The 144179-nt window shown below is 42.8% G+C and overlaps 3 protein-coding genes and 1 long non-coding RNA gene across 8 annotated transcripts; 2 read left to right on the forward strand and 2 right to left on the reverse strand.

The window, feature by feature from the left end:
* Positions 1-15743: 15743 nt before the first annotated feature.
* Positions 15744-75224, forward strand: LOC110538277 (myoferlin). Of its 2 annotated transcripts, none has more exons than XM_090193360.1 (54): positions 15744-16212; positions 17724-17779; positions 18082-18180; positions 24276-24384; positions 25107-25203; positions 28107-28273; positions 28808-28936; positions 29623-29685; positions 36093-36143; positions 36543-36573; positions 36697-36812; positions 38578-38704; positions 39069-39172; positions 39292-39360; positions 39457-39500; positions 39655-39737; positions 39858-39896; positions 40847-40971; positions 41679-41792; positions 42260-42437; positions 43415-43539; positions 43645-43754; positions 44159-44351; positions 44632-44787; positions 49514-49645; positions 49789-49952; positions 50948-51062; positions 51948-52050; positions 52340-52479; positions 52965-53129; positions 54516-54603; positions 55015-55092; positions 55198-55379; positions 56033-56191; positions 57514-57615; positions 57797-57958; positions 59207-59369; positions 59544-59614; positions 59864-59878; positions 60013-60111; positions 61079-61207; positions 61493-61648; positions 61884-61972; positions 62253-62423; positions 64559-64707; positions 65037-65176; positions 65685-65773; positions 68426-68521; positions 69184-69325; positions 69643-69742; positions 70024-70217; positions 72639-72748; positions 72961-73108; positions 73467-75224. In XM_090193360.1, the coding sequence occupies exons 2-54, from the start codon at positions 17775-17777 to the stop codon at positions 73503-73505; spliced, it is 6024 nt and encodes a 2007-aa protein (XP_090049486.1). In that variant the 5' UTR covers positions 15744-16212; positions 17724-17774; the 3' UTR covers positions 73506-75224. The 2 variants fall into 2 exon arrangements, with proteins under 2 accessions (XP_090049486.1, XP_036794216.2); XM_036938321.2 differs by having other exon boundaries at positions 18089-18180.
* An 11727-nt stretch (positions 75225-86951) lies between these two features.
* LOC110538279 (putative E3 ubiquitin-protein ligase UNKL) lies at positions 86952-103968 on the forward strand. 4 transcript variants are annotated; one of them, XM_021624996.3, is made up of 16 exons: positions 86952-87077; positions 87898-88107; positions 91128-91304; positions 92379-92512; positions 93173-93308; positions 93403-93520; positions 93651-93735; positions 93828-93988; positions 94444-94632; positions 95179-95232; positions 95879-96056; positions 96163-96252; positions 96351-96584; positions 96745-96938; positions 97056-97313; positions 97519-103968. In XM_021624996.3, the coding sequence occupies exons 1-16, from the start codon at positions 87013-87015 to the stop codon at positions 97672-97674; spliced, it is 2439 nt and encodes an 812-aa protein (XP_021480671.3). In that variant the 5' UTR covers positions 86952-87012; the 3' UTR covers positions 97675-103968. The 4 variants fall into 4 exon arrangements, with proteins under 4 accessions (XP_021480671.3, XP_021480669.3, XP_021480672.3 ...); XM_021624994.3 differs by having other exon boundaries at positions 86959-87077; positions 92346-92512; XM_021624997.3 differs by lacking the exon at positions 94444-94632 and having other exon boundaries at positions 86959-87077; positions 92346-92512.
* Positions 103969-104786: 818 nt separating this feature from the next.
* Positions 104787-107872, reverse strand: LOC110538280 (uncharacterized). Its single transcript, XR_005035304.2, has 3 exons — positions 107407-107872; positions 106505-107234; positions 104787-106385 (listed from the first exon to the last, which is right to left on the reverse strand). It is a non-coding gene; the product is annotated as an uncharacterized LOC110538280 (long non-coding RNA).
* A 7851-nt stretch (positions 107873-115723) lies between these two features.
* Positions 115724-118363, reverse strand: LOC110538281 (uncharacterized). The gene is made up of 2 exons (XM_021624999.3): positions 118242-118363; positions 115724-117890 (listed from the first exon to the last, which is right to left on the reverse strand). Exon 2 carries the CDS (start codon positions 117883-117885, stop codon positions 116086-116088), a length of 1800 nt encoding a protein of 599 aa, XP_021480674.3. The 5' UTR covers positions 117886-117890; positions 118242-118363; the 3' UTR covers positions 115724-116085.
* Positions 118364-144179: the final 25816 nt, after the last annotated feature.

Raw genomic sequence — 144179 nt, forward strand, 5'->3', positions numbered from 1 at the left:
GGAAAAGCATGAGCCCAAACCACAAACTGTTTTTCCAGCTGTGATAATCCAGGCAGCCTGGGAAATCAGCTCAGAGCATTGTTTGAATAATTGTTTGTAGGGGGTCTTTCGTGAAAATGTCAAACTTCTTGTGGTACATGATACAAAGATCTGTCGTTTTCACACAAAACACGTGTGTACCTCGTCTCTTTTGGGTGAAATAGCATGTTAAATTGCTTGAACATGAGAACATACAGGTGATACTCTCTGTGTACACTTGTGAACCACATATAGCAGAATGTTCAGAAAATACTAGAACGGGGCTGGGTATGGGTTGGGTATACAATGTTTGTATGAGATTTAGTAATAAAATAAAGATCCCTGTGAGAATGACCTGAGGATGCGACTATCAAGGAAGGCGACAGAAGGGAGCAAGACAGGAAGAACGCAAGGATGACTGACAAGTTCATTAATATACAGAAGCGGCGGCCAGACGGACAAAACCAAAAGCACCCCAGGTCACCCATCCCCTGGGGTGAGGCAGAGCAGGACCCGTCCGGCACACGTGTGGTGTACACACACACACACACACACACACACACACACACACACACACACACACACACACACACACACACACACACACACACACACACACACATACACACACATACACACACACACACACACACACACACACACACACACACACACACACACACACACATACACACACACACACACACACACACACACACACACACACACACACACAGGGAGATATAGACTGTGAGAAGAGTTTGACAGGGGACTGTGTAGCTGTCGGGTTGAGTCGGGGTCAGAGTTGGATGTGACTGACGTCATAGAATGCAGAAATGGTGTGACTTTTTCCTTTGATTTCTCTTCCGCATTTTTTCTCTTTGAATGAGGTTTGGTTAGACCCTTGAGCATGCTTGGGCAGTATAACTTGACTTTTAAAGATGACCAGAGTAATACACACTGACATTCTATTGCAAATTGAAGAAAAAGGTGAAACACATTCACCACAGCCAGTGTTGGGAAACTACTCCAAAAATACAGTTTACCAAGCTGCCAATTGCTTCACACAAGAAGTTAAGCTACACTAAAGCAAACTTAAGAAAAATATATTTTACTTAACTAAAGTTACGTTGAAAACTTAAATTTCAAATTGAACTACATGGAGTTCACTACTCCCCAACACTGACCACTCCAAGGAGTGAGAGAAGGCTGCTGCCATGTCAAAGTAATTAAGACTGGATAGGGCTCATGCATAATTGCATGGCAATGCACGCTGTGGCGCTAGGTAGATGAATAATGGATCTGACTCATAATTGCATTTGTAAATTAAAATTATTCACAGAAAAACGAGAGGTGAAAAAGGAAGGTTGCATTCTGGGTGATAGAAGGGGCGAAGGATGATTTTTGCACGTATGCTGAGATACACAAGCGTGCATTCAAGCAAATGATTGGCTGATTTTGAGACAAGTTCAATTTAGACAGCAAGCATACATAAAATGAAGAGGGCACGTGGTGACGAAGTTTATGTACTTTATCAGAAGCTGAGCGAAAGCTTAATGTGTTTTCCTCCCTCCTCCCCCTTGCCTAGCAGCACCCCAGCTCTACATATAGATTTGACCTGCTACAACATCTGCACACACACCAATACGTACACACACACACACACACACACACACACACACACACACACACACACACACACACACACACACACACACACACACACACACACACACACACACACACACACACACACACACACACAGGAGATATAGTAAACATGGTTATGGATATGTCCGAGGTAGATCAGAAGAGTATGTACTGTATGCAGCCACTGATAAGTGAGAAGTGTTGAGCAGGGTGGATATGGGCTTCATGCTTCATCTCCATCTTCAGTTCTATTTGTCTATATTATGCAACATGATGAATCCCTGGATAATGCACGGTCAGATAATACTACTCTTCCCTCTAGTGGCATACTAACCTAGCACTATTCTCTCTCTCTTTCTCTCTCTCACTCAAACATGCACGCACACACACACACACACACACACACACACACACACACACACTACAATCGATAGAACATCCTGCGTCACTTTATTTGGATGAAGAAAATGCACTTTATGACACTGTTAAGTAGCATTATGACCATCCTGTGTCACTTTACTTGGACTAAGAAAATACACTTTATGACACCGTCAAGAAGCATTATGACCATCCTGTGTCACTTTACTTGGACTAAGAAAATACACTTTATGACACCGTCAAGAAGCATTATGACCATCCTGTGTCACTTTACTTGGACTAAGAAAATACACTTTATGACACCATCAAGAAGCATTATGACCATCCTGTGTCACTTTACTTGGACTAAGAAAATACACTTTATGACACTGTCAAGAAGCATTATGACCATCCTGTGTCACTTTACTTGGACTAAGAAAATACACTTTATGACACCGTCAAGAAGCATTATGACCATCCTGTGTCACTTTACTTGGACTAAGAAAATACACTTTGTGACACTGTCAAGAAGCATTATGACCATCCTGTGTCACTTTACTTGGACTAAGAAAATACACTTTATGACACCGTCAAGAAGCATTATGACCATCCTGTGTCACTTTACTTGGACTAAGAAAATACATTTTATGACACCGTCAAGAAGCATTATGACCATCCTGTGTCACTTTACTTGGACTAAGAAAATACACTTTATGACACTGTCAAGAAGCATTATGACCATCCTGTGTCACTTTACTTGGACTAAGAAAATACACTTTATGACACCGTCAAGAAGCATTATGACCATCCTGTGTCACTTTACTTGGACTAAGAAAATACACTTTATGACACCGTCAAGAAGCATTATGACCATCCTGTGTCACTTTACTTGGACTAAGAAAATACATTTTATGACACCGTCAAAAAGCATTATGACCATCCTGTGTCACTTTACTTGGACTAAGAAAATACACTTTATGACACCGTCAAGAAGCATTATGACCATCCTGTGTCACTTTACTTGGACTAAGAAAATACACTTTATGACACCGTCAAGAAGCATTATGACCATCCTGTGTCACTTTACTTGGACTAAGAAAATACACTTTATGACACCGTCAAGAAGCATTATGACCATCCTGTGTCACTTTATTTGGACTAAGAAAATACATTTTATGACACCGTCAAGAAGCATCATGACCATCATAATTATATAATCCAGCAGGGGTGGAAAAAGTACAACATTGTCATACTTGAGTAAAAGTACAAAGTAAAAGTAAATGCTATACTTCAAAATCCTCATATTACTGTAAGCAAACCAGACGGCACTCTTTTTTTTCTGGACAGACAGGGACACATTCCAACACTCAGACATAATTTACAAACGCAGTATTTGTGTTTAATGAGTCAGCCAGATCAGAGGCAGAAAGTATGACAAAGTGTTATATTGATAGGTGTGTGAATTGGACCATAACTCTGTCCTGCTAAGCATTAAAAATGTAACTAGTAGTTTTGGGTGTCAGGGAAAATGTATGGAGTAAAAAGTACATATTGTCTTTAGGAATGTAGTGGAGTAAAAGTAAAAGTTATCAAAAATATAAATAGTACAGATATCACAAAAAAATGACTTAAGTAGTACTTTTTTGCCTATGTACTTTACACCTCTGTAAGCCAGATAGGCCTATCACGTACATGCCCTTATGCCAATCATCAGTCAAAAAGAGGGTGTCTGTTCCTGCTCTTGAAATCTGCTTCTGCGTTCATCCCAGTGATCTGAAACAGAGCATTGGGGTAGGTGCATGTCTGACATCAATGAGTGCGCAATTACAGAAATAATTTAATTGATTAGGTTTCCCTCTCCAAAATTACAATTGAATGTAGGCCCTACACATACAACAAGTGAGCAAATTTTACAGCAGATGGTGTTAACAAACTGTAGCATATCCTACCTGTGTTGAGTTTCAATCAAAGCACATAATGCCTAGTTGTGCGTGCTGTTGAGTTGTAGCCGCATGAGAGAAAGATCAGACCATTCGCACGTAGTGCAGTTTCGCGGTGCCCTCTGCAAGGGAAGAGAGAAAAATGTGCAGCTGTATAGGTATTCTCATGAGAATTCTAGCATGTAAATCTTGTTGAGGCAAACTCAACGTTTTTGGGGTTGATGCATGCCAGCAAAGCCACTACACAACACAACAGTAAACAATACATTAATTGCACTATAACAATAATGATAATTGCACTATTATGACAAACAGTGCCCACAAACTGTTTGGGCCTACATAAAGTTGTTCCAACAGCAGAGCTTTCTTTTCAGCACCATGGAGTGAGCCCTTACTACTGCTACAACTGGCTATCAGCGGGCCTTGTTTGGAAGCAAAACCGTTCATTCAGCCTCATTTAATGCCTTTTTAAAAACATAGCTTATATGACTGACTTTCTTAAATAAATGTGGTTTCTACTGACAATTGAGATGTACAAACTATGGCATAAGGGAATGATGAGCGAATTATAGGCAAACCATCATTTCGATTAATACATTAATGAGCGAGCTAAGACGGACATAGTCAAGATAACTATTTGTTCAGCACTTTTGAAGTGTACAGTGACAGAATCCAGGGCCGTTCTTACAGTATTCTCCCTGTACACCAAGTCAGAACTGTAGGATAAATAAAGGGACAAATAATCAGACAAGGAAAGCTCTTAGAATATTCGATGATGACATTTCTTTAAAACAGGCTATAGGCTACATGTGCACCACCAAGTCAGAACAGTAGGCTAAGTTATGAGGGGAAAAGGGACCAAATTATTAGGGTAAGGCACATGGGCTAATGACAGCTTACTACACAACATACACTTTGTATTACTTTCTTAACTACAGTATACATATCTCCCTGGCATATTGCATAATTTATGCAGCAGCATACAAGACATTTTTGGACTCACCATTGTGCTGTGCTCACTTGAACAGGAAGGTGGCGTGGTGGTCCTTCTTGTAGGCAAATTCTGTCATCAAACTTTGTCATCAAAGACTGGCATTCTCTGGATTTATGGTGCTTTCAAGACAACTGGGAACTCTGAAAAGAACAAGGTCAAATCATGACGTTTGTGATCTTCAGGTCGGAGCTCTAGAAAGAGGCCCGTTCAAAACGTAGTTCCCAGTTATCTTGAAATCACTTAAGTCTGAGATTTCCCAGTTCCGAGTTTCCAGTTGTTTCGAACGCAGCAGAAGTCATGCTGGATTGACAGCATGGCCAATGTATTCAACCTTTTCTGGCCCATGGTGTTGCGTGCGAATGTTTATTATTTTAAGCTTGGAAAAGAGACCCTTAAACCCAGACTTGGACCACACACCCTCTCCACCGAATAGCAGGAGAAGCAAAATAGTGATTGCTTTGCAAGGCTTGCAGTTATCCACTGATTCCTTCCAAACCACTCATTGTTGAATTGACCATTTTCAAATTGTTGTCTAATATTTATGTCCAATGCAATAGCCGATGAACAGCGATTCGTTTTATCTATAATTTATTTTCATATGACAAGGATTGAAAAGGATTTGCCAGTAGATTGTCGACGTGATTCATGATGATGACTGCCTGTCTCGCTTGCTAGCTAACATTTTGAAAGTATGTTTACAAGATCAGTCCAATCCAAGCTACGGTAGATTTAACGTGATTTGACATAATTTTATCTGTGGCCACCGACCTTGAGCCTTCTTGGATGGGCACTTCTAATGTAAATATATGGTAACACCCAAGGGGGCTTGAACATTCTACCTCTCCCTGTAGATTTTGCAGTGACGTAGTGTCCCCATGAGTGGCAGAACACTGAGCCAATCACGGCGCAACTAAAGAAGATTACCAACCCCTACGCACTGTATTTTCTGCTGACTGCCCCTCCACAACAGAAAACACGAGCTAGACTGAAACATCTGCAAAAAGGAGACCATGTTTGTATGCGGCTTTATTAACTCAATATTAACTCTTTGCAAACTGATATGTGACACATATTAATGCCAAAATAACATGCAAAACAGGCAACAAACAATAAATATACAGTTAATGAGCAGTTACTGCCTTTTTGCTTGGTAGGGCAGAGTACCTGTCAGAAGTTTGGAGACATCTACTCATTCAAGGTGTAACGGTTTTCCGTATGAGAAGGAGAGTCGGACCAAAATGCGGCGTGTCTATTGCAATCCATGTTTAATGAAGTAACACACTAAACACAAACACTATCAAAACAATAAACTTAACGAAAACCGAAACAGCCTATACTTGTGTAACCTAACACAGAAAAATGACATCAGGACACTAAGGACAATCACCCACGACAAACTCAAAGAATATGGCTGCCTAAATATGGTTCCCAATCAGAGACAACGATAAACACCTGCCTCTGATTGAGAACCACTTCAGACAGCCATAGACTTAGCTAGAACACCCCACTAGCTACAATCCCCATAAATACACACCACATACAAAAACCCATGCCACACCCTGGCCTGACCAAATAAATAAAGATAAACACAAAATACTTTGACCAGGGTGTGACAGAACCCCCCCCCTAAGGTGCGGACTCCCGAACGCACCTCAAAACAATAGGGAGGGTCCGGGTGGGCGTCTGTCCATGGTGGCGGCTCCGGCGCGGGACGTGGACCCCACTCAATCAATGTCTTAGTCCCTTCTCCTCGCGTCCCTGGATAGTCCACCCTCGCCGCCGACCATGGCCTAGTAGTCCTCACCCAGAACCCCACTGGACTGAGGAGCAGATCGGGACTGAGGGGCAGCTCGGGACTGAGGCAGCTCGGGACTGAGGGGAAGCTCAGGAGTGAGAGGAAGCTCAGGAGTGAGAGGAAGCTCAGGAGTGAGAGGAAGCTCAGGCAGGTTGATGAATCTACCAGATCCAGGCTGGCTGGTGGTTTCGGCAGATCCTGGCTGACTGGCAGATCCTGGCTGACTGGCAGATCCTGGCTGACTGGCAGATCTGGAAGAGTCTGGTCGACTGGCAGATCTGGTCGACTGGCAGATCTGGAAGAGTCTGGTCGACTGGCAGATCTGGTCGACTGGCAGATCTGGAAGAGTCTGGTCGACTGGCAGATCTGGGAGAGTCTGGTCGACTGGCAGATCTGGGAGAGTCTGGTCGACTGGCAGATCTGGGAGAGTCTGGTCGACTGGCAGATCTGGGAGAGTCTGGTCGACTGGCAGATCTGGGAGAGTCTGGTCGACTGGCAGATCTGGGAGAGTCTGGTCGACTGGCAGATCTGGGAGAGTCTGGTCGACTGGCAGATCTGGGAGAGTCTGGTCGACTGGCAGATCTGGGAGAGTCTGGTCGACTGGCAGATCTGGGAGAGTCTGGTCGACTGGCAGATCTGGGAGAGTCTGGTCGACTGGCAGATCTGGGAGAGTCTGGTCGACTGGCAGATCTGGGAGAGTCTGGTCGACTGGCAGATCTGGGAGAGTCTGGTCGACTGGCAGATCTGGAAGAGTCTGGTCGACTGGCAGATCTGGAAGAGTCTGGTCGACTGGCAGATCTGGAAGAGTCTGGTCGACTGGCAGATCTGGAAGAGTCTGGTCGACTGGCAGATCTGGAAGAGTCTGGTCGACTGGCAGATCTGGAAGAGTCTGGTCGACTGGCAGATCTGGAAGAGTCCATGCTGACTGGCTGCTCCATGATGACTGGCAGCTCTGGCTGCTCCATGCTGACTGGCTGCTCCATGCTGACTGGCAGCTCTGGCTGCTCCATGCTGACTGGCTGCTCCATGCTGACTGGCAGCTCTGACTGCTCCATGCTGACTGGCTGCTCTGGCTGCTCCATGCTGACTGGCTGCTCTGGCTGCTCCATGCTGACTGGCTGCTCCATGCTGACTGGCTGCTCCATGCTGACTGGCGGCCCTGGCTGCTCCATGCTGACTGGCGGCCCTGGCTGCTCCATGCTGACTGGCGGCCCTGGCTGCTCCACGCTAACTGGCGGCCCTGGCTGCTCCACGCTAACTGGCAGCTCTGGCGGCTCCTTGCAGACTGGCAGCTCTGGCGGCTCCTTGCAGACTGGCAGCTCTGGCGGCTCCTTGCAGACTGGCAGCTCTGGCGGCTCCTTGCAGACTGGCAGCTCCTTGCAGACTGGCAGCTCCTTGCAGACTGGCAGCTCCTTGCAGACTGGCAGCTCCTTGCAGACTGGCAGCTCCTTGCAGACTGGCAGCTCCTTGCAGACTGGCAGCTCCTTGCAGACTGGCAGCTCTTTGCAGACTGGCAGCTCTTTGCAAACTGGCAGTTCTGAACAGGCGGGAGACTCCGGCAGCGCTGTAGAGAAGGAAGGCTCTAACAGCGCTAAACAGGCGGGAGACTCCGACAGCGCTGGAGAGGAGGAGGGCTCCGACAGCGCTGGACAGGCGAGGCGCACTGTAGGCCTGATGCGTGGTGCTGGCACTGGTGGTACTGGGCCGAGGACACGCACAGGAAGCCTGGTGCGGGGAGCTGCTACCGGAGGGCTGGGGTGTGGAGGTGGTACTGGAAAAACCGGACCGTGCAGGCGCACTGGAGCTCTTGAGCACCGAGCCTGCCCAACCTTACCTGGTTGAATGCTCACGGTGGCCCTGCCAGTGCGGCGAGGTGGAATAGCCCGCACTGGGCTATGCAGGCGAACCGGAGACACCGAGCGCAAGGCTGGTGCCATGTAAGCCGGCCCAAGGAGACGCACTGGGGACCAGCTGCGTAGAGCCGGCTTCATGGCATTAGGCTCGACGCTCAATCTAGCCCGGCCGACACGCGGAGCTGGAATATACCGCACCGGGCTATGCACCCGCACTGGAGACACCGTGCGCACCACTGCATAACACGGTGCCTGTCCGGTCTCTCTAGCCCCCCGGTAAGCACAGGGAGTCTGCCCAGGTCTCCTACCTGGCGTAGCCATACTCCCTGTTAGCCCCCCCCCAAGAAATTTTTGGGGCTGCATCTCGGGCTTCCTTGCCAGCCGTGTTCCCTCATATCGCCTACTCCTCTCTCCGGCTGCCTCTGCTCTCCTAAGTGCCTCCACCTGTTCCCATGGGAGGCGATCTCTTCCAGCCAGTATCTCCTCCCAAGTGTAACAGCCCTTGCCATCTAAAACGTCCTCCCATGTCCATTCCTCTTTACGCTGCTGTTGCTGCCTGTTGACACGCTGCTTGGTCCGTTGGTGGTGGGTGATTCTGTAACGGTTTTCCGTATGAGAAGGAGAGTCGGACCAAAATGCGGCGTGTCTATTGCAATCCATGTTTAATGAAGTAACACACTAAACACAAACACTATCAAAACAATAAACTTAACGAAAACCGAAACAGCCTATACTTGTGTAACCTAACACAGAAAAATGACATCAGGACACTAAGGACAATCACCCACGACAAACTCAAAGAATATGGCTGCCTAAATATGGTTCCCAATCAGAGACAACGATAAACACCTGCCTCTGATTGAGAACCACTTCAGACAGCCATAGACTTAGCTAGAACACCCCACTAGCTACAATCCCCATAAATACACACCACATACAAAAACCCATGCCACACCCTGGCCTGACCAAATAAATAAAGATAAACACAAAATACTTTGACCAGGGTGTGACACAAGGGTATTTCTTTATTTTTTTTAATTACTATTTTCTACATTTTAGAATAATAGGGAAGACATCAAAACTATGAAATAACAATCATGTAATAACCAAAAAAGTGTTAAACAAATCGAAATATATTTGATATTCTTCAAAGTAGCCACCCTTTGCCTTGATGACAACTTTGCACACTCTTGGCATTCTCTCAACCAGCTTGACCTGTAATGCTTTTCCAACAGTCTTGAAGGAGTTCCCACACATGCTGAGCACTTGTTGGCTGCTTTTCCTTCACTCTGCCTCCCACCATCTCAATTGGGTTGAGGTCGGGTGATTGTGGAGGCCAGTCCTCTGATACAGCACTCCATCACTCTCCTTCTTGGTCAAATAGCCCTTACATAGCCTGGAGGTGTAAAGAAACCCCCTTGAAATTGTATGTTTGTCCAAACTTTGGACTGGTGCTGTATATATGTATTATTGTTTTTTTGCAAAAAAATGACAAGTTGCGACTCTATTTTACACATTTTGACGTGAGGCCGAACTTTTAACCATGACGCTGAGACAATCGTTCTAAAATCTCATTTGAAATTAAGTGGGTTTTTTTGTCTTACAGTAAGTTTTACTATGCTATTATATTTGGTTCTGATATGTACAATACTGTGATTTGTGATCTTGCAGACGTTGATTCAGCAATGATCTCATTTTATTAAACAAGCACCCTTCCCCAGTGTAGCCTGTTCTCTAGTAGAGTAGAGACGGTGCGTTTGGTAGAAGCTTCGGGCCTTTAGCTGTCAGGAAGAAGGGTCGAGTAAAAGTCGAATCCACAGTAGGGTGAGAATATGTTCTGGATTGTGTGGGACAGTCCTGCATTTTGGTCCTTTGTCCCGCAACCAAACAATCATGTCCCGCAAAAAATCTAACACCACGAATTTACAAAAAATAGGATTTATTACGTATTTCAGTTAGGCATTCACATCTGTCTCTTTTGCAGCAGAGAGGAAGAGGCGAAGCAATCGCCAAAATATGTCCTAAATAAGGCCAACGCGTTTCTTTGTGCTTATTTCGGACCTAAGCTTTTCGCCTGCCTTTGGGACAACGACTCCAATTGTTAGGACACAGACATGGGCATCTCGTCATTATATACTGATCTCTGTTTGCAGTCCCGTTGCTCTTTAGACAAGATATACATCATATAGGTGTGGTACTGATGATGTTAAACACTTCTCCAATCCTTGTTGAGATCTGATATTCTGCGCAGCGCAAATCAAATCAAATCAAATTTTATTTGTCACATACACATGGTTAGCAGATGTTAATGCGAGTGTAGCGAAATGCTTGTGCTTCTAGTTCCGACAATGCAGTAATAACAAGTAATCTAACTAACAATTCCAAAACTACTGTCTTGTACACAGTGTAAGGGGATAAAGAATGTGTACATAAGGATATATGAATGAGTGATGGTACAGAGCAGCATAGGCAAGATACAGTAGTTGGTATCGAGTACAGTATGTACAAATGAGATGAGTATGTAAACAAAGTGGCATAGTTTAAAGTGGCTAGTGATATATGTATTACATAAGGATACAGTCGATGATATAGAGTACAGTATATACGTATGCATATGAGATGAATAATGTAGGGTAAGTAACATTATATAAGGTAGCATTGTTTAAAGTGGCTAGTGATATATTTACATCATTTCCCATCAATTCCCATTATTAAAGTGGCTGGAGTTGAGTCAGTGTCAGTGTGTTGGCAGCAGCCACTCAGAGTTAGTGGTGGCTGTTTAACAGTCTGATGGCCTTGAGATAGAAGCTGTTTTTCAGTCTCTCGGTCCCAGCTTTGATGCACCTGTACTGACCTCGCCTTCTGGATGATAGCGGGGTGAACAGGCAGTGGCTCGGGTGGTTGATGTCCTTGATGATCTTTATGGCCTTCCTGTGACATCGGGTGGTGTAGGTGTCCTGGAGGGCAGGTAGTTTGCCCCCGGTGATGCGTTGTGCAGACCACACTACCCTCTGGAGAGCCTTACGGTTGAGGGCGGTGCAGTTGCCATACCAGGCGGTGATACAGCCCGCCAGGATGCGCTCGATTGTGCATCTGTAGAAGTTTGTGAGTGCTTTTGGTGACAAGCCGAATTTCTTCAGCCTCCTGAGGTTGAAGAGGCGCTGCTGCGCCTTCTTCACGATGCTGTCTGTGTGAGTGGACCAATTCAGTTTGTCTGTGATGTGTATGCCGAGGAACTTAAAACTTGCTACCCTCTCCACTACTGTTCCATCGATGTGGATAGGGGGGTGTTCCCTCTGCTGTTTCCTGAAGTCCACAATCATCTCCTTAGTTTTGTTGACGTTGAGTGTGAGGTTATTTTCCTGACACCACACTCCGAGGGCCCTCACCTCCTCCCTGTAGGCCGTCTCGTCGTTGTTGGTAATCAAGCCTACCACTGTTGTGTCGTCCGCAAACTTGATGATTGAGTTGGAGGCGTGCGTGGCCACGCAGTCGTGGGTGAACAGGGAGTACAGGAGAGGGCTCAGAACGCACCCTTGTGGGGCCCCAGTGTTGAGGATCAGCGGGGAGGAGATGTTGTTGCCTACCCTCACCACCTGGGGGCGGCCCGTCAGGAAGTCCAGTACGCAGTTGCACAGGGCGGGGTCGAGACCCAGGGTCTCGAGCTTGATGACGAGCTTGGAGGGTACTATGGTGTTGAATGCCGAGCTGTAGTCGATGAACAGCATTCTCACATAGGCATTCCTCTTGTCCAGATGGGTTAGGGCAGTGTGCAGTGTGGTTGAGATTGCATCGTCTGTGGACCTATTTGGGCGGTAAGCAAATTGGAGTGGGTCTAGGGTGTCAGGTAGGGTGGAGGTGATATGGTCCTTGACTAGTCTCTCAAAGCACTTCATGATGACGGAAGTGAGTGCTACGGGGCGGTAGTCGTTTAGCTCAGTTACCTTAGCTTTCTTGGGAACAGGAACAATGGTGGCCCTCTTGAAGCATGTGGGAACAGCAGACTGGTATAGGGATTGATTGAATATGTCCGTAAACACACCGGCCAGCTGGTCTGCGCATGCTCTGAGGGCGCGGCTGGGGATGCCGTCTGGGCCTGCAGCCTTGCGAGGGTTAACACGTTTAAATGTCTTACTCACCTCAGCTGCAGTGAAGGAGAGACCGCATGTTTTCGTTGCAGGCCGTGTCAGTGGCACTGTATTGTCCTCAAAGCGGGCAAAAAAGTTATTTAGTCTGCCTGGGAGCAAGACATCCTGGTCCGTGACTGGGCTGGATTTCTTCCTGTAGTCCGTGATTGACTGTAGACCCTGCCACATGCCTCTTGTGTCTGAGCCGTTGAATTGAGATTCTACTTTGTCTCTGTACTGGCGCATAGCTTGTTTGATAGCCTTGCGGAGGGAATAGCTGCACTGTTTGTATTCGGTCATGTTACCAGACACCTTGCCCTGATTAAAAGCAGTGGTTCGCGCTTTCAGTTTCACACGAATGCTGCCATCAATCCACGGTTTCTGGTTAGGGAATGTTTTAATCGTTGCTATGGGAACGACATCTTCAACGCACGTTCTAATGAACTCGCACACCGAATCAGCGTATTCGTCAATGTTGTTATCTGACGCAATACGAAACATCTCCCAGTCCACGTGATGGAAGCAGTCTTGGAGTGTGGAGTCAGCTTGGTCGGACCAGCGTTGGACAGACCTCAGCGTGGGAGCCTCTTGTTTTAGTTTCTGTCTGTAGGCAGGGATCAACAAAATGGAGTCGTGGTCAGCTTTTCCGAAAGGGGGGCGGGGCAGGGCCTTATATGCGTCGCGGAAGTTGGAGTAACAATGATCCAAGGTCTTTCCACCCCTGGTTGCGCAATCGATATGCTGATAACATTTAGGGAGTCTTGTTTTCAGATTAGCCTTGTTAAAATCCCCTGCTACAATGAATGCAGCCTCCGGATAAATCGTTTCCAGTTTGCAGAGAGTTAAATAAAGTTTGTTCAGAGCCATCGATGTGTCTGCTTGGGGGGGATATATACGGCTGTGATTATAATCAAAGAGATGTGCCCGTCTCCGGAGTCTGACCAGAAGACCCCCTCGTTTCCCTCTCTTTCGGAGTCGTTTTTTTGGGTTTGGGTCGCTGCATGGAATCCACTCCGTTGTCCTGTTTGTAAGGCAGAACACAGGATCCGCGTCGCGAAAAACATATTCTTGGTCGTACTGATGGTGAGTTGACGCTGATCTTATATTCAGTAGTTCTTCTCGACTGTATGTAATGAAACCTAAGATGACCTGGGGTACTAATGTAAGAAATAACACGTAAAAAAACAAAAAACTGCATAGTTTCCTAGGAACGCGAAGCGAGGCGGCCATCTCTGTCCGCTCCGGAAGTTTATGCAAGGTGATAGGGCCAATGTCATATCGTCAACCAATCACTTTTGTAAAATCCTTTCGGTCTAAATTCCAGCTAAACTTGGAGGGGACAGTTAAAAAATAATGCTTCTGACAAAAAGCTACAAAGTAAATAAATAGCCGTATTTGAAAATATATATAAGGTTATTAAATTGAAAATATATCATGTGATTTTATCAAACTTGTGAGGCTCTCCATGCTCATCAGTTGTTCATCTAACATATTTACTGCTACATCACTCAATCCGGTTGTCAAAGTTTCCCATCCTAACTGTTTTACATTCCCTAAGACCAACCAGAAACGTTTCCTTGCCCAAGTATTCCCAGATGTTCACAAAACAGACACACATTTGCTCATTACACACATTACACATTAGACATAATGGTCTAACCATAGGATGGATTGCAGTCTCTCCTTATCCATAAGTGTAAATACCAACATGCAAATAATAATAGGAGTGTAAAAAGTCCTGCTTAGAGGTATCTCTCCAAGGGGTTTGGCCAACCCTGATCTGTTTCCCAAATACTGGGGTTTGAATATGTTCATGTGACATTTGTCATTCTACAAATGATCCCACATTTAAGAAAAATCAAATGAAAATCTTCAGGTGGTTGAGGCTGATTTACAAAACCTTGCCATTATTTTACTCTACATAGGCAAGATATTCTGCAATTATTCCTACCGTTTCTGCCTAGTAGCTTGTGCACAATACTAAAATGACAAATCAGGATATTTGAGGCAGGGGCATTTCAATATTGCCTATTCTCATTTCATGACTTAGACAACTGTGAGCTTCAAAAGTATTAGCACTGTGACACTTTCTTGTTGTTGTTTCCTCTCTGTACTCCAGTACACAATGACTATGAAGTTAAAGTCCAGACTGTCAGCTTTAATTTGAGAGTATTTTCATCCATGTCTGGTGAACAAACCGTTTAGAAAGGACAGCTCTTTTTGTACATAGTCCCCCATTGATTAAATCAAGCTTGTGACTCTACAAACTTGTTGAATGTATTTGCTGTTTGTTTTGGTAATTGCAGATGATTTTATTCCCAATAGAAATACATGGTAAATAATTGATTGTGTCATTTTGGAGTCACTTTTAAATACGAATATAATATGTTTCTAAACACTTCTCCATTAATGTGGATGCTACCATGATTACGGATGGTCCTGAATGAATCGTGAATAATGATGAGTGAGAAAGTTACAGACGCACAAATATCATAACGGTGAGAGGTTAGCATGTCCTGAGGATATGATATTAGTTTGTTTTTAGTTTTTATTCTACCTCTATTTAACTGTGTTTGTAACTTTCTCACTCATCATCATTCACGATTCATTCAGGACTATCCGACTATCTGTAAAACGTGTCAATGTCCCAATTATTTTGGAGCTCACTCACTGCCCATAAATTCTTACAAAAATGCAAAGCCCTCATTGACATTTTTTTTGTTTCGTTTTTTTCAAAGACACAAGTTCGCATATCAGATTTCAAATAGCCTAATTAAACCATCAAAATTACTTAGATGTGAAACAATAACAGTATGGGGAATAACAGTAGTATTATTGCTGTGATAAGAATGATCATGGGATATCTTTTGTTTAAAGGATAATCGACGTGGTCATTTTAGGGTACCACACTCAGCGTTGTACAACCCCATCACCACTGGGTGGCGCTGCGTTGTGTGCTACATTTGAACCACGATAGACCAAAAAGCTGTTACCAGATGCATGTAAATCATTCAACGTAGACTATGACGAAATGTAGCCTTTTTGAGTGGCCTATAGTAAAACAATATTTTGACAGCGTCAAGTTTGTTTATAAACTCATAACAATATCACAAGAAGTAGAAGTAGATGTAACAAGTAGGATGGCTAGTAACCTAACAGATTTTGACTATAGCCTACACGACGTGATGGAATACTTTTTAACACACATCCATAATATTTTGTTCCTTGCTGACTCATACAGTGAATAGCCAAATAATTCGTGACTTCACTCCTCCTCTAAAGGAGCATTTCCTCTGTTACAATGAGCGCTGGTGAAGAGACCCCTTGGCAGAGGAACATGCTGTGATTCATAAGGGAGTTTATACTACAGACTTGAAAAACTCCGTAATAATGTTGCGCGTCGTAGTGGAATCAGCCAAAGGCATCCCCAAAAAGAAACTCGGGAACCCAGATCCCATAGCAGCGGTAGTGTTCAAAGGTGAGTTATTGTTTTGTTGCCTCTTGCTGTGGCATTTAGCCTACATCTACTCTTTGGTTTCAATGCCTTGAGGGTTGGCTATTCTTGAGAAGTTCAAAACATCTGGATCAAAGACGTTCTCCAAATGTAGGCTAATATAAATCAAAGATGAAGACATGCAGAGTTGCTTTCGGGTTGTAGCCTACTTTTTTTTTTTAGCTAGGCTACTTTATAGTTCTCTTTATTTTAAAGTCATATTATCCGTTCTGCCCTTTGCTGTCAATGTTGGGTTAGTCGACCCAAGATGATCTTCTGATGGATTTTGTAGTCCCCAAACATTTAACATGTTCAATAAACACAAACATGATGCTCTTTGTATTCAAAGTGGAGGTACTGCATCATTAACTGTGTGCATGTAATGGCACAAAACTACTATGAATTGCATTGAAGGTACAACAATGGTACTGTGCATTAGTTCTGAGATTCCCAAACCTCATTTTGCCTGCTTTAAGGCAATGAGTCACATTAAATAATGTTGCCTGTATTGTGTTACACAGAGGGAAAACACATTCCCTTATAAAGGGTTGGAATCATCCCATTCTCCCCCTGTCATGAAGAGCTCTGCAGCTGGGTCAATTGTGTTCATTTTTGTATGGATATTTTAGGACAAGAGTCAGTCCAAGATGCACATTCAACTTTTATGGTTCAATATGTTGCCACTGTAAGTTGGCTCACACTGTGTTACCAGCCCCAGGGACGTTGTAGTTATTACTCATTTTAAAACTACCTATATATGTTAAAGGCCCCGTGCAGTTAAAAACATGATATACCTGTGTTTTATAAATATTTCCATTATGAGGTTGGAAATTGAAATTGTGAAAATGATGAAAATGCCCTTTTAGTGTAAGAGCTGTTTGAAAAGAACACTAAAATGTCAGCCTGTTTTGGTGGGGTAGAATTTTGGCCTACCTGGTGACATCACCAGGCAGTAAATTAGTTAAGAGACCAATAAGAAACAACCCTCTCTACCAATAACAGCTAGTTTTCCCTTCCCCACTTAAACCACTCCTAAACAGTCCTTGCAAAATGATTGCTTGAGAACTTTGCATTTTTTGCAAAGAAGATATTTTTGTTTATTTTTTGACCATTTAGTTAAAAACAATCACAGTGACATAATTGTTACCCAGAAATGATTTGATATTCAGATAAAAACGTCTGCATTGGACCCAGAGAAATATATTCTACCCATGCATATACTCCCGAGTGGCACAGCTGTCTAAGGCACTGCATCTCAATGCTTGAGGTGTCACTATAGACACCCTGGTTTGATTCCAGGCTGTATCACAACCGACCGTGATTGGGAGTCCCGTAGGGCGGTGCACAATTTGCCCAGCATTGTCCGGGTTTGGCCGGTGTCGGCCATCATTGTAAATAAGAATTTGTTCTTAACTGACTTGCCTAGTTATATGCAGGGTATATATAAAAACATATATTCCATGTTTTAATCTTGCCACTTTGTGTAAATGCTACAGGTGAAAAGAAGAAAACTAAGGCCATTGATAGTGAACTCAATCCCGTGTGGAATGAAGTAAGTATAAATAGTTACATTACAATCCATCCTCTCTCTGGCAGTCTCTGAGAATGTAGAAAAAGGTGTTGAGAGTGACGTTTTGTGTGGAGGAGGATATGAGAATGAATTAGGGAATGAGGCTAAAATGTTGTCCGCTGTGTTTACTGTTTGTTGATGACTCAACATGGAGTAGTTATTATTAGAGGAATGATAACTGTGAACACTTCCCCTTTGATTTAAAGCATTTGTACCCCCCCCATGTTTCATAATTTAACTAACATTGGCAAAGTTGCGTTTTTTATGAGCTAACTCTATTTGAGGTTGCAGGTGCTTGAGTTCGACCTAAAGGGCTCCCCATTGGATGCATCCTCCTTTATAGACGTGATTGTGAAAGACTATGAGACTATCGGCAAAGACAAGTACGTACCTGACATGTAGCTACTGTATATGTCTCAAATGTTTTGTGAGAGAACGCACATCACACACACGCACACACACACACACACACCTCCTGCTAATCGGACGCTGCTAGTGCTGCTTGGGAGGAGGTGGGACATAGTGTTTTACTCAGTTTGACCTCTTGTCATTTCTCAGTCAAAGTGCCCCTCCATTAGTATGTGAACCTGGTCATTACAATACAGTGTCTGGTAATTACAGGTTATACAGAGAGTGAGTTAAAGGGAACGTTCAAACCCTGAGGCCAGTGCTGAGTTTAAACTGAGCTGTAAAAAACTAGAGTAAGCACTTCTGTGGAGGGAGATACATAATGTTCATTCAGGTCAAACCCTGAGGCCAGTACTGAGTTTAAACTGAGCTGTAAAAAGCTAGAGTAAGCACTTCTGCAGAGGGAGATCCATAATGTTCATTCAGGTCAAACCCCGAGGCCAGTACTGAGTTTAAACTGAGTTATAAAAAACTAGAGTAAGCACTTCTGCAGAGGGAGATCCATAATGTTCATTCAGGTCAAACCCCGAGGCCAGTACTGAGTTTAAACTGAGTTATAAAAAACTAGAGTAAGCACTTCTGCAGAGGGAGATCCATAATGTTCATTCAGGTCAAACCCTGAGGCCAGTACTGAGTTTAAACTGAGTTATAAAAAGCTAGAGTAAGCACTTCTGCAGAGGGAGATCCATAATGTTCATTCAGGTCAAACCCCGAGGCCAGTACTGAGTTTAAACTGAGTTATAAAAAACTAGAGTAAGCACTTCTGCAGAGGGAGATCCATAATGTTCATTCAGGTCAAACCCCGAGGCCAGTGCTGAGTTTAAACTGAGTTATAAAAAACTAGAGTAAGCACTTCTGCAGAGGGAGATCCATAATGTTCATTCAGGTCAAACCCCGAGGCCAGTGCTGAGTTTAAACTGAGCTGTAAAAAGCTAGAGTAAGCACTTCTGCAGAGGGAGATCCATAATGTTCATTCAGGTCAAACCCTGAGGCCAGTGCTGAGTTTAAACTGAGTTGTAAAAAGCTAGAGTAAGCACTTCTGCAGAGGGAGATCCATAATGTTCATTCAGGTCAAACCCCGATGCCAGTGCTGAGTTTAAACTGAGTTATAAAAAACTAGAGTAAGCACTTCTGCAGAGGGAGATCCATAATGTTCATTCAGGTCAAACCCCGAGGCCAGTGCTGAGTTTAAACTGAGCTGTAAAAAGCTAGAGTAAGCACTTCTGCAGAGGGAGATCCATAATGTTCATTCAGGTCAAACCCTGAGGCCAGTGCTGAGTTTAAACTGAGCTGTAAAAAGCTAGAGTAAGCACTTCTGCAGAGGAAGATCTATAATGTTCATTCAGGTCAAACCCCGAGGCCAGTGCTGAGTTTAAACTGAGTTGTAAAAAGCTAGAGTAAGCACTTCTGCAGAGGAAGATCTATAATGTTCATTCAGGTCAAACCCCGAGGCCAGTGCTGAGTTTAAACTGAGTTGTAAAAAACTAGAGTAAGCACTTCTGTGGAGGGAGATCCATAATGTTCATTCAGGTCAAACCCTGAGGCCAGTGCTGAGTTTAAACTGAGTTGTAAAAAGCTAGAGTAAGCACTTCTGCGGAGGGAGATACATAATGTTCATTCAGGTCAAACCCTGAGGCCAGTACTGAGTTTAAACTGAGCTGTAAAAAGCTAGAGTAAGCACTTCTGCGGAGGGAGATCCATAATGTTCATTCAGGTCAAACCCTGAGGCCAGTGCTGAGTTTAAACTGAGTTGTAAAAAGCTAGAGTAAGCACTTCTGCAGAGGGAGATCCATAATGTTCATTCAGGTCAAACCCCGAGGCCAGTGCTGAGTTTAAACTGAGTTGTAAAAAACTAGAGTAAGCACTTCTGCAGAGGGAGATCCATAATGTTCATTCAGGTCAAATCTTCAGGTTACTTGCGTAACCCCGTAGTTCTGTGATAATATGAGTGAGCTATCTTACATATGGGGCATGCCCTTTGGGGCGAGATCATAAGGAAGCTCCAATCACAAAACATCTGTCGTAAACAGACAGGAGGCGTGGCGAATAGTGGGGAACCCCACTTATTATAATGCGTCAAGTCCCATACTCTAGCTCATTATCAAACATATGTGCTCCTCCTTAAGCATATTGAGATACCCCAATCATATTATCAGAGAACAGGGGTTACGCAAGTAACCTTAAGATTTGACCTTAAGGAACATTATGGATCTCTGACTGCAGAAGTGTTTACCCAAGTGCTCTTTCAAATACTTTTTTTCGTTATCTCAAATATGGGTATCTCACATGTAGTCAGCTCCCATAGCATTTGACTATATCGGTGGCGAGTTCACAATTAAGTCGGAAAACAATGAGACAAGTCGTGCTGAGGAGAGTGTAGAGAGAGCTTGTGATCTCCGTAAGGAAGAAAACAATTAATGAGCTAGAGGGCGGGGCGCCTCATAATAGGTTGTGTGATTGGACTTACCCCATACGTGAGATACAGAAACAAGTATTTGAAAGAGAACTTAGTTGAACTACAATTACATCAACAAAAAACTCACGTTTTTCCATTGCAATGGGCCACATAACCTCTACAGGAACTCCTCTTGCCATGACAACATGTGTTGAGGAAAAATTGTGTTACCGCAGAGCTTCAATGATTACCACGTTGGTAAGTGAAAAGTGAGGGGTGATTTGAAGTCGCACAACCCCTTGCAGCTCCACTACCACACCCTGTACCTGCCTCCGTGTTCAGACTCGCTGTGCTATGTGAGGAGGATTCATCGCTCACTATGACGGAACCGTTTTCTCTCTCCAAACGGCTATTGCTTCACCATGAGCACAAATCACTTCAAACTCAATAGATTCAAAAATGGTCTCTTATGTGTCTACTGTATATCAAGAGAAACAGGTATCAAAATGCTTTTTACTTCACGTTAGTGCTTTTATATTGATGAAACATATCTGAGCTGTATTGATGCTTCATTGCTGCTCCATTTCCAATGTGATATTTTTAAGTCACGTAATATGCAGCCTCTATTTAGCAGCATGCTTTTCACCACTTCTCAGCAGGAACTCTAATCTAGATAGAGAGAGAGAGAGAGGGAGGGAGAGAGAGAGAGAGAGAGAGAGAGAGAGAGAGAGAGAGAGAGAGAGGGAGAGAGAGAGAGAGAGAGAGAGAGAGAGAGGGCTATGGTAATGAGAGTGACTCACATCTTTGAACTTCTATAATGTGGGTGGGGGGCACTGGCAGAGTCCAGACTCAAACACAAGCAAAGTTACAGAGCTTGCACAGGCTTGTCACTGGCAGATGGGGGTTTGAGTAAGCTTGAGAACCCTTTGCAGATATGTGTGTATGTGGGTGAGGTTGACTCATCTAGTATAAACACACACTCAATAAGGGGGGGGTTGGATATCTCCTAGTGACCACCATATACAATCATTTGTCCTGTTGAGGCATTTCGAATCCTCCATATCCATGTCCAAATTCTAAAAAAAAAAGCCCAAAATGATATACAAACATGGATACATACAGTATGTTTTTTCTGCTAGAGACTAGGCAGTAAACTATAGCCTGCTCTTGCCAACTCCATTACTCATTGTCAATCCAAACATGGCATGACATTGATTGACAAGGAGTTGACATGATAGCACAAATAGACGGGCACAGTTAGCAGCAGGTCCTTTGATATCAGCAAAAGAAAGAACTCCATATTATGCTGTATTATCTGACTTCATGGTGTGGAACTGCTTTTGACTCATAAAAGAGGAACTAGCCACTACACAGTGCATAAATATAGCCAACTAGTGTGCTGACAGGTAGTGTCTGTTCCATATTATTAGTCAGTAACAGTCAACTCATTTCCTCAGAGGGAAAATATTCAGCAATGGGTATTTTGCATGTGTCTGCTCGCCTTTGAAAAGTCAACTGCCAACTAATTGAGTCAAGAAAAAATGTGAAATGTGTAGAATTCCAAGAGGAATAAAAACAAAAGACTCAAAGAGCATTCCTCTCTCAACTTCAGAGTAGCCTGCTTTCAATGCCAAGGTGTGATCTCTACCGCTGACCCTGTAGTTCAACGTCATTTCCAGGACCTGTTTTAACACATGATTGTTTATCTCTCTGTGTGTGATGACAAATTACTTCAACCCATAGGTGACATAGCCAAGAGGGGAGAGGCATGACAACATCCCACCTCCCCCCCTCTCTCTTCTCTCCCACCCTCTCCTCTCTCTCTCCCTCTCTCTCCCCCTCCCATCTCTCTTCTCTTCTCTCCTCTCTTCTTTTTTCTCTATCACCCTCTCTCTCCCATGCTCTCTTTCAATTCACTTAAATTATCTCTCCCTCCCTCCTTCTCTCTCAATTCAATTTCTCTCTCTCTCTCTCTCTCTCGCTCTCTCTCTTTCTCTTGTCTCTCTCTCTCTCTCTCTCTCTCTCTCTCTCTCTCTCTCTCGCGCTCTCTCTCGTCTTTCTCCTCCCCTCAGCCTGATACACAAGGCCAGACTGCAGGCATGCCTGTGGTAGATGCTAATTGCTCCCAGCAGTTACTCTTTCCTCATCCTCCCTTTCATGATTCTTTGCCCTCGTCTGTGGGATCGAGTGTTGTTCCTCACTACAGAGCACAGATTACATTTTTTTCCCAGTGTTCTCCGGGGAAGGCTCTAATGATTGCCAAAATAAGCTATGCTAGGCTGATGTTTGTCATTGTGACAGCTTATTAAGATCACTCAGTTACAGGAAAGTCGTCGTCTCGCTACAATCCTATCACTTTGTTTTTCTTGAGTCCCTCCAGTCCAGCACAAGCAAAGTGCCTCAATGGTATCAACAATATGTTGACATATACACACTTCTTTAAATTGTGGCTGCATGGCACAGTGGTGGCTATGTATACATAATAGGAATAACTGAGATTAAGCAATGCAACATGATTCTTAATCATTGTGTAATAAAGAACTCTTGGTACCTTCCTAGTTAGTCCTCAGTTCCCCCATAAGGGACTTTCATCAGATCTGTGTGGCAAATATAACTGCTCTATAGGACTTGTTGCTAGGTTTGTCAATTCTGAAAGAAGTACAAATGAGAACTGGATACTGCCTGTGATTAGTCAAAAAACGAATATATTCATACATATAAAATGACATACATCATTGTTGTCAGGAGAATTATGTTCTCGATGTTCATAAACCCAATTCAATTAAGTACTCAGCCTGAAACCCAGAATTTGTAGGAAACTGGTTGAACTGAATCAGACGGAGGCCCAGCTACGATAGTCAGAAAGTTTATTTACGAGAGCGCTGCTCTGTTGTACAAAACAATTCATTTTATACTGGCTTCTCCCGCACACACATTCACACAAACATACGCACACGCATTCACACAAACATACGCACACACATTCACACAAACATACGCACACACGTTCACCCTCACACACGCACACACATTCACCCTCACACGCGCACACACATTCACCCTCACACACGCACACACATTCACCCTCACACACGCACACACATTCACACAAACATACGCACACACATTCACACAAACATACGCACACACATTCACCCTCACACACGCACACGCACACACATTCACACTAACACACCCATATGCGCACACTTTCTCACCAACCTTAGCACACAATGCCCTGCTACGGGATTCCGTGAGACTTACTCCCCCTCCTCCCTCAAGATAGGGAGACTGGGAAGTACACTCAGTGGCCCCAGCCAAGGTTGGCCCTGAATCTTGCTCAGACAGTCTGTCTTTTATTCAAATAAGGTTTATAGACATATTGTACAGACTATGGTCATACATAATTCAAATAAATTCCATAATCATACGATTATACGGCTTCAGGGTTCAGGGTGGATTATTCTAGTCATTCATATAAATTCCCATCAACAATTGTACACAAACAACAGAGGAAATCTACACCTCTTTATGCAGTAGACCAGCAAGTATAATACATGCATTTGTTTAAGTGATCTGGGTATGATATTATTATGTTACTGTATGCGTTTCCACAAGAAAGATTCATGTCACATACATACAGGTGGTGCTCATGACTTTTGACCTCTATTCCAGATATATTGGCTCAGCTAAGATCTCTCTCCTAGACCTGGCTCATGGTCACACCAAGTCCCTCCCAGCAAAGAACCTGTCCCTGGTCAATGAGAAGAAACAGGACACTGGGGTGAGTTTCTCTATGGCTACACACTTGTGTCATTGAGAATTAACAGCTTCAAGAATGAACAAGATTTATAAACATGAATAAGCATGTATAATTGGCTTATTCTTAAAAGTAAACGAAGTGCAACCAATAATACACTTTATTGTAGTGACATTGTCGAGGTTCGGTGCTTTTGGCTTAACGGTAATGTGTTGGGTTGACAATAGCTGGACCCGGGTTCAAGTCCTGGTCAGAACTAACACACAAATTCCCTACATTGGTGTAAGTAGTGGGATGGTGCCCATAAGGTCATCGGAAAGGCAAATACACATGAAGGACTTGGAATAAAGAAGCTTGGGGAGATGTTCTCCTGAAGGGAGGGGCTAGTGTAGCGAGTATTTCGCTACACTACAAGCATTTCGCTACTCTCGCATTAACATCTGCTAACCATGTGTATGTGACCAATATAATTTGATTTGATTGGAGTAGCGACCTTAACCCAACACCTAGGGACCTCGTCAAGAGGTTCAGGTCTCTTGGCGTAACCGCTAAGGTGTTGGGTTGACAGTTGCTGGACCCAGGCCTGAGTCCCAGTCAGAACTACCCCATGCATATAATAACTGGGTTAAAACGTCTTGATCATTGACCATAATATGTCAATGTAAAATAATGTAAGTTAAAGTTGTCAATACATTGACACATTGTCTTGAAGCAGCATGTTGACATTTAATCCCATCTTTTTTTAGGCAACCATTAATTTGATAATTGGTTATGAGCCGCCAGCTAGCACAGCTCCTAACCCTAACAATCAAACTGATGAAGACCAGTCGTATGGGGACACAGGTCAGTTTAACATAACAAATATGTCCACGCCATCTTTTGTTTTGGTTAAGCAAAATGGTGTCCTTCTCTCATGAGATCAGTTCCAATGTCTTTGGTATGCAAGTAATGTAAATAAACTCTTATACATGTACAGTGCCTTGCGAAAGTATTCGGCCCCCTTGAACTTTGCGACCTTTTGCCACATTTCAGGCTTCAAACATAAAGATATAAAACTGTATTTTTTTGTGAAGAATCAACAACAAGTGGGACACAATCATGAAGTGGAACGACATTTATTGGATATTTCAAACTTTTTTAACAAATCAAAAACTGAAAAATTGGGCGTGCAAAATTATTCAGCCCCCTTAAGTTAATACTTTGTAGCGCCACCTTTTGCTGCGATTACAGCTGTAAGTCGCTTGGGGAACAGCTTGAGCTCAGTGAGGTTGGATGGAGAGCATTTGTGAACAGCAGTTTTCAGTTCTTTCCACAGATTCTCGATTGGATTCAGGTCTGGACTTTGACTTGGCCATTCTAACACCTGGATATGTTTATTTTTGAACCATTCCATTGTAGATTTTGCTTTATGTTTTGGATCGTTGTCTTGTTGGAAGACAAATCTCCGTCCCAGTCTCAGGTCTTTTGCAGACTCCATCAGGGTTTCTTCCAGAATGGTCCTGTATTTGGCTCCATCCATCTTCCCATCAATTTTAACCATCTTCCCTGTCCCTGCTGAAGAAAAGCAGGCCCAAACCATGATGCTGCCACCACCATGTTTGACAGTGGGTATGGTGTGTTCAGGGTGATGAGCTGTGTTGCTTTTACGCCAAACATAACGTTTTGCATTGTTGCCAAAAAGTTCAATTTTGGTTTCATCTGACCAGAGCACCTTCTTCCACATGTTTGGTGTGTCTCCCAGGTGGCTTGTGGCAAACTTTAAACGACACTTTTTATGGATATCTTTAAGAAATGGCTTTCTTCTTGCCACTCTTCCATAAAGGCCAGATTTGTGCAATATACGACTGATTGTTGTCCTATGGACAGAGTCTCCCACCTCAGCTGTAGATCTCTGCAGTTCATCCAGAGTGATCATGGGCCTCTTGGCTGCATCTCTGATCAGTCTTCTCCTTGTATGAGCTGAAAGTTTAGAGGGACGGCCAGGTCTTGGTAGATTTGCAGTGGTCTGATACTCCTTCCATTTCAATATTATCGCTTGCACAGTGCTCCTTGGGATGTTTAAAGCTTGGGAAATCTTTTTGTATCCAAATCCGGCTTTAAACTTCTTCACAACAGTATCTCGGACCTGCCTGGTGTGTTCCTTGTTCTTCATGATGCTCTCTGCGCTTTTAACGGACCTCTGAGACTATCACAGTGCAGGTGCATTTATACGGAGACTTGATTACACACAGGTGGATTGTATTTATCATCATTAGTCATTTAGGTCAACATTGGATCATTCAGAGATCCTCACTGAACTTCTGGAGAGAGTTTGCTGCACTGAAAGTAAAGGGGCTGAATAATTTTGCACGCCCACTTTTTCAGTTTTTGATTTGTTAAAAAAGTTTGAAATATCCAATAAATGTTGTTCCACTTCATGATTGTGTCCCACTTGTTGTTGATTCTTCACAAAAAAATACAGTTTTATATCTTTATGTTTGAAGCCTGAAATGTGGCAAAAGGTCGCAAAGTTCAAGGGGGCCGAATACTTTCGCAAGGCACTGTAGTTTGGGAAAGGTATGCAGCTGTCTCAGTGGTATGTTTTGGTTTGGTATTGCAGTGGTATCTTGGTTCCCAGATTTGTATGTTTGTTAGCCAACTCCTCGTCGTTCAATGTCATGTAATGAGCAGTTGACTAAAGTACAGACAGATCTGGTAACCAGGGTTGGGGCACACAACAGGAAGCGTTTGAAAATGGAAAACAAAGGTTGCATTTCTTATTGGGCAAGTCCAGGTAGTCCCTACCTGTTTCAGAGTTTTTTTCTCACCATTTGGTCTCTAATGAATACTACCCAGATAACCAGGCTAGTGAGGTGGTGTGATGTTGTGGTTTTAGGCTTTGGTTGGCAGGAAGTATTGGAGTGGTTCTGGCTTGTCTGTGTTCATGACACAAGTGAATGGATGTATTGCAAAAGGAAATAGCAAAATGGCATTATACTGGGAAAGATGGGTGACTCTGTGGACATCGGAGGGTTGGAGTTCAGATTGAATGGTGGATTGGCGCTGTGGATAAAAATCCAGCACTTGAGGAAATTAGGAATGTTTCTATATGTCTAATTATTTAGCTACAGGTACTGTAGATATGAGGGGAAATAGCTGTAAGTAGCAGTATAAGTTTTGTTGTCTGTTAGTTTACTCTAATCAGGGTAGGGATGGTAGGGTATGAATTTTTTTAATGTATATTTGTATATTTTTTAAATATACACACGACACAAGTACACTCAGCAGACAATATGCTGAACACAAGTCACCTGGACCAGAAGTCCCCACAATAATCGTAAACTAAAATGTTTTTACCAACTGGGGACATTTTGTAGGTCCCCACAAGGTCAAATTCAATTTCTAGGGGGTTTAGGGTTTAGGTTAGAATTAGTGTTAGGGCTAGAATAAGGGTTAGGAGCTAGGGTTAGTTTTAGGGTTATGGTTAGGAGCTATGGTTAGGTTTAGTGTTAAGGTAATGTTTTCGGGTTAAGGTTAGGGTACAGGTCAGGGTTAGGTTTAGGGTTAGGGACATTAGGATTTTAAATGGGACTGAATTGTGTGTCCCCACAAGGTTAGTTGTACAAGACTCTCTCTCTCTCTCTCTCTCTCTGTGTGTGTGTGTGTGTGTGTGTGTGTGTGTGTGTGTGTGTGTGTGTGTGTGTGTGTGTGTGTGTGTGTGTGTGTGTGTGTGTGTGTGTGTGTGTGTGTGTGTTCTGGCTTACCAGGTGGTGGTGAGGAAGGGAAGGATGGGGAGGAGGTATCCCTTGGGGGTCAGGTGGGGACCCCTGGAGTTCCACCCACACCTGGCCAGCCTGGTAACCCCAACCAGAGGCCTGTCCGGACCAGCCGCAAGAGACACCGGGCCCTGGCCAACAAGCCCCAGGACTTCCAGGTAGAGTACATAGCTAGGACATGAAGTGCATGTCAAACGTTTAAAGTATCCTCCCCTCCTCATCTCTCTTTCCTTCATTTGCACTGATCTGAAACCACAGGAGAGATGAAAGCAGTATGGTGGATGGTGGCTTTCAACCTCCAGTTCTTTCAGATCAGTGGGAGGGAAGACTAGCAAAGGACTATTGAGATGCAGCCCTGGATGGTAGTATGGGGCCCTGTTTAAATACTTATGAAATGTGTCCTTCATCCTATTTTATCTTACTTGAGGTAATCACTAATCTGTATAGGCATGAGAGGTGACAGCAATATGATAATTATGCATGCATCAATCCAATCACTAACAGATCAGTGATTGCCTCAAGGAAGGAAGGAAAAAAGGAAGGAGATGTGCATTTTGTAGTAGAACAGCGCCTCTTTGACCTCTCCTATTATTGACAAATTAATTAAATAAAAGGCGTAATTAAGGAATTGTGTGTTTGTTGAAGTCACTCAGTGTTAGTTCAACTCTTATACTCTTGTCTTCAATGACCAGATTCGCGTTCGAGTTATCGAGGGCCGACAGTTGCCGGGAAACAACATCAAACCGGTTGTCAAAGTGAATGTGTGCGGACAGACCCACCGAACCAGGATCAGACGAGGAAACAACCCCTTCTTTGATGAGGTAATCTCTTCATAACTCCATAGTTTTAAACTGCTCTTATACTCAAAAATCAAAACCACTAGGGCAAAGTTACACTTCTCTGATTGCGCGAAAGGTCTTTGTTTCAGTATTTAATATTTTTATTGACTGTCTTTTTCACCTCTTTAAACGCTTGTCTTTCTAGGGAGTTTTTCCTAGCCGCTGTGCTTCTACACCTGCATTGCTTGCTGTTTGGGGTTTTAGGCTGGGTTTCTGTACAGCACTTTGTGACATCAGCTGATGTAAGAAGGGCTTTATAAATACATTTGATTGATTGATTGATTGATTGATTGTCTATTTGACTCCTGCTCCTCTTTTATCTTGTCCTGCTGATCCCTCTCTCAATGCACTCCTCCTTCTCCTGCTTCAATGAGTTTCATTTGAATCTTCTTCTCTCTCTGCAACAGTGATATGTTTGAGTACATCTAAAGCAGAATCCTCCATTAGATACATTATCTATCCCCCTTGAACTCTCACATGCATTTTCTCAACCTTTTCTAGTCAATTACTATACAATTGCTACAGTATGTCTGTATGAATTTCCTTCAAAATCAAGAGTATAGAAAGCTATGGAAAATGGTCATGGTTATGCCTAACTCTTTACTATGTACATAAATAAACCATGAAAATACTGTATATATCAACATATTTATAAACCCTCTCCACAGATATTCTTCTTTAATGTCAACATCCTGCCTTCAGAGCTTTTAGATGACTGTATCAGTATTCGGGTAAGTACAACACTCCCTCTTAGACTGGGTATAGTCTATATACAGTGTGTTCACGAGTTTGGCTTCTCTCCATCTGACGAACATGTCGGAAGGGTTAGTAGTTGGAGTATGGTATGGGGGTTTTGGCGTGGATGGTGGACAGGGAGGCTAGACCCCGATTGGGGATCGGGGTTGGTAGCTGTCCTCCCAGCAGGATCAGCCCCCAGTCATGGACTGAGGCAGTGCTGAGCCTGCTGGCAGTGCCAACCCCCGGCCATATGTCAAGGTTGTGTGAGCATGGATCTGATGAACATGCAGGAAGTGGTTGTGCTGGCCCACCATTGTGCAGGAAGCCTGGAGGTGATGGGGAGGCCAGACCCTGGTCGGTGATCGTGGTTGGTAGCTGGCCCCCCAACAGGATCAGCCCCAAGCCGTAAGCCAAGGTTGTGCTGGCCCCCCTGCCAGTATACAAGAGTGAAAAAGACTTTCTGACAACGAGGTCGCTACTGTTGATCTGACCAAGTTGCACTTCGGTGAATAAGCTTTATCACCTACTCAACCTGGTTGAAGTACTTGCTGTAGACATGCTCTAGAGTGGAGCACATTGAGTGTCAGATGGTGCATTTAGCACAGAGGAGGCGAAATGAGCCAAAGGGAATGGAAGGGGTGAGAAGGTAGTGTAAGGAAGGCCCAGCCCCTGGTCGTGTACCAAGGTTGTGCTGAACCCCCTTTCTGGTAGGGCCAACCCTCAGTTATTGACTAGGTTCGACTGGACTTCCCAGTGCAGGGAAAGGCCCTGGTCATGGACCAAGGTGTGATCTGGACCGCCCAGCATAGGGAAAGATAGAAGTGGAGAGAGAGATGGTAGTTGTTCTCTTATGGCAGTTCTTCCAGGAGCCAGTGAATATCCTCCAAGTCTTTAGCCAGGTAGTTCTATGGAGCTAGGTCTGTAGCTTCAGCATCATCTTGCTCTGAGGCGACCTTCGTGACTGTGGGCTTATTTTTCAGGTCTTGATGCATCTTTCAATGGATTACCATGTTGGTCGAATGAGTGTTTTGAAACTTGCATGAAGGGTTAAAGTTGGTTGCCCCCAAAAAGAATGCTGCCTTTGATGGGAATAACACTCTGGGGAGTGAGAAGGCTAGCAAACCCAGGAGTTGTGGAGTGGTGGCCACCATGACTGGTCAAGAGTGCATGCAACAAGCTAGTCCCGGCTAGTAGGAGTCAGGTGGGGTAGGGATTTGGACACAGAGCAGTTATAGGAAGTCACGGGGGAAACAAACCTGAGCAGGTCAAGAGGGAGCCACGTCAACCTGAGCAGGTCAAGAGGGAGCCACGTCAACCTGAGCAGGTCAAGAGGGAGCCACTTCAACCTGAGCAGATCAAGAGGGAGCCACTTCAACCTGAGCAGGTCAAGAGGGAGCCACTTGAACCTGAGCAGGTCAAGAGCGAGCCACGTCAACCTGAGCAGGTCAAGAGGGAGCCACTTCAACCTGAGCAGGTCAAGAGGGAGCCACTTCAACCTGAGCATGTCAAGAGGGAGCCACTTCAACCTGAGCAGGTCAAGAGGGAGACACTTCAACCTGAGCAGGTCAAGAGGGAGACACTTCAACCTGAGCAGGTCAAGAGGGAGCCACGTCAACCTGAGCAGGTCAAGAGGGAGCCAAGTCAACCTGAGCCGGTCAAGAGGGAGCCACTTCAACCTGAGCAGGTCAAGAGGGAGCCACTTCAACCTGAGCAGGTCAAGAGGGAGCCACGTCAACCTGAGCAGATCAAGAGGGAGCCACTTCAACCTGAGCAGGTCAAGAGGGAGCCAAGTCAACCTGAGCAGATCAAGAGACAGGCACTTCAACCTGAGCAGGTCAAGAGGGAGCCACGTCAACCTGAGCAGGTCAAGAGGGAGCCACTTCAACCTGAGCAGATCAAGAGGGAGCCACTTCAACCTGAGCAGGTCAAGAGGGAGTCACTTGAACCTGAGCAGGTCAAGAGCGAGCCACGTCAACCTGAGCAGGTCAAGAGGGAGCCACTTCAACCTGAGCAGGTCAAGAGGGAGCCACTTCAACCTGAGCATGTCAAGAGGGAGCCACTTCAACCTGAGCAGGTCAAGAGGGAGACACTTCAACCTGAGCAGGTCAAGAGGGAGACACTTCAACCTGAGCAGGTCAAGAGGGAGCCACGTCAACCTGAGCAGGTCAAGAGGGAGCCACTTCAACCTGAGCAGGTCAAGAGGGAGCCACGTCAACCTGAGCCGGTCAAGAGGGAGCCACTTCAACCTGAGCAGGTCAAGAGGGAGCCACTTCAACCTGAGCAGGTCAAGAGGGAGCCACGTCAACCTGAGCAGATCAAGAGGGAGCCACGTCAACCTGAGCAGGTCAAGAGGGAGCCAAGTCAACCTGAGCAGATCAAGAGACAGGCACTTCAACCTGAGCAGGTCAAGAGGGAGCCACGTCAACCTGAGCAGGTCAAGAGGGAGCCACGTCGTCGTCACTCTGAGAACTGGAGGTGAGTTGAAGAATGGCAAGGCAACTAGGACGAGGGTAGATCACCCCCAGCCCGGTGAAAAGAACTCCATGGTTCAGGCGGACGAGGGATACAGGTCGCAGATGCCGGAATGGCACATCTGGAGAAGCCGTGAATGCCAGGAAGGCAAGAGAGGGCGCAAGATGGCGGTGTAGGGCGCGGTGGAGGTGTGAGGTGCATTGTGGAGGCAACAGTTCCAGATGTGGATTAGATGTGTTGTCTGAAGCTTAAAGCTCTCCTCCTGAAACGATGTTATCAACTACGATTAATATTAAACATGTCCTGAATGCCTACATACACTCACATGCACATACATAGAGACAGACAGACAGAACGAGAGAGATGCACACATATGTACACACCAGAGGAGGCTGGTGGAAGGAGCTGTTGGAGTATGGGCTCATTGTAATGGCTGGAATGAAATAAATGGAATGTAGTCAAACATGTGGTTTCCATATGGTTGATGTGTTTGATACTAATGCATTAATTCCATTCCAGTCTTTAGAATGAGCCCGTTCTCCTATAGCTCCTCCCACCAGCTTCCTCTGGTACACACACACAAGCACGCACACATTCACACACAGTTGTATTAAGATGGCTGGATGTCCTTTGGGTGGTGGACTATTCTTGATACACATGGGAAACTGTTGAGCATGAAAAACCCAACAGTGTTACAGTTATTGATACAAACCGGGTCGCCTGGCACCCACTATCATACCCCGTTCAAAGGCATTTTTGTCTTTCCCATTCACTCTCAATCCATGTCTCAATTGTCTCAAGGCTTAAAAATCCTTCTTGAACCTGTCTCCTCCCCTTCATCTACACTGATTGAAGTGGATTTAACAAGTGACATCAATAAGGGATCATAACTTTAACCTGGACTCACCCGGTAAGACTACGTTAGACTATGTCACGTCTGTGTTGTCTCTGTACTGCTGTACTCTTTGTTGCTACTTGGCTACCTGCCAAACCTTTGAACTATTTAATCAAACTCTGTATTTAACCAATTTACCAATGTCTTAGTTTTGTCCTCACACAACTTTTTTAATTTACATTTTTCACCCCGGATGCTTTATTTGGACATAGAGCTGCAGGACCTCCTCCGGCCAAAAAAAGACAGGAGAACCATTGCCTTATGGTGAGCATAGCCAAGTTTCAAGCTCGGCTTCAGAGGCAGTCGTTTGGCAAGGGCGATTTAAGTGTAGGAAATCACTGATCATAACCTTGATGTAATTGGCCTGACTGAAACATGGCTCAAGCCTGATTAACTTACTGTATTAGATGAGGCCACTCCTCCTGGTTAAACTAGTGACCATATCCCCTGCGCATCCGGCAAAGTCGGAGGTGTTGCTAACATTTACAACAGCAAATTTCAATTTACAAAACAAATTACTGCACTTTCTTCTTTTGAGCCTCTAGTCATGAAATCTATGCAGCCCACTCAATCACGTTGTATAGCTACTGTTTACAGGCCCCCTGTGGCGTATACCGTGTTCCTCAGTGAGTTCCCTGAATTCCTATCGGTCCTTGTAGTCATGGCAGATAATATTCAAAGTTTTCTTGACTTCAATATTCGCATGGAAAGTCCAAAAGGCTTTTGAAGCCATCAACGACTCAGTGGATTTTGTCCAACATGTCCAGACCTACGCATTGCACGAGTCATACCCTGGATCTAGTTTTTTCCCATGGAATGAATATTGTGGATCTAAATGTTTTTTCCTCATAATGCTGGACTATCAGACCACAATCTTATTATGCTTGCTACTGAAAAGGCAGCAACTCACTGCCTTCCTAAAGACAAATAATGTGCATGTATAAGAAACACTCCAGCCTGGTTTTATACCCCATCATAGTACTGAGACTGCACTCGTGAAGGTGGTAAATTACCTTTTAATTGCGTCAGACCAAGGCTCTGCATCCGTCCTCATGCTCATAGACCTTAGTGTCGCTTTTGACACCATTGATCACCACATTCTTTTGGAGCGATTGAAACCCTAATTGATTTACACAGACAAGTTCTTGCCTGGTTTAGATCTTATCTGTCGGAAAGATATCAGTTTGTCTCTGTGGATGTTTTGTCCTCTGACAAATCAATTGTAAGTTTTAGTGTTCCTCAAGGTTGCGTTTCAGGACCACTATTGTTTTCACTATATATTCTACCTCTTGGTGATGTTATTCGGAAACACAATGTCAACTTTCACTGCTATGCGGACGACACATATTTCGATGAAACATGGTGAAGCCCCAAAATTGCCTCCCCTGGAAGCCTGTGTTTCAGACATAAGGAAGTGGATGGCGGCAAATGTTTTAATTTTAAACTCGGAATAAACAGAGACGCTAGTTCTAGGTCCAAAGAAACAAAGAGATCTGCTGTTTGATCTGACAAGTAATCTTGATGGTTGTACAGTCATCTCAAATAAAACTGTGAAGGACCTTAACGTTACTCAGGACCCTGAACTCTTTTTTGATGAACATATCAAGAATATTTCAAGGGCAGCTTTTTTTCATCTTCGTAACATTGCATAAATCAGAAACATTTTGTCCAAAAATTATGCAGAAAAGCTCATCCATGCTTTTGTCACTTCTAGATTAAACTACTGCAGTGCTCTACTCTCCGGCTACCTGGATAAAGCACTAAATAATGTTCGGTTTGTGCTAAATTCGACTGCTAGAATCTTGACTAGACCAAAATGTGATCATATTACTCCAGTGTTAGCCTCTCTACACTGGCTTCCTATAAAGGCTAGGGCTGATTTCAAGGTTTTACTGCTAACCTACAAAGCATTATATGGGCTTGCTCCTACCTATCTCTCCTATTTGGTCCTGCCTGTACATACCTACACGTACGCTACGGTCACAAGACGCGGACCTACTTATTGTCCCTAGAATTTCTTAACAATCAGCTGGAGGCAGGGCTTTCTCCTATAGACCTCAGTTTCTATGGAAAGGTTTGCCTATCCATGTGAGAGACGCAGACTTGGTCTCGATCTTTAAGTCCTTACGGGTGCATCATGTTGCGCCAGGCTTATTTTGCAAAAATTTACTTGAGTGGGTTGAGTCACTGAAGTGATCTTCCTCTTGCTGGTCTTGTCAGACCAAGGCTCTGGGCTCATGTGGTGGAGAAAATGTTTGTGGGCTATACTTAGCCTTGTCTCAGGGTAGTAAGTTTGTGGTGTGTTGATATCCCTCTAGTGGTGTGTGGGCTGTGCTTTGTGGGGGTTATATCCTGCCCGGTTGGCCCTGTCTGGGGGTATTGTTGGACAGGTCCACAGTGTCCCCCCCCACCTTTGAATGCTCGGCTATGAAAAGCCAGCTGACATTTACGCCTGAGGTGCTGACCTGTTGCACCCTCTACAGCCAGTGTGATTATTATTGACCCTGCTGATCATCTATGAACGTTTGAACATCTTGAAGAACAATCTGACCTTAATGGCCATGTACTATTATAATCTCCACCTGACATAGCCAGAAGAGGACTGGCTACCACTCAGAGCCTGGTTCCTCTCTAGGTTTCTTCCTAGGTTCCTGCCTTTTTTGGGAGTTTTTCCTAGCCACCGTGCTTCTACAACTGCATCGCTTGCTGTTTGGCGTTTTAGGCAGGGTTTCTGTATAAGCACTTTGTGACATTTGCTGATGTAAAAAGGACTTTAGAAATACATTTGATTTGATTTTTGTTTTGATGTCATGGAAAGAGCAGGTTTTCTTAATGTTTTGAACACTCACTGTAAATCAATCATTTTAAAACTATTTGATTGTGGTAAACTATGAAGCAGTTTAGGACTAAGGGATGGATTTGTTTCAACATCACTAATCCCCCCCCCCGCCCTCTCTCTCTCTCTCTCTCTCTCTCTCTCTCTCTCTCTCTCTCTCTCTCTCTCTCTCTCTCTCTCTCTCTCTCTCTCTGCAGGTCTATGATTCCTACTCCCTCAGGGCAGACAGTCTAATGGGGGAGTTCAAGGTGACATAGACATTTAAATATCCTTACATCCTAATTTACAAAAAAGTGCATTTCATTTAGTTATTTACAGAGCAATATATCAATTACATCCAATCTATTATGTTTGCCTTTCATAACAATGACAGAAACCATTATACACACATAAATCACAGGAATCCTTTGTTCAAATATGGTATGGCTACAATGCACACTACCACAATGTATTTATACAGTATTGAATATATTACTGTAATCATCCTTCCAGGCAATAACCTCAATATCTATATTTGTTTGATATTTAATTGAGTTGTCAATTTGTATTTTTATTGAAATAAAATAAATACAAGTAAAATGGTTGAAATCTGGTTAAAATCAGTTGTGTGGTGTATCTGTAACCAGACTTTATTTTCATTTTAACAGTTGGATGTTGGGTACATATATGACGAACCTGGTAAGTTCCTCTTTACAGAAGAGTGACACGGGAAACGGAGTATTATATTGACCTTCAATTATCTTCAAAGACATCCTTTGTGTGTGTCTGTGTCTGGAATGTGTATATTCTTATGGTCAACAGCCCACGCCATAATGAGGAAGTGGCTTCTCCTGAGTGACCCTGGTGACTCTAGCTCGGGGGCCAAAGGTTACCTGAAGGTCAGCCTGGTCATCGTGGGGACAGGAGACGAGCCACCGGTACGACTGCTGTGTCACTATACTATGTCACCTCACACCTCACCTGTCTTTCTCTACATTCTCTACCATTGTACTTAATGTAACATTGATTATATAGTTTTTAAACTCAGCAAAAAAAGAAATGTCCTCTCACTGTCAACTGTGTTTATTTTCAGCAAACTTAACGTGTACATATTTGTATGGACATAACAAGATTCAACAACTGAGACATAAACTGAACAAGTTCCACAGACATGTGACAAACAGAAATGTAATAATGTGTCCCTGAACAAAGGGGGGGGGGGGGTCAAAATCAAAAGTAACAGTCAGTATCTGGTGTGGCCACCAGCTGCATTAAGTACTGCAGTGCATCTCCTCCTCATGGACTGCACCAGATTTGCCCGTTCTTATTGTGAGATGTTACCCCACTCTTCCACTAAGACACCTGCAAGTTCCCGGACATTTCTGGGGGGAATGGCCCTACCCTCACCCTCCGATCCAAACAGTTTCCAGACATGCTCAATGGGATTGAGATCCGAGCTCTTCGCTGGCCATGGCAGAAACTGACATTCCTGTCTTGCAGGAAATCACGCACAGAACGAACAGTATGGCTGGTGGCATTGTCATGCTGGGGGGTCATGTCAGGATGAGCCTGTGGGAAGGGTACCACGTGAGGGAGGAGGATGTCTTCCCTGTAACGCACAGCATTGAGATTGCCTGCAATGACAACAAGCTCAGTCCGATGATGCTGTGACACACTGCCCCAGACCATGACGGACCCTCCACCTTCAAATCGATCCCGCTCCAGAGTACAGGCCTCGATGTAACGCTCAGTCCTTCGACGATAAACTCGAATTCGACCATCATCCCTGGTGAGACAAACCGCGACTCGTCAGTGAAGAGCACTTTTTGCCTGTCTGGTCTAGCGACGGTGGGTTTGTGCCCATTGGGGATGTTGTTGCCGGGGATGTCTGGTAAGGACCTGCCTTACAACAGGCCTACAAGCCCTCAGTCCAGCCTCTCTCAGCCTATTGCGGACAGTCTGAGCACTGATGGAGGAATTGTGCGTTCCTGGTGTAACTCGGGCAGTTGTTGTTGCCATCCTGTACCTGTCCCGCAGGTGTGATGTTCGGATGTACCGATCCTGTGCAGGTGTTGTTACACGTGGTCTGCCACTGCGAGGACGATCAGCTGTAGCGCTGTCTCCCTGTAGCTCTGTCTTAGGCGTCTCACAGTATGGACATTGCAATTTATTGCCCTGGCCATATCTGCAGTCCTCATGCCTCCTTGCAGCATGCCTAAGGCACATTCACGCAGATGAGCAGGGACCATGGGCATCCTTCTTTTTGTGTTTTTCAGAGTCAGTAGAAAGGCCTCTTTGGTGTCCTAAGTTTTCATAATTGTGATTTTAATTGCCTACCATCTGTAAGCTGTTAGTGTCTTAACGACTGTTCCACAGCATGTTGTTAATTGTTTATGGTTCATTGAACAATCATGGGGAACAGTGTTTAAACCCTTTACAATGAATATCTGTGAAGTTATTTTGATTTTTATGAATTATCTTTGAAAGACAGGGTCCTGAAAAAGGGTTGAGTTTAGTAGAATGTGCATACAATATCAGTATGTTATACAACTACATAGAACACACCATATTTCTCTCCTCTCCTCTCCTCTCCTCTCCTCTCCTCTCCTCTCCTCTCCTCTCCTCTCCTCTCCTCTCCTCTCCTATCCTCTCCTATCCTCTCCTATCCTCTCCTATCCTCTCCCTCCTCTCCTGTGTGTTCAGACTGAGAAGAGAGAGCGGAACGAGGAGCAAGATGACATAGAGAGTAATCTGTTGGTGCCGGCTGGGGTAACACTCAGATTGGTCACCCTCAACCTGAAGGTGTACCGTGCAGAGGACATGCCTCAGAGTACGTGTATATTCCTTCTTTCTCCATCTTCCACCCTTCTTCCTCCATCAGCAGAAAAGTATAATTTAGTCCAGTCCAAAAACAGCCCATTTCCTTATCCCAAAACCTCTTGTTTCTTCCACCTACCACTTTCCCCTTACCCCCTACCCCATTGGGTATGCATATTTCTAGGTAAAGGAAACGTGTAAGCAATATGGCAGACGTTAGTATGAACAGCCAACACCATATTGATTGCACGTATCTGCAAACACCAAGTGATTAATCCAACATTGTTATCAGTGGGCCTATTCTTTCAAAACGTTGATTTAACATCTGTTATTTTTCATGTTGGGTTATGTTAATATCCATTCATTCCACCTTACAGTGGATGATGCGTTTGTACAGACTGTGAAACAAGTATTTGGAGGGGAAGGCGATAAGAAAAACTTAGTTGATCCATTTCTGGAGGTCAGCTTCGCTGGGAAGAAGGTAAAGCTAAGACTCAGAACTCCTAGAATGCAAGAGAAAGACAAAATGCAAGTCATTAGGCAAACATTTTCAGATCTTTGGTTTGATGTTTCTTAATGATGACATTGTTTTGGTTTCAGCTGTGCACCAAAATCATCGAGAAAAATGCCAATCCTGAGTGGAACCAGCTGATCAACCTTCAGGTCAAGGTGTGAACTAGCTCTCTCGTATTACATGTAGTAACACAAATGGATGAAATTAAGGGAAGCCAGACAAACACAACATGCTCTCATTTCCCTCTTTAGTTCCCATCCATGTGTGAAAGCATCAAGTTGACTGTATTTGACTGGTAAGACTTTTTCAAACAAGTGTTATAACGGTTTACTGTTTATTACACTATCCACATTCATGTATACCGTCACTTTTAAATGCTGCTACTTTGAGTTTAAAGACATGGATACCGTAGGAGCGTTTATTAACAATGTATTGCACTTTTCCCACAGGGATCGTCTGACCAGGAATGATGTGATAGGAACCACATTTCTAAACCTGACCAAAATAGCCTCATCTGGTGGTGAGATTGAAGGTATGGTATCGCTCTTTCTCACTCTCACACTCTTTGTGTGTGTGTGTGTGTGTGTGTGTGTGTGTGTGTGTGTGTGTGTGTTCCCTGTCTCATCCACATTGCATCTGTCCCTTCAAACAGATACACAGGCAGAAAATTGCACCAATCTGTCATCTGAAGGTAAAGAACCATCATCTTTTTGTATGAGGCCTCCCTATAGGGTGGCAGGTAGCCTAGCGGTTCGAGTCTTGGGCCGGAAACTGAAAGGTCCCTTGTTGAATACCCGAGCCGACCATGTGCCATTGAGCAAGGCACGTAATCCTAATTTGCTCCAGGAGTGCCTTACTACTATGGCTGACCCTATAAAGCAACACATTTCACTGCACCTCTCTGGTGTGTGACAATCAAACATTTTATTTGTATTGCTTTTGTCAAACGGGCAGCATTTGCGAATACTAAAGTTTGACTACAGATGTAGCATAGGCACCAGACCACGTTGTATTACCATGTAAAAAAAAACACAGAAAAACGTGGGGAAATAATAAAAAAACAGATACCCTCTCCAGACCATCAGATTGTTAAATAGTCACCCTTAGCCGGCCTCTGCCCAGTAGCCTGCCCTGTACTTAGTCACTGTTTCTAGCCCGGCTACCACCCTGTACTCTAGCCTGTACCTTAGAGCCTGCTGGCCCACTGTATGTACATAGTCATTGAACACAGGTCACTTGAACACTGTCTTACCCACTTCATATGTATATACTGTATTCTAGTCAAGGCTCATCCTGTATAACTACTGCTGTACACACGTTGTCTATTCATATACTGTCCGTACCGTCTATACACACCATTATATACATACATACAGTGTATACAGTATATTTCTATTCCAGACTCATTCTGATATTTCTACGTTTCTTTCTTTAAACTGTTTTGTATTTGTCTGTATTGTTTTGTATTGTTAGATATTACTGTACTGTCAGAGCTTGAAACATAAGCATTTCACTACTTCTTCGATAACCTCTGCAAAATATGTACACACGACCAATAACATTTGATTTGTTTTGTTGAGTCTCGTCGTTTGAGTCTCGCCTCAAACCATTTCACAAAGAGAACCTGCCTTTTTATTTCAGTGAGCAGTGGGGAGGCAGAGGTGGGTTTCCTCCCAGCGTTTGGGCCTTGCTACCTAAACCTGTATGGTAGTCCCAGGGAGTTCACTGGCCTCCCAGACCCGTACGAGGAACTCAACTCTGGCAAGGTAAGACCATCCCTGGGGTTGAGGACAAGTGCTTCAGCTCTGGCAGGATGTTTTGTTATTTCTTATTGTAAATATTTGCATATCTCACATGCACATCTCTCTCACAGGAACATGTAATTATTAAGATTCAGAATTTAAATTGTTGTAGAAAATTTTCTCTTGTAGTCAAGAAAACTTTTAAGCATTCCCCCGGGGTTTATTCAATAGTAACATGTGCAGGGGAGACATTTTCTGGACGTAGCCAGCATTGCTCTCTCTTAGACAAAAATACATTTTAGCTTATATAGGCAAGGAACATCTGGTTTAGATCAGTATTCTATTTTCTGCTGAGTTTCTTGGCAAACTTATCTATTCTATAAAACATAAAAACATACAGGTATCCCCCCCTCTTCAATGTATAACACGTGGGATTGCCACGTTTCATACTCCCCTTCCTCAAATCCAGATTGTCCGGTTCTAGTTCAACTTGGATAATAGCTTTAAAGCACAAGTTGTCTAACACAATTGTCATTAAGCTGAATTTTCCTTCTCAATTTTTTTTTTCTCAAGTAATTTCCTGTGTTGATAAGAACATCTTGTGTAGCAACACAATTACAGTATCACTGTGTTGTTTTGTCTGTCTGTCTGTCTGTCTGTCTGTCTGTCTGTCTGTCTGTCTGTCTGTCTGTCTGTCTGTCTGTCTGTCTGTCTGTCTGTCTACCAACCAGGGTGAAGGGGTGGCCTACAGGGGCAGAGTCCTCATCGAGCTCTCCACTCAACTGGATGGCAAAGCTGACAGGAAGCTGGACAACATCTCCAGTGATGACATCCTGATGGCCCAGGTACACAGAGAGGGTGGGATCCTGTCATAGCTGGGATATTGTTGTTTCATGTATAAATAAAGGTCTGAAACAGGGATGGTGTCAATTCCAATTGAAGGCAGTCAAATCAAGAAGTAATTTGAAATTCCAGTTCAATCATTTCAAAAAGGGCATATATTTTCCATGACTTCTCAAAAAACTGTAAGGTAGAAGCTATTTACTTCAAAAGTAATTCAAATTACTTCCGGAATTGACTTCCTTCAATTCGAATTGACCCCAACCCTGGTACGAAACTTGTAAAACGTAGAGAAGAACTGATGAGAAATGGATACAGAGAAAGCTAGAAGGGAAAAGTTTACCCTCCATCCAGATTTCTTGTGTGTAAACCAGTGTTTCCAAATCCAATTTTGTTTTAGTCCCGCAATTACACACCTTTAATGAATGTACAATGGAATAAAGCACCCCTGACCTCTTGTTTGTGCTTTCAGAAGTACCAGCGGAGAAGGAAGTTCTCGCTGTGTGCTGTGTTCCACAGCTCCTGCATGCTCCAGGAGCCCGGTGAGCCAATCCAGTTCGAGGTCAGCATTGGCAACTACGGCAATAAGCTGGACTCCACCTGCATGCCACTGGCATCCACAACCCAATACAGCTGTGCTGTGTTTGACGGTGAGAAAACCTAGACTACACACCAGTGTTCTTCAGTCCTGATAGGTACCCTCCTGGTGTGCTAGCTATTGTTCCAGCCCAGTGCCAACACATTAGACCTTGATTAGACCTGATATCTGAATGTTTACAAAATAAAGCTTTTTTTAGCACCCATGCTCCGAGAGCATGTGTTTGTTTATCTATCAATTCTAAAGGCACAAGGCAGACCAACTATACACAGTCATGCATATGAAAACAGGAAAACATACAGTGCCTTCGGAAGGTATTGAAACCCTTTGACTTTTTCCACGTTTTGTTACGTTACAGCCTTATTCTAAAATGGATGAAATAAAGCAAATTCCTCAGCAATCTAGAAACAGTACCCCATAATGACAAAGCGAAAACAGTTTTTCAGAAAATGTTTGCTAATTTATTAAAAAGAAAAAAACGGAAATATCACATTTACATAAGTATTCAGACCCTTTACTCAGTACTTTGTTGAAGCACCTTTGTCAGCGACTACAGCCTTGTGTCTTCTTGGGTAGGACGCTACAAGGTTGGCTTAGCTGGGGAGTTTCTCCCAATTTTCTCTGCAGATCCTCTCAAACTCTGTCAGGTTGGATGGGGAGCGTTGCTGCACAGCTATTTTCAGGGCTCTCCAGAGATGTTCAATCGAGTTCAAGTCGTGCTCTGGCTGGGGCACTCAAGGACATTCAGAAACTTGTTTTTGCTTTGTCATTATGGGGTCTTGTGTGTAGATTGATGAGGGGGAAAAAAACAATTTAATCAATGTTAGAATAAGGCTGTAACCCAACAAAATGTGGGAAAAGTATAAAGGGGTCTGAATACTTTCCGAATACTTCTCATTCCTATCAAAAGTGCATTGCTGTTCCCAGTGCAGTAGAGACATCCCCATACAGCAGGACTAAATTGTCAAGTTGTGCAGGTACCACTCTACTGCTTGACCTGGATATGACTTAGTTCTGTTTCTCCTGTAGGTAACCACTACTATTACCTGCCCTGGGCTGGCACCAAACCTGTTGTCATCCTCACATCCTTCTGGGAAGACATTAGCCACCGATTGGATTCAGTCAACATCATCCTCTACATCGCAGACAGACTGGTGAGAAACACTTCCAACAAATCGACCAATCAAATAATAAATCAACCAAACATGGGATAATTCTCAGTTGTTGCAACTTTATTATTTTGTTGTCATTTCTTCCAGGAATCCAACCTCACTTCTTTGAGAACTGCCATCCTTGCCAAAGCCTCAGAGGCGCGCTTGGCTGAGATCTGGCTCAAACTCATCAACCACATGATTGAGGATCTGAGCAAGTAAGACATTCATCGATCATATCTCAGCTTATGATAGTTTCTTGCTAGGTTCTGTCTAACTTATCCTAGCTTCATGCTAGATTCAGATCGCTTCATGATATGTTTTGATAACTTAATGCTTGGTTGTGATAATTTCATGCTAGGTTCAGGGAGCTTTGTGCTTGGTTGTGATAGCTTCACCCTAGCTTCACATTCTTTAGTTAATGTGAGGTTGTAATAGTGTCATGCTAGGTTCTGATAGCTTCGTGATACGTTTTGATAGTTGAACCCTAGCTTCTGATAGCGTTATGCTAGGTTTTGATTGCTTAATGCTAGGTTCTTATAGCGTCATATAGGTTCTTCTAGCTTTAAAGCTTCTGATAGCTTCAGTATAGTTTCTGTAGCCTCATGCTAGCTTCTGATAGCTTTCAGGTACCAGAGCTTGAGGGCAGATCCAACCTGACGGCTCTGGACGTCCAGATTAAGAAGCTGCGTGATTCGGCGGTGGCCAGCATCAGGGAGATGGCCAAACGCTTGAAGGAGGAGGCCACCGACGTTATTGCCACTCTGACAGACATCGAGGACTGGTTGGAGAGACTGAAACAGCTTGCAGAAGAGGTCAGGAGCAACAAGACATTGACATTCTCACAACATTCAGGGTTCAATAGCACATTGATTATTGGAATGTCTTTAAAGTAAGGGCGTGCCCTTATTTTGAGGGTGCCATGACTTGTTATGGGAGGTTCAAGCCCACTCAATTTGAACCCTGAGCACACGTACCAGCCTGTGAATTGAATTGTCTCTCTCTCTCTCTCTCTCTACTACAATAAACGGAAAACTCTCTCTGCCCATCTCTTAATAATCTCTCTTTCATACCTGTGTTTCGCTCTTCCCTCAGCCCCAGAACAGTATGCCTGACGTGGTGATCTGGATGCTGCGTGGAGAGAGGAGGGTGGCGTACGCCCGTCTCCCAGCCAATCAGATCCTCTACTCTACCTACATTGAGCAGGCCTGTGGGAAATACTGTGGCAGGACACAGACCATCTTCATGCAGGTACTAGGATGGAGAACAGACTGATACTAGTGATAATAGTAGTAGCAGTAGTAGTAGTAGTAAGTGTAGCAGTATGATAATGGTAGGCAAATTCTACGGCAGGACCCATACTATCTTAATGCAGGTAATATGATGGAGAACAGAGACTACTGATCATGCTACTACTATTATCACTAGTATTAGTAATATTAGTAGTACTTGTTGTAGTAGTAGTAGTAGTAGTGGTATAATTAATCAATAAGGCCCGAGGGGGTGTGGTATATGGCCAATATACCATGGCTAAGGCTGTATCCAGGCACTCCGTGTTGCGTCATGCGTAAGAACAGCCCTTAGCTGTTGTATATTGGCCATAAACCACACCCTCTCAGGTCTTATTGCTTAAGTATTTGTAACAGTTTAACTTCCGTCCCCTCGCCCATTCCCGGGCTCGAACCAGGGACCCTCTGCACACATAGACAACTGACACCCACGAAGCATCATTACCCATCGCTCCACAAAAGCCGCGGCCCTTGCAGAGCAAGGGGAACAACTACTTAAGGTCTCAAGGCGAGAGACATCACCGATTTAAACGCTATTAGCGTGCACCACCGCTAACTAGCTATCCATTTCACATCGGTTACAGGTGTCACGGGAGCTGAAACCAGCCCGTAAGTGATTTTTTTTAACCCCCACCCCCACTCAACGGTTTTTATGAAAACAAATATATATAAATAAATAAATTATTGTTTTATTATTTTTATTTTTTTTGCAGTAAAAAAATAATTAATTTAGGTATTCTGTACCCAAGTATTCACACAAATAAAAAAAGTGACGAGATCATGTCTCAATGTAATCAAGGTATGAAAGTATTATTTTCAAATACAATCTCTTTTTGGAATTAGTTGTGGTCAATTTGCAGTGTACAAATTATTCTAATTATGTTCCAGCTCCCGACCATCCGATCTGACAAAAATCAGCCCGCTGCTGAATCTAATTGCCTGGTATAGTGGTATGATAATAGTACAGGAATACTGCAGCAGGACTAAGACAGTCTTCATGCAGTTATTACTAAGGTGTACAGAGACTTAAAACTGATGCCACAGACATTGTTAGTGGATATTGAAGCGAAACTGGTTGAAATGACGTCATTATAATCAGAAACTGATGTCCTTTCAACTAGTTTTTCTCACGACCAGGAACAAACACGTTCCTCTACTACATAACCGAAGGTCACAATAATTAATCCAGCACAAAGAAACAGGCATGCCGGCTGTCTAATAAAGCCCAACTAATGATTCACTAACAGGTGCTAACAATAAACATACAAGGAGGGGGAGGAAAGACAATCAGTGGCAGCTAATAGGCCGGCGACGACGACCGCCGAGCGCCACCCGACCGGGAAGGGGAGCCACCCTCGGTCGGACTTGTGACAGTACCGGCCTCGAGGTCGACCCGGAGGACGAGGTGCAGGGCGATCCGGATGGAGGCGATGGAAATCCCTCAACATTGATGGATCCAAGATGTCCCCCACCGGTACCCAGCACCTCTCCTCCGGACCGTACCCCTCCCAGTCCACGAAGTACTGCAGGCCCCTCACCCCTCGATGTCCAGAGGGGGGGAGGGACCTCCGGCACCTCACTGTCCTGCAGGGGACCAGCTACAACCGGCCTGAGGAGAGACACATGAAACGAGGGGTTATTACGATAATAGGAAGGGAGTTGTAATCGATAACACACCTCGTTTATTCTCCTCAGGACTTTAAAGGGCCCTACACACTGCGGACCCAGCTTCCGGCAGGGCAAGCGGAGGGGCAGGTTTTGGGTCGAGAGCCAGACCCTGTCCCCCGGTACAAACACGGGGGCCTCACTGCGGTGGCGGTCAGCACTCCTCTTCTGCCGTCCACTCGCTTGTCGGAGAGATTCCTGGACGGCCCTCCAGGTCTCCTTGGAGCGCTGTACCCATTCCTCCACCGCAGGAGCTTCGGTCTTGCTCGAATGCCATGGTGCCAGGACCGGCTGGTACCCCAACACACACTGAAAAGGGGACACGTTAGTAGAGGAGTGGCGTAGTGAATTCTGGGCCATTTCAGCCCAGGGAATGTATCGTGCCAACTCCCCTGGTCGATCCTGGCAATACGACCGCAGAAACCTACCCACCTCCTGGTTCACTCTCTCCACCTGCCCATTACTCTCGGGGTGATAACCGGAGGTCAGGCTGACAGAGACCCCCAAATGTTCCATGAATTCCCTCCATACTCTGGACGTGAATTGGGGGCCCCGATCAGAAACTATGTTCTCCGGCACCCCGTAGTGCCGAAAGACGTGGGTGAATAATGCCTCCGCAGTCTGTAGGGCTGTAGGGATACCAGGCAACGGGAGGAGATGGCAGGACTTAGAGAACCGATCCACAATCACCAGAACCGTGGTGTTCCCCTGAGACGGGGGAAGATCGGTCAGGAAATCTACGGATAGATGTGACCATGGCCGTTGTGGAACGGGGAGGGGTTGTAACTTCCCTCTAGGAAGGTGCCTAGGAGCCTTACTCTGGGCGCACACCGAACAGGAGGAGACATAAACCTTAACGTCCCTAGCCAAGGTAGGCCACCAATACCTCCCACGAAGGCTCCCCACTGTCCTCGTCACCCCAGGATGACCCGAGGAGGGTAGGACGTGAGCCCACCGAATCAGTTGGTCCCGAACACCAAGCGGCACGTACTTTCGCCCCGCCGGACACTGAGGAGGCGCGGGTTCAGCCCGTAACGCCCGCTCGATGTCCGAGTCCACCTCCCATACCACTGGTGCTACCAGCCTTGAGGCGGGAAGGATGGGAGTAGGTTCGGTGGACCTATCCTTCGTGTCGTAAAGGCGGGACAGTGCGTCAGCCTTTACGTTCTGGGAGCCCGGTCTATAAGACAATGTAAACCGGAACCGGGTGAAGAACATGGCCCACCTTGCCTGACGTGGGTTCAGTCTCCTAGCTGCCCGAATATACTCCAGATTCTGGTGGTCGGTCCAGATGAGAAAGGGGTGCTTAGCCCCCTCAAGCCAGTGTCTCCACACCTTCAGAGCTCTGACCACCGCTAGCAACTCCCAGTCCCCCACATCATAGTTACGCTCCGCTGGGCTGAGCTTCCTTGAGAAGAAAGCGCAGGGGCGGAGTTTTGGTGGCGTACCCGAGCGCTGTGATAGCACGGCACCCACCCCAGCCTCGGAGGCGTCCACCTCCACTATGAATGCTAGAGAGGGGTCCGGATGCGCCAACACGGGTGCATCCGTGAACAGCGCCTTCAACCTGTTGAAAGGTTGAAGGCGCTGTTCACGGATCACCACCCCCGAGGTGGAAATGCGATAACCCAGGAAGGAGACGGCTCGTTTAGAGAACACGCATTTCTCAGCCTTGACGTATAGGTCATGCTCCAGCAGTCTACCAAGCACCTTGCGTACCAGAGACACATGCGCGGTGTGAGTGGCCGAGTAGATCAGAATGTCATCAATATAAAAAAACACTCCCTGCCCGCACAGGTCCCTGAGAATCTTGTCTACAAAGGATTGAAAAACGTCTAGAGCATTCTTTAACCCATACGGCATGACGAGGTACTCATAGTGGCCCGATGTGGTACTAAATGTGGTTAACCACTCATCTCCCGTCCAAATACGCAACAGACTATATGCGCTCCTGAGATCCAGTTTTGTGAAGAAGTCCGTGAAATGATTCCACCGCCGTAGCGATGAGAGGTAGTGGGTAACTATACCCCACTGTGATGGCGTTTAGACCTCTATAATCAATACACGGACGCAAATCTCCCTCCTTTTTCTTCACAAAAAAGAAACTCGAGGAGACGGGTGAGATGGAGGGCCGAATGTACCCCTGTCCCAGCGACTCCTTGACATATGTCTCCATCGCCAACGTCTCCTCCTGGGACAATGGGTAAACGTGACTCTTGGGAAGCGCAGCGTTTACCTGGAGATCTATCGTACAATCCCTTCCCGGTCGATAAGGTGGTAATTTAGTCGCTTTCACTTTACTGAAAGCGATTGCCAAATCGGCATACTCTTGGGGAATGCACACCGTGGAACCCTGGTCTGGACTTTCCACCGACGTGGCACCGATGAAAACTCCCAAACACCTTCCAGAACACTCCTCTGACCACCCCTGGAGAACCCCCTGTCTCCACGAAATTTTAGGATTGTGCCGGGCCAGCGAGGGAATTCCTAGCACCACTGGAACGCAGGCGAATCAATAATATAAAGACGGATACGCTCCCTATGATTCCCCTGCGTCACCATGTCCAGTGGAACCGTGGTCTCCCTGACCATCCCTGACCCTAATGGCCGGCTATCTAGGGAGTGCACAGGAAAAGGAGAATCTATCGGCACCAGCGGAACCCCTAACTTAAGGGTCCGCAATCCATAAGGTTCCCAGCTGCACCTGAATCGACTAGCGCCCTATGCTGGGAAGAGGGCGACCGCCGAGCGACACCCGACCGGGAATTGGAGCCACCCTCGGTCGGACTCGTGACACATAGGTGATGTACAGTAGGGTTGGACGATACACCGTATATACCAAATACCAGTGTATTTCGAAATAACCCAGGTAGGATTTTCAATATATAATTTCAATATATCATTTAAACACTAGCCGGTTAGCTAAAGGTAGCTAATGCCGATTAGTGCTAGATATGAAAATCGGTGTACCGCTCAACCCCGATGTATAGTATTTAGTTTTGTTGTTTGTTTGTTTCGGCCAGTACCCCATGGACAAAAACAAAGGCGTGAAGATCCCTGTCCAGCTCCGTGTCAACATGTGGCTGGGCCTGTCTGCCCACGAGAAGAAGTTCAACAGCTTCTCAGAGGGAACCTTCAGTGTGTTCGCAGAAATGGTATTGTTATTGTTATTCACATGGGTTTTGTGGCAATGCTTTGTTTTACAGTACTAAAGTTGGTATTTTTGGCTGGTCTTTACTATGCTGATGAATTTCTTTTCCTTCACCTCCTCGTTCTCGCTCTCCCTCTTCACCCTCAGTATGAGAACCAGGCCCTGGTGTTTGGGAAATGGGGCACCACAGGGTTGGTGTGCCGGCATAAGTTCTCTGACGTGACTGGGAAGGTGAAGCTGAAACAGGAGCGATTCATGCCCCCCAGGGCGTGGGAGTGGGAAGGCGAGTGGTTCGTCGACCCCGAGAGAGGGTGAGAGTGACCTGTTGGCATGCTTAAACACACACACAACCACATGTACGATGTGCGCGCACACACACACACACACACTCATACTCACTCATACACGCATACTTATACTCATATCCACACACACTCACACAAGCTCACTCAGACACACACACACACACACACACAGAAGTTTGTGGACCCTGATAGATGGTGAGCAGGAGATCTCTAGCGCTATAAATAATTTAATTTAAGTAGAAACTTCCTGTTTTCATTGTTTGTTTTCAGTAGTTTACATTTCAGTTGGACTAGCCCACCCACACGAATCTAGCTTGGTCTGGCATTGTCTGTGGTTGTGGTTAGGGAATCATCCTCTTTCCGTCTCTGTTGATGTGCAGAGAGTCATAGTACTGAGTATAGTACTCAGTACCCAATAGTCCCATTTCCACCTCATCCACTCCACCTAAGTCCTCATTGTTTGCCTCTGAGTCAGGAGTGCACAACACCAGCCCCCTCATAGTACTCCTATAGAAACACTTCCCCAGACAGTTACCTCAATGATTTGGTTGATTTGACCTTTCCCCAGACAGTTACCTCATTGATTTGACCTTTTTCAAGACATTTCTTCAGTGGTTCAATCCTACCTTCTTTCCACTAGAGGTGAGCATTCCTCGTCTAAGCTCCAGCTGCCAGTACTCGATAGGTTAGTGGGATCAAGCCCGCTATTTGTGATGTGTATGTCTGTGTTTGGTTTTTACCAACCTTGTGGGGACCAGAAGTCCTCACAGGGATAGTAAAACCAGGAACATTTTGACAAGTGGGGATATTTCGCCGGTCCCCACAAGGAAAAAGGCTATTTTAGGCTTATGGGTTAGGTTTACGGTTAGGGTTACAATTAGGGTTAGGTTTAGGAGTTAGGGTTAGGGTTAGGGGTTAAGGAAAATAGGATTTTGAATGGCAATCAATTGTTTGGTCCACACAAGGATTGTCAAACAAACGTGTGTGTCTGTGTTATTCAGCCTGCTAACAGAAGCAGACGCGGGGCACACAGAGTTCACAGACGAAGTCTACCAGAACGAGACACGTTTCATTGGCGGGGAGTGGAAGGCTGCTGCCGACCCCTTCACAGATGTGGTGAGACAGAGCAACACACACAGATACACACACTATTGCTAGAGACAACCCTGTCGCCTGTACTCAGACCCCTCTATCTACAAGAGGGAAGAGGGAAAAAATATGTAACACTGAGAAGTTAAGCTGACCCCTCAGTGTCACATTAATTCTCCCTTTAGGAGAATTAATGAATTTTCTTACGAAAAGAGGCCAACGAAACTGAAGCCATTTAGTCTGTTTCTTATGCAATTTGATCTACTAGACTAAATAGCAACAGGTGCTCTTCCATGGATTCATTTTATGCACATATCACTCACTGTCTTGTTTTAAGTCATGTTTCCCTTGTCAAGAGAGCTGCATATAGCCTGAGTACCATTCCACTTTTTGTCTCTCCTTGACATGCCAAGAATTGTAGCTAAAAATAAAATACAAGTTGTTTCTTAATAACAGTATTTATAGTTGTTCTTAAAATTCTGGATATTGAACGTTGAAATTGCCAAATGTCCAGACTGTTTGGCATATGACACCGAGTACTAGGAATGAAAACAGGTCTGGATTTCAGGCTAAGCTGCGTAGCCTTGATGTTTTCAAACTGTGATGCCTATTGTTTTGATGTCGGGGAGTTTACACAGACAGCTGGCTACCTTTTACCACAATCGTGCTTGCTTCAATGAATCCCATATATAGAGAGGCTTACTTAAATACTTGATAGGAGACTAGAAACCAATGTGAATCAATCCCTCCCACACAGAATACCCAGAGGAGAAAATAGAGTGCTACTTCCCTACTTTTATAAACAGTGCGTCTCTGTATTGTTTTGATGTTGTAATGTGGTGTCATTGTCACATGTTGATATACAGCCACTGTGTAATGTTGGAAGTGACTGACTGTGACTGTTCTGTGTAGAATGGGCAGAAGAGCCAGAGTCCAGGGGAGATAGAGTGTCCTGCTGGCTGGAAGTGGGAGGATGACTGGAGCTTCGACAGCAACAGGGCTGTGGATGAGAAAGGTAAAGAAGCAGTGGAATTATCCTCCTTCATAACCCAGATGATACTACACTGGAATTGATTTTATAATACACTGGTGTATACTTGTTTCAATCAAACAATCAATATTGTTTAAGGATTGCATTATCATATGTAGAACAATATGGCACTGTATTGTATACAATTTAATTGATACACCTCTTCTGTACTGTATTTTGACTTTACCTATTATAACCAATATGATACTACAGTATAAAGCTGAATGTCCTCTGACTCTGTATACCGTTTGTCACTGTGTGTGTTGTATACCAGGTTGGGAGTATGGCGTCACCATTCCCCCCGATGACAAGCCCAAGTCCTGGGGAGCAGCAGAGAAGATGTACCACATCCACCGCAGGAAGAGACTCTTACGGCCACGCAGGAAAATAACAGACACTAAAGCAGCACCTGAGGTGAGCGGAGGAGGAAGAAGAGAAGCGGAGGGAGGAGGAGAAGGAGGAGGGGGAGGGAGAAGGAAGAAGAGGAGTTGAAGGAAGAGGAGGAGGAGGGGAAGGAGGAGAAGGAGAAGGAAGATGAGGAGGTAAGGGAGGAAGAGGAAGGTACGAGAAGGAAGAGGAAAAGGAGGAAGAGGAGAAGAAAGAGGAAGGGGAAGAAGGGAAAGGAGGATGGAGGAGAAGGAAGAGGTTATAGAAGAGATAGAGGAGGGGAAGGATGAAGAGAAGGAAGAGGAACAGGAGGAAGAGTAAGGAGAAGGGGAAGGAGGAGGAGAAGAAGGGAAAGGAGGATGAAGGAGAAGGAAGAGGTTATAGAAGAAGAGAGGAGGAAAATGTTTAGTGTGCAGGGTAGAGTGGAAGCATGTGTGTGTCTGTATGTCAATTTCAAGTGCTAAAGTTCTAGTTCTTACACACTGCCCACTGCCTCTCTGTTGACTCTACAGAGGCGGGATCCCGGCGAAGGCTGGGAATACTCGTCCTTGATTGGCTGGAAGTTCCACAGGAATGAGCGTTCGTCTGACACATTCCGCCGTCGCCGCTGGAGACGCAAGATGGCTCCGTCAGACGGGATAGGAGCATCAGCCATCTTCAGACTGGAGGGGGCGCTGGTTAGTAACTTCTTCTGAGTTCAAAAACAATTGACTACACAGGAAGGCTAGACTTAAAGTAGACTCTCAAGTCACACATCAAAGTACATCAAAAGTGCTTCATTTTACAAATGTTGTTTTTTCACGGGCAGAAGATTGACTATCAATCATCAATTTTATAATTGTTGCTCTCTCAGCTGTGAGACTGGGTTGTGGAGACAAATATAGTACTACTTTAGTTACAAAGTGTTAGGTTCTAGATTTAAAAAAAACTCACAGACGCTTATTAAAGCTAATCTTTTCACCCACTGGGTCATACAGCTGCGTAAGACAGGGAACATATTCACACAAGCACTGGTATTTAACCATTTCTACTGTGCTGAGCCCCTCGTTACACATTGGAACAGCCAATCTGTTGCTTTCTAGAAGATGAGTCATTTATATTCTTCCTCACTTCATCTAACCTGACCTCTGCCCAAATTGCTCACACCTCCCCAACTCACGGCTGCCATGTTGACTTGTACCAGACTGTGTTTCTTCTCCTACCATAGGATCCCTGATGGCTAAGAACAACATATCCTGACAGAATGTAAACATTATACATTCCCTCTCTCCCTCAGTGACATGAATATGTGTATTTCATATCTAAAAGTCAGAACCCATCAAAAGGCTTTGGGAAACCCAGTCCATGATAATAAAATGGAATTTGGCCAAATGCCTTTTAGTGTGTTATCTTGATTATAATATCCTCTCATTATTCTCCTCCATCTGCTCCTTCCTGCCCAGTGATCCTTGTTGGCAACGCACTCAAAAGGCATAGATTAGACCAAGAGTTGACTCATGCCCTATTTATTTATTCACGGTGGTGTGCTATTTGTGCTGCTGTACCATCATGGGCCCTATCCCGAAACAAACCCAAACCCCTAGTCCCTGGACACGTATGGAGATTCAAGAGGATTGGATAGATTTAAGCAATATCGTTATAGCTCCAGCAGGGTCCAATAATTTAAAATCTTCTATGTGTCTAGGGAGTAGGGTCTAGGGTTCATTTTTTTGGACTGGGCCATGGTTGTGTTATTATGTCTTGATGTCATGTCATGATGAGCTTGAGCTCAATGCACATATTTTCCTAATGGATGATCATGCTAAAGTAATAACTATAAAATAAAGACAAATGTATTCAACTTTCACCACTCTAGAATTACCCATCTCTCTAATGAAGGCATTGCTAGTCCTGTTCTGAACTGGTCTCTGTCTCTCTGGCTGTATTTACACAGGCAGCCCAATTCTGATATTTTTCCCACTTATTGGCAAAAGAGCTGATCTGATTGGTCCAAAGACCAATTAGTGGGAAGAGATCAGACTGGGGGTGTCTTTGTAAACTCAGCCTCTGTGTTTTGTCTACAGGGGGTAGATGTTGATGAGAAGGCCAGTAAGAAGGACGCTGCCAGACTGTTTGGTGCCAACACACCCACCGTTTCCTGTAACTTTGACCGTGAGTAACATTGACCCATGCCAGCTGATTGCAGACACTGATTAAGTGATTAAGGCTGTGGCCACACAGAGATAGATGAAAGAGTATGAAAAACACATAAGCATTGGTCCCGGTTTTTCCATCAAAAAAAGTCAAATGATCTCCACATTTTGCATACGAGTTGCGTACTTAACAAGATGGACAATATCAGCATTTTTTTGTTGACAGATAGACATTCATCATCTCCTTTGTTCGTGAAGGTATTGAAAAAACACTGGCCCAAACGTTGTTGTTTTTTACGGACAATCTCTGTCTGGCCACAGCCTAAATGTTGATTTCTCCTCAGATTCCTCCACTCCACTGCTCTTCCTCTCAGGAAGTCTGGGCCCACACTTTTCAGATGACATTAAATCACAATCACTCTCTCTTCAGGGTCGTATATGTACCATCTGAGGGTGTATGTCTATCAGGCCAGGAATCTCATCGCCATGGACAGGGACAGCTTCTCAGGTGAGGAACATCATAAAATGTAGATAAATGGATAGCTCACTTTTTTTCAACTTACCAAGCGGGATGTTACATCCAAACCATTTGTGCTCTGGTCTCCTGCTTCAGATCCCTACGCCCATGTGTCCTTCCTCCATGTGAGTAAGACCACGGAGGTCATCAGAGCCACTCTGAACCCCACCTGGGACCAGACCCTCATCTTTAATGACATCGAGATCTATGGAGACCCCCAGACCATTGCACACAACCCCCCCAACGTGGTGCTGGAGCTCTACGACAGTGACCAGGTGGTATGTACCCTATCCTACCCTCACTTACCCTACCAGTTGTAGTGTATTAGCGACACTTAGTGGTGCAATACCAGCCGAGCACTGTACATACATGTGATACACTTATGTACATGTATGTGGTCAATGTGTGTGACCACCACTAAGTACATTTCAATGAATCCTGTGATTCACCAGTCAAGTTAATACATTACACCCGTCAATTTCCATCCACTGCCTGTTCACCTGGACTTATTCACCTGTGCCCTGTTAAGTCACATCCAGCCCTGTCTATTTCAGCAGTGTCATATTGTAAGTTCAAGAATATTTCGGTTCCATTGTTTTTGACTAGTGCAAGCAGTTGATACTTGTCTAGCTATCTGTTATTTTTATTTTTTTTAAGCGTGTATGTTGGAAGCATCTTGGATGAGTGTACTGTCCTTGAGACAAAAAAATAGCAAAATAACTGTTGTGTTTGTGTTTTTCTTTACTGTTACTCTTGTACTATTAGCTAGTTATTTTTGAAGGTTTTACTTGAAATTATCTGGATATGTAGATGTTTTGCCTACTTTAGTCGAATGCACTGATTGCAAGTTGCTCTGAAAAAGAGTGTCTGCTAAATGTACTAAAATGTAAATGTAGATGCTACATATCCCTGTGTTGTGTCCGACTCTCAGGGTAAAGACGAGGCCATGGGTCGCTGTACGTGCCCCCCTGTGGTGAAGCTGAACCTCGGCACGGTGGTCTCCCCCAAACTGCTGTGGTTCCCTGTCACCAAGAAAGGCCGCAACGCGGGAGAGATGCTGGTGGCTGCTGAGCTATTGCTGAAAGACAAGGTAAAGTACTACCCAGCTAGCACACAATGTTCTGAGAACCATATGTTTCTTAGAGCTTGGTGAAACCTTTGTAGTCCTATGGTTATTTTGCATACAACCTTCCCGCAACTTTCCAGGGAATGGTGCGGGATAGTTAATTGGCTTTGGAACATTTTCCACACATTTAAGGAACCTTACAAAAAAATCGATTTTCTTGGTATTTCATTACCTTAACAGAACGTTTCCTAAAAGTTCAAAGATGGTTACTTTCAATTAATATTCTGGTAGTTCTAGCAACATTCTCCAATTTGTTTGACATTGGGAATGTTCCGAAATAGCTCAGAGAACGTTAAGAAACAACATTCTTCTGTGGGAATTTCAGTACTTCAGAATAACTTTTCCTACAGGTTTCCTCATGGTTCTATTTAAAGTCATGTTCTCAAATTGTTCGGAGAACGTTAAGAAAACTTTTTTTTGTAATGTGCACAGAACGTTTTTAGAATGTATCTTAAAAACATATACATTCCGTTCTTCTCAGCATCAACAAAACTCTCTATCCTCTAAGTTGTTAAGTGTGTTCAGGTGTGTTGGCCACGCCCACTAATTGGCCACACCTGCTCTTAATGAGTACTTGTTTCCTTTGAAATGGGGTCTGTTTGAATAGACTAAAATGAACAGCTTTGAGTTGAAAAAAAATATGGCATGCTAGCTCCAACCTGGTGGTGCAGTGGGCTAATTCCATGAATAGACAACGGAAGCTCATAGGTTTGCATCTCGCTGACGCTGTGCCACAACAAAAAATAAATGTGTTTGTATGTGTCCTGTCTGTGCTTGGAGTTCAAAACAGTTAACCCAAACTAGCAGTTTTATTTAAAGTCTCAGAACGTTATTTAATTGCCTTCAAATAACCTAGAATTTCCATTCTCAGAAAGTTTAGAAAACATTCAGAGAACCATAATAAAATATTCTCAGAACCTCCCTGCAACTTAAATTTTCACTTACGTTTTAAGAACGTGGCTTCTCTTATGGCTTCTCTATCAGAACAAATGGGAAACCAAAAAAGTACGTTCCCACAACTTCCAATGAAGCAAATAGGCTAGCTGGATAGTGCCCCGTGTTGCAGTGTTTTTAAGGTGAAAGTAGCTCCTAACCACAGATCTAGGATCAGATTGCTCTACCCCTAACCTCAAGCGCCAGGTGGGTGGAAAATATCTGACTGTTTGTCAGTAGTTGGTGCAACTTCCATCAACTCCAGTCCAGGTCGAGTTACTGTAGAGTACTTTTTTGTGAACATCACAATATGAAATACATTTAATTGATTGATTGATGTGTATTACTTTTAGGCCAATGAGAGTGACTTGCCCCTGGTGCCCCCCAGACGAGGAGCGACGCTCTACATGGTCCCTCAGGGAATCAGGCCTGTCGTACAGCTTACCGCCATCGAGGTGAGGCCTCAGGCAGTCCGCAACACCATCAAACACACACTCACATGCACGCTTGTGCATGCATGAACTCATACACACACACACGCAAGCACACATTCACACACATGAAGACACCCACACATTCTCCTCTGTGTTTCTCTTTCTCAGATGTGTGTGTGTGCGTGTGTGTGTTGTGTCCTAGATCTTAGCCTGGGGTCTGAGGAACATGAAGACCTACCAGTTGGCCACAGTCACCTCTCCCAGTCTCATGGTGGAGTGTGGGGGGGAGGTCGTCCAAACTGCCGTCATCAAGAACATCAAGAAGAACCCCAACTTCCCCGGGTCTGTCCTCTTCTTTAAAGTGGTACTGCAACTTCCCTTCAAACTCAGTGTACTGTATAACAGTTCTCTCCATAAGATATACTATTAATATCAGGGACTGGAAGGAAAAGACAAATGCTCTTGATGTAAACAAAGTGACTGAATGAACGTGACATGAATGTACTATATTTGAGTGGTATTTACCGGTATTTTCACTGTACACCATAAAATGGATACGTACTGTAGATTTGTATCCAAGGTGATACTTAACTAGTTTGGTCTCAGATATGTTTGTGTTTGGCGTTGACATTGCCCCGTAGGTTAACGTTTATTGTCCTGGAGGCAGAACTGAGAAATTTCCCCTTAGATAGGAAAGGGAAAGGGGGATACCTACTTAGTTGTACAATTTAATGCATTCAACTGAAATGTGTCTTCTGCTTTTAACCCAACCCCTCTGAATCAGAGAGGTGCGGAGGGCAGCCTTAATTGACATCCACGTCTTCGGTGCTCGGGGGTTAACTGCCTTGCTCAGGGGCAGAATGACAGATTTTTACCTTGTCAGCTCGGCGACTCGATCCAGCAACCTTTCAGCAAGCTGCAACATCAAAATTGGCTCTGTTGTAAAAATTCATGAAAACTCAAATGAGCTTTTTGGTCTATATTTAAGGTTAGGGTAGGCATTAGGGTTAGCAGTGTGGTTAATGTTAAGGTTAGGTTTAAAACAGGATTTTATGACTTTGTGGCTGTGCCAGCTAGTGACCACGCTGCAGAGCTGCCTCCAGAAAATGATTCATGACAAAAAATGCTAATCTGCGGTCACCCCAGGCACATTTGTTAATGTTTTTGTAACGAAGGAGATGAGCATCCATCATCATGGTAAAAAAAAAAAAATTCTAGTACATACTCTGATGTTCTATCGTTCCTGCAATGATGTCAGAACCAAAATAACAGCGTTCGTTGTTTGAAATAACATCTTTGTTGTTGTAATATCTCAAACGGACGTGGAAGTATCAGCACTACAGATTCCAGCTTTAAGGACCTCAATTATTGATGTTTGACAACCATTAAGATAAACAAGTTTAAATGTCTCTGCATTTAAGCTGATTGATATTATGCTTTCTGTTTAATTGATTGATTGTCTTCGATTTGATCCTATAGTGTATGCACTAATTGTAAATCGCTAAGAGCGTCTGTTAAATGTCTAATATGTATATGTAAAATGTAGTTTCTGTATCACTGGTAACACTGTGAGTTGTCTGAGCCAGGTTAACCCCCCCCCACCTCCCCCCAGCTTCTACCCAAAGAGGAGATGTACACCCCTCCCATCGTTCTGAAGGTGATGGACCACCGGCCGTTCGGCAGGAAGCCCATTGTGGGCCAGTGTACCCTCTCCCTGGAGGAGTTCCGCTGTGACCCTTACGTCACCAATGCTGAGGTGGCCATGTCTTCCAAAGGTACACACATACAAACAGAACCACGTATGCACGCACACAAATACGCGTGAACGTATGCACGAATGCGCACACAGATACACACACACACCCACATGCAACATTGCTGAAGTACTGTACCCCCCACCTCTATTTACTACTACCCCCCTTCTTTTCTGTTGTGTATTGTTGTATTAGTGGCCATGATGGCAGCAACTCAAGGAGACATCATCATTAACATGGAGGATAGGCCCATCCTTAATACTGAGGTAGCTACTGTAAAACTCATGAAGGACTTTACAGTATGAGCTTGTCTTAGTGTTGTGTTGTTATATCAGAAATGTACCAGGACTGTAGCCTGTGTGCCAGGCTGTTTCTGCTGTATTGTAAAAATATCTTGGCATGATAATGAGTAACAAAGAGTTGACAAGATAGTACAAACAGATCTGGGATCAGGCTAGCAAAAATGTGTTGTGTGGTTACACATTCTGATGATGTTATTCTGTTTTTCTTCTTAGCTCCACAAAGAGAAGGTGAGATTTTTCCTTTCTTTTATGAATACCTATCATCAAGGATGGAAGGAATCAAGGATTTGATGGCTTGTACACTTCTGACAGAGTCTGAATGTGCTGTTATTGAGGCTTATTTGAGACTGCCTGTTTTGCAGGAGGAGGAGGCAGTTGACTGGTGGAGTAAGTTCTATGCCTCTGTGGGAGAGCACGAGAAGTGTGGGCCGTACCTCAAAAAAGGATACGACACCCTGAAGGTACAGTGAGAACGTTCTACCACTTCTGTCTCCGAGACTGAAAGGTTTCAGTTGACCTGTTTGTTTGTTTTTTAAATCTCTTTTGTCTTACAATGGTCACAAGGATTGTTCATAGGACTTTTCCCATCAATATTTAACACCCGCCTGGGTTTTACACGACAACCTGTATAATGGTGATGCTGTGAGAAATGTGTGTTTTCTTATATGTATGATGGTGTGAATTGTGTGTATCGCCTCAGGTGTATCAGGGTTGTACATACAGTCAGGTCCCAAATTATTGGCACCCTTGATAAAGATAAGCAATAAAGACTGTATAAAAATCATAATACAAATACTGAGCTATATTGTATGCTCAAAGAAATTGGTGAGTTGTATTATTTTATATTAACGTAACTGTTCAGAGAAAGAGATTTTGTTAACAATAGACCTTAGACCATTCCTCCATACAGAATATTTCCAGCTCCTGGAAAATCATCATCTTGCAATGGCCATCTCATTCTCCGGACTTGAACCCCATTGAAAACCTGTTGTTTGAATTGAAGAGGGCAGTCCATAAGCGTAGAGGAAGGATATCAAGGATCTGGAAAGATTCTGTATGGAGGAATGGTCTAAGATCCCTCCCAATATGTTCTCCAATGTTATAAAACATTTTAGGAAAAGTATTGGACTATTGAAAACGGGTGCCAATAATTTTGACCCCTATCTTTTAAAGATTTGTTCTCATTACTTGTTTAACAAAGTCTCTTTCCCTGAGCAATTGTATTAGAATAAATAACAATACAGCTCAGTATTTGTATTATTTATTTTATACTGTTTTTGGTCATCTTTATCGAGGGATTTTGATGTGTGTGTGTGTGTGTGTGTGTGTGTGTGTGTGTGTTTCAGGTTGTGTGATATGTGTTTGTCCCCAACATATTACGGTAGGTGTCCTCATGTGTATAACAGTGTGATGTGTGTGTTTTCCCAGGTATATGAAGGGGAGCTGGAGGAGGTCCCAGATTTCCAAGGGCTGACAGATTTCTGTAAAACGTTCCGACTGCAGCGGGGGAAGACTGAGGATGAGGACGACGACCCTTCAGTGGTCGGAGAGTTCAAGGTGATCAAAGACCTCTTTTTCTTTTAGGAATGTATGATCCTTCGTGTGTACATATCATCCTGTTAAGATGTATTTTCAAGGGAGTTCTGTCCAGAGCCTGTTTTCAATAACAAGGAGACATGGACTGGGGGCACATACATACAGCTGGTGGGGGGGAAACAACATTACATAGAACCAATGATAAAAAATCCTTATTTTCTCCACTTTATATGTGAACCCAGCCTAATTATTGACACCTTGCCTGACTTTTGACCCCTGACCCTGCTGGTGTCTCCTGTCCTGTAGGGCTCGTTCCGGGTGTATCCCCTATCTGATGACCCAGAGATGCTAGCCCCGCCACGCCAGTTCAGAGAGCTGCCTGAGAGCGGATTGCAGGAGTGCCTGGTCAGGATCTACGTGGTGCGATGCATGGACCTGCAGCCTAAAGACAACAATGGCATGGTGAGTAGACGCCAAACACACTCTAAGAGACTCTACACACTGAGAACACTTCCAACGCGATCCTGGATCAGGCGTATGTCAAACGCTGGATTAATTTCAACTTTCAGCTGAGCATTTTTGCTGCACATATACATACGTTTTCCCCTCTCCCTCACCAACCGACAGTTCTCATTAAAATGCATGACTTATATAGCCTTTGCGTGTGGGTGTATTTGTGTTTGTTTTGGCTTTTTAGTGTGACCCTTACATCAAGATCTCTTTGGGGAAGAAAACAAAAGACAGGGATGACTACAAACCAAACACCCTCAATCCAGAGTTTGGCAGGTAAACATGTTTTTATTTTATATTTAATCTTTATTTAACTAGGCAAGTCAGTTAAGAACAAGTTATTATTTTACAATGACGGCCTACAGTAGTAGTTTTAACTAAAACCTTCACTAATAGAAAACGGTCAAAATGCCACTGAAACTGTTGAATTAATGAATGGATTAATGGATGAATGAGTTATTTTGAAATGTATAAAGTTGTTTCAGTCAAGTGAAATCAACAATGCACACATAAGTGCATCTGACCAAGTTAACCTCGTCTCTTCCTCCTGTGTCAGGATGTTTGAGCTGTCCTGTTTCCTCCCTCGAGACAAAGACCTGAAGATAGCTGTGTACGACTATGACTTGCTCACCCGAGATGAGAAAGTGGGAGAGACGGTCATTGACCTAGAGAACAGACTCCTCTCTCGCTTCGGCGCCTACTGCGGCCTACCGCAGTCCTACTGCATGTGAGTGTGCACGTGTCCGTGTGTCTGTCTGTAACGCCCAACGCAGGAGATTAGAAGCAGGTAGAGGGAGTGAACCATTTAATACAGATGTAACGGAACAAGAACAGCGTCTGGACATAGACACGACAAACAATGCGACTACAGGGAACAACACAGAGGAGCAGACATACACTACCGTTCAAAAGTTTGGGGTCGCTTAGAAATGTCCTTGTTTTTGAAAGAAAAGCAATTTTTTTAAACAATTAAAATAACATCAAATTGATCAGAAATACAGTGTAGACATTGTTAATGTTGTATATTAGTATTGTAGTTGGAAACGGCAGATTTTTAATGGAATATCTACATAGGCGTACAAAGGCCCATTATCAGCAACCATCACTCCTGTGGTCCAATGGCACATTGTGTGATCCAAGTTTATCATTATTTTAATAAGGCTAATTGATCATTAGAAAACCCTTTTGCGGCCTCCCGGGTGGCGCAGTGGTTAAGGGCGCTGTACTGCAGCGCCAGCTGTGCCATCAGAGTCCCTGTCGTAACCGGCCGCGACCGGGAGGTCCGTGGGGCGACGCACAATTGGCCTAGCGTCGCCCGGGTTAGGGAGGGCTTGGTCGGTAGGTCCTTGTCTCATCGCGCACCAGCGACTCCTGTGGCGGGCTGGGCGCAGTGTACGCAAACCAAGGTGGCCAGGTGCACGGTGTTTCCTCCGGCGCATTGGTGCGGCTGGCTTCCGGGTTGGATGTGCGCTGTGTTAAGAAGGGTTGTGTATCGGAGTACGCATGACTTTCAACCTTCGTCTCTCCCGAGCCCGTACGGGAGTTGTAGCAATGAGACAAGATAGTAGCTACTACAACAATTGGATACCACGAAATTGGGAAGAAAAAGGGGTAAAATTCAACAACAAAAAAAGAACAACAAAAAAAAAGATTATAGCAGCAATACAACTGGCAGCCTTTAGACTAGTTGAGTATCTGGAGCATCAGCATTTGTGTGTTCGATTACAGGCTCAAAATGGCCAGAAACAAATAACTTTCTTCTGAAACTCGTCAGTCTACTCTTGTTCTGAGAAATGAAGGCTATTCCATGCGAGAAATTGCCAAGAAACTGAAGGTCTCGTACAACGCTGTGTACTACTCCCGTCACAGAACAGCGCAAACTGGCTCTAACCAGAATAGAAAGAGGAGTGGGAGGCCAAGAGGACAAGTACATTAGAGTGTGTAGTTGGCAGCTTCATTAAATAGTACCCGCAAAACACCAGTCTCAACGTCAACAATGAAGAGGCTACTCCGGGATGCTGGCCTTCTAGGCCAAGTTCCTCTATCCAGTTTCTTGTTCTTTTGCCCATCTTAAAATTGCCTTTTTATTTGCCAGTCTGAGATACTCAACTAGTTTAAAGAAGGCCAGTTTTATTGCTTCTACAATTAGCACAACAGTTTTCAGCTGTGTTAACATAATTGCAGAAGGGTTTTCTAATGATCAATTAGACTTTTAAAATTATAACCTTAGATTAGCTAACACAACATGCCATTGGAACACATGAGTGATAGTTGCTGATAATGTGCCTCTATACGCCTATGTAGATATTCCATTTAAAAGATCTGCTGTTTCCAGCTCAATAGTAATTTACCACATGAACCATGTCTACACTGTATTTCTGATCATTTGATGTTATTTTAATGGACAAAAAATGTGCTTTTCTTTCAAAAACAAAGGCATTTCTAAGTGACTCCAAACTTTTGAAAGGTTGTGTATATGCAGGGGGGAATCAACAAAGTGAGAGAATCCAGGTGAGTCCAATGAGCGCAGCTGCGCGTAAGGTTGGTAACAGTTGCGTATGATGACGGGTAGCCTGACGCCCTCGAGCGCCAGGGAGGGGGAGCGGGAGCAGGCGTGACACTGTCTGTCTGTACGATTGTCTGTACAACTGTCTGTACGACTGAATGTACGACTTTCCGTTATACAGGTCTATCAGTCCAACTTTCCCACTGTGTCTCTGATCCGTTGAAATTATGATTCATGCCTTTTAATTGCCTGTAGTTGCCCAGTTCAGCTCAACTTTTATTCTGGCCTAATCCAGCCACCACTAGAGAATGCTATTGTATTGCATGCTATAATAATGATATAACGTTACAAAACAGCTCAGGGACCAACCAGTGGAGGGATCAGCTGAAGCCCTCCCAGATCCTGGAGAACCTGGCCAGACTGAGAGGGATCCCTTCACCCAGCACCTCTGCTGACGGCAGCACTCTCTCCTTCGGAGGGAGAGACTACAGCCTGCTGGACTTTGGTACAGAAAACCATTAAGTAGCAAACCACACGTTGTTAGCTAGGCAAGAGTTGTGTTAATAACTTGAGGGATGTGTAAATCACTTTGACCTCCATGTAAACCATCCATTTCAATGGGAGATTTGCCCAAGAAGTTAGTATTCAACTATCTGAGGTACATTCAGTTCTATTAGAGGAGTTCCACAGATAAAGCAGAAAGAATAGTGCTTTCTTTTTTTTTTTAAATACACTTGGCATTTTACTTCAACCACAACATAGTGAATGTGTTAGTCATCTGAACGTCAACCCAAACTTCTGTCTCCTGACTTGAGTTGTGTGTCCTGTCGCTAGAGGCCAACAGAGTCATCCACCAGCACCTGGGTCCAGCCAGGGAGAGGATGGCCCTGCATGTCCTCAGTAAACAGGGTCTGGTGCCAGAGCATGTGGAAACCAGGACTCTCTACAGTACTTACCAACCTACACTGTCCCAGGTTAGTACCTTATTTCCCTTTTCCTGATAACACTTTCATTGTAAGCCAATGTAAATGTTAATAAATGCTTCGTAAAGTTTAGAAGCATGTAAAAAAAAAAATACATTTAGAAATAATGAAATGCTTATAGTTTATTATAGTTATTATGAAGTGTTTCCTTATTGCCCTCATGAAACGTCCAAACATTGTACTGTATTATCAGGCCACATTATTCAAGAAAAAAAAATAGTTATGTCTATACGAGGTGTTTGTTTGTTGTGTGACAACATGACATTGTCTAGAGCAGTGCTTCTCAAACCTCACCTCGGGGACCCCCAGACGTTTCACCATTTTGTTGTAGCTCTGAACTAGCACACCTGATTCAAGTAGTAAGGGCTTGATGTTGGTGTTGAGTTGACAAGTTGAATCAGCTCTGCTAGCTCTGGGGGTTCCCCAAGGAGAGATTTGAGAAAGGCTGGTCTAGGGAATACTTACTAATTGTATTGGCTCTCACTCTCCCCATTGTTAGGGAAAGATTCAGATGTGGGTGGACATCTTCCCCAAGAGCCTGGGTTTACTGGGACCTCCCTGCCACATTACTCCACGCCAAGCCAAGAAGTGAGGGCCTTTATTACATTCATTAAAAAATAAAGAACCTGCACAGTCAAAATCATATTTTTCATCATATTTGATGATAATTGGATGAAACCAGATCAAAGTAGGATGACCAAAGTATGAGAAAGGACTGGTGGTGGTACATTGATGAAGTTTGATCATACACTTACTGGCTTCCTCCTCTGTTAAAAACTTGAACTCAGGAGGCAGGGTTAATTGAGGCTTTATGTGACATCACATACATTTTTATTCACCTCCTTTTAATACACCAATGGTAACGTCTTATTCTCTTACCTAATTTAAATAAGTACCACCTTGTAACCATCATCGCGTTAGCTAGTTAATGGCTAGTTAATGGCTATCATTATGTTAGCTAGTTAATGGCTAGCTAGGTCATCAGCCAGCATGGGGAAAAAAGGGGGAAGGGTCATTCAAAATTTCTACTCAGTTGTCATGTCAACACATCTGTCAGTACTGCTATGAACTGCAACAGAAGAGACGTGCCAAATAGGAGATAAGAGGTTAGACCAAGTCATTGTTTTACAAGTCACAAGTAAGTCTCAAGTCTTAGCACTCAAGTCCCAAGTCAAGTCCCAAGTCAAGACAGGCAATTCCGAGTCAAGTCTCAAGTAAAGACCGACAAGTCTCAAGTCAAGTCTCAAGTCGTAAACTTTGAGTTTCGAGTCCTAAACAAGTCATAATGTGCTCTTCACCAATTGTAATACCATTTCATATTTTTAACAAGAGTAATAGTTAGTATATTACATGTACGCAAATCATTAATGCTTTTAAAAATATATACAGTTGAAGTCGGAATTTTACATACACTTAGGTTGAAGTCATTAAAACTCATTTTTCAACCACTCCACAAATTTGTTGGTACCAAATATAGTTTTGGCAAGTCGGTTAGGATATCTACTTTGTGCATGACACAAGTAAGTTTTCTAACAATTGTTTACATACAGATTATTTAACTTAGAATTCACTGTATCACAATTCCAGTGGGTCAGAAGTTTACATACACTAAATTGACTGTGCCTTTAAATTAAACAGCTTAAAAAAATCCAGAAAATGTCATGGCTTTAAAAGCTTCTGATAAGCTAATTGACCTCATTTGAGTCAATTGGAGGTATACCTGTGGATGTATTTCAAGGCCTACCTTCAAACTCAGTGCCTCTTTGCTTGACATCATGGGAAAATCAAAATAAATCAGCCAAGACCTCAGAAACATTTTTTTAGACCTCCACAAGTCTGGTTCATCCTTGGGAGCAATTTCCAAACACCTGAAGGTACCACATTCATCTGTAAAAACAATAGTACGCAAGTACCAACACTATGGGACCACGAAACAGTCATACCGCTCAGGAAGGAGATGCGTTTTGTCTCCTAGAGATGATCGTACATTGGTGCGAAAAGTGCAAACCAATCCCAGAACAACAGCAAAGGACCTTGTGAAGATGCTGGAGGAAACAGGTACAACGTATCTATATCCACAGTAAAACGAGTCTTATATCGACATAACCTGAAAGGCCACTCAGCAAGGAAGAAGCCACTGCTCCAAAACCGCAATAAAAAAAGCCAGACTACGGTTTGCAACAGCACACGGGGACAAAGATTGTACTTTTTGGAGAAATGTCCTCTGGTCTGATGAAACAAAAATAGAACTGTTTAGCCATAATGACCATCGTTATGTTTGGAGGAAAAAGGGAGAGGCTTGCAAGCCAAAGAACACCATCCCAACCGTGAAGCACAGGGGTGGCAACATCATGTTGTGGGGGTGCTTTGTTGCAGGAGGGACTGGTGCACTTCACAAAATAGATGGCATCATGAGGCTGGAAAATTTGGTGGATATATTGAAGCAACATCTCCAGGCATCATTCAGGAAGTTAAAGCTTGGTCACAAATGGGTCTTCCAAATGGACAATGACCCCAAGCATACTTCCAAAGTTGTGGCAAAATGGCTCAAGGACAACAAAGTCAAGGTATTGGAGTGACCATCACAAAGCCTTGACCTCAATCCCATAGGACATTTGTGGGCAGAACTGAAAAAGCATGTGTGAGCAAGGAGGCCTACAAACCTGACTCATTTACACCAGCTCTGTCAGGAGGAATATTTGGACTATTTGTGGTAAGCTTATGGAAGGCTACCTGAAACGTTTGACCCTATTTAAACAATTTAAAGGCAATGCTACCAAATACTAATTGAGTGTATGTAAACTTCTGACCCACTGGGAATGTGATGAAAGAAATAAAAGCTGAAATAAATCCTTCTCTCTACTATTATTCTGACATTTCAGATTCTTAAAATAAAGTGGTATCCTAACTGACCTAAGACGGGACATTTTTACTAGGATTAAATGTCAAGAATTGTGTAAAACTGAGTTTAAATGTATTTGGCTCAGGTGTATGTAAACTTCCGACTTCAAATGTGTATGTTGGTGACTCATAAGGCTATTTTAAATGGGAATCAGGATGACTGTGCGTGAATTGTGTCAATCTCATAGACTGTCAGTTCTTGCATTCTCAGTTCTGCTTATGAACTTGGTGGTTACATTCCCACCTCACACCTTTACATTTACCAAACAAAGTGGCAGTGTTAGGCTGTTTATTGAAATGGTAGATTGAGCCTTTTAAGTGTGTGATATTTTTCAACAGGTACTTCATGCGGGCTATTGTCTGGAACACCACTGATGTCATACTAGATGAGACCAGCATCACCGGAGAGAATATGAGTGACATTTACGTCAAAGGGTACGGCAGAGCATGATTGTCTACTCAATGGTACAGTATTGAGTGATTGGCTACTCATACAGATCATACTGTATTGCTGATCAAGCAAGGGCAGTGAACCCTACATTTTAAGTGTGCAAAAAATAAGTGAAAACCATGTGCACAGCTGTCCACATACTTTAGATATTGGTGCTGGTTCTAGCAGGAAAACATAGGTGTCCAAAACAAATGTAAAAAAATACACACAACCAACTTTGACTTCATAATTATGTTGAAATATTTTCATTGCAGAGTGCATGAGAGTGTACCCCATTGCCGACTCGATTGGTGGCATACAGTATACAGGGAATTGATAGAGAAATAATGATGTATGGTTGATCGAGTAAATAGGCGCAAGAGCAGTGGTGTCAAACTCATTTTGCCTTGGAGGCCGCATTCAGTGCTCAACGAGGTCTGAAGGGACGCACTGAATATTTGTTATAATTCCTTGCCGTCAAAACTTGCAAAAAATAGTGCTCTATCCATTGTTTTGGGAATTTCCGATGCTCCCTGACTGTCTAGCTTTCATTTTGGTGATTATAGCGAGCTGGAAACAGTCAAGAAACTGTATGAATGTAGGTCCATTATCATTACTACACTGTTTAAATGTGGTTTTAGTCATTTTAAAGTATATTTATTTACAGATGGATGCCAGGTATGGAGGAGGACAAGCAGAAGACAGACGTCCATTACAGATCCCTGGATGGTGATGGCAACTTCAACTGGCGGTTTGTCTTTGGCTTCGACTACCTGCCCGCAGAGCAACTTTGCCTCGTTTCCAGAAAAGTGCGTTTGAAGAGATTTATTGTATTATTTATTGCCTTTATTTAGCAGACACTTTTATCCAAAGTGACTTAGTCATGTGTGTTGTGCATACATTATATGTATGGTACCAGGAATCAAACCCACTATTCTGGTGTTGCAAGCGCCATGCCCTACCAACTGAGCTAACACATTCTCTTTTACAGTTATGCCCTAAAGTGAAACATTTTGACAAATTAAGTCAAAGTTTGACAGTAAATAATAGTTTCAGAAACTGATATGTTGGGTAGATGTTGAGCTCCAGACTTATATCCAAATGTGTTTGTTTGGTTTGTTGTCAGGAGCATTTTTGGAATCTGGACCAAACCGAGTTTCGGACCCCTCCAAAGTTGATCGTCCAGATTTGGGACAATGACAAATTCTCACTGGATGACTATCTGGGTAAGATACATTTATTTCCTCTGATCTAAACTAACTGATACAGAGTGTTTCTCTTTTTCTCATCGCTGGATGTCTCCAAAAATCTGACTGACTGGTTTGAATTCATTTATGTTTATTGTCCATGAAGACAATAACAAGAAACATCCATCAGCATTTGAAAACCAATCTTATTTCAACCCAGGTCTGCAGTACATAACATATAATGGTGAATAGGAAATGTGGGAAGGAAACAGTGAAATAAAGGGATTGCTAAAGCAGTTTGTGTTGTATTTGGGACACAGGCACAGTTGAGCTGGATCTGCTTCATCTGATCCCCCCTGCCAAGACCCCTGAGAAATGCAGTCTGAAAATGTTACCAGGGGTTACAGGCTCCACACCTTCCAAACAACCACCGCCCAACTCTCTGTTCTCCCAGAAGTCTGTGCGGGGCTGGTGGCCCTGTATGATCGAGCAGGATAGGAAGCACATTCTGGGTGTAAGTCTTGTTGTAGTGAAACTGAGAGAAAAAATTGCAAATTCTAAGTTAATTATCCCATTTTACCATGAATACAGAATATTTTGCAATTCTACATATTCTGCCATCGGGTGGAGAGAATATTTTGCAGTTTTAAAGCTAATTTACTGCAGTGCTACAAATTGTTCCATTACTTATGCCATGTTCATATGATACCTGGATGAGAGTGACTAACAAAATTGTCATTTAGCAGACGTTTTTATTCAGAGCGACTTACAGGAGCTCAGCTCAAGGGCACGTAAGATTTTTCACCTAGTCAGCTCTGTTATTTGAAACAGCGACCTTTCAGATACTGGCCCAAATCTCTTAACCGCTAGACTACCTTTGTGCCCCCAAAATCAATGGAGGAACACTACCAAATTAAACAATTGCACCTTGTGTTTACTGTAACTGTGGTATGTGCTTGTCATACCTAGCTACCTTAAGATGAATGAAAGCCTCTCTGGATGAGACTAAGATGTAAATGTAAAATAAGTTAATACAGATTTCCTCAACATAAACATTCAGATTTCAGATTTCCTCAACATTCCTCAACATAGTGGATCAGGTGTCATTGTGGATTAATTTTTAGCCAGAAATGCCTGCTCATAGGTGACAGTATTTAGTCACTTTGATCCTTTGCACAGTATTGATAAACATAATGACATTAAATGGATGTCTGAAGTCACAAGCTTTAGGGCTAAATGTGTTTATACAGTGCCTTGCGAAAGTATTCGGCCCCCTTGAACTTTGCGACCTTTTGCCACATTTCAGGCTTCAAACATAAAGATATAAAACTTTATTTTTTTTGTGAAGAATCAACAACAAGTGGGACACAATCATGAAGTGGAACGACATTTATTGGATATTTCAAACTTTTTTAACAAATCAAAAACTGAAAAATTGGGCGTGTAAAATTATTCACCCCCTTTACTTTCAGTGCAGTAAACTCTCTCCAGAAGTTCAGTGAGGATCTCTGAATGATCCAATGTTGACCTAAATGACTAATGATGATAAATACAATCCACCTGTGTGTAATCAAGTCTCCGTATAAATGCACCTGCACTGTGATAGTCTCAGAGGTCCGTAAAAAGCGCAGAGAGCATCATGAAGAACAAGGAACACACCAGGCAGGTCCGAGATACTGTTGTGAAGAAGTTTAAAGCCGGATTTGGATACAAAAAGATTTCCCAAGCTTTAAACATCCCAAGGAACACTGTGCAAGCGATAATATTGAAATGGAAGGAGTATCAGACCACTGCAAATCTACCAAGACCTGGCCGTCCCTCTAAACTTTCAGCTCATACAAGGAGAAGACTGATCAGAGATGCAGCCAAGAGGCCCATGATCACTCTGGATGAACTGCAGAGATCTACAGCTGAGGTGGGAGACTCTGTCCATAGGACAACAATCAGTCGTATATTGCACAAATCTGGCCTTTATGGAAGAGTGGCAAGAAGAAAGCCATTTCTTAAAGATATCCATAAAAAGTGTTGTTTAAAGTTTGCCACAAGCCACCTGGGAGACACACCAAACATGTGGAAGAAGGTGCTCTGGTCAGATGAAACCAAAATTGAACTTTTTGGCAACAATGCAAAATGTTATGTTTGGCGTAAAAGCAACACAGCTGAACACACCATCCCCACTGTCAAACATGGTGGTGGCAGCATCATGGTTTGGGCCTGCTTTTCTTCAGCAGGGACAGGGAAGATGGTTAAAATTGATGGGAAGATGGATGGAGCCAAATACAGGACCATTCTGGAAGAAAACCTGATGGAGTCTGCAAAAGACCTGAGACTGGGACGGAGATTTGTCTTCCAACAAGACAATGATCCAAAACATAAAGCAAAATCTACAATGGAATGGTTCAAAAATAAACATATCCAGGTGTTAGAATGGCCAAGTCAAAGTCCAGACCTGAATCCAATCGAGAATCTGTGGAAAGAACTGAAAACTGCTGTTCACAAATGCTCTCCATCCAACCTCACTGAGCTCGAGCTGTTTTGCAAGGAGGAATGGGAAAAAATGTCAGTCTCTCGATGTGCAAAACTGATAGAGACATACCCCAAGCGACTTACAGCTGTAATTGCAGCAAAAGGTGGCGCTACAAAGTATTAACTTAAGGGGGCTGAATAATTTTGCACGCCCAATTTTTCAGTTTTTGATTTGTTAAAAAAGTTTGAAATATCCAATAAATGTCGTTCCACTAAATGATTGTGTCCCACTTGTTGTTGATTCTTCACAAAAAAATACAGTTTTATATCTTTATGTTTGAAGCCTGAAATGTGGCAAAAGGTCGCAAAGTTCAAGGGGGCCGAATACTTTCGCAAGGCACTGTAGATCACATAGAATATGAATGAGAAAGTCTGTGGAGTGTTTATGACTGTCTCTGTGTTCCCATAGGGGAAAGTGGAGATGACCCTGGAAATAGTGGAAGAGAGGGAGGTAGAAGAGAGGCCTGCTGGGAAGGGCCGGGACGAACCCAACATGAACCCCAAACTAGACTTTCCCAAGTAAGACAACATCCACAAGTCACCTTTCAACCACCTATGACAATAACATTGTAGCTTGTACACTGTTAGTAGATTGTTTTAACATACAAACTACATAGCGCTATAACATTCAGTAACAACATGGCACCCAATAAGAGTCTTAATTTCAAACTGGGCTTGCCTAGGCCTACCCCCTAAAAAAAAATTGCTTTGTTGTTTCTCTCTCCATACAGTCGCCCCGACACTTCCTTCTTCTGGTTCACCAGTCCATTCAAGACCATGAGGTTCATCATATGGCGCAGATTCAAATGGATCTTCATTGGTTTGATAGTCCTCCTGCTTGTGCTCTTGTTCCTTGGGATCCTGCTGTACTCCCTACCAGTAAGATATATGTCCTTGTAATCGATAATACGAATATATCTATGCCACATAGAAGACACTTTCATCCATAGCAACTATAGTGAGTAGATAGTGCATACATTTGTTGTGTTTGTATGTGATTCACTCATATAGTGTAAACAGGCAATGTGCATCATTCCTTTGATATGCTGAATTGCAACATAATATGGTCAAATTAAGCATAACTGCATTTATTTGATCTGATAATAGAGTACAATATTGCAATAATTCCACTCCACGAATGCATCCTGCATATGAATATAACAGAGGATGTAACCTTACTTTAAATAAAAGTAAAATATGTGTTTTATTAATTAAATATTTTCTCTTTCTTCTCCAGAACTACATCTCAATGAAAATTGTGAAGCCTTTCTCTTAGGAGTTACTCTACGGGGCAGCTGAGTACTATGCCTGTCTTCGTCCAAGGGATAAGGCGACAGAAGTCTTGACACTCAGGCCCTCACAAACTCTATGCAATGTATTCCTATCAGCGTTGTCTTCAGAGTTGCGTGCATTATTTAAATTTTTACACTTTATCAATCAAGGCTACACTTCACTTGCATTAAATACTGTAGCTACACAGCCCTTTTAATTGTACTGTACTTGTACTGTTCTTACCTGTCTGTATTTCCCTGAAATACCAAAAGCGAAAGGAAAGGGAAAGGGGATACCTAGTTAGTCGCACAACTGAATGCATTCAACCGATAATGTGTCTTCTGCATTTAATCAAATGCTATTTTGTATGCATGCTTTACTAAACCTAATATAGAGTGTGTCTTCGCTGATAGAATGAGCTACTAACAACAAACACTGTTGTTGTGTCTTCAAACAATGTCCCAACATTCTAATAAGCCACTTCCTTAGACACCATACAGAGAAGGCCCCAATGCATTTCCAAGTAGAGGCATGAGATAATTTCTTGGTTGCAACAAAAATCCCATTTAATTTACTCACTGAATGTCTAGGTATGTCATACAGTCCGGGTAAATCCAGGTATGTCACACCTAATAAATTAAGCATGGTATCCATGTAAGCATAGACAGTTTTACTATAAATATTAATTGGGATCTAACTCAAAAAGGTACGCAAAATGATTAAGGTAAAATAGATGATTGTCTTGAAATCAAAAGTTTAAATCCAAAGGTATTAATCCACAAATGAAACATTATTAATCACTCTAGTTTTTGGAAGGCATTTTTCTAGCAGGCTTCTATCTATCACCCTGTTCTAATTTGGTTCCACCATAGAGGCATAAAGAAGGCTCATCATTGTATCTGTTTGGCTTCTGAGACAGGGTGGGCAGTGCAATTGAGGGCTATCTCAATTTTAAAGTAACTGTCCAGTGATAGTCACACTTTTAAAATGTAATGTTCTGATAACGCATACCCAAATAATGGTGTTGGCTCATCCTATACTAATTTGTGGCCAAAGCAGAAATTGGAGAAAAAACATTTTAAAATCCCAACCTCAAACTTGTATCTCAACCAGAAAAAAATGCTTGCTATTTCCTCATAGAGGATAATGACATCCTCCTGAGGAGGATGAGCTGGCCAATCAGCGGTCTACTCACATTAATATTGGACAGTTACTTTAAAGTAGTCCATTTCTTCTTATTAGACTTTTATGAGTCAGTAAACAAACTAAAAGGGTGCATACTGCCACCTGGAGTGTGTTGTCTGAATAGGTATAAAGCCAAGGTTTGGGATTTACTGCTACCTGCAGTTCTGGAATGTTTCCTCAGGAGTATAATTAATTGGCTGATCCCTCCTGATTACCTGGATGGAATTATGTGATCCTTCCTTAATTTAACCCATAGGAAGTCCCAAACAGTTAAAATGGTGAAAGCCCTCAATGGCAATGTTCATTCTGAAACAGGTTCTATCCATTTGGAGTCCTCTTTCTACCTCTATGGGTTCCACTGATGCATCTTAGCTTTAACCCATTATATTTTCATATAAACAGTTTCCATACTGTGAATAATAACTTTAACATGTTTTCTTTTCGCATACAAAATGGCTCTAACAACTGTTGTATTCCAATTTCATTTATATCAATAGGCTTTTCTATGTTTTAATAAAGAACAATGATTATGTACAAACGTGGCGGTTGCAGATTTACTGTAAATGTTTCTCTCCACACTGATCCCTAAGGCAGCGTTTTAGATCACTTACTGACACCTGGCTGGTGTAGTGGTAGTTCCGCAGCCCTGCTGCACACATGGCTAAAAGTGTCCATATAGGTTTGAATCTGGCCTACTGCCCTTTGTCACTACCATAGATTGTGTTCGTATACTGTGTCAGGACTCAATCAATCAATAGACAATTCCACCAATTTATCGATTGGCTGAATGATCTGTTGGCTGATTTTCAGCAAACTCAAGTCAGGAAAAGCACATTAAATTGTATAATTTGTATTGGTGATTCTACAGAAGTGGTTCAAATTGCTGTTCCCAATCAAAGTACTATTTAAAAAAACAGATACATTTCAAAGTAAATAAATCAACGTTTGAAGACGTATTTATATCATAATATATTCTAATGCATTCCAAGTCAATTACAAACATTGTTAAATTAATATAGTACAACGTCATTGTTTAAATACCCATTCCTATTGAGAGGTGGCTGCTCCACACCCTGACTCCTAAAATTCATGTTTGAAAATAAAGCAATTAAAGATTTTTGTAACACTTTTATCAAATCTTGAGTTAGTTAGTATTATTACATTGAAAGATACTGATCTAATTAGTACACTCTTAGAAAAAAGGGTTCCAAAGAGGTTATTTGCGGAGGGACAGGGTTGTACCAAGAACCATTTACATCTGAATAACCCTTTTTGGAAGACAAGGGTTCTTTATAAGGCAAAAGGTTCTACCTAGAACCTTTTTCATCCTAAGAACCGCTTTTCGAAAGAAAGGGTTCTTTAATGATTTTTTGGTAGGAAAATGATTCTTTGGAAGGCAAGAGGGTTCTACTGTACATAGAAACCTTCTAAACTGAATAAGCTTTTAAATAGTGCTTAAGCATTAGTGTTTACCTCAGTGTTTAAACTTTAACATCAGGAGTTTGAGTCATCCGATAGGGGTGGGAATGTTTTAAACTGTACCTACAGTATACTCCCAGTCGGTATTAGATAGAATGTCGCGGCCCCACCTGCTTTGGGGGAAAATGACCCGTGGTTACCCCATTGTCTCACAACAAAAACACCACCTTTTTGCTACTGACCAGAACGTTAAGCTAGCCAAGACCAACTAACCCAAACAAACTGACTATATGAAATAAGTTAAATGCTTTACCTGTGATTAAATGTTTTCCACACACATAGCTACGTGTAGACTACTTGGACACTGAGTTCTCACATTTTCCCACTCTCCCACACTGAATAGCCTGAAGCCACAGCGCTCCTCTCGCAGGATCTATTTCCCTACATGGGAGCATTGCGAACTGTAGGTCGTGATTTTTGAGAAGTTACATGTACAACAACACAGCATTTTTTCGGCATGTTTTGTTATTTCTGTATAACAGAAAATACATGTTTTTACATGGGGGTCAACGGGAAAGAATGTTTGTTTCCCCCAATTTGTGGGTGTGGTCGAGGGGAATGACTTCTTATGGCGTGAATATCGACCATCGAGTATATGGGAATATTTGTACATGTATCTGGTATTCCTGATGTGTCTGGGATTCCTGTGTGTCAGGTAGTTTTTAAACCACTACACGCAGCGTGATCCAGGCCTATGACCAGGTCTAAAGCCAGATTGATGAACATTTACAATACATTTCTTAGATAAGAAAGTTCTTAGTTGAGAGTTAGGCAGGTAACCAAGAGTTACCGGTCTAACAGAACACAGAGGGTGTTCTTTAATAGCAGCCTCTCCAACAAAATTCAAGTAGAATCAGACATTCCCCAGGGCAGCTGTCTAGGCCCCTTAATTTTTACTAATGCCCTGCCACTGGCTGAGTAAAGCCTGTGTCTTCATATATGCGGATGACTCAACACTATACACGCCGGCAAGTTAAATCAATGCAACACTTAAAGAGCTGCAGTCAGTTTCAGAATGGGTAGCAAGTAATAAGCTAGTCCTAAACATTTCAAAAACTAAAAGCATTGTATTTGGGACGAATCATTCACTAAACCTCAACTAAAGCTTCCGGGTTAGAGTCATGCACCTTGAAAGCGGCAGCTCTACCCTTTAGCTCAGTGCGAATGTTGCCTGTAATCCATGGCTTCTGGTTGGGGTATGTATGTACAGTCACTGTGAGGACGACGTCCTCGATGCACTTATTGATGAAGCCAGTCACTGATGTGGTGTACTCCTCAATGCCATCGGAAGAATCCCGGAACATGTTCCAGTCTGTGATAGTAAAACAGTCCTGTAGTTTAGCATCTGCTTCATCTGACCACTTTTTTATAGACCGAGTCACTGGTGCTTTAATTTTAGCTTGTAAGCAGGAATCCGGAGGATAGAATTGATTCAGATTTACCAAATGGAGGGCGAGGGAGAGCTTTGTACGCGTGTCTGTGTGTGGAGTACAGGTGATCCAGATTTGTTTTTCCTCTGGTTGCACATTTAACATGTTGATAGAAATTTGGTAGAACTGATTTAAGTTTCCCTGCATTAAAGTCTCCGGCCACTAGGAGCGACACCTCTGGGTGAGTGGTTTCCTGTTTGCTTATTTCCTAATACAGCTGACTGAGTGCGGTTTTAGTGCCAGCATCTGTCTGTGGTGCTTAGGTGACTTCGTTCTACTATTGCAGTGGGGTCGCTGTTGGGTACATTTCAGGGATGAATGTAGCACATGGGGATGTGTGAAACTTATCCTCAACCTGAAGTGTCCCCACTTGTGCCAGCAAATAGCTAGGGCCGGATTTATGATCTCAGGTAAAGCATCCGAGCGAGCGAAACATCCCCCCTCTATCTCCGTATGTTTAGACCATGTATCTGATGCTGTCTGGACATAAGGAGTATGGCATGTCATAATGTTCCTGGTCAGACAGCTTCAGATACAAGGGCTACATATAGTAACACAGAGCAGCGCTGTTTCGCTCACTAGTTTCAGCAAAGAGGGAGAGGCGAGGCGAGAGGGCACACTGTCACCAAAATCTGTCCTGAATAAGCTCAATGCGTTTCAATGGACATAATATGCAGATCTAAACTTGTCGCCTGCATTCCCTTAGTTTTTGAGGGGGACTGTGTTGCACGGCCTGCTGCTGGCCTTTCACTCCACCCCTCCATAGCCCCAAATGCAATACACTGTATATGGAATACTGGGGTGGAAAATACTCAGTAGGGTCTCTACTAACCAAATGTTTACTTTTTGAGGGGGACTGTGTCGCATGAGTTGCTGCTGGCAATACATTGTGTGCCTTCTGGCCCCTAATACAACACACAATCCAAGTGTATAGTGTGTATGTTATGTGTTTGTACCTGTATGTGATTCTTCAGTCCTCACTGTTTTTTAAAATCTGATTTTACTGCTTGAGTAAAAAAACAAGTAGTGATCTCTCCTCTATTTTGAGTCATGAGAGATTGACATGTATATTATTAATGTTAGCTCTACGTGTACATTTAAGGGCCAGCCGTGCTGCCCTGTTCTGGGCCAGTTGTAATTATGCCAAGTCCCTCTTTGTGGCACCTGATCACACAACTGGGCAGTAGTCCTGGTGTGACAAAACTAGGGCCTGTAAGACCTGCCTTGTTGATATTGTTGTTAAGAAGGCAGAGCAGCGCTTTATTATTATTAGCTACTGTTGAATCAATATGTTTTTTAAATTTATTTATTTAGCCCTTTTTCTCCCCAATTTCGTGGTATCCAATTGTAGTAGCTACTATCTTGTCTCATTGCTACAACTCCCGTTCGGGCTCGGGAGAGACGAAGGTTGAATGTCATGCGTCCTCCGATACACAACCCAACCAGCCGTACTGCTTCTTAACACAGCACGCATCCAACCCGGAAGCCAGCCGCACCAATGTGTAGGAGGCTACACCGTGCACCTGGCTACCTTGGTTAGCACGCACTGCGCCCGGCCCGCCACAGGAGTCGCTGGTGCGCGATGAGACAAGGAGATCCCTACCGACCAAGCCCTCCCTAACCCGGACGACGCTAGGCCAATTGTGCGTCACCCCACGGACCTCCCGGTTGCGGCTGGCTGCGACAGAGCCTGGGCGCGATCCCAGAGTCTCTGGTGGCACAGCACTGACATGGTCTTCCTGTCTGGGTTGGCACCCCCCTTGGATTGTGCCATGGCGGAGATCTTGTCTCAGGATGGTAAGTTGGTGGTTGAAGATATCACTCTAGTGGTGTGGGGGCTGTGCTTTGGAAAAGTGGGTGGGGTTATATCCTGCCCGTTTGGCCCTGTCTGGGGGTATCATCGGATGGGGCCACAGTGTCTTCTGACACCTCCTGTCTCAGCCTCCACTATTTATGCTTCAGTAGTTTATGTGTCGGGGGGCTAGGGTCAGTCTGTTATATCTGGAGTATTTCTCCTGTCTTATCTGGTGTCCTGTGTGAATTTAAGTATGCTCTCTCTAATTCTATCTTTCTCTCTTTCTTTCTCTTTCTCGGGGGACCTGAGCCCTAGGACCATGCCTCAGGACTACCTGGCATGATGACTCCTTGTTGTCCCCAGTCCACCTGGCCGTGCTGCTGCTCCAGTTTCAAGTGTTCTGCCTGCGGCTATGGAACGCTGACCTGTTCACCGGACGTGCTACCTGTCCCAGACCTGCTGTTTTCAGCAGGAGTGGTAGAGATATTCTCAATGATCGGATATGAAAAGCCAACTGACATTTACTCCTGAGGTGCTGACTCGACAACTACTGTGATTATTATTATTTGACCATGCTGGTCATTTATGAACATTTGAACATCTTGGCCATGTTCTGTTATAATCTCCACCCGGCACAGCCAGAAGAGGACTGGCCACCCTTCATAGCCTGGTTCCTCTCTAGGTTTCTTCCTAGGGTTTGGCCTTTCTAGGGAGTTTTTCCTAGCCACTGTGCTTCTACACCTGCATTGCTTGCTGTTTGGGGTTTTAGGCTGGGTTTCTGTACAGCATTTTGATATATCAGCTGATGTAAGAAGGGCTATATAAATACATTTGATTGATGAGCCTACCAGATGAGCTAAATAACTTCTATGCTTGCTTCAAGGCAAGCAACACTGAAGCACGCATGAGAGCATCAGCTGTTCCGAATGACTGTGTGATCACGCTCTCCACAGCCGATGTGAGTAAGACCTTTAAACTGGTCAACAGACCTTTAAACCAGGACATGTACTCTGAGCATGCGCTGACCAACTGACAAGTGTCTTCACTGACATTTTCACCCTGTCCCTGGCCGAGTCTGTAATACCAACATGTTTCAAGCAGACCACCATAGTCCCTGTGCCCAAGAACACCAAGGTAACCTGCCTAAATGGCTAGTGACCCGCAGCTAGTGACCCATCAACACCATTATCCCAGAAAACCTGACCCACTCTAATTTGCATGCCTCCCCAACAGATTCACAGATGATGCTATCTCTATTGCACTCCACGCTGCCCTTTCCCACCTGCGCAAAAGGAACTCCTATGTGAGAATGCTATTCATTGACTACAGCTCAGCGTTCAACACCATAGTGCCCTCAAAGCTCATCACTAAGCAAAGAACCCTAGGACTAAACACCTCCCTCTGCAACTGGATCCTGGACTTCCTGACGGGCCACCTCCAGGTGGTAAGGGTAGGTAACAACACATCTGCCACACTGATCCTCAACACGGGAGCTCATCAGGGGTGCATGCTCAGTCCTCTCCTGTACTCCCTGTTCACCCATGACTGCATGGCCAAGCAAGACTCCAACACCATCATTAAGTTTGCCGACGAAACAACAGTGATAGGCCTGATCACCGACAACGATGAGACAACCTATAGGGAGGAGGTCAGAGACCTGGCAGTGTGGTGCCAGGATAACAACCTCTCCCTCAACGTGATCAAGACAAAGGAGATGAGTGTGGACTACAGGAAGAGGAGGACCGAGCACATCCTCATTCTCATCAACGGGACTGTAGTGGAGCAGGTTGAGAGCTTCAAGTTCCTTGGTGTCCACATCACCAACAAACTATCATGGTCCAAACACACTAAGATAACATCTATTCCCCCTCAGGAGACTGATATGGTATGGCAACTGCTCGGCCTCCGACTGCAAGGCACCACAGAGGGTAGTGCGTATGGCCCAGTACATCACTGGGGCCAAGCTTCCTGCCATCCAGGACCTCTATACCAGGCGGTGTCAGTGGAAGTCCCTAAAAATTGCCAACGACTCCAGCCACCCTGGTCATAGACTGTTCTCTCTGCTACCGCACGGCAAGCAGTACCGGAGCGCCAAGCCTAGGTCCAAAATGCTTCTTAACAGCTTCTACCCCCAAGCCATAAGACTCCTGAACAGCTAATCAAAGGGCTACCCAGACTATTTGCATTGCCCCCCCCTCTTTTACACTGCTGCTACTCTCTGTTTATTATCTATGCATAGTCACTTTAACTCTACCTACAGTACATGTACATATTACCTCAATTACCTCGACTAACCGGTGCCCCCGCACATTGACTCTGTTCCGGTACCAACTGTATATAGCCTTGCTATTGTTATTTTACTGCTGCTGTTGAATTATTTGTTACTTTTATTTTACATTTTTTACTTATCTATTTTTTACTTCACACTTTTTTTTCCTTAAAACTGCATTGCTGGTTAATGGATTGGAAGTAAGCATTTCACTGTAAGGTCTACACCCGCATTTGACTAATACAATTTGATTTGATCACTCGGCTCTCAGCTGCTCAACATGCAGTAAGTCATTGTTTTGCAGGCCAGGAGTGTCCGTATAGCCTCTCCCCGCTAACTATTGGTTTAATTTAAACAACATTGTTCCATAATGTTACAGTATTAGTTAAACCTGTTCAGTTTACTAGTAGTATGCAAATGTTTGGTGGCACCAAAAGAAAGGAAAATGTGTGTCTGGTAAAATAATCTGTAGTATTGTGTAGGCTGTAGCAATATCTTATTAGTTAGCTATGATTTGAAGTAGGTTTATCTAGCTGTCTTATTTTGTATTTGTTCAATGCCTCAATTGATTTCAGAAGTTATATTGGATATACCGTATGTCTGTACAGATTCCTGGTTCGAATCAACCCAAGATGATGAACCCTAAAGATGGGACAAAGTGCATGACAAGGTGGCCCAGAGGAATTCAGATTATGCTTGACCTAGGGTTTGAGTAGAGCTGACAAATCAGAACTGAGTAGGATTGCTAGGGAGCCCCATGAGGAGCACCTGATACTGCACTAACTTCTCTGTTCTGGATGCTCTCCTGCCCAAACTGTCCCAATGTGTTTCCTCACCTCTGAACCCCCTTACCCCAAATAGAGTTGCCCCTGATCCTAGATCTATGATCAATCCCAATTTTAACTCCCTCTCTTTGTCGCTCTCTCCCCATTAAATTAGTGTTGCAATGATGTTCTTATTTGGTTAACTGTTGTTACTTATATTGTCAATTCTGTTGTTTAATTTGTTTTTTACCACTTTGAATACATGTATTTTATCTACAAATGTATTGTTTTTCTAACATTTAGATTTCCGAGAGAATTTCAGTGTACATTTACAGCATTATCCTGGCACCAGAATTGCAAGCTTAATACTGTAATTATGCTTTGCAGCAGAGATTATGTAAAATATTTCACAGTAGTATTTTCCTTACTGTAAAACATTACAGCATCCCTCTAAATTTACAGCAGGGATTCTGTAATATGTTTTACAATAAGGAAAATAGTACTGTAAAATATATTACAGCATCTCTGCTGTAAACAAAATTACAGTATTAAGCTTGCAACTCTAATGCTGTAAATTTACAAGGAAAAGTTTTACGGTGTAACTCACAAATAAACCATGACCTGTAAATATGTAAAAGATATTTCACAAATATTGACCATGTGTCACTTAAGCAATAAGGCACGAGGGGTTGTGATATATGGCCAATATACCATGGCTAAGGGCTGTTCCTATGCATGACGCATCGCGGAGTGAGGTGGCGGATGGTCTCCTGAGGGATCTCCTCCCAGACCTGGACTAAGGCATCCGCCAACTCCTGGACAGTCTGTGGTGCAACATGGCGTTGGTGGATGGAGCGAGACATGATGCCCCAGATGTGCTCAATTGGATTCAGGTCTGGGGAACGGGCGGGCCAGTCCATAGCATCAATGCCTTCCTCTTGCAGGAACTGCTGACACACTCCAGCCACATAAGGTCTAGCATTGTCTTGCATTAGGAGGAACCCAGGGCCAACCGCACCAGCATATGGACTCACAAGGGGTCTGAGGATCTCCTCTCGGTACCTAATGGCAGTCAGGCTACCTCTGGCGAGCACATGGAGGGCTGTGCGGCCCCCCAAAGAAATGCCACCCCACACCATGACTGACCCACCGCCAAACCGGTCATATTGGAGGATGTTGCAGGCAGCAGAACGTTCTCCACGGCGTCTCCAGACTCTGTCACGTCTGTCACGTGCTCAGTGTGAACCTGCTTTCATCTGTGAAGAGCACAGGGCGCCAGTGGCGAATTTGCCAATCTTGGTGTTCTCTGGCAAATGCCAAACGTCCTACACGGTGTTGGGCTGTAAGCACAACCCCCACCTGTGGACGTTGGGAACTCATACCACCCTCATGGAGTCTGTTTCTGACCGTTTGAGCAGACACATGCACATTTGTGGCTTGCTGGAGGTCATTTTGCAGGGCTCTGGCAGTGCTCCTCCTTGCACAAAGGTGGAGGTAGCGGTCCTGCTGTTGGGTTGTTGCCCTCCTACGGCCTCCTCCACGTCTCCTGATGTACTGGCCTGTCTCCTGGTAGCGCCTCCATGCTCTGGACACTACGCTGATAGACACAGCAAACCTTCTTGCCACAGCTCGCATTGATGTGCCATCCTGGATGATCTGCACTACCTGAGCCACTTGTGTGGGTTGTAGACTCCGTCTCATGCTACCACTAGAGTGAAAGCACCACCAGCATTCAAAAGTGACCAAAACATCAGCCAGGAAGCATAGGAACTGAGAAGTGGTCTGTAGTCACCACCTGCAGAACCACTCCTTTATTGAGGGTGTCTTGCTAATTGCCTATAATTTCCACCTGTTGTCTTCCTAAGTGGACGGTTTGATTTCACAGAAGTGTGATTGACTTGGAGTTACATTTGCACAACAGCATGTGAAATGTATTGTCAATATGTGTTGCTTCCTAAGTGGACAGTTTGATTTCACAGAAGTGTGATTGATTTGGAGTTACATTTGCACAACAGCATGTGAAATGTATTGTCAATCAGTGTTGCTTCCTAAGTGGACAGTTTGATTTCACAGAAGTGTGATTGACTTGGAGTTACATTGTGTTGTTTAAGTGTTCCCTTTATTTTTTTTGAGCAGTGTAATTCAACATAGATCACACATAAAACTACAATTTGAACAAATGTAGAACGATTTGTGAGCAAATGTTCAGAAATCCCTAACATTTAAATATGTGGAATGTACATTTGCACATTCAAAAAGTGCTTGTGGATCTGTATTCTGTGTTTACAGAATGTTGAGATGTTCTCCCTCACCTGTCCATGTACTGCAATCCACAAATGTAGCTTCAGATGAGTCGGCTATCTCTATTCATTGGATAATCTTTGTCACGTGACGAGCAATGATGAATTTACATCACGACTGTGCACTTCTTGTTCTTAGCTAGAAGAAAGAACAGCTTCATGAAATGTGAGTATAACGTTTATTTATTCAACAAATGATGTTAAAATGTTCAACAAAGGACTTTCGTATGAATATTACATTAGACCATTGGGTGCATGCAATGCCGAGTGTGTGTATCGACAGCTAGCAGGCGATCTCGTCACCTGTTCAGACAAACCACCTAAATTAAATTTACTAACGTTAGCGGTGGTTGAAAAAGCACCCAATTGTCATACTTGATTAAAAGTAAAGATACCTTAATAGAAAATGAGTCAAGTAAAAGTCATCCAGTAAAACACTACTTGAGTAAAAGTCTAAAGTATTTGTTTTGAAATATACTTAAGTATCAAAAGTAAATGTAATTGCTAAAATATACATATGTATCGAAAGTAAAAATAATTTCAAATTCCTTCTATTAATAAACGGCACCATTTTTAAAATTGTATTTACGGAAAGCCAGAGGTATACTCCAACACTCAGACATAATTTACAAATGAAACATTTGTGTTTAGTGAGTCCATCAGATCAGAGGCAGTAGAGATGACCAGGGATGTTCTCTTGGTAAGTGTGTGAATTGGACCAATTTTCTGTTGCTAAGCATTCAAAATGTAACGAGTACTTTTGGGTGTCAGGGAAAATGTATGGCGTAAAAAGTACATTATTTTCTTTAGGAATGTAGTGAAGTAAAACTTGTCAAGTACAGAAACCCCAAAACACTACTTTAATAGTACTTTAAAGTATTTTTACAACACTGCTTAATAGTTAATTGTTAATTCAGGAATGTGTCAATTATGAAGAACTACTCAGTAAAAAAAATCTGAGTTGGTGATCTGGCTAGCAAGCTAAATTGAAATGTTGCAAATCATCTTTGTCAATCTGTTGTCTTTCAGGGACTTAACAGGGCAATTGATGCTTTGGCAGGACAAATCACTCTTTCCCGACTGGTGTGGAGGTTTTGAGAAATAGTAACATTATCTGATTAGAAATGTTAGAAAGCCAGCTACTGTTTTCTGCTCCGTTTAGGCTTGCAAGCTAGCCAAGTCATTTGTTGTGCATCCTTAGATAAATGTATTAATGTTGTTTCCTAGTCAATACATGCATTCTGTGTCTGAGTACTGTCAATACATCTCTGTATTGTGTTGTATCGTTGAGTGGCTGGGCAATTTTGCCTGTTCAATAAAAGGCAAAGTTGTAAAAATTATTAACCTGACAATAACGCTTGACCAGCTACTGACCCACACAAGTGGCTCAGGTAGTGCAGATCATCCAGGATGGCACATCAATGCGAATTATTAACCTGACAATAACGCTTGACCAGCTACTGACCCTACTGCAACTCCCCACTAGTCAATCTCCCATTTATTTCAAACCTTTCCTTAGTTGTTTGATCTGACAGCTGACTCGCCCAAGGACCCACAGCAGCGTTTCCCAAAAACGGTCCTGGGGACCCAAAGAGGTGGACTTTTTGAGGTTTTGTCCTAGCAATTGATTATTTGAATCAGCTGTCAAGACCAACCTGTACAAACACTCCTTTACCCCTAATGGCCATTGCCCTTTGCAGGCAGGCAAGTAAGTCTGTGAACAGGAACTGGTATCAATGTCCTTGGTCATCATAACATGGGGATGATGATGGTAATGTGATGGTGTTGCTGATGATGATTTTGGTAAGCATATTTTTTGATGTGATTCGAGGACGTATGTGATTCGAGGATGTGCACAGTGCGCTTTGCTTGTTATGTAACTTTGTACTATTGCTATTTTTACAGATCCACATGCACTTTTTGAATGCGCAAATACACTTTCCACAGTTGTAAATGTTAGGGATTTCTGAATATTTGCGCACAAATCTTTGTACATTTGTTCAAATTGTAGTTTTATTTGTGAGCTATGTTGAATATATTTACAGATCATATTTATTTCTTGATTTATGGTTAATATTTGTGAAATATTTATAGTTTCACAGATCATGGTTTAATTTGTGAAATGTATATACATATTTCTGGACTAAAGTTTTATTTGTGAGTTATGTTGAATATACGCACGGATCGTGGTAGACACATTTACAGAATAAAGAAACAAATCTCACTCCGTAAGTAAATGGAACGAAACGGAACAGTTCGCGCAGGCGCGTTTCATTGTTTTGACTGAAAATGCCGTCGGTTTCGAAAACGGCGGCGAACGCTTCTCCTCAAACCGAGAAACCAACCCACTATACGTAAGTAAAGCAAACGTTAAATGGACAAAGACGTATTCCTTAAAATATCGTGCTTCTTTTATGTACAGAATATTGTTTTATAGTTGGACTGCTTGATATTTCTTCACTCGTAGTGCAGTAAAACATGGTGCTTTTCCTTTTGTAAATTCTTCCCAATGCACGCAGTTAGCCTAGCGCTAACTTACTAGATACGTATTCAAATTGATACAGTAACTGAATTTTAACAAGTACGTGTGTATAATTGTATTGTGTGACCGTGAAAATGTTCCACATAAAAAAGAGGCGTAACATTAAAAAGCGGAATTCGCAGGAACTTGGTTGGTGGTTAACGTTAGCTAGCCAGTCAACGTGCTAGCGTGGACTGGGTAACGTTAGCGAAGTTGAATGGTTTGCCAGCCAGCAGTGTTATCCTTTTCCTCTTTCTACCTCGGCCTTATTTGCTGTCTGTCTACGCATATGTTTTGACGTACGTCTGGTTGTTTGATAGAAGGCAACGTCGAAAATCTTGCGTGGATTGTATGTGAATGGTCAAGGTAGATAGCTACTAGCTATCACTACCAAGTAGTTTTATCAGTTCGAGTGATTGTAAAATTCAGCTACATCGCTAGTTAGTGTCAATCAAATATTCGTTGTAGATGGTGTAAACGTTTATCTCCTTTAGCATAGATATTTTTTTTCTTTACATTTAAAATAGCGAAGCTGTAATATTTATATCAAAGTTAGATGTGATATTCCCCTTGAGCTTTGGACTCTGATACTTTTTTACACGATGTCAGGTGGTGTCTTTCATTAACAACGCCTTTGTCTTTCCATTTTGCAGATATTTGAAGGAGTTTAGGACCGAACAGTGCCCCCTCTTCTTGCAGCACAAGTGCACACAACATAGACCCTTTACATGTTTTCATTGGCATTTCCTCAACCAGAGGCGACGACGACCGATTAGAAGAAGAGATGGAACTTTTAACTACAGCCCTGACGTTTATTGCACAAAATATGACGAGACTACGGGCATTTGCCCAGATGGAGAGGAGTAAGTGTGAAGCTTCAATTTTTTTTCTTCTGTGAATTATTATTGTCTGGTTAGATTGTTGTTACTGTATCATGCTTATCAATGTTGTGGCTGTTGTTCATTCCGGTTGAGAATTAACTCAATTTGTGCAGGTTGCCAGTTTAGTGAGCACTTATAACGGTGTTGCTAATATTTTATGAATGCTGCATTGTTTCAGTAGGAAGTCAGATTCATGCGAATTCCTGAAGTGAATGATCCTCGTTGCACAGAATTCAGCTCGCACTACGAGCTTGGTGATGACCTAGCTTGCACATGGTGTTGTTGACTTGTCTATTGTTCGAGCTAATGTCGACCCGCATGGCCTCCTATGGCCCCGAAGTGGGACGACAGACGTTCTCAATAATGCGGAACCAATTGAATGATTCAACCACACTCATTGTCATTTCATGGATGTTTTTTTGTAATTCTCGCTGGACACGTCTGTTTTGAGCTGCAGAGTGGGGTTGAGCTTCTTCCTCCAGTTTGCGAGGAAACGATGAACACACCCCCTGTTTTCTTGCTCATGATTGAACCGCCTTTGCACATAGCCTTCTCCCATTGGTCGAACAAGCAATGTTTATTGTTCATGAGTCCGTTGAAAATGAGATCGCTTTGAACGAGTTTCTGCTTTGTATTTGTATCCTTAAATGTTGTTAAAAGTACTTATACATGGATGTGTCTGGTTTTTACCACTTGCACTTTATCATTATGTTCATTGAATCCTAAGAAGCATGAATTGATACTTTTCCGTGTGGTTTCATGCAAGTACAATTCAAGTATCAGCTCAGCCTAAACATAACTACTCTTTTATGGTAATTAATAGAGATATACTGAGGGGTAGAGATGGAGTATGTAAGTCTTTATATATTCTTGCTCTATTATTTAATGGCTACTGCAGCATTTTCAGGCCCAACCCTCAAAGCATCAGCTAATTTCACTTTATTTTTTAAAACAAAATCAGAGGAACATATTTTGAATGTTTGGGGTATGCAGCTCATTCTTAGAACTGTAGTTTTCATTACTGGTGTGACATCAATCTACTGAAAATGAAAGTAACAAAGAATAGGCCTTATGAGCCTACATATTGTGTCTTTACAAATCATGATAATGATAGCATAAACCAATGGTAATAGCCTAAAATATTTGTGACATGATATAGCGTGTCAGGTTGGGCGGATACAGTTTGTCACTTGAGATTACATATGAGAAGGCTTGTGGTGGTGCGGATAGACACCAAAGGAAGGATGAATTAAATTAATAAATTAGCAGTTCATCTGCATCTAACTAAAATAAAAGCTACAGTATTCAGTTACCAGGTGTAACAAAGTCACAGGGTTATTGTAGAAAAAAACACACAAAAAAGAATGCTACCCTGTAGTGAAGGGGGAACTTACATATCAGGATATTATTTTTGACGATACATCCTATTCACAATATATTATTTATGCTATAGTTCCTGGTACCTACACCAAATCTCCAGTATTTTCCTTCATGGAGAACAAGCTATCTTCTTTTTCAATAGGGAGCCAATCGCAATCCTTATTGTATCAGCACTTAAGTATTGAAATAGAATTGTGAAGTCCCAGGCATTTCCCAGCCCTACTAACCTGTCCTGAGTAATATTACAAAATGCTTACAAAATTCTTATGCTTGGCCTACTGGAGCAGATGTACTTGTTAGTATACTTACTGACAGCTCTATCAGTTAAAATGTTAATATTTTTCTTTGATCTTTTATTTAACTAGGCAAGTCAAATTCTAATTTTCAATGACGGCCTAGGAACAGTGGGTTAACTGCCTTGTTCAGGGTCAGAACGACCGATTTTTACCTTGTCAGCTCAGGGATTCGTTCTTGCAACCTTTCACTTACTAGTCCAATGCTCTAACCACTAGGCTACCGGCCACCCAATGTGTTGGTTATGGATTTTACAAGTCTCCCTACAAAATTAACAGAATTAAAGGTTCACTGAAAGGAAGCAAGCTATACAGCTAACAACCTAGCCTATTTAATAAGAAAGGATTGATGTTCTAGATTATATCTTGAGAAAGATGCTGTTCAACATTAAGAAGAACAGCTCTGAAACATGATACTCAAGCCACTTCTATAATTTGGGCCTATTTGTGTCAGAGCACCATAAAGAAATTGAGTAACTCAAGACGTCTCACTCACTAGTTCAATGACAATCATCAATGGCACCGGTCTGGTTAAAGTGTGTTGGTCAGATCCACAGTTTAGTGATATCTAGAGGTAGAGACTAGCTGTGATGTTGAAAGTATTTGTGGCAAATGTGTAGCATACTGAATACTTTATAGTGGTTTATCATTGAGAGGTTGAGTTCCAGTTTCCTATATCAGTGTATTTGGAATTTCACAGCAGAAAGTAAACGATGTTCCTCAATTCAACCTGCTGTTATATTGAAAGTTCTATACAATATTTAAACTCTGCCTGAGAGCGAGCACTTGCACTCTCTATTCCTCATTCTACCAGTGGTTGCTCTCTTCTCGTGACATCACATCTGTTGCCATGGTTACTGCTAAGGAGTAAAGCTTTTTGCTGTTTTTGAGGAAATTATTTGTTTTCAATGTGAATTTGAGCACATTCATAGCGATGTATTATTTCTGTTCAATTCCTCACCATACATCAAAGCCTGTGAGAGCGCTGTATCTATAAAAGGCGTTGCATTCCTCTGACTCCCACTGTGGGCATTGGCTACATTTTTGTTTGTCTGATGTGCATATTAAGCACCAAGAAGAACGGTTGCCACTAATACAGGGAGGAAGAGCGATATCTCATTATGCTCTGTAACTCATTCCTTTAGCCTCGGTCTGTTTCCTTTCAATTAAAATCTGTGGAATGACTTCTTAGGAAAAGCACAGCATAGAATTCTAGAAACATAGGATAGAGACCGATTTTATGCAGCTTGTATCTCTGTCACATCAAATCCTGATCATTTTAATGAGGAAGTCTGCATTTGTCTAATCATCGCTTCCTTTCCTGTCTAGCTGTCCTTACTTGCACCGGACCACTGGTGACACAGAGCGCAAGTACCATCTTCGTTATTACAAGACTGGTACCTGTATCCATGAAACTGATGCCCGCGGGCACTGCGTGAAGAACGGCCTACACTGCGCCTTTGCCCATGGCCCACATGATCTCCGCCCCCCTGTCTATGATATCAGGTGATCTATCATGCCTTTAGTAACCACTCTGTTCTCACAGTGTCATACCATCAACAAACATGTGAATAGGCTTGTTAAGCCAGTTGGCTGAGTACACAACGATAAATCATGCAAGGTCTGACCATGCACTGACAAAATGTACCAACTGATTCCATTCGTACATCATAGTTTTAATGAAATCCTTAAATTTACCCGTAGACTATATTTTTGAAGCTGTCAACCCCTTCTCTACCATTGTTAGTGTTACTTTGATTCAACATGGTACGTCTAGCTGTCTCCGCTGAAGTGATAATAGTCTGTATCCACTCCAGTACATGCCCATACATGGCAGTGGGAGAATGAAGCGTGTTCATCTATTTTCTTAGCTCAATTAGTCTCCCTGATGCCTCTCAAATTGGCTGGGCTAAGAGCAGATGAAACTACAATTTTATCTTCATAGACATCAGTCATAGTGTACTTATTGCCAGGGTTGATGTTGGTTTTGTTGAGTACCATTTACTGTGCAAACAATTAAAGTGTTAAATTAAAGTGTTATTGTTATTTCTTTAAAGGGATGAAAGATTCAGTGGTATATTTGAAGTAATATCCCCCCACATCTTAGATGGATACAAAAAGTAGGCCAATCTGTATAATGCAAGCAATGGACTTAACCGTAACAATAACATACATTTGCTATTTTACTATGAATCATGTGTTCACATTTTAAATACCCGTCACTGGAAAATAGCAATACCCTGTCCAACGTCCCATGAATGACATCACCGTGCTTCTACACCTGCATTGCTTGCTGTTTGGGGTTTTAGGCTGGGTTTCTGTACAGCACTTTGAGATATCAGCTGATGTACGAAGGGCTATATAAATACATTTGATTTGATTTTGAATGGGAGCTTGAAATAATTAAACAAAAACAACAGTAAATGTGGTATCAAAGGCACGCTCAAGCGTTGCCTAGCAACTGTTGAGCAGAACAAGTCTAAGAGCAAGGCATTGCCTAAATATTCTACATTTGTCTCTTTCTCTTTTTTTGTTTGTTTTGTGTAGTAGCTCTCTCACTGATCTTCTTCATGTGCACAGAGAGATCCAGGCACAGGAAGCCCTCCAGAATGGCCAGTTGGGATCTGGAGAGGGTATCCCTGATCTACAGCCTGGCGTACTGGCCAGCCAAGCCATGATAGAGAAGACTCTTACAGAGGACCCCCGGTGGCAAGGTGAGCAGCAGACCCATTGATTCTGGTGGCGGTGTCACCCAGTGCCACATTATTTTTCTATTGATTGGATTTCCTTGACCTGTTGTGTTATATTTTGGCATTAGGTCAATAACAGAATGTCTTACACTGAGTATGTTTATATGCACATGAATAAATATTCATATTCAATATTAAACTGATTATGGCAGAGTATGGCATTAGTCATATTAACACCTTACTCTGCTGATCCTAATTGGTGTAAGATCATAATGGTAGTAAGCATACGCCGATTAAAACACCTGGATTTCGGTGCACTCGTTCTCATTATTAGGACATGTAAATGCTTTAATCAGAGTTCAGAGGTGTGCACAAGCTTCCTCCTTTTGAGTATGCATATTAAATATAGTTTTCACATACAAACTTTGTCTGGACTAAGAATCGAAATGTTTTTGCTGGTAGAGCATTTATTTTGATATTTTTTTTTAATATTTTTTTTTTCTGCATTCATCAAAGTCCCGTCAGGTAGCCTGATTTCAGATGTCCATGTAAACAGGATTATTAGGGAACTTGTTCTTGAAAAGCATGTAAATGTTTTAAATCAAGAGATTATATTAATCTGACTATCCACAATAATCGTTTATTGTTTACATGCAACATACTCATTGTGTGCTTTCCTTCCAGACACCAATTTTGTTTTAGCGAACTACAAAACAGAGCAGTGCACCAAGCCTCCACGACTATGCAGACAGGGCTATGCCTGCCCTCACTACCACAATAGTAGAGACAGAAGACGAAATCCACGCAAGTTCAAATACAGGTAGGAGATTAGGACTGTAACAACAAAGAGAATGCCTTTGACAACTGTGTAATAATTCTGTAATATGTAGTTAACCCCTTGAATTATGTGTCAGGTCAACTCCGTGTCCCAATGTGAAACATGGGGATGAGTGGGGCGAGCCATCGAAGTGTGACAGTGGAGACAGCTGTCAATACTGTCACTCACGCACTGAACAGCAGTTCCACCCAGAGGTAAGTGGGACATTTGACACTTTTATAAATGCTTAGCACATTTTGTCTCTTGCAATGGGGAATCTGTCAAACCTTGTTTTGGGAAAATGACACACAGTTATGAGCAGAGAACCTGTCTTTCTCACTTCAGATCTACAAATCCACCAAATGCAATGACATGAGGCAAACTGGTTATTGTCCTAGAGGGCCGTTCTGTGCGTTTGCGCATGTAGAAAGTAAGTGAAGCTCCTCAAAATAAGTCAACGCTGTCTTGCTTGTTGGCAACTTCTCAAACTTAAAACCTGTCTGTGATTGTGTATTTTTTCAGGAATTCCCTCCACGGAAGAGACCATGAACTCGTTGCTAACAGCGATGCAGTCGGGCTCCCAGGCCAAGCTGGGCTCTCAGCAGTATTCAGAGTGTCCGGTCAGCGAGTGGGGCAGCAGTGCACACACCATCAGCAGCATCAACAACGGCCAAGTGGGGAATGTATGTGATCTGATTACTACTCCCTCTCTTCTCTCCACTGTCTTTTACAAAGGCATCACAGTTTGAATGAAAAACATGCCGTCTATAGATTAGACCCTGAAAAGACATTTAAGCTGTTAACTTTCCTTATTTGTTACACCTTTGTTTTGTATATTCTTGTCATTTTATGTTTCCGTTCTTCTGTTTTCTGTACTTGCCTTGTATTTCACTAGTCTGTAACATCATTTTGTTTCTGGTAGTACTAGTGCACCAAGAAATATACAGCGTAATTTTAATTAATATAGGATTCAACAGAAACCAAACTTTAACAATTCAGTGAAATTTTCTCTCTCTGAAGCCAATATTCCATCTAAACATCTTCAGTTATCATCTGCTCTCTGGCCTCGTTAAGAAAGCTGGGCTTGTTTGGCTGGCTCTAAAACCCTATTAAGATCATGTGTACTTCTCTCCCTCAGGTTTCATATTCTAATAGTCCGACTGTAACGCCAAGCTCAGGAAGCAACAGTTCATTGTCCCCAATCGGACCCATCGGCAGGTCCAAATGCTTAACTAATGGTAGCTTATGTTCAGAGTCCACCACGTCAAGTGTGTCATCTCTGACGTCTAACTATCCCAAAGCGCCGGGCTTTGAACGCGAGGATCAGGTACTACAATAAGACTGCTCTCTCTCTTTCCCCGTCCTTATGGGAAGACCCCTGTACTCCGCTTAGTGTAGGGCCTGACCCACTGCTATACACACTTTGGTCATAGTTTCCATTCTTTTGATTTATTTCTATATTCAATTATTTGTCAGTCACTTTTTTTATGTTGTCATTTTTTATAAATTTGTGATGACTTAGTGAATACTGAAATTAACAACCAAGGCAAAAACAAATAATAGTTTACCCATTCCAGGTCAAATTCCATGTTGTGCTTAACATTTTATGAACCTAGATTAGACATTGTTTGGATATGTGACTTGTATTCATGTTATATATTAGTTATAAAACAAATGTCTGCTTATTTAGTTTTAGACTGTCTTAATGGGTTGTGGTGATTACATTAGACATTTTCTCTCTTTTGATAGGGCTGCAGATGACTGATTTATTAATTGAATTTTCTTCACTTTTAAGGAAGGTGTTGGCTTTCTAAGACCCAGCCAATTGCTGGGTTTAAGTGTTGGGTCATGTGAATGTGCTGTCTGTTTTCAGATAAAGAACTATAAGGGACATATCGATCAAAAGATGATGGACCTAGACAAGCAGGTGAATAACTTAAGCATTTGTTGCTGCCTTTGTATTTCTAGAGGCTAGTGACCGTGTTTCCCCTATATTAATTTATTGCCAGTCCAAAAAATATGATTTATGGAGAATCATTTTCATTTTAAGTGTAAACTTAAATGACAAAACCAGATATAAAGCATGTAGAAAGATAATGGAGCTATATATATTTTTTAAATAAGACCAAAAATAAAAACTATACAGTCAGGGAGAGTATAAAATTCAAAAAATGGCATGGGACCCCCATTGATATGTTCATGTTTGAGTCACTGATAGCATAAGCCATGGCAAAATGTGTAGAATTGCAGGAACTTAGATTTAAAACTGCAATTTTGCCACCTATGCTGAAAATAAACATAGGGGAAACACTGTTAGTGATATGTAGAACATTTTCTATTTAAAGGTATTCCTGTGGAGGCAAAGGGGTTTTGCTGTTATAATTTCAAAGTCATTGGGATCCGTCCAATCGACTTGATAAAAAGGCCTATTCATGATCTCCCATCTAAAGCATATGACCAGGCACGGTGTCTGTGGCTTGTCTTCTTAACCGAGCACCAATGTAGTAAAGCTAAGGATTGCTCAAAATGACACTATTAATGAAACAGCCTTGCTATTTACGCCTCTTTTACAGACACACAATAGTGTATTCTCTGGGATGAACCCTCTGGCATCCAGCATAACCTCCAGTATAGAATCTAGCCTGGCCTCTAGTATTGGATCAGATAGTTCCTCACCCACCACCTTATCAACAATGAATGCAAAAGCAACCCCATTCTATCCTGGGAGCAATACTGTGGAGTCAGTTATAGGTAAGTGTACTTGTATTGTACAAACTTGTTTGAGGGGTGAATGTACCTCTTTATACAGGGAATACTTATTTTCCTAATAAAAAAAGCTACTTGCCTTTTCTTTCAGGTTCTGCACTTGACCTGAATTTTTGTGACATCAATGTTGCCTCTCTTGATAAAGAGTTTGAGGAGCAAGAAAACAACAGTCTTGGTTTAAGTAAGCAAACCTTTTTTGAAACATTGAACACAATTGACTTAAGTGTGTTCTGCATTTTTAAATTGCGAAGTTGATTTATGCTTCCCGTTGCCCTCTAGGTCAAAGGATGTTGGGAGGATCCGCTCCGGTCAACATTCCTGGCTCCCTTGCACGGTCTTCTTCATTGAATTCCAACTCATCGCTCTCTGCCTCCCCTCTGAGCTCTCTCTCCCAGTCCCTGTCCCAGTGCCTGTTGTCAGGAATGGCTCCACAGCAGACTCAACCTCAGGGCCTGCTAACCAAACCTGAGCATGGCCTTCTGGGAACACCTACCTCCTCTCAGAACTCTCTGGGTAAGTTAACAATATAATATTTACTAGCAATCTTGACAAACATGCAAGAGTGAGCATTAATCTTTTACTTATGAGGCATCATCAATAATTTTATAAATGCAACACATTTTTTAGTTTTTGTGCTTTGACATGAAACAATTGTCCTGATCCCACCTTATAGGTTTGAATGGGGGAGCTAGCAGCATATGGGACTTTGTGAGTGGCAACTTCTCTCCCAGCCCATCACCAGTGTTCAGCAGCCTGGGCTCCACCACTGTGAGCAGCAGCGCTGATCTGAACCGGCTCTTCAGGGAGCTGGACGAGGCCAAGAGGAAGATCAAGCAATGGGAAGACGCGTGGCACCAGGTCAAGCAGGTCAGTCACTAGTCCCATGCAAGAACTATGACATGAACTAAAGGCACTGTCTCTGTAAGTAATACATCCCGACCCTTGTTAAACCAATTATATATTTGAAATGTCTGTCTGTTCCAGGCATGCGAGGCCTGGCAGAAAGACTCCCATGATGCAAAAGAACAAGCAAAGTCAGCCGAGGCGGAGCGGCAGCTGGCAGAGCAGACGCGAGAGGACACAGAGCGCAAGCTGAAGGAGCTCCAGGGGGACTTTGACGTGCTGTGTCGCTCCCCTGGCACACCCCTGCTTAGAAGCTATGGAGACCTGGACCAGCTCCCTCTACCAAAGCTCCACTCCATCCAGAGCCAGCTGCGCACTGATCTAGACCTTATAGACGGGGTAAGACGGGCCAGATACTAAGCACATTCTTATTTATAGTGATCAGGATATACATTATGGCAGACTTTAGCCTAGTGAAGCATTAAAAAAAAAAAAATATATATATAATTTATTATTTTTTTTTTTTAAAGGTCTTGCTAGGAATCATTGTATTGAGTTATTATGCTGCGAGTAGTTTCTGATACCTCTTCTCTTCCCAACACAGGTATTATATCAGCTTCAGTCAAAGAAATGTATAGTTTGCCAAACGCATGATCGTTGCATAGTCCTGCAGCCTTGCCAACATTATGTACTTTGTAAGAACTGTGCACCTAGTAAATCAGAATGTCCATACTGTAAGACAAAAATATTGAAGTGGTGATGTACAATTATTCAAGGTACTACTTAAGGAGTTTGCCCTTTGAAGAACTACTAATACATGCTTACATTTTATAAATAGCATTTTGTTTCACTATTTCATATAGTAGTTTAATTTGAACTACATAAATGGTGTTTGATAAATCAAGTACTTAAATGTAATATGTTATTTTGTATTGATCACTTACATTTTCCAAAAAGTTTGGGCATCCATTGTTCAAGTGGGCCTAATTTGACTTTATCACTGAAACACATCAGTCAAACATTATTATTAGTATTGCAACCATCTTTGTGAAGATTGATTTCTTGTAAAGCACTTTGTTGACCTGGGAATTTGTTAAAGGGTATTTTAGAAATTAGCTTTGAGCTGTTTTTGTTAGATTTCTATATTTTTTTCTTAATATGCTAATGTATCAAGCTTTTGTGTGTACTGTGAAACATACTATAATATTTCATGTTTCCTATTGTTAAATCATGGTATAGTTCTATATATCTTGTTAGTTTTCATAGAAAAGTGCTAAACAATAGTTTCTACTTTTCATTCTTTAATTTATACCTTTCCATCAAAAAAGTACACACTTTTGAATGCATTTTAGGCATAACCAGCAGCTGTAATATCAGTAAGGCACATTTATGCTAAAGCAGTTAGGAAATCAATTACTGTGTCTTTTAGTGATTACTGAATTGTTCATTATGTAGTTGTTAGAGGAGCATGTCTTGATGTACATAAGTCTGACATGGTGAATTTGATAGGATTCCTACTAGCTCTCAAACATGTCTAGAACATATCTGATACTTGGCTTCTACTCTAGTCTCAAGTGCCTTGCCTTAGATGATAACCATGACCATCGATTCTTAGAGGATTGTTGTAAAAGCAGACGCAGGTAGTCAAAGCCTCTGCACATATATCTACTTAATTTTGTTACTTTGCATCATGTGTATTGCCCAATCCTATGTCAAAGTATTTCCTCAGATTATAGTTGTATGAAGATATACATCTTGTCAGTGCCTGTGTCCTGACTTCACGCATACAAAACATAAAACAATATATTTTCCTTGTCTACACAGGCAATGGTGCTTTTTGATGCGGCTTCAGTATAATTTCAAATTACCATTTTTGATTTAGTGTTTGGGAGTATGCAAGCAAGGAAACAACTCTGGTCTTGTTTGTAAACCAGATAAAAACAGGCTCCGCTATACAACAAACACCAGTCTAAAATGTAAGATGCATCATTGGTGTTGAACCTGTAAATTGTGTTTTCAAATATGACAGTGTAATGTGCTTAGCTAGGTTAATCTAATTGAAATGACCTTCTACTGTGTTCAAAATGTATTTTCCCTCACTCTATATCTTGGTCCTTTTAATATTTGCAGCAATTAGTATGTTCAGTAGAAAGAACCTTATATATTCCCAGGTACACGATTTGTAACTTAGTTTGAAAAATTGAGGAATACAATTGTTTACATTTACATGGATGGTAATTCAGAGAAAAACAAAACTTGTGTTTCTCCTAAAATAAAAAAGGTATTGTGATCCCTCATGTTTATCAAGTTAAAATGGCAGGTGAAACAATTTTATTGCATGTCTTATAATCGTCATACGTTAACCAGCTACAAATCTAGATCACTGCCAGATATATTTGTATTGTCAGTCAAGCATACTGTAGAGTCGATCACTTCACTTTTGCAAGCTTTGTTGCTGCTGAGAGAAAGGTGTATACATATAGTTGTAATGCATTTAGATTCTTGAATGTTATTGTGCATACACAGTTCAGACATCAGTAGCCTAATTTCTCACACAATACATTCAAGCAGTAATACATTTTACTTACATACACACACACAGACAGTGGGGAGAACAAGTATTTGATATACTGCCGATTTTGCTGGTTTTCCCACTTACAAAGCATGTAGAGGTCTGTAATTTTTATCATAGGTACACTTCGACTGTGAGAGACAGAATCTAAAACAAAAATACAGAAAATCACATTGTATGATTAAGTAATTAATTAGCATTTTATTGCATGACAAGTATTTGATACATCAGAAAAGCAGAACTTATTATTTGGTACAGAAACTTGTTTGCAATTACAGAGATCACACGTTTCCTGTAGTTCTTGACCAGGTTTGCACACACTGCAGCAGGGATTTTGGCCCACTTCTCCATACAGACCTTCTCCAGATCCTTCAGGTTTCGGGGCTGTCGCTGGGCAATACGGACTTTCAGCTCCCTCCAAAGATGTTCTATTGAGTTCAGGTCTGGAGACTGGCTAGGCCACTCCAGGACCTTGAGATGCTTCTTACGGGGCCACTCCTTAGTTGCCCTGGCTGTGTGTTTCGGGTCGTTGTCATGCTGGAAGACCCAGCCACGACCCATCTTCAATGTTCTTACTGGGGGAAGGAGGTTGTTGGCCAAGATCTCACGATACATGGCCCCATCCATCCTCCCCTCAATACGGTGCAGTTGTCCTGTCCCCTTTGCAGAAAAGCATCCCCAAAGAATGATGTTTCCACCTCCATGCTTCATGGTTGGGATGGTGTCCTTGGGGTTGTACTCATCCTTCTTCTACCTACAAACACGGCGAGTGGAGTTTAGACCAAAAAGCTCTATTTTTGTCTCATCAGACCACATGACCTTCTCCCATTCCTCCTCTGGATCATCCAGATGGTCATTGGCAAACTTGCGACGGGCCTGGACATGCGCTGGCTTGAGCAGGGGGACCTTGCGTGCGCTGCAGGATTTTAATCCATGACGGCGTAGTGTGTTACTAGTGGTTTTCTTTGAGACTGTGGTCCTAGCTCTCTTCAGGTCATTGACCAGGTCCTGCCGTGTAGTTCTGGGCTGATCCCTCACCTTCCTCATGATCATTGATGCCCCACGAGGTGAGATCTTGCATGGAGAGGGTGATAGACCGTTATCTTGAACTTCTTCCATTTTCGAATAATTGCTCCAACAGTTGTTGCCTTCTCACCAAGCTGCTTGCCTATTGTCCTGTAGCCCATCCCAGCCTTGTGCAGGTCTACAATTTTTTTTATCCCTGATGTCCTTACACAGTTCTCTGGTCTTGGCCATTGTGGAGAGGTTTGAGTGTGTGGACAGGTGTCTTTTTATACAGGTAACGAGTTCAAACAGGTGCAGTTAATGAGTGGAACACAGGAGGGCCTCTTAAAGAAAAACTAACAGGTCTGTGAGAGCCGGAATTCTTACTGGTTGGTAGGTGATCAAATACTTATGCCATGCAATACAATGTGATTTTCGTTTTAGATTCTGTCTCTCACAGTTGAAGTGTACCTATGATTAAAAAAAAGGAAAACCTGCAAAATCGTCAGTGTATCAAATACTTGTTCTCCCCACTGTGTGTGTGTGTGTAGATAGAGATAGAGAGAGAGATATATATATATATATATATATATATATATATATATATATATATATATATATATCAAAATGGCGTCATAACAATGACTCTTGTTACCTAACATTCAGAGACGTGTTATGGCGTCTAACATTTGGTATACCAAGTTTATAACTTCTATAATGCTATAGTTCAAGTAAAGTACCACTTAAACAAAGACTCATTAGATTAAAATGTTTTGATTTTTGTTTTAGTCAGTCACAAGTTCGAGTACTTTTGTGAATCCTCAAAACATTATTACAGGCCAATCAATGTACTGCTATAGAATGTCTTGATTCTTAAATTGGTTGGAGAATCCTAATAAAGCTACTGGGCTACAGTAAATGCTCTCCCCAATTTTTAATATCACAGGTTTTTTGTATTTTTCCTGTGATGCCAACTAAGTTAATGTGGACTTGACTCAAATGAACCAAAGTGGTGTGGTAGTTTGTTCTTGTAGTTACTTTTAAAATATGTATTGAAATGTACAATTAGTATAACATTCTCTTCAATGGTTCAATGACAGAAAGAACTATGCCAACTGCTTTTGCTGACAATAGTAATGGACTTGAAGCCCATTTGTAGTTTAACCAAAGACCTTTATTGCTATTATGTTTCCTTTTAATTAAAAAAAAATAATTTTTCATTTTAGTAATCTAAGCAAATTGTTAACCTAATACCTAATGTAGATTTGGTGTGCATTTACAGAAACTAATGGCATCACTGTCCTTTTTTGTAAAACAAATGACTGTGGTCAGCAGCATACACATCATTCTAATTGGCAGTTGTCTACAGTGAAGGAATTTCAGAAGTTAGTGACATGTTAATCTTCTTAAGTGGCCATATAGATGAGTACCAGTGGAGGCTGCTGAGGGGAGGACGGCTCATAATATTGTCTGGAACGGAGTGAATGGAATGGTATTTGATACCATTCCACCGATTCCGCTCCAGCCGTTACCACGAGCCCGTCCTCCCCAATTAAGGTGCCACTGTGAGTACTATTTTGAAGTATGTTTGTCTTTTCACTTTACAGCTAAAATCTCTTAATCAGTTTTAAATATTGATGGTTGTGCACTACTTGTATGCTGTCAGGAGTATAGATTATACTTTGACTGTAATGTGCTTTTGTTTTCATTTGACTGGTGTTTTTCTTTTGTTTTAATTCACAATTTACTGCAGTCATTGGAAAGATGGCGATAGTGTATCATTTGTTTATTGGTTAGATATGAGTGAGTCATTGACGGGTGAAATGACAACTTGATTTATTTAAACCAGCATCAATGGCAGATACAGATGTGAGTAAGTTTAAGGAGCAACTCTTATCACTCATTTGTTCTTGGTCCTTAAGCCCTCTTCAATGTGGCATACTAAGTATACATCTTCCTTTTACACTGAATAAGGAAAAATGTAAGCTCATATTTTATAAATATGGCTCTAAATCATTAAATGTTATGGCTATATTAAACTAATGTTCTTTTACTATGGACCAATTTCGTTTTTTTAAATGTTAGAAATCTGTGCCTTTTGATGTTAATGTCATATTTTACCTGGCATTTGAAGAGTATTGCTCTTAATGAGGGTAAATTGTTATATTACAGTAAAACTGAAAAATAATCCAAATTCTAGTGCCTTTAGATAATTATATGTACCATAATCTCCCCAATTAAAATCTGTGGTGGATACCACTCAGATTAGCTTTTTCGATATTATCACTTAATGATTCTCGAATGGTAAAATTTGCTTTGTCGCTCTGAAAAGTTAAGAATTCTGTGTAAAGAGCTTGCATTCATAAGTGTTCAGAGAAGGGCCGTTTTGAACAAGACTGCATGTTTCATAAGGGAGGCTTAGGGCAACCTTAGAATGATGAATACTGCTTCTTCATCTCAGTCTGTATTTGCCATATCACTCATAACATGCCACTATACCTACCACCAATAAATATGATTCTTTCTGTACTCATCTTTTATTGGCACAAGAAAAACAGACCAATTACTGTTAAAGAAAAGCACCAAGTAGGACTCATTGTTTTGTAAATGTAATTGAGATGTAACAATGCTCTGCAGTGGATTAGCATAATCTATTTTGCATTCTTGTGAAGTGTTTGTTTCCTTGTTTTATTAAATATTGTGATCATGGAACCTGAAGATTTTATGCAATCTTGTACGTACATAAATGTATGAAGCTGTTCCAATTTTAGTATGAAAAAAAAAAATGCATATTGCAGCAGAACTTTTGTAAAAACATTTAATTGTTCCCAATAGTTAACTTCAAAATGTTAATTTAACATAGAAACCCTGAAATATTGAATGTACCGTTCTAAATGAGATATTTAATAGGTCACTGGAATAAAATGGAGAGCAGTTCATCCGTTAGCTATGATGTAGCATCTAGTTTTGTGAATTGCTATACAATGAAATAAATGTACGACACATGCAGTTTTCCGGTCTCTGTATTTATCAGTGTAATGATTAAGGGGAGGGGGGAATACATTTTATTTTCTCAGGGTTTCAGTTACGACTGTAGGATAAAAGGTTTTTAATTGTGAACTGTAGTTCATAGATGTATTTACGCTGATGTCGATGGAAGTAGACATTTGTATTACGAATGAGAAACATGTCCCTTATTTTGTTACAAAGTATGGACAAATAGGACATTGTATATTGAATTAGTATTCAACTACCCCATAGAAATGATCAATGGGAGTTCCCCTGTGTTAAAGTTCATCCTCTTTATGGAATCAAAGAATGGCCTGATTAGGCTTTTTACTAAAAATTAAGTAGAAGGTATTGAATCTTTTGCTTGTTGAGTATCATTAACTTGTTCAATTGTACTGCAACATTATGCAATGGTTTACAGAATTCACAATTTGTATCTTGGGAATTAAATTTTTTTTTGATCTTAAATGTGTTGAGTATTTGTTTCATGGATTTAAAACCAAGGTAGTAATAAAGGTATGTACTTCTAGTTCACTAAACTCCAACGATTAATGCCCCATGACAAGTATAATCTTGCAATAACTGAAACATGAACCAGCATTTATTTTCTTCATATGAAAATAGCCTTTTTCTTTTGGGGGGGTTAACATAAGGTTTCTTACTACAACCAATTAAATAAATTAAATACATTTCTTTATACGGTATTGGAATGTATCAAATGGATTATAATCAAAGATTGGCACAGAATACCCTCTTGGTAATGCACTATAGAATTAAGGTTCACTCAGATTACTGTGGTACAATGGCATGATGACTATCAGGAGACAGTACATCAAATAGATAGCATAGCAGCTGCAATGGCTAGAGCCAAAACAGATGAGATGTTCTCAGAGGTGCTTGTTATCAATGGTGCTTTCTTCATAGACATTCACCACAATCTGTTTTTATCAAGGTCACTTGATCCTGTTAACTAAACATAAGGGTCCAATTTGCCATTATTTGGTACTACAACACAATGTTTCCGCAGTTAGAACAAGCTTACTTTTTTTCAGTGCTGGGATAAATTAGCATTTTCCCCACTTTGGCAAGGTTAGACCTCTATAAATACACTGCTCAAAAAAATAAAGGGAACACTTAAACAACACAATGTAACTCCAAGTTAATCACACTGTCCACTTAGGAAGCAACACTGACAATACATTTCACATGCTGTTGTGCAAATGAAATAGACAACCGGTGGAAATTATAGGCAATTAGCAAGACACCCCCAATAAAGGAGTGGTTCTGCAGGTGGGGACCACAGACCACTTCTCAGTTCCTATGCTTCCTGGCTGATGTTTTGGTCACTTTTGAATGCTGACGGTGCTTTCACTCTAGTGGTAGCATGAGACGGAGTCTACAACCCACACAAGTGGCTCAGGTAGTGCAGCTCATCCAGGATGGGACATCAATGCGAGCTGTGGCAAGAAGGTTTGCTGTGTCTGTCAGCGTAGTGTCCAGAGCATGGAGGCGCTACCAGGAGACAGGCGAGTACATCAGGAGACGTGGAGGAGGCCGTAGGAGGGCAACAACCCAGCAGCAGGACCGCTACCTCCGCCTTTGTGCAAGGAGGAGCAGGAGGAGCACTGCCAGAGCCCTGCAAAATGACCTCAGAAACAGATTCCATGAGGGTGGTATGAGGGCCTGACGTCCACAGGTGGGGGTTGGGCTTACAGCCCAACCCCGTGCAGAATGTTTGGCATTTGCCAGAGAACACCAAGATTGGCAAATTCACCACTGGCGCCCTGTGCTCTTCACAGATGAAAGCAGGTTCACACTGAGCACATGTGACAGATGTGACAGAGTCTGGAGACGCTGTGGAGAACGTTCTGCTGCCTGCAACATCCTCCACTATGACCGGTTTGGTGGTGGGTCAGTCATGGTGTGGGGTGGCATTTCTTTGGGGGGCCGCACAGCCCTCCATGTGCTCGCCAGAGGTAGCCTGACTGCCATTAGGTACCGAGATGAGATCCTCAGACCCCTTGTGAGACCATATGCTGGTGCGGTTGGCCCTGGGTTCCTTCTAATGCTAGACAATGCTAGACCTCATGTGGCTGGAGTGTGTCAGCAGTTCCTGCAAGAGGAAGGCATTGATGCTATGGAATGGCCCGCCCGTTCCCCAGACCTGAATCCAATTGAGCACATCTGGGACATCATGTCTCGCTCCATCCACCAACGCCACGTTGCACCACAGACTGTCCAGGAGTTGGCGGATGCTTTAGTCCAGGTCTGGGAGGAGATCCCTCAGGAGACCATCCGCCACCTCATCAGGAGCATGCCCAGGCGTTGTAGGGAGGTCATACAGGCACGTGGAGGCCACACACACTACTGAGCCTAATTTTGACTTGTTTTAAGGACATACATCAAAGTTGGATCAGTCTGTAGTGTGGTTTTCCACTTTAATTTTGAGTGTGACTCCAAATCCAGACCTCCATGGGTTGATAAATTTGATTTCCATTGATAATTTTTGTGTGATTTTGTTGTCAGCACATTCAACTATGTAAAGAAAAAAGTATTTAATAAGAATATTTCATTCATTCAGATCTAGGATGTGTTATTTTAGTGTTCCCTTTATTTTTTTGAGCAGTGTATTTACAGATCATATATTTATTTTTATAAACTGGGTGATTCCAGCCCTGAATGCTGATTGGTATACTATAGTGCAAAATAAATAAACCATAGCATATTAATCTATGCATTCCATTATGATGCAAAGAAGAATAAATGCAAAACACTAACCGGTACATGTTTGAGTAGCCTATTTCCTTACCTTTCAAGCATGGAGTCAAAGCAGGTCACAGTGTTATCTTTCTGTAGAGCAACGATAAGACAAGGGCCCTCAGGCCCTAGAGAGGAGAGAGGAGCTAGTCAATGCCACAGGCAGAGTGTTACAGTGAGTGACCACTGCATGCTGCTATTGCGCAACTATCAAACTCCTTCGACATAGCAGATACCCACTCCTCACCTTCCCATCCCTCAGAGGGTAGCATCAGTGTCTCAGCTATGTGACATCTCTGGTTCTCGTCCAGGGCACTCATCCTCCCGGCCACCAGGTGCAGCCTGTCCTCAGCAGCTGCTCAAGCAGGTCCAGGTGGATGGGGGCTGGGCCCAGTACACTGGAGGGCAGCAGCAGGCAGGTGGTTTGGCAGAGAGCACTGCGGATCGAGGGCCCTGCTGCCACCCACACACAAACGGCCACGTTTACAAAGTTCAATTGCTGTTGATACCACATCAACTAAACTGTTGCCCCAGACCAATCATAGGCAACGTCCCAATAAAAAGTAAATGATTAAGGGACCCGTTTTGTATCCACATAAAACTAGTAAATAAGCGATTCAACAACAAAGATTCAGCTAGGCTAAAACATTCAAAACTAGACCTCACCTCCATTCAGTCCAGAAGCCATAAGGTGTGATAAAGATGGCTTGTCTGACCATTTGGCCAGACAAGCCAAATGGTCTGAGTGTACACTGGGTATCTGTGATACAGAACAGTGAGTGACAACAGACACAAAATGTGTTCCTTATTTAACACAGGGCATATGAGACGGCTATACATCTAGGAATAGTAAATCATGTCTATTGTAGCACTGTGATGTACTTGCTCCTGTCTCATGGTGTTGGTCTCTGTGCAGCATAGGCCCTGAGGGAACAGCCTCTTCACATCCTGAACAGCTCTCTGATAGCTCCTCGATCCTACAACATAGTATTATATCATTCATGATGAGCTACTAACATTACATTACATAAACATTAAAGCCTTGTTCCAAAGCCAGTCTCAGCCACTCTGTAACTGATTGATCTATGTTGTCTGGCAAGGCCTGGAAGGTGGCCCAGTATCGTGCGGGGTCGAGGGGCACTGACTGACCATAGATGCCGCTGTGTAGATGGTCTGAGCTGTAACAGGCCCTCCAGAGGAATTGGTCCTGAGCGCGGGCCTGGGCAGGGTCCTCAGGTCCCAGCACGTCCAGTAGCCTCTTCACAGCATTCTCCCTCTGCAGGCACAAAGCCAGGGAAGGCCCAAAGCTCAAGGACTGGACATGGGCTTCTACAGCAGAGGAGTCCTAGAGGAAAACACAAGAGGAAAACTGAGCTGAGCCAATGCATTAAAAACAATATAACAATCTGTCCACTGGCCTGGTTTAGGTAGGTAGAAATAAGTGAGTTGCCTGATTCTCTGCAGCAGATGCCAGTGACACAGCTGTGGTATTGTCCAGAACCAGCACATGCAGGCCCACCACAGTGAAGCCACTCCGCTGGACTTTGCTGAGGATTTTCCCCATGGCTCCACACTCCAGGCTTGAACAGGAACAGTGTGACCAGCGGCTGGGAACCTGATGGAAACAGACAAGAGTGGCAAATAAGGTGCTTAAATATTTTCAACTTTTGTACATTTTTGTAACCATTGTTGAAGTAATCGACTTTGCAAGTAACCAATGTTCAATAAAACGTCCTACATTACATCATGTTATTTAAAAGGTCAAAGTTCATCCAAATAAACCCATTTCTAAACTCACCCTGCACCATGCAGTTTAACAATGACTCACGCTGGGAACCTGTAAGGAACATTAAACACAAGTCAGAAGGGAGGTGGGTGAGAGAGTCGTTTGAATGTGCTGATGACCAGGTGACACATACCAGCTACATTAATGTGAGGTGGTGAGAGAAGATGAGAGAAAATCCACATAGATCCAGCTAGCCTTGACATGATTGCCCCAGATATAGGGTAGTAGTGAAATAGTACCTAGCTTGCACTGACTAGTTTTTACCAGGGATCATGTCTCCCAGGGAGAAGAAGAGGGATGCTTGTCTGAAGGCCAGTTCAGGAGTGGGAGACAACAGTATGTTCAGGTTCCCGGGGTAGTCCCATGGCAGGAGCCGCCGTAATGTGGCGAAGGCGTCCACCCTCCTCAGAGCACACACCAGGGCAGGGGAGGAAGCCAGGCCCACCATGCTGCTCTGCCACAGCCAGTCACCTACCTCATAGGGGCTCACCTCCCGCGCCTGCTGCCGAGACAATGTGGGCAGCCACTTCAGGGCCAGCAGCTCGAATCCATCCTCCACGACATCGCCTGATGGAGAAACAAGGTAGAAAGGAGAGAAATGCAGAGCAAGGTTAGGTAGGTGAGGATTTCAGTGCTACAGCTGAATTGCAAGTACAATATTGGAATTATGAATAATATTATGCATTTGAAATATATTTAATTACATGGGCTGTGTTGTGGGAATGGTTAATGTGGGGTAAAGTATCTGTTGTGTCCCCTGTCCAGAGCCTGTGTTAGCAGGCTCAGGCCCTGACTGATGTCCCTTCCAGCCAGCGTAAGCACCACCACTTGCTCCAGCTCTGGGTTGGATGGACACCTGTGATTGGACAGCACCACATTGCAGGGGTTGGGTACGGCCCACATACGCCCACCTGAGAACCAAGCATGAACATAAACTCAATTAGACCAGGAAGCCAGGGAGGGGGTCATCATTGACAGACTGTGTTAACTCTTCCCTTACCAAAGCTATGGAGCAGGCTCTCTCTGTAGGGCAACATGTGAAAGCAGCTGCTCGGGTCCAGCTTTCCCTCATCTGACAATCTGATGTGGATACATCCCAACAACCTCTGTGTCTCCAACTCTTTCACAAGGGCTGACAAAAAGAGGAATCAGTGTCAATAGACTGAACATTGATGTCACAAGCTCAAATGCCTCTAAAGTGCCTATCAGCATCAAATGGGAAGACATGTTCTTTATACACTGAGTGGACAAAAGATTAGGAACACCTAAACATGGAATAATCACAAATAGATGGGCATACTTGTAGAGGAGAGGATAGACACTGAGTGGACAAATCATTATGAACACCGTTTCCCATGTGTATCAATGGTCCACCACCCAAAGGACGTCCAGCCAACTTGACACAACTGTGGGAAGCATTGGCATAACATCGGCCAGCATCCCTGTGGAACGCTTTCAACACCTTGTAGTCTATGCCCCAACGAACTGAGGCTGTTCTGAGGGCGAAAGGGCGTGCAACTCAATACTAGGAAGGTGTTCCTAATGTTTTGTACACTCAGTGTACTTTTGAGGTGATAGAAGCAGAGATATTAGGTATTATAGGTTAAGTGCTATACCTGCAGGCAGGCTGGCACAGTGACGCAGGCCACTCTCTCTCCTCAGAAGTAAGACCAGGCAGTGGGAAGACAGCTCAACCTTCTTCTCATCCACAGTAACAGTGGGCGGACTGCAGAACACTGACACCTTGTCAAAGAGAAAGACAAACTTTTAAGGGCATAGTCAACATTGATCTCGCCAGCTCCTCTCAGGAACTTTGCTGTCAATTCAGTGTGGTGTGACTGATCTGGAGACAGTGTGTTGGAGGTGGGGTGGGGACCTGCTGTCTGGTGAGTCCCAGTGCCTGGGTTTGTTTGGTGTGGAGCTGCAGCCTCTGGACCCCCCTCAGACTGAACCCTCTGCCCTCACACACAGACAGAACCCGGCTGTAGCAGCATGGCGCCACCGCTGGGGACACTATCAAGAACACGTCCACTATGAGATGGGAAGGGAAGAGTCAGATCCACAGTAAGACATTTTGAAACTTCCAACTACTGTACTACTACTTGGGATCTAGACTAGAGTAAAGCATTATGCCATAACTCTGACATTGTTGACCTCAAGTGTGTACTTGTTTCTGAGTTACCTTTAACAGTAGCACACAGGGTGGTAGAGAACCTGGTTAAATACAAGGGTCTGCTTCCCTCTCCATTACCAGGGGCAGAGCTGAGAGTGTTGGAAGAAAATCATGTTTTTTGTGAAATACTTTTGACTACTGTTTGTGTTGTGTATGTTATATATATATATATTTATATATATATATAGAGAGAGCCCAAAAAGATTAAAACAAATGTATCAATCAGTATTTACTGAGTAAACCTTCAGTCTCTTGACCTTCCATCTACTCATGATGATTAATGATGTTGTTGTTTTTTAAATTGCTTGTTTTTGTTGTTGTTGTTGCTTTACAACGCTTTGAGATTCTTTATGTAAGGTATAGCGCTATAACAGTTAAATAAATTATCATTATTAGTAGTAATATGTTTGTTTTTCTATTTGTAATGTTTGAGTGATGGTTGTGAGACATCAGGACGGCTCTGGACTACAAACACACCTGTCAGTTGGAGCCTGGTCAGGGTTCTGTGCACACTGCTGGCCAGGCGAGGGAAGTAGAGGAGGGGCAAGTTCTTGCTGCTGTAGTGCAGGGCGTTGATGGATGCCGGGGCTGTCTTCCTAGCCAGCAGGGGGTCTGAAGAGCCTGTTACATCCGGCCACACGGTGCGGGCGTGAGTCTCTTGGACAGCCAGGGCAAGGACGGGCTGATCGACCCCATTATCTCCCTGCCCGTAGGATACCCTGCCTGAATCAGAGACAGACTTACTATAACTTACTGAATCATTCCAGTCTAGGCCACTGAAGATCTGCAAACTAGATAAGAATATAACAGAATAGAAGTTCATTAGTTGATAGACGTTTACCGGCGCTGTTGGTCAGAAGGCCAGAAGGAGTAAAGGAGGCGGAGGCCACAAACATCCAACCCTGAGTTGTGGAGAAGCTGGAGGGTGTGGTGAACCACCAGGGGATGCAGGAACAAATAAGTGTATCCCAGAGCAACAGCTATCTGTGAGGAGAAGGAGAAAAAAACTGTATGGTTGATTTCCTCATCCTATACCAACAGTCATGATCATGGGGTATTAACACTGAGGTTAGATGATACCAAGGAGCTTTGGAACAGCTGAGACATAACATGTTCTTACCTCTGTGTGTAGCAGCTGAGTGCACATGGTCTCAGGCCTCTGACAGCTGAGTTCCTGAGTCTCCACAGTCTGCCAGTAGAAGCCTGGGTTCAGACCGAAGGTCCTCTTCACAGCCTGAGACACAGGACAAAGATACAGCACATTACAGGGAACACATCCACATCATCAAGTCAATCTCAGATTCTAAGCATTCACCTGTACCTACTACCAACCATTTTGTCTGAGTTGACAGAGATAAAACTGTCCAGGCAGGAGGCAGGTATGTGGATGGTTGGGGGATAGGCCTGTTGGTCTAATAGGCTCCTGAGCTGCGGCAGCCAATGGGTGATGGCTCTGAGGGGGGTCTGAGAGAGGAACCTGCAGACACGCTGCTGGAACACACTATGACCCTTATCCACACCCATCTATGAAGAAGAAAAGGGAAAATCACTTAACTGCAGAAAAGGTGGTGGAGGAAAAGAGGAAATGTTTGGGTGCATTCACATAGAATTAGGAATTTGAATACTACTACTACTAAAAATAAGTAATTTACAAGGATCTCAATGTTTATTCCTCTCACCCGGGGTTTTCGGACAAGTTGTAGACACGCCGTGGGACACAGCACAGATGTGTAGAGCCAGTCCATCCTCTGTCCACAGCTGCTGTAGGCCAGCCACCCAAAAAGGTACAGCAGCCCTGTCATCACCACCTTGAGGGCCTGGTGCTCCAACCTAACAAGTTAGAGGCCTCAGTAAAACATGGACTCCATCTCAAACAGAGTACAAATAATCAGATGATCTCAGTTGAATGACGCTGTCAAGGACTAGTCAAATAAATATTCACCAAAGACAAAAACCAAGCAACCAGAGCATTGTATATACGGGATTTGGTTGTGGCTGACTCCACTGTTGGTGCTTTCCAATGATGACTGCTGCTGGCTACCAGGCCTGGACTGGAGAGGCATACAGTCAGCAGCAAGCACTCCTTATCCTCCATATCAGCAGGCAGAGTGTTAACTGATTGTAGGTGAGAGGCCTCTTGAAAAAAAAAATGACAAAGATTATACATGTAGGGGTAGCGCTCAATTTATGACAATGACAAAGAAGACTGAGTGGAGATCTATTGAATTGTGAGCACTGAGTCTCTGTTCCAGATGGACTTACAGTATCATAAAGAACATCAGTCTTCTCAAGCGGCAGTCTCCCTGTCTCCGGCAGACCTTGTTGGTCTAAAGCTTTCCAGCTGTTTCTGGAGCTGTTGCTGGCGCTGTGCTCTCTGTTTCGGTCACTGACAGGTCACAAAACAGGTGTTCAGCCACCAGTGGAGGCTGCTGAGGGGAGGACAGCTCATAATAATGGCTGGAACGGAACGAATGGAATGGCATCAAACCATGTGTTTGATGTACAGTATTTGATACTATTCCACGCCAGCCTTTAGCACGAGCCCATCCTCCCCAATTAAGGTGTCACCAACCTCCTGTGTGAGCTACTGTGACTAAGATTCAAGATACAGTATCTGAGACAAAGTCTCCTAAAATGAATATCGTATCTACCTTTGTTTCTTTGGCTGCCCGGTAGTAGCACTCTGCTGAATAGCAGGTGTTCTCTCAACTGGCGGACAGTTTTGGAAACGCTTCATTGTGGGAGATGTGGTTTGGTTGTCCACCTCTGGAAGCAGAGATATTATCTCATTGTTAGCCTCAGGCAGCTTGTCCTTCAAGGCCACTCTTCTGGGGGTTCTGCATGTAGAATCCGCTGGAACTAGATCTTTCCAGTCCGGCTCTCTTCTGTTTCTGTTCGCCTCGCGTAACATTCTGAGTAACAGGCTCTTTCCAGTTACTTCCCTGGGAGAAGAAAAAACAACATGAACTCGGGAAGGAGTTAAACTGAATTCATAGTTCACAGCCACAGAGCCATTATAGTATATTTACAACCCTATGTAATAATGTTTAGAGCTTTACAATGGGTCAGTTATTCAAGGCAATATTTACTCTTTTCCATTCAGTAAACCAGACCGTATATTTCTGTGTTTTCTCATCAGATTGGTTTTTGTCGTGTAGGTTGAGGTTGGTCCGTTTCATGGATTGTGATAAAGTGCTGTTACATGGTCTGGTTGTGTTCGCGGGAGGCTCAGGGTTACCAAAATCAATATAAAAAGCTGCTTCCTGGCGGCTTGGCTTTAATTCAAATGCCATCCTTTTGAAAGACTTTCTCCATCCACCATTTTGTCTGGACAGTAAACAAAACGTTAATGTTAATTAATTACATTATTCATAATCATGTGAAACCCACACAACTTGATGATATATTTTACCTGAAATTGGTAGGATGTTGGACAGGTGCTTTCTGAGGCACACCAGAAGTTTTATCTGGCGCAGTTTCTCTTTTCTCTTCAGCATCTCCACATGACTGTGTCCTACAGAAAGCAGCCAGCCTCTCCAATATAGTATCCTGTGACCTTACATTGTCTCCATCTGTGACCAAATTGAGAATGAATTGATGACATCATTATGATAATTACCATTGAGTGTGAATGACAAGCTAGGTGCACACTGGTTACTCTACATCTACTAGTTGTTCAGCAGTAGCTATATCAGTGATACCTTAGAGTTACCCTATTGTCTACCTGGTTGTACTTCCATAGGTTCGTCAGACACACTGCCTCCTAAAAACAGTCTATCTGTTTGAAGAGTCAGAAGAATCTGGTCCAGATCCCAGTGTGCCAGTGGCTGGTAAAAACACAAAGGTACTGATTTGTAGGACATAGAACTTCATCAGTATCTATCTAACTGCAGAATGAAAATGTCCAGAGGTCAACAAATACATGAGTTATTATGTAGTACCTTCTCAATTAATAACAGGAAACTTAAACTCACCTCAAAAGACAAAACAGTTTGACTATCTTGTAGTGGCTTTTTCATAGAGCCATTTGGATCTGTTCTCTGTGTCTTTCTCAAAGCATTGAGTGACTCCAATGTGTTGTCTTCACAAGCTGTGTTATGTGAAGGGTGTGGCGATGTGGACTCAGTTGTTTTTTGTCTGTTTAGTGTGCCATGGCCGTGGTGCGCTGAGGTGTCCCCTTTCATCTCCACGGGAACGTTGCTGCATGGATGGCCTCCTGCCCAAGCTGCATTTCTAATAGAGTCATGGCTGCATATCTCATTTACCTTATTACCTATGGGACTGGGCTCCTGGTGTGTGCCCTGCTGGGCTAATTCAGTGGCTTGATAAACTCCATGGGGTTCAGTTGTAGGCTCTCTATGTGGGCAAACGGTCTCCTCTGTCCAACACAGTTGTGACTGTGCGACAGATATTTGAAGCTCCTGTTTTGGATACACAGCAATTGGTGTAAACTTGCTCAGCTACCTAGCTACTTAAAGTTACCTCTATTTCAGAGTCCTCCAATGACAATACACTCTAGGCCCTCTGTGTGTTTAGGAAGAAGGGCTACTGGTCGCCGAAAGATGGATATGTCTTCTTAATTTTCAAACTGTAAGGTTAGCCAAATTTCAGCTAACGTTTGATACATTTATCTAGATTTACTCTGGCAAACACAATTCAAAAACAATTAAACAACTCTAGTAGAACAGAAAGTAAGTAGCAAAGTTCATACAAATGAAGGGCTTTTCATAGGGCTAGCTAGCTAACGTTGTCTTACTGCTGCACTTGTTAGTTAACTAAGTGCAGTAATCAAACTCATCTGAATCAATGGACGGGTTTGAAGCTGTCAAAAAGAGCATTCCAACGCGTTGAAGGATCCGTGTCCATATTGACATAAACTAATGCATCTATAATCATCAAGATAGACCACTCTTATGTGAAAGCAGTAGCAGTCAGCTACACTAAGTTAGCTAAAGTTAAATAGCTGCTAACAACAACTAGCAAACTGTTGGTTACCATAACAACTGAACTACGAGAGTGAGGAGCGCATATACATTATGGAGGAGCACGTGTTGCTGTGTAGAAGGGATGGGACCTGGGGAAAGATGGTCAACATGAACATGTCAACATCTGTGATCGACTGCGAGTTAATTAAGTAATGTATGAACCGTTCAAGTTCTGCGGTCTATGAATCCTGCAGTCAGAGCTGTGTTGGAAATGGGCTGCTGTAAAATTGCTCCTGCCCGCTTTTTCAAAATGAAAACGTTACAGTGTCGTTTAATGTAGGCCCTGAAAGTTTACTTCTCCCTCTGCTTAGAGTTCTGGCCCATTGTGGTACAGGAGGAAGTGTTTGCCTTGTGTACACATATGGCCCTCCTCAATAGCTGGGCCTCTGCACCTTTAATTTGTAAAGGCGGATATTGTTTACCTAGGGCCTATATCTATATTTGGTTGTGTGACCAATTCCTTGTTGAGCAAATCTGTCTCTTAAATATTTATTCAGAGGACAAAAACAAACATGACTTGTGTTTATTCAACGGATGCGTTTAATAGTCACCCATTCAAAGGTGGACTGCTTTGAAACATGTCCTAAAAGAGTACTGTACTGTACACTGTGTATTCTAGTAGGCTTACTTGCATTTTTTTTCTGTGCACTGATTTAATGAACGTTTCATGAAATATGAAACTAACTAAAAGTGCATGATGCAAAAGCTACATACTTGAAACATGTAGGGCATAATTACCACAGTAGCAAAAATAATTTGTTACATTACATATTTTGAGAAATTATTAATATAGCCTAAATCATTGAATGTACAGGGAAAATTGTAGGCTAATAAAAATTATTTAGAAATTATTTTCTTCCAAATGTCTGGTGTCTTTGACCCCTTCAGCAGTTCTTGAAATGTTCGTTGCTGATATCCCTCAGGTCTTGGCCAACCAAGCCTGGAGGGCTGTTGCATGTTATATTGTTGTAGATGGTGACAACAGTGTGGGGTTCCTCTCCCTCAGCCAGGGTTTCCACTTGCCGGGGCACCGTCTGCGGTCTCCTCAAGCTGTAGTCTCTAAGGGGAAGGACACTGCAGTCACACTTCCAACGGTTCCCTGTCAGCCACAGTTGGTGTAGGGTGTCTGGGATATCTGGTGGAATGCTGCTAAGAGTGTTATCTTTCAGGTTTAGATAGCGTAGCCTGGGCAGCAGCTGCATGGTACCATTGTGCAGGATCTCCAGCCTGTTGGCTGAGAGGTCCAGCCACGAGAGATGCTTCAAGGGCATGAGGGCCTCAGAGGGAAGTTGACGGAACAGGTTGCTGGACAGCAGCAGATAGTCCAGGTTCTTCAGGCCGTAGAAGGTGTGGGAGGTTAAGACCTCGAGCTTGTTGAATCTCAGGTCTAGTTGTTGTAGGTCTAAGAGTTCCATGAAGCTCTGGCGCTCCACCACAGAGATGTTGTTGTTTTGAAGGAAGAGCCGTCGCAGACCCGATAGTCCAATGAAAGCTTGGGTCGTGACCCTGGTCAGACAGCCCTTATCTAGGTGAAGACTGTGGAGCTTGGCGAGACCTTTGAACACTTGGTCTGGAAGACTGCGGAAACAGCTGCCAGACAGGTTAATGACAGCCAGGTGAGAGAGGCCCATGAAAGTGCCCATCCGGGCCTCCTGCACCTGGTTGTGCTCCAGCTCCAGAACCTCCAGGTGCCCGAGCCCGTCAAAGATCCTGTCCCCCAAGGCCTGGATCCGGTTGAAGCTCAGACATAGTTCTTCAAGATACTGCAAGTCACGGAATGTTCTGGGCCTTAGTCCACTGATGGAGTTGTTGGAGAGCCGCAGCACATGGAGGCTGTGAAGACCAAGGAAAGTCTCATCGTGGAGCGCTGAAAGTTTATTGTTTGTGAGATCCAGCCAACTGAGGGACTTCATACCCACAAAGGCTCTGGGTACCACCGTCACTATCTGATTCTTGGCCAGGTAAAGCTTTTGCAGTTTGGGGAGCTTCATAAACACATTAGCCTTAATGACCCTCAGGTAATTTCCAGTGAGGTCCAACTCCTTCAGCTCGGTAAGACCTTGGAAGAGTTGTGGCTGTAAGTAAGCCAGCCTATTCCCAGCCAGCACCAGCTCCCTCAGGCCATGCAGGTCATGGAACCCAGTCTCAGGCAATACTGCTATTGAATTCCACCCCAAGTTGAGAAGCCACATATGTGAGAGGCCAGCAAACAACTTCTCCTCAATGCGGGACAGTTGGTTGTTATGGAGACTAAGCGAGGCGAGGTTAGGTGTGTTCTGGAAGACAGTGCCTGGCAACGAACGGATGCGGTTGCGCTCCAGGTGGATGTGAGCTAACGACTTAAGCCCTCTGAACACCTGGGAGTCAAGGGACACCAGCTGACCGCTCTGTAGATTCAGAAAATCCAAGTTGCTGAGATCCTTGAAAGCGGTGGCAGACAGAGTGGTGAAATGGTTTCCATCCAGCCAGAGGGAGCGAGTGGAGACAGGCACGTCAGAGGGGGCCTGGGTGTAGTTGCGTGCACTGCAGTAGACAATGAGCTCTAGACTGTAGTTGTCATGTAGACAGGTGCAGCCCTTGGAACAAGGAATGGGCTCAGTAGGTTTCTCTCCCCCTGTGTCAGGGTCTGGCAACACCAGTGATGTCCCCAGTACCCACAACACCAGTAGCACAATGATGTGCATAACAGCTGGGGGTAGAGAGCAGAGGAAGTAAGCTCAATGTTGGTGCTCCTTATCTAAAACTACTTAATATGCTTATTCTCTTTGTAATAAACATGTATTTTCTCACATATTAAGTCCTCCCTGTAAGCCAATCAATTAACCTCTGTACTCAGATTATTCAGATTCTACATGAACCAATTTAAGATCAATATTATAGACAATGCCTAGGCCTATTTTCAATACTACAAATACAAACAAATATTTACTGCATACATTCATGACTAAAATATGCAAATCTACTATGAAGTGTACATTAATTTCTATAATGTGCAATTTTAAAAGACGAACGTTCAATGATTCAGAATAGTTTCCCTTACCTTATATTTCAGCAATTCTGACTGAGGTAGACCGACAGACAGCCACCCACTAAACGAAGGACGTGTGTATTTGTGTTTGGAAAGGGAAACCCTACCTAGTCTTTCTAGAAAAAGTCAGACCCACTGAACTCTCAGAATTAACCTGTTCATACCCTATGACCAGCATCATCATCAGTCTTTCAATGAGACTATGGTCTTATCTCTCTCAAATATACTTTTTTTTTTATAACAATGCCAACCTATCAGTATCTTTATAAGTACATTCTGAGTGAACATTCTTAACTATTTGATGTTCAAGAATTTAATAAACAAAATGCATTTTTTCCCATGACCTCAGAGTTGTCATAGTACATAACATCATTAATACCCCTAAAATTCATATTATAGGAATGTCTACTGTACATATGGTCTGGTGGTCTGACTTTCAAGTAGCCTTTTGCTGTTTACTAAAGCCAGGGTCCTGTCTCTGAGTACATTTACTGTAGATTCTGACTGATACAGACAGCATGGCTGAGAGATAAGACAAACCTGGTGTAATGAACCTGGCATTTTGAAATGGATTACAAAAAGAGATTCAAGTTTGTACTTGCATTGTGTGTAAAAGCTCAGTATTTTTTTTCAGTGCACTTTAGCCAATCATTATCCCAGGTAAAGGGAAATGTAGCTGTTTCATATCTCACAGCACACACATTGACCAGCAAACAGACTCTGATGTTAACCGTGGGTTGACTTTCACTTTATTCTCTTTCTCTGTAACTTGGTTTCGTGAACTTACTGGACTACCCAGAACCGGACTTGTGCCTAAGGACGTCCAAATTCAATCAAATCTAACAGAAAACGTGACCATTGGCTGGACAATCCTGGACTTTGACAGACTGGCGGTTAAGAAAAGACATGGGTATGTTGTGCAATGGCTTCTCTAATACTGGCAGGCATTGAATTACATTGTTTTGTCACACTGAACATTTTAGTTGCTAAATTATATCCTAAACCTAGACTTAAGTAGGTATATCAGGGTTTTAAGACACAAAGTCATAATTTTGACACAGAACTCAACAAGTTTCTCCTTTCACAATGTGATTGTTCCATGATAGTGAACAACATGAGACTTGCCCGAAGGTTGTTAGAAAGATAAAGCATCCCTAATATTTAAGCAGTGTGTTTAATGTTTATAATTGGTGGTGCTATTCACTTCTTTCACCACTAGAGAACACTGCTGCTCTGTTACCTAGGCATATGAGACATGTCGAAGGAATCCAAAAGCTCACTTTCTCTGAAAGAAAAGACCCTTCAGCATACAATCAAGCAATCCCAATCTGTTTGCAGGTGTTTACATGTTTTGAGATATTGTTTTACTTTGAATTAGTCCAATAAGTTAGCCACCTTATCACATACACTCTGTCATGGCAATGTTTCATTCAAGTTTGATTCAGCGCTTCCATTTCTGCTCTAGCAGAGGAGGCCCTTGTTTGCTACAGCGTGGTGTCAAATTAGAATAACATGGAAAAACATTGTTGAGTTTTATGCTGTTAGAATGATTAATGAGCCGTCGCAAAAAGATATACCAGCTTATTTAAGTATCCTATTTTTAAGAAATGAAGGGAATGGGTCTCATGAAGGAGTGTAAATCCCTGTACCGGAGGGAAATCTCCCATAGCGTGTTTTTAACAATTCCTGCTCCCCAGACAAACATCTCTAATTGGCTCACTCCCCTGCTCTCAACCAGCACACAGGTTCCCTTCCCAGGTCTGTCAGCACCGGGAGAACAGGAGGCTTCATAGTAAGTGACAGAGCCCCAGCTGCAGTGGCAGTGAATGTAGAGCAATATCTCGGGCTCTGCTGGGAGTCAGTGTTTATATACAGGAGGAATAGATAAACTCCTCAGTCACATAACTAGCAGTGGAAAAGTTGAGAACTTCCTCAGCAGTGGTGAACAGACCTGAAGGGCACCGTGTCAGTGTGTGTTGGAGAATCCGTGCTGATAGCTACAATACTGCATCTTCCTTATCTTTTTGTTATTCCTTCTGCTGCTCATGACTGTCTGTCAGAGAATGAATGCCCAGAGGGGCAAGTGCACTCTACTGCCTTCCAAATTCTATCCCAATAGTAGAGAATACTGCCTACCTCTGTTAGGCTAACTGTTGTGTAATCGTGCAGGCTGACACTGTTTTGATCGCTGGTTTTGGAGCAAAGCTATGTTATATTTTATGATAATAGGGAAAATAATATTTTTTGCCAGTTGCACAGACGTATTTTTTCTTTTACAGCTGCCTTCTTATACAGATTGTAGGCTAACTAAATACATTATATGTGGGGGTTTTGTATAGTGCAGGGCTGTTGAACGTAGCCTAATGGCACAAGTCATTTAAGATCACGTGACAGCCATATTGTATGAAATATAGCATTGCGTCTTCCCTGGGATTACATATGCTGCTGGCATATTGGATTCTCCAGATGTAGGGAGCAGGTAATAGGTATAATTTCATAAAAGAACATTACCATTCCGCCAGGTACTTTTGATGATTATTATAAGAGATGACATCAAACCCAATCCATTGACGAGTGAGAGGGGGCATGGAAGCTTACAGTCATTTCCTTTCTCTTTATACAGGCTACGTATGTAGAGGGGCTAAAGTCCAGGAATGTGTCGTAAAAAGTTGGTTTGCAGTAGATTGTAGCCTACAACTACACAGGTGAAGTGGAACAATGTTATTTCTATTTCACAGTGATAGAACAGTACTGAATAAAAGTTAGGCTAGTGGCTTTGTGTGGAGCCGTGGGAGACATAGGCTAAGAAGAGTTTACCTCAAGGTAATATGAAATAACCATGGAACTTTTTCATTACTTCAGGGATTAATTGTATTATCTTGTTACAAAAAAAAGTATTTTAATCGACTCAGAACATGAAATAATCCCCTCGAGAGATTAATTATTACTCTCCAAAGACAAGATTCTTCTGCCCTCAAGATAAAACTAATCTTCCCTGAAGATGTAAGATTATTCACTTGAAAAGGATGTTCCTGTAAAATTGAAAATGATGCCCCAACCCGTCTCAAAATGGAGAGAAACTGTCAGAAAGGGCCATGATTCCCATCTGAGTCAAAGGTAAAGCATAATGAAGCTGTAGCACAGAAAATACTTTGTAGGAATGAACTAACCTGTGTGATTTTAAACGCTTGAATCAGTAAACATTACTTTGACCCACTGGTCTGCTGTTGAGATGAGTCCATATCACACGCCGTCTGTTGGGTACATTCCACTAGGCCTATAGGCATTAGATGAAACCTGCAGGCCTCAATCTCAAGCAAAATGACTTATTGGCACCAATGTTCCCTCTAATGTTTTGGGGCACTGAGCAAATTTTAGGTCTTGTGAGCGGAAACTTGAACCTTGTGAGAATTTTATGCAAATTCTGGTGCACATTTACAGTGAACACTGAGGCTGTACCCTTACAGTTTTAGACAGTAGCCAATAGGCTATTGTAGCTATTTGAGCATAATGTAAGCCTACCAACAAAACCAATGGAGCAAATCACATAACATGTTTTACATGGAAATAGCTTTTAATTTCTATAATGTAGCCTATATTTGGTGTTCAATGCAGGCCTACATTGTATGAGACTTTTAAGAACGTTTTTACAATATGAAGGGCTTGACATTGATTCATGATTTTTTTTACTAGGGTCTGTAACACTATGGGCCAAATAGGTGACTGTAAATGGCATTGTATTGTATGATGCAAGAAACCACTTTGCAAAATAACAGTAATTATTATTACCATGTAGCGAATTAGACAATGTAGGCTACCTCTCTGCCTATTGGCTTATTTGCACATTCAAGCCTGCGTCAAATACAACACTGCCCCTTTAATTAAGACGTAAGCTTTTCAAAGACTACTTGAAATGTAGCCTACATGTTTTGTGCTCTTGTAGGAAGCAGTAGCTCCCCATGGCTGACCTAATAACTCGCTAACTAGCAAAGAATGTCAACAACTGTGCACATGCGCGGCTCGGCGCTCTGATCTGAAAAGGGCATTCAATCGCGGGTGAATGAAAGACCGCTCGTGGCCTACCCCCGCCAATAGAATTTTACTCCTTTGCGCTCTGGCTCTACCTACAACAAAATCAAAGACTAAATCTTCCAAAGTTAGATTTGTTTTGTTTTGCTGATATAATGTTGATTCGATCACAGAAAACACGTTGATCTATATAGTCTAAACAAATGGGGCGAACTCAGTGAAGTTCACTCTCTTGAGTCTCTGTGCGGCCTGGCACACGCGCAGTTTAAATGGAACATTGATTGGCACCAATTAATTCCATCTAACTGGATGGAGGCAAGTTTACACAATCAAATTGACTCCCGGTTTTCGGTATGAAAACGTCTGACAGAGACATATCCATTCAAGAGCTCTGAAATGTCCAGCTGTGTGAGCCAAAGCCATTTGAAACATTAGTGACTGAAATCATGCCATTCAGCCTCATACTCGGCTTGGGAGGTAGATCATGGTGTGATGAAAATGATTGTGACTCTATGTATGCTCTCTCGTTCAGGGTTTCCCTGTGTTGGTACCACGACAAGCGGATTGCTGGTCAGATTAGAAAGGAGATCCACACAACCCTATTCAATTAGGAACCCAATTCATTTGGGAAATTAATAGATACATCATTGTGGACAAGCTGTGTTCTATGTTAAATGGACCTATTTTATAGCACTGCTGGGTATGGTACATTGGTTTGTAAAATGAATTGGTCAAATGTAGCCCACTTTGAATCCATGTAAGCCTTAGCTAATACATTTCTCACATACACTTTCATATCCCTGGATGGGTCCCCGCCTCTTGGCGCTTCTTGGAGTCCTCCCTCCGTCGATGTATAGATTCTTACTGTTCTGGTATCGCAGCCTAGTTATAACAGTTGCTCAGTTCCTGCTATTGTGGTGTTCAGTATTTTTCCATCTCAGTTAAACCTCGTGATGACCACCCCTCCCTATACCTGATTAACCACAACTTTGTAAGATACAGCAAGTCACACCATGTGCTCAATATTGTTACATACAAACACAAGGACAAAGCATCTGCTGGGCTGTTATATACAGTGTTGCAACATGCAGGTCATACAATGTTACTCAGTTCTTGTCACACACACAAACAGGCATATAGATGTAGCAAGCAGTTGTTTAATCTCATGATGATGCTCAAGTGCACAAATGCAGATACTTCACACAACCAACATCAAATAATATTTAATCATATATATATATATATACAGTGCCTTGCGAAAGTATTCGGCCCCCTTGAACTTTGCGACCTTTTGCCACATTTCAGGCTTCAAACATAAAGATATAAAACTGTATTTTTTTGTGAAGAATCAACAACAAGTGGGACACAATCATGAAGTGGAACGACATTTATTGGATATTTCAAACTTTTTTAACAAATCAAAAACTGAAAAATTGGGCGTGCAAAATTATTCAGCCCCCTTAAGTTAATACTTTGTAGCGCCACCTTTTGCTGCGATTACAGCTGTAAGTCGCTTGGGGTATGTCTCTATCAGTTTTGCACATCGAGAGACTGACATTTTTTTCCCATTCCTCCTTGCAAAACAGCTTGAGCTCAGTGAGGTTGGATGGAGAGCATTTGTGAACAGCAGTTTTCAGTTCTTTCCACAGATTCTCGATTAGATTCAGGTCTGGACTTTGACTTGGCCATTCTAACACCTGGATATGTTTATTTTTGAACCATTCCATTGTAGATTTTGCTTTATGTTTTGGATCATTGTCTTGTTGGAAGGCAAATCTCCGTCCCAGTCTCAGGTCTTTTGCAGACTCCATCAGGTTTTCTTCCAGAATGGTCCTGTATTTGGCTCCATCCATCTTCCCATCAATTTTAACCATCTTCCCTGTCCCTGCTGAAGAAAAGCAGGCCCAAACCATGATGCTGCCACCACCATGTTTGACAGTGGGGATGGTGTGTTCAGCTGTGTTGCTTTTACGCCAAACATAACGTTTTGCATTGTTGCCAAAAAGTTCAATTTTGGTTTCATCTGACCAGAGCACCTTCTTCCACATGTTTGGTGTGTCTCCCAGGTGGCTTGTGGCAAACTTTAAACGACACTTTTTATGGATATCTTTAAGAAATGGCTTTCTTCTTGCCACTCTTCCATAAAGGCCAGATTTGTGCAATATACGACTGATTGTTGTCCTATGGACAGAGTCTCCCACCTCAGCTGTAGATCTCTGCAGTTCATCCAGAGTGATCATGGGCCTCTTGGCTGCATCTCTGATCAGTCCTCTCCTTGTATGAGCTGAAAGTTTAGAGGGACGGCCAGGTCTTGGTAGATTTGCAGTGGTCTGAAACTCCTTCCATTTCAATATTATCGCTTGCACAGTGCTCCTTGGGATGTTTAAAGCTTTGGAAATCTGTTTGTATCCAAATCCGGCCTTAAACTTCTTCACAACAGTATCTCGGACCTGCCTGGTGTGTTCCTTGTTCTTCATGATGCTCTCTGCGCTTTTAACGGACCTCTGAGACTATCACAGTGCAGGTGCATTTATACGGAGACTTGATTACACACAGGTGGATTGTATTTACCATCATTAGTCATTTAGGTCAACATTGGATTATTCAGAGATCCTCACTGAACTTCTGGAGAGAGTTTGCTGCAATGAAAGTAAAGGGGCTGAATAATTTTGCACGCCCAATTTTTCAGTTTTTGATTTGTTAAAAAAGTTTGAAATATCCAATAAATGTCGTTCCACTTCATGATTGTGTCCCACTTGTTGTTGATTCTTCACAAAAAAATACAGTTTTATATCTTTATGTTTGAAGCCTGAAATGTGGCAAAAGGTCGCAAAGTTCAAGGGGGCCGAATACTTTCGCAAGGCACTGTATATATATATATATATATATATGGTAATGGCTATAATGTAAAACACAGAATCCCACATTAGTATGCTGTACAGGACAATGGGAGATAATTATTAGGAAAATGTAATATTCTGAAGAATGAATTTGCAAAACTTCATATAGGCAGACATTTTCCCATTTTAGACTCATTTACATACTTTCACACATTATTAAGTAGGCATGCTTGAGGTGCACCCTCATTGATACAACCAGCCATCATTTGGTTGATTGGCATCCACCCTCTGCTTACAACATATGACTTCAGTGTTCTAAACACAAGCCCCTGGTGTTACAGATTGAACTGCAACATGGAGTGTTACATTTCCCTTTCAGTCTCTGTTTTCAGATCCTTTTTTATTACAGTATTTTGCTTCTTGATGAGATTAATTTGTCAATGTAATATTGAGTCCCCAGAAGGTTTTTCATAAGGCCATATGAGTGCACATAGTAGCCTACAGTATGAATTTGCATACTGCCTATATTGAAAAAGGAGGGGGCATTCACATTTCCAAACTCCTAACGGCCCCTTAAAGCTCAGAGTTTCTAAGAGACTGATGGAGCAGACAGAGCCCCACGGACACTGTTGCTGTTGGCACGTCTAATGAAACCCTGGATTGTGTGTGTTACCATAAGTAATGAGCAACGATTCTTCTGTGGGACCCATGACAGCCACTTCCCCCTTTGTCAGTCATTAAATCACCATGTGATAAGCAGACAGTGCTTGGGGATCCATTAAGAGCATGTTGTCTACAGCTTTCACTCAGCCTGATAACCCTAGTCAACCCTTCCCCATAACCAGATTCCAGAGCTGTACCACTGTCCCTTGTGAACACTAAGCATCCACATAAAACCGAACAGCTGTATGTGTTTAACAGAACCTTGGAATTAAGTGTTTTATAGGCTGATAACAGCCTGACAGAGCAATAACACTACAGACTATATAGCTTCCCACCTTCTGTATTTGGTGCAGTGGGCCTTTGGGGCATAAATGCTGTCAGACCCTCCTGTTGGACTCATTTATTGCATGATGTCCTACGAGCATGGGGGACACCGCACAGCAGTTGTGCCCAGCCCTGGGGACAGTCACAGCTAGGAGAGAGCCCGAGGGATGCTGTCTCTCTCTTCCACATCAGCAAAAGGATGCCCACCACATAGAAATCACCCCTCCCCCGACGAAACAAAGAGGACCTGTTTTTTCCTTGACACTGTTATTTCGCGGGTGGATTTAATTGAATTGTTTTCTTCTGTCCTTGCGCTGTCATAAAAGTGTGAAGGAAACGGTGTCGTTTCACCAGTAGAATGAAGCCTTTGTGGAAGACACAGAAGCGTCGGAGTCATGTCATGGCATTCAACAAGGAAGAGGCCTATATATGATCATTTTTTTATTTGTTCTTTCTTTTGCACTCTTTTGAGTTTAGTTCTTGTCTGTTGCTGCTGCTTGTTGAGCAGCCACCATTGTGTCTAGGAAACCATACACAAAATGAATAATTTGACCAAATATTTAGGATGAGGTCATCATTTCATGGAGTCTGTGAAGGAAGAAACCTTATGGAAAAAGTGTTAAGCTTGATTTTCTCCAAGCCAAATGAATGTATTGCTTGTATCTAAATCAAAGTAGATCATTTTAAGATGTTGAGACAATGGGAAGTTGAGCAAATTGAAACCTTTTCTTCCCAGGCATAATGCAAGGCGGGGTAAGTTTTGCCAAGAGACCACTTTTCTTGGACAAGCTATGTTTTTAAACTGTAATGTTTACATGAATTCTGATCATTTCCTGGGATACACAACATCCGGAAACATATGTAGATATCTTTGTTGTAAAGAATACTATAGTTGACTGAGTGATGCTAAATGTTAAAAATGGCTAAACTTACTAAAATCTCCCCTATGTCAATTTAGCTAAAATTAACTTCAAAGAACGAGTAATAGGAAATGCAAAACAGTTACAGCCTACACAGGGCTCTGAGACACGAGGAGACAGCAAAACCAATGTAAAACCATGGGGGGAAACTTCTCCTGCTCTGAGTCCTCTCCGTTCTGTCAGTGTTGACTTTGAATGCCCCCATAGCCCATTTACCCATTTCTCTTTCTTTTGTTATGCAACACCACCACCAGGTCAACAGTGCCATCCACTGTTAGGAGGTATTTTAGATTAGAATACCATCTAAGTGACTCTCGCTCCAATATCGTGTTAAGGAGAACTGGTCTAAACCCTGGCATTCAGTACCACCTCAGTCCTGATGACAGTTAAAGACCCCCCTCCTTTCCCTCTGGCCGCCCCTGCAGCGGTGTCACCCAGCTATAAATACCCCGTCTCAGCCCCCCTTCCAGCCCTGGTGAGGATAGCTCCAGGAAATGAGAGATGTGCGTTGGCTTTGTCTTGACATCTGGAAGGCACCGGAACTCAGCCGTTCAGATCGTTGTAACCACAGCAAATCAACGCAGCTGATGACCCAATTAGGCCCCTTGAATCGGCCAATTAGCTGTGTGGGAGAGGATGCATCCCTGACATCTCTTCCTGCTCTCAGACCCCAGGAGATGGGCAGTACATGGATTTAATTTGCATCATTGGAAAGTAGAAACCCCTAATTAAATCATTCTTACTTCTGTGTTATGTTTCAAAGCATATCCTACATAATGCAATTGACCAGGACAAAAAGTAAAGTAAATGTTAATATCAATAATAAGCAGTTTTTGGCACCACCTAGAATAGATCATCTTATTTGCATCTCCCTTTCTGATCTGGAAGTACCTTGGAATTATGTCAACACCTATACATCCTAAAGAAATCTGTCAAAGAAGGCACAGACTCTGATCAGACTATTTCAGCGCTTGCTTACGCAGCAGGAAGATAAAAAGTTATGCCTGCCCAGAGGCTCCAAGCCTCATCATGGTCCTTTCAGTGGTGGAACTTTTGTTACGCTCTCTACATCTGACTTGACGGACACTGGTTCACTGTTTCCTGTGGTGCTACTTTCTGGTGTAACACACTTGAGATGAGACTAATACATAGAGAGAGTAGCTCTCTTCCCCCTGTTCCACCCTCAGGCTGGTCTTGGTAGGGCTGTGATGTACTGTACTGTGCTCTATCCCCAGTGGAGTATCTGCTTTGCAGGATGGGGCTTCCATACCTAACAGGGCCAGTAGTTTCATTCAATTTTACAGTAGAGGACTATTTCAGTGCAGTGGGCAGCTGTTAGCAGATAATAATTAATTATGCAGATGTTGCTATGGCCACAAGTGATATAAGGTTTACGTCAGTAATGATTAGCCTATACCCTACATTTGTAAGTCAAGCAATACTGATTTAAGATTACAGTTGACTGAGGATTTGCAAAAATATTGATGCTTTACCATTTGCTATCGGTTACTGGGATTACTGGGGTGTGATCTAGGCCTTTATTACTCATGAGCGGAGAAAAATACTGGTCAGCAGAGAGGACAAAATACTCCCCAGCTCCCCCAGGAGGATTATTTTACTTATATTTTTTATTAATTTTTTGCTGTAGAAAACTGGCTCAAATTAAGATCCTCCTATATAGTGTTTCTTTTAGTATCTAAAATGTGTCCTCCTGTCATCGAATATATGGAACACGTTTCCCCCCCAAAATTGAAAGGCTATTCTGATGATAGTTACGGTACTAGGCTATAGTTTGAATGTTCAATGTGTGACTGTATTTTTTTGTGCACTTTATAGATGCTTGTCTCAGTTTGTACATCTCTTCACACATTTTTGTTCTAGGAGTGAGTCTCTGAAAATATGTCATTTTTTTCACTTCAAAGAGCGAAATTAATTACCAGTAAAGATAAAAAGGTTTTTACTTTAGACTTTGAAATTACACAGGGTTCAGGGAACAACTTCCCTTCAAATATATTTTGAATGTAGGGTGTGCAGGGCAATTTAGAAAAAGTGTTTCATGAAATTGAATTTGGTCACAGGCTGTTTTCAGATACCTATGGTTGAAGTTCCCCTCTCATATTTACCGCTCTTGCTAAGTAATTCCAGGTTTCAGCTCTCTCTGAGTCTGTTATCACTACGAGTGACCTGAACGTCTTGGATTTCCAATCAACCCACACAGGCAAGGGGACTATTCTTATTCAAATCAGTCCTGAGAGAGGGCCTGATTCATAAAACATTGTCTGCACACTATTTTTAGATTGAAATAGAACAGAATAAAATAGGACAGGAATCAATTCCAGTTCAGTCATACATTTATTCAGACAAGTTATCTCCAAGAGTTCTGGAAGGACATTTGCATTATGGGTAGGGTAGGCCTATTTGAAGCATCCCAAGGTGTGTAGAGCAATTTCAGAAATCGCTCATCCTTCTTTATCTACCAAGTGAAGCGTGTCTGATGAGTGTACCCAGACGTACGGCCATTATTAAGCCAGCTGTTTATTAAATTAATGGGTAAATGAGTGTGCGTGCTTAAATGGTTGACATTAAATGGTTGGCCACTCCTAGAAGCCATTTGGAATATTCTCTATGGGGAAGATTGCTTACCATTCAGGATACATTTAAAAAGTTAGGGAGACCGTGGGTGAATGTGAATTTCCCTCTATCTGGTGTGACACACGTCGCACAGTAATTTCATACCAGTCCTTGCATTCACTTGTCTCCTGTCCTTCAGCTTAAGCCAGTGTCATATCTTACGTCAGAATCGATCTTGTTCTTACATGCCGATAATAGGTTCTGACAGTTGGAGATATATTCCTGGAGTGAGTATCCCTCATGCCGATAATAGGTTCTGACAGTTGGAGATATATTCCTGGAGTGAGTATCCCTCATGCCGATAATAGGTTCTGACAGTTGGAGATATATTCCTGGAGTGAGTATCCCTCATGCCGATAATAGGTTCTGACAGTTGGAGATATATTCCTGGAGTGAGTATCCCTCATGCCGATAATAGGTTCTGACAGTTGGAGATATATTCCTGGAGTGAGTATCCCTCTGGCTTGCAACCCTGGCTGACTTGAGTTGTAAAATGACGAGGTTGTCTGTGTGACAGGGTTATCTGATTCATGTCACAAACACTTAGTTTACATGTGGCGTTCCTCTATGATTGGCACCCAGCCAAGCAAGGCAGCCAACCAAGTAAACGTGTCATGTTCCTATGGCCAGTAAGGGTCGGACTGCTCTAAACCATTTCCAGTTCATTCAGGACATGAGGAAATGCAACAAATAAACACATTTTTATTTTTAACGCTAACAATTATTCACCCACGGTGAAAGATTGGCTGACTTACACAGAGAAATGGAAACTCGTTTAGCTCACCTGTAAGACCATTTTATCCCCTTTTAGCCCCGCGTACTGAAGTTCATCTGATATGCATATGCACCGAGCTGCCGAATCACTTAACACGCTTGTCCTGTCAGTGAGAGGGGGACCTCTGAGGAGTCACAGAGAGACACACTCACTAATGTGTTAGAGAACTAGGGACACTAGGGAGTCATGTCTGAATAGGTCAAATCACAGACAAGGAATACTTCAGAAATTGGCCTAATGCAAATGAGGATGTTAGAGGAAAGCCAGGGTCATTCCTTGTCCCAGACCCTCATTATGATGACCTGCTAGAGAGAAAAAATATACAATTGGAGTATGACATTTTGAGTCTCAATTCTGCAGTAATGAAACATTGCTTAGACCGACGTTACTTATGTCTACTAGCCTATACACAATCAGCCCTGCCCTCCAAAGGGGTGTGCTGTTTCCACCCAAGTTTTTGGGCTGTATCAGAGTTAAATCTTGCTACAGATTTTTCTGCATTCCTCGCTCCCTCACTAGTTAGCCTAGTATTTGTTTTCATCATGTTCAGTGCTGACGTCAGTTCTATTTAGAGCCGGTCTTTTGTCTCGCTAACAGTCAGTTTTGAAAATGCTAAGTCATTTCCAAAGAGACAGATGGATGACCATGGGAAAGGGAAAGTTGCCATTGATGTTGCTGATAACAAAGTTCAAGTGAAATGCAACCAGCTGAACCGTTCTATCTTTAACCCCCATCAATATGCACACACACACGCACATACGTACACACACACACACACACACAGACTTTTATATTACACCTTTCATGTCTTAGTCAGCAGAGCATTGATTTGTTTAAAGGCGCATTGATCTGACAAAGTCTCATCCAAGGCCCACATCCCAGAAAATTGGTTCTGTCTCGCTTAAGTGCAGTAACTCAGTGGTTTTGATCCAGATTAAACTTTGAACAAATAGAATCTTACAATGTATCATTAAAGTGTATTTCCAGTTGATTTCTGGCACTTTCCAGTCGTCTGTGTTCACTTTCTCATGCTATTTATATAAATGTTGTTTTGTTGTCAGAAAAAGTCTAATCCCCTCACCAGAGGGTGCAAGTGCTTGATGAAAGCTTTGGTGGATAAAAATATGTTTGTAGGCTATCTGGAAATGTGTAGACCTCTTCCTGTCGTTAGGCAAGTGCTGTAGCTCTTCAGAACACAAGTGTAAGAAAACTGTGAAGTGCCTCTAACTTCACAAATGGCCTTGGGTACACAAGGCACATTACAAGGTATTAAACATAGTACTTTATGGGTCAATATTCATCCCTCAAACGAGAGCTAAAACCACCTCAAATGCGCTATTATTCATGTGGAAATGGGTTGTGTTTCCAGCGCAGGTTACCCTGTTAACACAGGGAATTAGCGATTGGTTGTTGATGGGTGCTCCTGGCATGGCTGTCTCTATCCTGGCTGGTAGCCTGGGTGTGTGTGGTGGGCTGGGGGGACCAGGTGGAGGGAGAGAGGAGCAGGTGGGAGCCCAGAACAGAGCAGCAATATGGGCCACAGAGTTCTGCGGGAGCCACTCTCACTGAGCATCCTCTCTTTGATCTCTTGGCTTATTAGCATCCCAGCAAGCGACTCCGAAACCTCCAACCATGATAATGAATATCCCTGCATCCCTTGTGGCTACGGCAGGGCCGTGTGGTACCGTAGCTCGGCTTGTCTGAACATATGCTCTCCCTACATACTCACTGTATTAGTCCTCTTGTCCTGGCAGCCCTATTGGGTTGCTTCAGGCAGACAGGCACATTAATGTGTAGTGGAAGAAGGTACAGTGATCATGGAAACCTTCATCATTATATCTATCTGATGCTACACTGGCTACACATGAAGATGTGCAATGGAATAAGGAAGGATCTTGTTTGTAATGTCATATTGGCAGATCCTCAGTTGAAACATAGTCAAGTTGGGGTGTAAGTTAAGAGATGGCAGTAGTGAGAGTCGTAAGGCCTGTAGGCCCCTAGAAAGTGGCAGGGCCCAGTGCCTGCCCTGGCTGGAGTGCATCCTAATATCCTACCATCAGTCCTGATGTGGTGTGTTGTCTTTGGCAGCCCAACACAATGATCAGGCAGGCTGTTCTATGAACAGTATGAATATTCAGGGCCACCGCTGTGTATGGAGAGGGATGCACTTGAATGAGCTGGAAGGGTTATAATTAATGCCATAGCGAGCTGGAAAATGATTTACTTTCTTAGCCTGTATATCAAACGCAACACCCCCCTCCGTACACCCCCCGTCAACTTGTTGCCCAGGGTGATGAATAACATTACATTATGTTTTTACTGAGTCGACCCCCCCTCCTGGATGACATAAAACACAGACTGTTATTATGATTCTGTAACCCATTTATATTGAGTCCAAAGCTTTTAAACATAGAAAGACCCAATCTTCTACCTTAAGACCCAATCGTCTACCTGCGCCATTTCATGGTTGCAAAAATTCAAGTAGTTCGCCTAATTTCAGTTTATGTGACAAAACAAACATTTATAGTGTAGAAAATCATTGTACCATCTAAACCACTGCAAAATATATTTTCCATAACCAAATACTTTGTATTTTTAGCTGTTTGAATTTTTAGCTGTGTACAAAACATAAATAAAGGACGCAAAATGGAACTTAAGCACGGAAGCAAAGAAATAGCTCACACAGAACAGATCTAGACTTGTTTTCAGTGAGAATGACAGATCTATAACTCACATTTTTATGTGATTTTGTTTGGGTTTCCCAAAAAGTTGCATATTGCAGCTTTAACATATAAAGAAGACCTAATCATGCTAGAAATCACAGGGCTTGTGTAATGGATAATATTTATTTAGAAGTAAATACAGTATGTCATTTTGTCACTCATTCACACTATCCATTCAGATATGTTCATCCAAGAATCAATCAAATCCTCCTCGTCCCTTTCCTCCTACCTCACCTTTCCTTCTACCTCAATCCTTGAGTCATGATTATGTTAATGTAATTACAGTGTCAGTTATTTGGCTGGCATGCCCAAAACTAAAGCATGAGGTTATCACGGTGATGATGATCACACGTCAGCCCCATCATAGGGCCAATTAATAGAGAAACAACCCGCCCTCTGTGGTACTATTGTTGTTTTCTTCCTTCAAGGCCCTCACAACAATAGTGGGACACTCTCTAGAATTATATATATTTTTTTACCTTTATTTAAGGTAAAATTATTATTTTCAATGACGGCCTAGGAACAGTGGGTTAACTGCCTGTTCAGGGACAGAACGGCAGATTTGTACCTCGTCAGCTCGGGGGTTTGAACTTGCAACCTTCCAGTTACTAGTCCAACTAGGCTACCCTGCCACCCCAGAATGTAGCTTGCCCATTTAAAATCATCCTACAGGATCACCCTCTCCCCACGCTCCCAATGATCTCGATCATAACGCCAGTCATCCTGCATGCTGCTGTTTCAGCTTAGAAGACTGTTTTCATTCCCAGGAAGCCCACCTCTGCAGAATTCAGGAAGGAAAGAGAGTTTCACTGAGATGGATCAAAGAGGGAGTCTGACGGTACAAGTAGCAGGGGACGTGAAACTAAAACTACAGCAAATGACCTGTTGATGCAATCCCATCCTTTGTTAGTCAATGTGTTTGAATTATGAGTATATGGTGTCAATTATGCAAAATGGTTACCCTATATTCTCAGTTTATTAGGTACACCCATCTAGTATGGGGTCGGACCCCCCTTTGCCTCCAGAACAACCCGAATTCTTTGATGCATGGAAACGTTGCTCAATTGGTATCACGGGACCTAACGTGTGCCAGGAAAACATTTCCCACACCATTATACCACCACCACCAGTCTGTACCGTTGACACCAGGCAGGATGGGGCCATGGACTCATGCTGCTTACACCATATCCTGACGCTGCCATCAGCATGACGCAACAGGAACCGGGATTCGAAGGACCATGCTATGTTTTTCCACTCCTCAATTGTTCAGTGTTTGTGATTGCATGCCCACTAGAGCCGCTTCTTGTTTTTAGCTGATCGGAGTGAAACCTGGTGTGGTCGTCTGCTGCAATAGCCCGTCCGTGACAAGGACTGACGAGTTGTGCATTCCGAGAAGCCTGTTGTGCTGCAATGTTATTTGCCTGTTTGTGGCCAGCCTGTTAGCTTGCACGATTCTTGACATTCTCCTTCGACCTCTCTCATCAACAAGCTGTTTTGCCCACAGGAATGCCGCTGACTGGATGTTTTTTGTGTGTTGCACCATTCTCTGTAAACCCTAGACACTGTCGTGCGTGAAAAGCCCAAGAGGCCGGCTTTTTCTGAAATACTGGAACCGGCGCGCCTGGCACTGATGACCATACTACACTCAAAGTCGCTTAGGTCACTAGTTTTGACAATAATCCTTTAATTCATTGCCACTTACTCAGCTGGGCCAGGGGCACTTTAATTAGGTCAGGTGGAAATGTCCAACAGATCTCAACTCCATCTGATCTCGCTGCTTTCTCTTCCTTAACTCCATCTGATCCAGAAGTTCTGTGCGTCCATGAAGACTACTCAGTAAATATACCACTTTATGGTTAAAGGAATTCCTGCCTCAGTCTCATCCATTCCTCTGTCACCTGACACGTGACCACCTGTTCACCTTCACTGTCAGTCATCCTACCTGTCCAGCTACCCACACAGATTCCACTAATCTTTCACTAACATTCAATCGAACAGTAACTGGATGCCTGTATGCCTGCTTTATATAGCAAGCCACGATGTTCCTATTAAACTGGCCACTAAGTGTATCCATGTATGTGTACAGATTTCTGACAATAACGAAAGTAACATTGAGAACAAAATGGCTCCTCTTTCTAGTCTAGTTGAATAGTTAACTTGCATTCACTTTAAACTGCTCAAGTACATCGTCCAGGAAGAGACTGCTTCTCAAAGGGTAAATCAGATCTACAGTACGTTTTGTGTGTTGTGCATTGTGGTGTATATAATGATGAAATATTAAAGTGAAGTTATCTATTCATGTAGTTCAGGGAGTGAAGTGTAAGGAATAATGCAAGAAACATAGCCAGTGGAAAGCTACTGTTATTTTTGTACATTTCTTTTTACGAGTGTTCCCTACTGCTGTGTGGGTCGGGAGGTTTAGCTAAGGGGGAGCTACATTAGAGAATGACAATAATTACAGCTTTCTTTATTTCCAAATGTAGCTCAGCTGTGTCTGCACAAGAGGAACATTACCACCCCCTGTTACTAAATGTAAGTGCCTTTTCTCTGCGTGAGGAACAGTAGCTACTGACGATATAGAAGGTTAAGTAACCTTCCCCTATATTTCTCTTTCAACCCTTTAACATCAGTCAGTAGTTAGACAGTATACTTTTGAAATTACTGTATACTTTGGGTTGTGTGTAACAGAAAGTCACAAAAGTAACATTTGTTATGATAGAATAGTTCATTTTTAATTAATAGTATTGTAAGTGTGATTCCTTACTCCCGTGCTACACAATACCTAACATCACATCATTTCAAAAGGAAACAATAGACTGCATTTCGTGGGAAATCACCAATGTTGTTGCACTTTGTGGTTGCGAATGATAAGTACATGTTGCAGCAAGGCTAATTTGTTGAAAATAAATCGAGTAGATAAGGCACTATGAAGGAATAGAATGGAGAGTGAATAAACACTGCCTTTTCCATTCTCAGAGACACAGAGTAGCAGTGTCTTGTGACCTAAACACTTCCTGTAGATACAACGCGTGCCAATAAATCAGACGGGAGTGGGAGTAACAAACTGATTAGCTCTCTCGTCCCCCATTTCATTAGCTCCGTTCATGCTTATAATGAATTCCCCATTTTTCGATAGTCTTGTTTCAAAGTCACACCATAAATAGACTCAATGGGTGACTGTGTTGAAAACTGTATTTTCATGTACTCTCAATGTGTCAGATACTGTATGAGATGTGCTGGGGATGGTCCACGTAGTAGACTCTGGTACAAGAGCCATACTATAGTACAGTTCAGTCTGAATATTGAATGGTGGTGTGTACCTGTCTTGTGTATTCATCAGTGTGTGCTGCTGTTGCATGGTATCTGACCTCGGTGGTTGCAGCTTTTCAGAGGTGAATCATCTATTTATGATTTTTTTGAGTGAGGAGGCTAGATACGAGGCTGATAGAAAAATTATATTTTGGGGGGTTAAGAGTTTGTTGAAGACAAATAACTGGGAAATATGTTTGGGGGAACTGTGCCAAGTCGGAATTGCACATATTTGTAGATGTTTAAATTGGTGTGCTTTCAGAACTTCGCTAAAGAGCAAAACTCTCACTTCCATCTTATGCTGCATCCTTTTCCACTGGTTCTGCATCAAGTCAATCTTAGACAATTCTTGCCTTTTGTCCTTTTGTCTGTGTTTTACATCTGTAGACAATATGAAGTCTGATTGATCTTACTTTCTTTGCAATTATTTCCTGTCTCCTAGTACAAAGGAGCTTGGCTGAAGACTTCATCCTTTATTGTGTCTGATTCTATAAATATTCATGGTCGGCAGTCATCAATGGCCAATCAGATCACAATCGGAACTGAGCAGGTAGTGGCTTCAGAATATTAATCAGCACCTGCTTTCTAAGGGACTCTTTAGTTAGAACAGAGCATCAGTGTATGTACGGCACAGATTGATGGGTATATTTCCAATGTAGACTATGATGTGCTTTTCTCCCCTTTCTCAGTCTATAAAAGTCACAAATCAAGTGATTTTCTCCCCTTCCTTGGTTATTACAATGTGCATGTGTTTGATGAAAGGGTAAATACAGAGAGTTTGTTCTCATTTCCTGTTTCCTCCCACATGTGGTTAGGGAAAGAGCTAAACACCTCAAAACCTTCACACAGATTGGCAATCCCCAGTATCTTGTACCATATTGATAATTTCCCCAAACTGATCTATTCCAGATGATCTGTTGAGGAAGCTGAGCCAAGTGCCTCCCTTCCAGGTAAATTCCTGTAAACACTTCTTCCCACTGTTTCATTTCCAGGGCTAATGATGTTGCTTTTCTTTCTGGGTTTGTTTACTCTCCTTCTCCTTCCTCTCTCTGGGTTTTCTTCATGGTCTAGTCCCGTGAAGAATCATCAAGGTGATTGTTGTGTACACTTATCTTCAGACGGCATCCTTCGCCTGTCAAGTCAGAAAGTGTGCATGTGTGTAGAGGTCACCGTCTGAATATGTAATAGAAACAGACGTTCCTGGAGATACAGTTAGCAGGACTCAGCGGGGGTTGAGGGTGTTGCAGTAATGAGGGTTGAGATGGTGCTCGTTATATTTGTCAACTTGCTGGTGGTGGCACAAATGGAGTGAGTGTGCCTGCAATTTAATGTCTGCTGAATGAGAGTGGTGTTGAGGTGAGATGGCAGCGGGCTGTAAGCAATTCCTTGCAGGTTGATTTTAGTTACCGTGAACATTTGTATCCTGTTAGAATTTCAAATGAACCATTTATATATTCATCTTCCACCAACATCTTATCTAGCCGTCCCTGGTGACATGATGCCTGACGCCTGTGATTTGACCTCTTAGAGATCCCTTTTCCCCAAGGTGTTATTCACCCTGCTAATGTTAGGCTCCGTACATTTTTTTTAATTTTTTTTATTTAACTAGGCAAGTCAGTTAAGAACAAATTCTTATTTTCAATGACGGCCTAGGAACAGTGGGTTAACTGCCTGTTCAGGGGCAGAATGACAGATTTGTACCTTGTCAGCTCGGGGATTTGCAACCTTCCGGTTACTAGTCCAACGCTCTAACCACTAGGATACCCTGCCATATGAGTACCAGTTAAAAGTTTGGACACACCTACTCATTCAAGGGCTTTTCTTTATAACTCTGTAAAGAGTTGATTTGGGCTGCAATTTCTGAGATCTAATGAACTTATCCTCTGCAGCAGAGGCTCTATGTCTTCCTTTTGTGTGGTGGTCCTCATGGTGCTTCAAAGTTCTTCAAATGTTCCGCATTGACTGACTTTCATGTCTTAAAGTAATGATGAACTGTAATTTTCTCTTTGCTTATTTGAGCTGTTCTTGCCATATTATGGACTTGGTCTTTTACAAAATAGGGCTATCTTTTGTATACTACCCCTCCCTTGTCACAAAACAGCTGATTGGCTCAAATGCATTAAGAAGGATAGAAATTCCACAAATTATCTACCTCATGAAGCTGGTTGAGAGAATGCCAAAACGTGTGCAAAGCTCTCATCAAGGGAAAGGGTGGCTACTTTGAAGAATCTGTTTAACACTTTTTTGGTTACAACATGATTACAAATGTGTTATTTCATAGTTTTGATGTCTTCACTATTATTCTCCAATGTAGAAAACAGTAAAAAATTAAGAAAACCCCTTGAATGAGTAGCTGTGTCCAAATGTTTTACTGGGACTGTACATGTATGGTTTAAGTTATTATTTTGTGAATGTTAAATCTATTAACAGGTTATTATTATACTATAACTCGACTGCGTTGGCACTTAACCTAGAGTTTAACTCTTGATTTTCAGACGTTGTAACCTGATCTAGTTCTATCCAGACAGTCCGTAGGTATTTTGGAGCATCTCAGGGGATCTGGTTATTGTCTGGAACATTAGAGGAGAGAACAATATGAGCCCTAAACATGAAAGCAGTCTTTGACTTTAACACGATCCAATAAATTATTCTAATTATTCATTAGAGGAAACAGCTGCCTGCATTTTGTAAGATTGTCTAAACATTTTTATTTATTTTTTATTTTTATTTTACCTTTATTTAACCAGGCAAGTCAGTTAAGAACAAATTCTTATTTTCAATGACGGCCTGGGTTCAGGGGCAGAACGACAGATTTGTACCTTGTCAGCTCGGGGGTTTGAACTCACAACCTTCCGGTTACTAGTCCAACGCTCTAACCACTAGGCTACCCTGCCGCCCCTGTAGATATATCTAACAATGCTGTTTCCACTGCTGATGTTGTAAATCAGGAAAGCATACAGCAACATAAAAACATATCTAGGCCCAATGTTCACGTTTCGTCCCTCCAACTCTTCTCATCCCTTACCACCAGCACCACAGTATCAGAGGAGTGACTCCATACAGTCCAGCTGCAGCTGTGGATCTGATCCTGACTCCTGACCCCCCCCCCCCCCCCCCCCCCCCCCCCCCCGTCACCTCCGTCCCCCTTATGACAGATGCAGCCATTGGACTTCCTAATAGCAACTCTCCAAATGGATTCCATCTTTTTGCCTCATTTAGCAAATCTGGTGCCCTGATGTGACCTATTTAAATAAAATTGGGTCCAGTGCTGTGGTTATAAACAAACCGTTTTGTTGAACTAGTAGGCTAGCTAGAAGTTGGATCTCTCCTCCCCAACATCGTCCCTCCTATGGGGATATAGTGCCTGTGGTTTGCCTGGGGGCAGAATAGCAGTATTGTCTCAGTGTTGTCTCAGTGTATGCGTCAGTGTGTGAGTGTGAGGTAAGCAGATGTTGTCGTAGTGCCATTAAGGAGGGCGTGTGTAGGAGGAGCAGGAGACGTGATATGTCACCCACCGAGCAGCCGGCAACTGCAGATGTCCACTCACTGAGTTTGCTACTGATAATCAAAAAGCCCCATCAGTCGAGCTAGATGATAACACATGCCGGTTACCATGGTGGCATTGTCAGGAAAGCTGTGTTCTACTTGGGGGGAGATTACAGGTCATGAATACATCCCTTATTTCAAAAGGTTGCTCTTGACATTTGTATTATTGGAGTCAACCACAGTGCCAGTGTATGAAAACACTTGTGAATTGAAGTATGTAATCACTGTGACTCACGATTGAACTTAATCCAACAATCATCAAAGTAGTGATTGAGAGGAACAGGTGGGGAAATGATTCAACAGCAATACTGTATAATTGTAGAGTGAAGAAATATTTTATCTCTGTGTTGTGTATCTCTCTCTGCTGAGAAACACACACACACAGACACACATACACAATTCAGTGTCAGTGTCAAATGCAGGTTGGGGGCCTTGTTTAGACTACTTGCCAGGCTGAAGTCAAGGCTTGTTTATCAGGCTCATTCTCTGGCACTAGGAGGCAAGAAAGAGAGAGAAATTGAGAGTGGCAGGCGATAGCTGCTACTCTGTCACTGTCTAGCTGTGAGTCTCATTAGTCATTCCATTTAATGAGCAGAGAGACTTTTCTTCCCAGGGCTGGCAGCTTGTGGTCTCCACTCTCCAATCAGAGTTCACCTGGGGATCTGCAGCCAGACTGGAGCCACTTGCACCCACTAAGCCCCCCCGTGGCTACAAGTGCTTATCAGGGGATATTAGCCAATCACACCCCTAAGGGGACCACTTGTCAGGGTCACCATCTTTCCCTCTACCTACTGGTGGATATCCCTGATGGGTAGATATTGTGATGTTACACAAGAGTCAGTGGTTATGACTGGTTCGTATGATGTGGGGAACAGATTCAGTCAGACAGTTTCATACAGTCCCCAACTCTCACTACCTTGATCAACATTGCAGGCTCGGGGCTTTCAAATGGTGTAGAGAACATTTCTAGGAACATATTTGCATATTTTCAAAATTGTGCACCAAGGCAGATTTTTTTTTGCCAGCTGGCTTTGATCTTCATACATATGTAGGATTTTAATTTGATCAGTGTGTTGCAGGAGAACTTTCCTGCAATGTAGTAGTGCATTTGAAGTTTAAAAAAGCTTCTGAAGTTTGTAATTTCCCCTTTGACATTTCAGACTTCGTTTCCCTTACGAAAAATGTATCAAACCCTACACCAATGTCCACATTTCCTGTTGCTGCAGGATTATTTTCCTGCTGTAGAAAACTGGCTCAAATTAAGATCCTACAACTGTAAGATCAAAGGGTGATGTATGACATGGACAACAATTGTGAGAGAGACATGAGAAGAGTGGTCTTTGATGTTATCTAGTCATTTTAGACAAGATTATATATGTCAGTTTGGATCCCAAACTAATCTCAAAATTCTCTTAAGGCTCACACACATCTCACCGAATGTGGATCTAGTGTTCGTCTGCCGATCGTTCAGCACGCTGGACCACCCACTGTAGATGTCTGACTGCCGACATTTTTGATGCGATTCTACATATAAAATCTGTGCACACTTGGTTCGCAAATTACATTCCGATGTGTTAAGTACTCTCGGCCAGCAAACGATATTGGTGTGTGAGCCCTTAACCTGTAGATCCTGGGTTGTGTCTTTTAGGTCGGAGTTCCAGAAAGTTCTGGGACAAGAGGTAGGTGTGGTCACAGAGATCATATTCATGGGTTGCATGCTTTGTCACAATATTGTTTTGAATATTCATTTTGGACTGATGCCCAACTGAGCATTCTACTCAATGCATTGTCAATGAGCACTGATGAAGATTTCATCAACAGTGCATTACAGTGGCTTTGAAATACAATGCCCTTCAAAAGGAGGTAAATAATTAGAAGGAAAACCTTCTGTCATCATTCTGATGTTGCCAGATTGACTTTAGATGCAGTATAGTGTTAGCTAAGTTTGAGGGGAGGACACCGAATTTTAGTTAGCTACCTTTAGCCTTGGTAGCTATTTTTGACAAACTTAGCTAGCTAATGACAACATTGCCATCTGTCTAAAGTAAATTTGACAACACGATAATGCTGGAAAAGTTTTTCGTACTAAACATTCGACTACTTTATCAATGTCATTGTATTTCCAAGCACTATAGTGTAATTTAGACTAAACAGTAGTTAGCTTCCGTCCAGAATGACTGGTCTTGTCACGACTTTAGGGCGGCTTGAGAACGTTCAGAACAATGGCATGACGCGACCGAGTGACGGAGGTGCAACCTATGAATAGGCCTAATTCTATATGTTCTGTATGTTATTATGGACGTGGAACCAGGAGAGTCATACTCCCAGCTAGGGTGGGAGACGCCCATGGTACAACGTATGGTGTCATCTGTGTGTATCAGGCAGGCGCCTCGCCGGGCGGCAGGTGTGATGAGTCAGTGTGGGAGCAAATCTCCTCATCCGCCTAGCGCCCATCTGCTGAGGGATAAGCTGAGAGGAACAGGGTGAAAATAAACACTCAGAACGCAACGTGGGCCATGAGATCCATGATAGAGCTAGAAGCTTGCCATGTAGAGTCTGCACAGTACATTCAAATGGCATGGATGATTGAGTTCAGATGGCATGGATTGATTGGATGCTTTCAATTAAAAAAAACAAAGATGGGGTAATAGTTAGTGTACGTTGCCAGTGGATGACCTGGAAGACCGTGTGTGCTCTGCTTCTGTGTTTGTTGTTACCAAAAAGAGAGAGGATTGTTTCTACTTTAATCATCAAGTTCTATGGTAGTGTTTTCTTTGATTTTGTCCCTAGATGTAAACAAATACCAATCTCAAAACTTTCCCTGCCAAGTTGAATGTGTGGGAAAATGCATGTAAGGATTTTTGCTCAAGGTAGGTGTGTGAAAGTGGTCGAGGTAAGAACTTCAGAGCTGTGAACGCATTGACTGAGTGAATGTAGCTCTTAAGAGGGTCAAATTTGTTATAAGCTGCATGAGTTTAGACTCTGCCCAACTTGACAAGCAAAATGGAAAATAAGAAAGACTGTCAACAGAGCGTCACAAGAGGCACCTGGCTGTCTCACTCTGTTATAGGATGTACAAAATATTAAGCCTAAATTAGACTGCCTAATGCCTAATGACTCAACACACCTACCTACCTGTCCTTTGAGATTTTACAGCTCTCCGTTCATCTTTGTTGGAGAGGCTAAAGAAAAGGCGTTACCATTTTTAGCAGGGTAGGTCTACGTTTTAGAGATCATTCAACTCAAAATGGTAAGAATGCCTAAAACCTAAATGATGACGAATGCACTGGCATTGTAACCAAATAAGTTGTACTACAGTGTTTCTGAGGGGGAACAGAACAGATGCTGTGGGATTCAGTCTTGGAATCAGTCGTCTGTCCCCCAGAAAAAAAACGAATCTTCCTATGGACACATGGTAAGCTTTCCTCTGTTTAGGCATAAAGCCTTTACCCCATCATCCAAGACACGCAACTGCCAAAACTACTTTTTACAGGTTACTTTTAATTGTGCGTGTGTCTGTGCATGCGTGTGTGTGAGTGAGTGGGTGGGTGGGTTCAAGCGTGTGCTGTAACCTTTAGTTGTGCATCTCAACAGAATATGTGTATTATCTGCGATAGCAAGAAAGATCACAGGTCAGGCTGGTATCACGTTTCCACAGAGGGATTCACTGGGTTCTGTCTGCTCATTATCAATGAATATGACTTTAATGTGCTTTCAGATGGTTACAGAACTCCGGGGACCCCACGTCCACCCCCTCTACCCTTTTCATCTGGCTCTTTGATCAAGACCCAGCCAGGCTAACTGGTCCAGGGCTTCAATGCTGCTGTTCTGCTGATGGAAACCTATTTGTTTCTCACTTTGAAAACTGGAATAATTACGAGACATTGTGATACAGTATTTTGTTCACCTTAGGCTGTTCAAAAAATGCATGCAGTTTGAGCCCCCCCCCCCCCCCTTCACTTAAAAGTGCATTCTTAAATGTAACAGTAGGCATTTCAGCCATAGGGCTTTTGCAAAGGAGTTAGTGAGTACTTTCTACGTTTTTGAGCGTGCCTAGAGCAACATGTAAGAACATAAAATGAAGATTCCCTGGAATTTCAGAAGCACTAATGTGACTCTTCAAAGAGTGGCTTGTGGTTGTTTTGGACTTGTGTTTGGGCTCAGGGACAGGAAATAAGAAAGATGATTGC

Source organism: Oncorhynchus mykiss, chromosome 12 (assembly GCF_057628025.1).
Source record: "Oncorhynchus mykiss isolate SJ-2025 chromosome 12, ASM5762802v1, whole genome shotgun sequence".
Taxonomy (NCBI): domain Eukaryota; kingdom Metazoa; phylum Chordata; class Actinopteri; order Salmoniformes; family Salmonidae; genus Oncorhynchus; species Oncorhynchus mykiss.

What these genes read in the sequence shown, in the direction of transcription:
- LOC110538277 (XM_036938321.2), top strand. Translation starts at nt 16,125, where the DNA reads ATGTTGCGCGTCGTAGTGGAATCAGCCAAAGGCATCCCCAAAAAGAAA. An exon ending in AGCAGCGGTAGTGTTCAAAG is followed by an intron (nt 16,213 to 17,723) that starts GTGAGTTATTGT and finishes TAAATGCTACAG; the next exon opens with GTGAAAAGAAGAAAACTAAG. An exon ending in TGAAACAGCTTGCAGAAGAG is followed by an intron (nt 44,352 to 44,631) that starts GTCAGGAGCAAC and finishes CTCTTCCCTCAG; the next exon opens with CCCCAGAACAGTATGCCTGA.
- LOC110538281 (XM_021624999.3), bottom strand. Translation starts at nt 117,885, where the DNA reads ATGCACATCATTGTGCTACTGGTGTTGTGGGTACTGGGGACATCACTG.
- LOC110538279 (XM_021624994.3), top strand. Translation starts at nt 87,013, where the DNA reads ATGCCGTCGGTTTCGAAAACGGCGGCGAACGCTTCTCCTCAAACCGAG. An exon ending in CCCCCTGTCTATGATATCAG is followed by an intron (nt 91,305 to 92,345) that starts GTGATCTATCAT and finishes TGTTTTGTGTAG; the next exon opens with TAGCTCTCTCACTGATCTTC. An exon ending in CGTGGCACCAGGTCAAGCAG is followed by an intron (nt 96,939 to 97,055) that starts GTCAGTCACTAG and finishes TGTCTGTTCCAG; the next exon opens with GCATGCGAGGCCTGGCAGAA.